Source organism: Ammospiza caudacuta, chromosome 9 (assembly GCF_027887145.1).
Source record: "Ammospiza caudacuta isolate bAmmCau1 chromosome 9, bAmmCau1.pri, whole genome shotgun sequence".
In the NCBI taxonomy this organism is placed as follows: Eukaryota; Metazoa; Chordata; class Aves; order Passeriformes; family Passerellidae; genus Ammospiza; species Ammospiza caudacuta.
Genome location: NC_080601.1, coordinates 14,640,737 through 14,784,915, shown reverse-complemented (window position 1 = coordinate 14,784,915; position 144,179 = coordinate 14,640,737). Strand labels below are relative to the sequence as shown.

The window sequence follows — 144,179 nt, the reverse complement described above, 5'->3', positions numbered from 1 at the left end:
AATGGCACAATTTACATGGCACCTTTTGGCTGATGAGAAATGGCAGTCTCAAAATGACTACAGAGATTAGGAGTTTTAGCCTTGTTTCCAAAAGTAATGTACTCATGGAATTGTTGACAATTTTTTCTGGTTTAATTATTTCACCAAAACATTTGTTGCATTTATGTCAGAACCCAAAATAATAATGCAAATAGAAGCCTTATCAATCAGCCAGTTAAATTTTCATGCTCTTTTGGCATAGCATTTTTGGTCTTTGGAGTAAATTTGACAGCTTCATGTGATGCTGCTTAACACAGCTTGAAGATGTGCTACATGATTCTATGCTGTCTGGTGTAACTGGCAAAAGTAAAGGTGAAAAACCAGAAGGATCATTTCAAAAGTATCAGTGGTACTTTGAGATTGAAATACTACTGATATTTCACTCAGACTTTAGGTTCTCAATGCCCATGTTGTCTGAGTAAGTGGTACTTGAACTCGTAGGACACTTGAATGCTCAGAGTTATTTCCTTCTGCTCTGATTTCAGCTCAGGCATTTTAGATTAAAGCATCAAAGACGTGATCCTGTGCACAGTTAGTGTGGTTCAGAGTGCTTGAAATGTAAACTGTTTGGAAAAATGGATGCTTTCCTTCAGATACTGTTGGAGAGGTTTCTGAAGTATCAACAGAGAAATTGTTGATGAAAAGAAATGAGGGCACTTTGGAATTGTTGATGGCCTAGTATTAGGACACTCACATGGCAATGGAGTGTCAGTTCAGTCTGATGCTCTTGCTCAAGGCAAGCAGACCAGCACAACTTTGCTGCTGTTGTGGGGGAAGATAGTAATCACAAAACATTTGATTGGGTGTGTCTGTCTAACAGATTGGTTTTGCTCTGTTTTGTTTTTCTTGTTTGTGAATGGGAGGACAAAAAACAAGTCCTTGGCCTTTTATGGTAGTGAGGTAGGGTGTTTTTTTTGTCTGTTTATTTATTAATCCATAAATACCAGCTTTTTCCCTCCTATTCTCCTCCTAGTATGAAGGAATACACTGGGGCTCCCAGTAAAAGGCCTTTACTTTAAGGGTGAAAAGACAAAAGATTAAGCCATGTCCACCTACCCCCTACAGAGGAAAGCCAAACTCTTTTGTTTCCAAGGTTTAGATTTCATAAAAACACCTATAATGTCTTTATGCAACATCACTTTTTCATTGAGTTTGCATTGCTGTGACTCCACTAATGCTGTTGAACAATTTTGTGTGTGTCCTCAGGTGATATATCCTTCAGAAAGGCAGTGGCAAAGATCAGTTATGATATCCTCTGTGACCTTTTGGTTTGTCATTTCAAATGACCTGCAGCAGACTGTGCCTAAGGCGTGCAGTTGCTTTGTGGCACAGTGGTTCCAGATGTCAGTATCTCTTTTCATTCTGCACCTATTTTGCATGTAGTTGCTTGCTAGCTTAGGTGAAGATGGGGAAGACTGATGGGTACCTCAGGGGGATTGGATTTTAGGTGAGGCTAGCTAATGAAATAAATTGTATGGTGTTAATTGCTATGTAACACTGTATATAATCGCTTCTATGGTGACTATAGGCTATGTCAAGGCTACTATAGCAAAAATCATCCAGATTAATGAGAAATGAATGGGACAACCCAGCAGTGATGGGACCAGAACTGGCTTCATGATGCAGCAACCCAAAACCACACCAATTTTTTTGCCCTGAACAACAATTATAACAGGTGGAGCCCAAAGTCAAGGAATGAATTCACTCAATGGCCCCTCACAGGAATGGTGCATATCCTCAGGGAACGATACCTCTATGTGTACGTGTGTGTGTATTTCAAAGGACCAAGAAGCACGATCGTAGCTAACTGGAGTGTGCTGCAAAATGTGGGACCTAGGCATGGCATAAGTGGCATGAAACAAGGGGTGGATACAGTCCTGGTGTTGGCAGAGGTAGGAATAATTTTCATCCTTGTAGCTGGTACAGTGCTGTGTTTTGAATGAACTATGAGAATAATAATGACAATACGTTGTTTTAGTAGTGACTTAGCAGTGTGTATGTCAGGGACTTGTTTCCTCTGCTATGCCAGTGAGGAGGTGCACAGGAAGGTGGGAGGGAGGAAAGCCAGAACAGCTGTCCTGAGAAGTTCAAAGGGATTTTCCACACCACAGAGTGTCATGGCCAGTATGCAAACTGGGGGAGTTGCCTGAAAGTGCCAGTCAGTACTTGAGGAAGGACTGGGCATCAGTCAGCTGGTATGTACAACACCAGTTGTATTGTACATAACTTGTCTTTGCTGGGGTTTATTTCACTCTGTTTCTCCTCTTAATTACTATTATTGTTATAGCATTTTACTTGATTTCAATTTTTCAACAATTCTTAGCTCAAGAGTTTTACCTTTTCCCGATTCTACTCCCCATTCCCCTGGCTGAGAAATGGGGAGTGAGTGAGTGGCTATGTGGTGTTTATTTGCCAACTGGGGTTAAACCACCAGTTTAAAATATGCAATTATTTATACTGCGTATTTTGGGTCTGCTGAATTGGTAATTTTCTAAAATCCTTTCATAATCACAAATGAGACTAGTGTGCTTTTGCTTTTTTTTTGGTAGGGAAAATACTGTAAAGTTTAAAAGGCTTTGGGGTTTTAATTTCTTTGCAGAAAAACCCTCAGAGTAGGTGAAAAGACCGTGTAATGCTCAGGGAAGGTCATTAAAGTTTTCAATTTAAATTGATTACAAGGAAATGATATGCCAGAGGAAAAAACAATAGATGAAAAGAAGTGTCCTGGATGGCAAGAGAAGATGAATGCTCTGTGTTTTCCCCACCTCAGATTGTCCATGACAAAGTATGATTGTCTAATATCTCAAGATGAGGAGGCTAATACAAGGCCATAAATCATAGTGAACAGCTTTTCAAATAATAAAGCAGTCTGCCTTTTTGCTAATAGGTCCCAAGGTAGGACCCTGAAATGCTGAAAAGAAGGCTAGCATTCACCTCCCTGTGGGTGACAATGACTTTTGCATGGCCTGTATTCACACATTGTCAGGGGAGACAGCTGAGAACTCAACATATTGCAAGTACAGCAGATTTGTAGCCTGCTTGTTAGTTACTTAGATGTAAAGATTAATAGGAAAATTATGGAAGGTGTGATGTTTTTGCAGGGTTTAAATCACATCCATTATTTAGACTCATATAACCTGCATAAATGTAGAACTGGGATTATTGGTTAGGATTCCATGCTTGCACAGAGAATTTTAAAGCTGGAGCTCATGCATGAGACCTTCTTATTGTGCCTCTCTCTTTCTCTTCTGACTCTTCCTTTGCCCAGACTTACTGACTGAGAAAATGTGCTTTCATGTGAGAGCCTTGTATGACATGAGAACACATATAAGCTGAAACAAAATGTTCATTTAAGTCTTTCTTCCCGTAAATAAAAGTTGAAAATCTAGACTGAGAACAGCACATGGAAAAGTGTGAGGTAAATATATTCATAACCTATGGGCATTTTGAACTGCATAACTAGGAAGGAGATTAGGCTGTCTTATTCTCTCTAAAAGAATTGCCTCAATGGTGGGAGAAAATTAATAGCCTTGTTTTAAGGAAAATCAAATCTTTCATGTGATGACAATGTGCAAGTGTTTTTGCAGAGCCAGCACACTAATTGTTTCATTGATGGAAGGACAGAAGAGGGCCAAATATGAGATATTTGTTTCCTAATTAATTTTTCTTGTTGCTGATTTCCATATAAACATTTTGTTACTTGGAAGCATCTTTGCTTTCTTTCAATTAGAGGAGAAAATTGAGTAACAAAACATTTCCTTCTGATACAGGTTTATTTGTATGCCTTTTTTTTCATTGGATTTAGGAGCTTGTGAAAAACTTGCAAAATATGGGATCAATTTTTTTTCAAACAGATTAAAAATACCGAAATATAGCAAACTTCATTTGATTAGGATTTTTTAGTAATTGTATTTCTGAAGTTAAGAATTTGGTTCAATAAAAAAATGTTATCATTCTCCAAAAATCAATAAAAATGTTCACAGCTAAATAATGTTAAGCAAAGGAGACAATTTACAGAAATCTGAAATTTTAGTACATCCTCACTGCAAGATTGAAAAGATGAAACATTACTACAAACAAAACTAAAATGGAACTGAAACAAAGTGTCTTGTGAATGTTGAACTTTACAGTAGTGTTGTCAGTTAAGATACAAAACCTCTGAAATCTGTCACTCGAACTGAAAAGTGTTTGATTCATACCAGTTGTTATCTTAGCAACTCACAACACTTGATTAATGTTAATTGGAATAATTTGGTGGACTACTCAGTGGGATAATGGAATCACTTGATTGTCTTTTGAGCCCAGCTCCTGAATGCTTGGCTTTTAGTACTTTTGTTGCATCTAAAATAGATGGAATCTTCCCATCAGATCTGAGTTGAAATTACAAAGCACAGTACCGAGAATTATTATTACTGAAAGATGCTAAGATATTACAAGAATAGATGAGCCTTTGTGCACCTCTTCAAGCCTCCTTACACCATCTTTCTTCCTCTTGAAGACTTCATTTTTCTACATTTATCTCTTAGATAAAACAACCCCCCTCCCCCCACTTATTATAATTATGATAATTTAAATAAAAAAGAACACTGGGTTTTGGCAGAGAAGGGAATTTAAAGGATCGGAGCTCTGAAGTCATGTTTCCTTTGCACAGATTCCAAGACATGAGAAAAAGGAAATGTATACATAACTTTTTAGCTTTCTCTGGCTTATCTTTTTAATAGAAGAATTAGAACATAAGTTTTGTCATTATATAGCTTTTGTGGTGCTTCAAGAACAGTTTTTCATTCACTTTTCAACCTTAGAAACAGCATCAGCCTTTGGTCCCTCTTTCATGTTGAGAACATGAAAACCAACTGTACAATCCCAAAACAGTCTCACATGATGTGAAACTACATTCAAAATAAGAGCTTTATGCTCAAACTAGTTCAAATAATTGACTCAATTGAGCTAAAATGTGTATTTCCCAGAGAAAGCAGCCTTAAACTTTATAGCTGTCTTCTAAAGCAGAAAATCCCTATTGATTGTCCTGATTGATGGTCCTGAATTAAGACGGAGTTCCACGTGTAGCTCACACGACATCAAAGGGAAAACTCTCTTTGTATGGCATTTAAGTATCTGTGTCTTATCCTTGTCCTACAAGACAGAATCCTTTTCTTGTAAGAGGTACACAAAGGGATTAAGACAAAATGTCATTGATTCACAGCAGGTTAATCCTTCTACAAAGGAAGATTTGTTTGGGTACAGTTACTTCATAAATGTTATTCTTTCAGTTGGTTCGCCTTAAGTTCTAAAATGTTTCTCTGGTAGAGAAGCCCCTGTCTATTTTAAATGCAGGTTGTTCTGTAGACTTAGTCCTCTTACAACTAACACACTTACCGGGGTGCAGACATCTTTCTGGAACAAATCCTGTGCTCTACATGGACCAGAATACTCTCAATATTGACAGGATAATGTATGCTAAAATAAGACAGGCCTCAAACCCACACCTTGGAACCACATTTAGTTTACTACATGGAGTGAATCCCATTTCAAACTACCAAATTCACTTCCAAATTTTAAATATTTTACTGAATCGTAGGATTTGAGTTTATAAAAATTGGAAGAAGTTTCAAACTACAGAGGGGTAGTTTAGAATGCAGTTTTCTGTAAGTCATCAGCAAAGATAATCTGTGTGCCAATTATGTGTAAAAAATAAGTGTTTTCAGATGTTTCCAAGTAAAAAATGCATTTAAAATCATTTTTTCGTCAGTGGCTAGCAGATAAAATTACTATTTTAGACTCTGTGAGAATGAAATACGAAATTTATTTAGGATAGAAGAATAGGAGGACTAACTAGTTTTCACAGAAGTAGCTTTACTAAGTGCATGTGTAAAACAAGTATTGCTAGGACAAAACATTACTTTGTATTCTAATCATGTTCATATTTCCTGTTGTCAGTTGTACAAAAGCAGTGCATCAAACATCCAAATGAGTTGAGATGTGTTTTGCTGATTACTGGAGCAGATGGTACATCTCAATTAGGGAAAAATATTTTCTGTTGGCTTATTATACTTTTAAATTAAATTCAGTTGGAGTAGAAGATCAAACATAACAAAACAAAGAATTTTTTCTGATTCTTTTATCATGAGGCTGGGTATTGCACGAAATAGCAATGTATTACTATTAAGCAGTAACACGAATGGCAAACAAAGCTGCTTATTCTATTTAATTCTTTCTCGCTGAAATATCAATATGATGATGTAACAAAATATGTTAAGGACTGGAACTTGGCAAGTGAAATGAATTTAGTTTGATTTGCACAGAAGTTACCCAGGATGTGAAGGGATGATGGGAAGAACATGAACTGTGCAGGAGGAGCAGCAGGTTGCAGGTGACAGTATCAACCACTGCCTTGCAGCAGTTGGTTGTGGAATAGATTATCTGAGTGTGAGCATTACAGGATGCCTCTAGTTTTTAAAAAAGAACTAGTTATTTTAGTAAAACTTTTTAAGGTCATTTACCAGATGTGCCAGGCACACTGTCATGAAGAGAACAGTAATAAAATATGAAAATATTAACTTCTCTTATTTTGCAAAAGAAATAGTACAAGGACCACAAAACTGCATAGAGGAGGTACACTTCCTTCTATTTCATTTGATCCAAAGCTGCTGTCATGTAGAACATAGTTTTCCCTAAATTACATTAAACTTTAGATATAGTAATGCAAAGTGAAGTAGCATTTTAATTTAAACTACAGTCTGGCAGAGAAAACAGAACACTAGGAATTCACTTGGCTAAGTCCTGTCAGGAAAGTAATTAGAGGATATAATGTTAACTGCTACAATTAGCACTGATTATATGTCAATGACTTGGATAGCCTTAGAATTATAAGGAAAGGGATTAAATTGATTTCACAGATCCAATTGAAGAAGTAGAAACACAAAAATATTTGTGTTATTAATGCTGCGATGTTTACTCAGAGAAATGTGTACTTTTGTGACAATCCTTTCCTTTGAAATAGATCCCTAATTAGTAAAATTGTAACAGTACTGCTTACATTTTTCTGTTTGGAAAGCTATTTTGTTGTATTCTGAACAAAAAAGCAAAGGTGTTGAAGGGATTCTGAAGGAAATGGGTCACATTTATTCCTGATGCAATCAGCCTCTTTGTCAATGGATAATGAATCATATAAAGAATGAGTTTTGCCTTACATTGAAAGAGAAGCTGAACTTCTTTTAAAAAACCACAAATGGGCAAAAGTGATTTTCTTAGTCATTTTCTACCTGAATGCTAAGTGTTTATTATGATAATTCATTTATCATTCTAAATATTTAATTGTAAGACAGTCCTTGAGGGTTTATACTTCCTATTGCTATCAGGTCAAACCATTTCTGCCAGGTTCATTTGAAACAGGCAGCTTGACTTTTGTCTAAATATTTTTCATTGTCTTCTGTTTTGCATGGATTTTTTCTATCAGAGTATCTTCCACTATCTTGCATGGAATAATTATAAACAATTATTGGTCCCAACCAAGTTTGAAACTGTAAACATGGCTTTCTACAAAGTCTTCAGTTTGACCATGAAAATTACAGATTATTCTCTGCCCGTTGTCCCTGACTGTGAAAAATAGTAGTCTAAAGTCTTCATATTTGCAGCTTTAATTATATTTTATTTGTTCAAAATAGTTAAATACTTGAATATTGTTGAAACTGAGACCGTTGGAATCTTTGTTTAGTTCATTCAGCTGAAATTCCTTTGAGGTGCTTTTCAGAACAGCAAACTTACCCACTCTACTTGATCTAGTAAAAATAATTTGTATCTGCAAGAGCTTTGCAGTTGTGAGAACTGACTTTGGGGACACTGGCTGTAGTCATGGAAAAAGAACTGTATTATTCAGAGGGTTTACTGCTAAATGTGGGTATTTTGATGATGGTTAAAGGCTTTACTCAGCATAGAGGTGTTTGCTCACCTCTGTATTAGCTGGTAGGCAAGAAGCACAAGGTTCAGGCTGTGTAACCAGCCAGCCTAGCACTCATTTCTGGGAAACCTTGGCACTTCAGGTGGAAAAGTCAATGCTTGAATGAGCTGGTGAAACTAAATCACTTCTGCACTAGAGCTAAACTTTGTGGGTCAAGTTCAAAGAATGTTACTATATCTAAATGACTTGCTTGTTTCATGGAAAAAAACCCCACAATTTGTCATAGTTGCCTAACTTTTACTATTTATTATCAGACAGTTCTGGTCACTCAGCTGTTTCCTTTGTTTAGCATTACAGGCAATGAATGTTGACTACAATGAATGTAAATGAATTTTTGTCTTAGGGTACAAAGTAATTAGAAGGTAAAATGTAGTGTGATTTTGTTTTTATAGAAATGGTTGTATTGACAAACAAAAGTTTTAGAAAAAGAGGTTATGAAAGTCAGTACTGGTTAGGACAGCAGCTGGAGCTTTTTCTCTCAATCATTTTCTTTTGACAATTTATGACAGTATCAATAGATTTCTTTAATTTTCTTCCTAGCTTTTTTTGGGAGATGAGGGCTGCTGGTTTGTCATGTCGTACTTAAAGGAAACATAAAGGAATACAAAAATCTAAAATGTAAGATTGAGAAGGCAATATTAATTTGCTCAAACGATATATTTCTATGTATACGTAACAGTTATCTGCTATGGAAGAAAGATCAGAAAAATTCAGTAGAGACTGATGTTAGCTGTAATAAATTCATGTTTAGTTTGAATTTTAATTTTATCAGGTGCAATTCTGCTTTTGCTTATTTTACTTAAAACTTCCCTTGTATTTAAAGTACCCTCTTTCATTTTACTCAACTGGTCCCAGTTTAAATGATGTCAGCTAAGCCAGAGAACCTGAATGTCTGTCCTTTATGATGTCCTGTATTTTGGCCTTGATTAGTGGTGTTGCTTACACTGTCAATTATTAGTAGATACTGCTGGTGCTCTGCTCTTTGATCCTTTCAGCCTTTCATTCTGCCATGTCTGGCGAATAATGATGATGGGGAGAGCAAGGTCTGCTTTGTTCAAGAATTGCAGGCCACTTGACATGCATTACTTCTTCAGCAGTGCTTTCTGATATTTACAGAGGTAAAGCCTGATTCCAAACTAGCATAATGTCCACTGAATACAAATCCAAAAATACAATGGTGCTTGGAGCAGGCCTTTGTATTGTGTTCTCCAAAGCAAAAATAAGTGTGTAACTTCCAACTGTGTACAATGATACTTTCAGTGCTGCAAGACTGGAAGAAAAGAGTGGTCCTCCAGCTTTACTCATCAGCCTACCGAGTTCTTTCAGTGAGCCATGAAGATGACTATTGGTCAATAGACTGTGTCAAAAAAAGGCAAGAAACCCCAGAGTTAGGTCTTAATTACTGTTGGATTTAGAGTTAAGTGTTAGAATTATTTTTCTGGCCCCTGCTTTGCTCTTCAGACATTTGTCTGAGATAATTCGTGTGAGTGTGTTCCTGTTTAAAATGGGGGCTGGTAGTCACTGGTACATTAATAGCCAACAACAGCAATGAGCTTACTTATCCCGAGAGGGAGAAATTTGGCCTGTGTCTGCCCTGCAAGTCTGTGGGCTCTTGCTGGCTGGCAGCTTGCCTTGCTTCTGAGGGCGCAGCTATAGGATGGCCAGCATCAGCCTTGGGCTGAGCTCTCCCAGAGACAGGGCAAGAAATGGGGCTCTACACATCTGTTGAACAAATATGGTAAACATGGCCTTGGCGTTCCACTGCTGGTTTTCATTATTTCATCATGCACAAGCAATCCTGTCCATTAAATATAACAATAATAGCATATTTTTTCCCATATTCAGTTAAAGATTGAACTGAAAATTTTAAATACATTTATATTATTGTATTAATTTCTCCACCACATATGAGGACATCACTAGATAATATGTATTCAGACTGAGGCATTTTCACCTATCATTAAAACTAGTCTATTCTAAATTTGCCTAAGCCTGATCCAAATTGGCTCTAGCTACTGCTGTAATAATTTTTCCTTTGAATTGATGTCATGGCTTTAAACCAGAGCTTATTAATTGTAAAAAGTTGATATATGTGTGTGCAGAGAGTGCAGGAAGTGCTGAAGGTAAGTTGATATTTAAGTGTTCATGAAGTACAGAAGGTAAAAGAATTGGAAACTGATCAGATCCTTGCATATGCTTACTGTATCCTCTCTAGAAGCATAAATGCTTCTAACTAGCAAGAAAGTTAATGTTAGCTAAATGTAAATTAGTGGGACACAAACACATTCTAAAGTACTGAAAGTAGAGATTTCACTACTCTGAGATGGAAGAGTGAAGAAAAAGGAAAGTATATACTGAGGCAATGGTGGTGTCAGAAAGAGACCTTAAATAATCTTCCCTTTAATCATCCTCATTTTAAGTCCATATACAGATTTCATTTGTAAAGGTGACCAAACTAAATATTTGCCATTGTTTCAGGTTTCAAGTACAAATTCTGTATTGTTTTGACTTAATGCAAGCAATGTGCTTTTTTTTTCTTCCTCATTGTGAGAACTGGCTAGAACTGCAGAGCCTTTTGACCCTGAAAGTATTTTAGGTAGAGTCAAGTTAGTTTTCATTGCAGGTGAAGGAATCCATTATGTTTCTCATTGTTGTTCCCATTCATAACCCTTTTGTAGGTAATCACAGTGATGCTTTTGCTTTCATTACTTCCATGCTCCTATATTCAATATAGGAAATTGCTATGTAATACTGGAAGTCTACTGGGAAATAAGGGAAAGATTTGGAAAATAGTCATAGAAAGAGTCATACTGAAAAATACTGACGGTCAAGTATCCTGTTTGCAGCATTAAAACAAAAAAACCAAAACCTGACAGCCAGCCTGTAATGGACCTGGCCTGTAAAGCAAAGATCCTCTCCCTTTCCAGCTGGGTTAAACTTATTCCAAATTTTTGTCTATTGGTCCTTTGTGTGGCTATTACTGAGCAATAATAAATGCATTCAGTTTTTGCTGTGTTTTTCCCCCTCATACTTTGTCTTGACTCTCAGCAGATAGATGAGGAGAAAAATGTAAAAAAGCAAGGTATCTCTTGGTCTCTTTAAAAGATATTAATGAAACTGGTGAAGAAAAATTGCTTCTCAAATTAAACACTTTTTTGTTTGCTGGTCAAAATGATCTATCTCAACCTGGGTCCAAATTATATCAGGAATTAGGCACTTAAATATTGTGATAGAATGTGAGTTGAATGAATATTGGGGAAGAACATACCAAAATAGAGAAATCTAGTCCCATGAGGACTTCACTTGCAGTGGTGGATCAGTTCTGAAGGATTTTCCATTATGCCTGTGTTTGTGTGCTGGATTTTTAGCCCCTGCCAAGACTTGCATATACACTTTATACAGTAATAATAGTTGTTTTGAGTGCTTATAAAGTGTACACACATGCAGCATGCTGCAGGTATTTGTATTCCAGTTATGTCAGCAACACCTGGAAAGCTCAGAAGGACTCAAGACTGAAATGCCAGCAGGCAATTGCTATTTATGTCATCCACTGGAAGGCCCATAGTAATTTAATTATTGCAATAAAATAAGAGGAAGTTGAGTATTTCTTCGATTTAAAGCAAAATTGAGAAACCAGAATCCTGATAGAGCAGCTGTGGATTTTTTTTCTTTTTTACTAGCCAAAGACCAATTTTTGCTTGAGGAACAAATAATAGTATTTGGGGTAAAAATAGTCTGCAAGCCACCTGCTTACCTTCCCCCTTGTATGGGACTCTCAGCATTAAATAATGCAATGTAATTTCAGGGACAGCAGAGAAAAATATCTAGCATTATGTCAGATTTATGGGATCTGTATATTTAAAGCTTGGCTGACTGACAGAGAGTTAAGAACATATTGGTCAATAACTTTTTGTGAAGGATAAACATTAAAAATTAAGAATAATTTATCTTCTTGCAGAAGAAGGGCTTATAACATGGAATAATGTATTGCTGTTGAGAAAAGAGGAATTTAGGCTGAACATCATGAAAAATTTCCTGACAGGAAGTTTTATTAGAGAGTGGAACTGGATCTCAAGGGAAAATATAAGAACCCACTAGGTTCAGACATTTAAAACAGTGAGAAAAATGTCAGAGAAATGGTGAATCTATACAGGTATTGCACAGTTCATTATTAACCTGATATGCCTCTTTCATTTTCACCTTTCATAATTCCATGCTTCATTAGCCAGCAACCTCTTTCCTCTGCCCTCTGGTACAACCAGGACAACTTCCCGGCAATTTGTAAAAACACATTTCTTAAAAAACATGTATAGCTGTTGTTCTGTGGCAGAATACTCCCCAGCAACCCTTTTTATGAGGTCACTTGTCTACCCAGACTTCTGCTGTTTCTGCTTTTTTTATTTTAAAAGGCTCTGGCAATGATGTAGTTACTTTCAGTCTGTGAACACTGTTTGGAAATATTTTTTTATTTAACAAAACAGGAAAATTCAACCCTAATTAAAATAATCCTAAAATTACTTGTAGCTTTTAGAAGAAAAATATGTGTGTTCATTCTGCTTTCAGGCATTTTAAGAGCTAAGCTGTTTAGCAGATGACTTGTTTCATGAGAATGGGAAACAAAAGACCTGTAACCTCTGCTGAAAAATTCAGAAAAAGGACACAAAGTCTTAGAAAAGCTGTTTTAAAATGTTCTTGAGACCCTTACTCAAAGATGAGTTGCCAGCCAGCAGAACTCATAAGCTCAAAGCCTATTCAACTTTGAGATTCTTGTTCATTCGTTTTATAAGGACTGTTAATTTTCAGCCTTGTCTGAGGCGTCAGGGCTGTCAGCTGTGAGGAGGAGGAGGATTAGCAAGCAAGTCAGAAAAATCCTTCTCCCCAGAGTATCTCGTGTGTTGTCAGTGGCCTTTCAGCAGAGCTCCCTTCTGTACAGCTGCTGGCTGTGACATCATGGTGTGCTACAAATCCCTGCACGCCACTGCTGGGTCATCTGCTGGGAAAGTTTTCAGTCCAGCCTCGTTTCAGCACTGCGCTCTTAACTAGTTTGTTGCTTTAAAGACTAGAAAATGTTTAGAAATATGAAATATTGATTTAGTAGATGGAGAAACCTCTGATTGTAACATTTTTCCAAGCTGCTTTACCAGTGTGATACTCCCCAAGTTACTCCAGCAGTATTTTATGTGAACCTGAGTTACTGGTTAGTAGCAAACCACTGCTGCAGTGGGAAGCTGAAGGAAAGGTGGAACTGCAAGAACACAGTTCTTCATTAGATGTGGCTTTTTTTGTTTTCTGCTATTCTGGAACATATATGTTTGATAATACAAGGCTTGCTACCTACAAAGAGAGCAGCATAAGGATTGTTCACCTCTTCTTTCAGTCAGCTATTTAATAATGCTTACAGGTTACCCTGACAATTGTCTGAGGACTGAGGGTAACTTTGCAGCTGTTTCCCTGTGCCTGTGGAGGTTGCTTGGTTCATTATATCTAAGTATTCCTTTGTTGATCAGTATCTGTGACAGCCAACAAATGGGAAGTCATAATGTCCATGTTGTAGAAAATCAATTAAAAAACAACAAGTTCAACAAATTCCTTCATCCCCTAATCAATATTGAGATTAAAGTGTCTGATAAAATCCTTTTGGTAGTTTGTTGCACCTGAAAAAGAAAAACACATAAGAATATTTTTTACTTTAAGGGTTTTCTCACAACTTTTTACTGCTAAACAATTAGGAGAAACAAGTCACTTAGCAGAAATTAAACATTATTGCTGTCAAAGTAAATTACCTTCTATATAAAATGTACATGGTAGTGCTTTGCCTAACAGAGCATCTCAGGAATTTGAATGCTCTGAGGACTCAGCATGTAACGGTTTCTACTTTTTTAGTGGAAAAAATTTAGTATAAGCTGTAATTCTTTTTTTTTTGTTTAAGGCAAATTGATAATTCTGATTGTGTGCTATATCTAATCTTCTTCCCTAGTAGAATGGTAAATAGTTACTTTGTAATATGGACATTGAAATGGGAAAACTATTATGTTGCTCGAATGAAAGGACAATTTTTTTTCTCCCTGCACTTACTGTTAATTTGCACCACTGAAATAAGAGTCAATCTGACTGAGGTTTTGGAATCTGGAAGAGAGTTTTAAAGTCTCTTTTAGGTTTTGATTGTAATGTGGAAGCTGCAAACTGCTGTTATGACGTGATGCAAACACCCTGCCTTTGTGCTTTAACGCCAAGGGGGAGGTGCGAAAGTTGTCCCTGCAGGTAGTGAGCGTGCAGAGGGGGACACATTTCTTGGGAAATACAAGAACAAAAAGGAGCAGCTCACAAAACCTGATGACAGATGACTATTGACAAAAAGATGCAGGTACTGACTATATAGTTATTCAAAATGCTTCATGGGGCTCCAGAAAGTTCTGCTACTGGGGAACTATCTTGATATAACAAGGAGCATCTTCCTGCTCCCTGTTATGCCAAGAAACTCAGCACAGATTTTAAAAGATTGTCAATTCCTAATTCCCACAGATGTCTCTCCAAATAGTTTAGATTGCTCCTTGATTCGTTGGTAAATTTGAGAGTGCAAAGCTTTCAAATTCCTGTGCCAGAGTGTATAAGTTAATTTAGTGATTGGTGAAAGGTAAATCTTTACATTTATTTATATTTAAACCAAAATACAGTCACTTTTCCTATAGTAGAAATGAATTCATCTTTGACCAAAAATACAGCTCTCATCTTGGCTGTGAGATGTATTTTAACTATGTCATCCATCTGGGAACACAGGAGTCTGGCTCTTCCCTGATGTCCTCCTCCCACATTTTTCATTATTGCTGTTTTATGATAAAGATAAGACAATCCAGACCTTTGGCCCCATGCTTTACAATACACCTGAGACATTCATTAATGGTCCAGAAATTATTTGTGTGACAAGTCTTATTGGTTAAATATCACTTAGTTATTTATGGCTTCATTCTACTTCCCAGTGCTTTAGACATTTACACTAACCAGCAAGGGAAAGCTCAGTTTAAGATTATTTGGACAAATCAGCTTTAAAGCAAGGTTATCCAGAGCTTTTTCTAGTGGCAGCTTTCTACTCTTTACAACTCTTTTTCTTCTTTGGTGCTGTATCTTCAGCCAAGTGCATTAATTCTTTAGAATTTATTGTAAATTAGTGTTTTCTCTCATTGATAAGTGTTGAAGGACCTGCCAGTGTTGTCAATATGTTTGTTTTTCTCCTCCCTCTATGGAAGAACATTGCTGGTTTGTAAGCTGAGACTGGACCATGATGGTTTAATAAGAACCAGTTTAGCAGTGGCTCTGTACTGCTCAGGCTGAGCTGTCCTTGGGAGATGAACATTAAGCACCATTTGCCCTCAGCAGCTCACTGATAAGGGACCAGAGACAGATATTTAAAACTGACTTTACACCCCGCTGCAGGTGCTTGTCAGCATTGTTCATAGCCATTAGTAGTACAGCACTAATTTTAGTGGAGCACATAAGGAAGAATGCTCCTGTTTTGGAGTGGACATGATAGATTCATGTGTATCTGCTCCATTTGGAAAAACAGAGAGTCTGATCAGACTAAGCTGCACACTATGGCATTGTTAGGACAGAGATATGCCATAATTTTTTGAGAATTTTAAAAATAATTTTTAAAGAATTTATTGAGAAATCTGTTTCTTCTACTGCTTTTATTAAACATTATACTCGTGCAGTCAACACTTTTTGGGACAATGCAGTTGTAAGTTATGCAGAGGTGTTTGCCCACACTGAATAGTTCATACTTTGAAATCTGGTGGAAGGGTGTTTTTTACTTTGTTTTCAATGAAAATATTTCAGAACTTTCAGTATAGCTCTACCAAGGAGATGAATTAGCTCCAAAGTGCTGTCTCTTCTTTTGCCCATCTCTTTCATTTGAGAAAGCAAAATAACTTCTAAAATCTGTGAATAGGAAAACTCTTTTCCTTCCTTCAGAGTATAAAAGCCTGCAGTGTTGCTGTTTCACTTTTTCAAGAAATGTTTATTTCAGCTTTTTGTTCCTAATCATGTTTGTTTATTCAAGTATCTTCCTCTTTGATGTATCTTTATAATTCTGAACTGTTTCTGCAACACTTGTTTTGATTTAACTTACTCCTTGCTAATGATTTGGCCAATTGGTTTAAAGTTTTAATTGTATAACACTGAATTTTAATTTAATTACATTTTACAAACTAATACTAATGTGACTTCAAATTATTTTGTGGCTCTAGTTTTGAGAAAGGATTCCCTGTTCCAATATATTTTAATATTACCTTGTTTAGTCACAGTTGATTAAGAAAACCCCCAATGTATTTGGTTATGTATATGAGCACTATAGTTGAGTGAGATTTTAGATTGGTTCAGTCACTGTTACTGATTTTGCTGCTCCAGTAGGAAGAACAGCTGATTGTCTACTGTCTTCACAGCATTTTTGTACCCAATAGATGATTTGTTTTGAAATTTGTTATTGACATCAACATATGTGTAAAGCATTAGCCAGAGGGGTGGTTAGAATTTCCACTTAAATTGAAGCAGGAGTTTATGCCTCTGCCTTGTTTTCCTTGGACAGTGCTCAGCCTCATGGTGAGTGGCTAAATAATAAATCTATTAAGCTTTCTCCTAAAGTAATTTCACTGTGTAGTTATTTTATTTTGGACTGGTTTTCAATTTGCTTGCTAGTCATTGTGGCTGGCTCTGGTTTCCATTCCATCTTACCAGATATATTTACAAGGTCTCTTCTCAGAATTTTAGGAAGGTATTAGGTCCTCTGTTAAAACCTCAGTGGTCTGAAGTCTTTGAGTCATCATGAACTTTGAGTCTGTACATGGTACATATTTGTTCACATTTTTTTCTCTCTGTGGTCTTTTTGTGTCCGATCACTATTTTAGTGAAAACAATGCATGTTCTCTTTTTACTGGTGCAAGGAAGAAATATCAGTCATTTACACTGCAAGCACGCAGCATTTGAAAAGATAAAATTGAAAAACCTACAAAACCTACCCTGTGTTTGGGGCACTGTGAAACAACCTCTCTGGAAAAGCACAAATCTTCTAAAGACTCAGAAGCAGGAGCCGTGTCCCTGTCATTTAAGTTACTTCTCAGATTTCTGAGCTCAGCCTGCTCCTGCCCAGCTTGCTGAGTTTTCATCAGCTTCTGGCCACTAGTCCTTCACCTGTTCTGCAGTTTAGAGCAAGTCTTTAAATCCTCCCAATTGCTTTTCAACCAACATATTCACCTTGAAGATGGAAAACAGCGAATGCCCTCACTAGAAATTGAATATTTTCCTTCAGTGTTACCTGGAGGGCGCATAGAAACTGTAGAGCAATGGAAAACCAAACCTAGAGAGGATTAAACCAATCTCCTCTTGCTGCCCATTGCTGTGGATTTGATTTTGTAGTGATTTTCCCTTTATAATGTCAATGAGACAAAAAGTTATCATGAGCTGTAAATGGAAAATCTGTTACCTAATATCTGCAGAAAAGGGCGCGCAGGAGAAAGTTTTGTACTGTTTAAAACAAAGCTGCTGCTTGCTTTCATTTTCTTGGGAGGATCAGTTTTGGTATATAGAGGTTTTGCCCTCCTGAATCAAATTATCAGAATGTTTGTTGGCAGTGTTTGGGAATGTGTGCTTTGAAAGGGTCAGGAGAATTAATCTGTAATCAATCTCTCAAAGATATTGCAGAGCTTAGAATACATTCCATAAAATTATCATTTTTGTTAAAAAATAACCTTTCTAAACAGTTGGTCTTGTAGGTGTATGTGTGGGGATGTTACATAGCTGGATAAAAAGCCTTTTGTTATTATTGAAGGAGACGTTCAGGTGTTTGCCCAAATCTTGTGTTTTCACGCCCATATTCTGACTGTGACAGTGCAAACTCCTTAACACACAAATGCAATTTGAACACTTTTGATCTAATAACTCCACACACAGCTTGGTTTAGCAGTTGTTTAGAATTAGAGAAAGAAGGGGGAAATGTTGCTTTTCAGATTGGCATTAATTTCATGCCTTGGCAGTTTTGTAGGGATTTTGCAGGTAAAAAACAGGTGCCATTTTGAAGTGCCAGTTTAGTGTCAGTGGTGGAATATCAGCTACCATGTGCTGAACCTCACTGTTTTCCTCTTTTTCTTCTGGTGCCTTTTTCTAGGAGATGGGGAGAGGAGGTGAAAGCAGGCTGAGAACTGTCATTCAGCACACTTGTACTAAAAAGCCTATTAAACAGTGCCTAACAGCTGTATTGATTCCTGCTACAGTTTCACAGAGTGCCAAAAGGCTCCTGCTGCCTGGTGATTTGGAGTTTGGCTTTCAGGGGAGCCCAGTACAGAGTGAGGTACAGAGTGACAAAGTGGTGCACGTGCTCCAAGTGTCAGAGTGACAAACTGGTGGGAGTGACACGAGCCAGGGCACTGCATGCTCCACAGAGGTGAGTGATGCTGTAGTTCTGCCTCGCTGGCTCTAATGTAAGTTTTTCCAGAAATTTGAATCCTGTTATTAATGTTTTTCATTGCTAACAGATAAGAAGGAAAAAAAAATCTGAACTTTTCAAATTATGCATTTTATCTGTCAGTGTGGCACTGAATTATACTCTGCTTGAAGTCACAAATACTCAAGCTCCCATATATGTGTATAAAAAGCCTTTCAACAGAAACTTTAGCATACTGACATTCTCACCACATCTGAGACTATCCAAACAGAAATTCAGAAATGAAAGCCCTTGGCCAAAACTACATTAATACTGAATGACTACCATACAGGCAGTTGGCAGCTCAGATGAGTAAAAATGAGCTGAGTACCACAACATTTCATTCAGTCATGTTCCCAAAACAACCAAAGATTACTGTAATCATCTCTTCTATAAAGCCTGAGAGTAGTGAAATGCTTTAAAGTTTTATATTGGTCCTTCTGTTTCCATCCTCTTCTGTTTACACTAAACACACTGGCTGGGTGACTCTTCCTCTGCTTAGAGTTTCCCCAGTTTATAGCAGGGCTGGTTTTGTGATTGGATTCCCAGATTCTTGCTAACTCAAACAGGCATCTCTTAAAATGGTCATGTTTTTTAACATGGAAATTAGATATTACATTCTGCATCAGTCATCCTCATTTCAATATGCTTCAGTTTTGCAAGTTATTTTCTTTAAATGTCTATGGAATTTATGAGATTAATTCTCCTCTTGTTGGAGGTCCATAATAATTTCTATCCCAGTAAAAATTTCCTAATGGAATATCCTATTGCTGCATTTTTCAGTTGTTTCATTTGTTAAGAATAGAATCTTCTCAAATGTGATATTCTGTCTTTTCTCTGAATAAAAATAACAAGAGTTCTTTATTCTTTTGAATCAACATTGCAAAAAATTTGATGTAGTTGGAAGCATTTCAGAAAAGCTTAATTTTTGAGTTCATTAACAAGTGAAGTCTGGTGTGTTTAAATGTGTTCCTAAGGAGACAGCTATAAATTTGTTTGTGAAATTCCCTCCACCTCTCCTCTGATCTTGTTGCATAAAATGTCCTTTTTTGTCTTCAAGTTTGCGTTCTCTAGAATTTTAGAGAATATTATCAGAAATTAAGGAATAAATAAATATAGATTTTATTTTCTTTTAAAACTTATATAAATTATTTAAATTAATATTTGTACTTGGTGGATTTTCAGTAGTACTGGCAAATTTTAATGCTTTCTTTATTGATTTATATTCTGAGATAATATTTTAAGATAAATTTGAGTTCATTTTTTGCCACACACCATTTTCTGTAATTTTTGTTTTGCAGAAATCTTAACTAATTCCCATGTCCATATTGTCCAATGACAGCTTCAAGTTGAGCTCATTAAATCTCAGAAGTCTTCATAAAAAGTCAGTTGATGACAGGGTGTTGATTAAATTTGTTAAAAGTAGAAGTAAATTGACTCAGTTTTGGATGATGCAACGTGCAACTGAGCTTAGAGAGCTCACTTTCATTCCATTTCACTTTTTAGGAAAAGATTTCCTCTCTGTTTCCTGCTTCACAGTAGATGTGGTTACCACATGTTCAGGATGGTGTCTCAAGTAGTCAAAAGGTGAATGTCTCTATTTATACATATAAATGTGTAAGAATATATTTTTTCTTGTGCACAGCTGCACTTTTTTTTAATGCAGCTTTTTTTTGGTCTATGTTTTCCCTGCTTGTAAGTGAAAGAGGGAAAAGAAACACTATATGCCATGGGAAATGGATATCACCTGCTTGTATTAGCAAATATAAGGAAATTTTTATCACTGCCTTCTAAATCGCTCTTTTATTGCTTCTCAGATTTCTGTTCTGTCTACTGTACCTTCTTATATACTGTCAGAGTCCTTGATAATACCAACTATTTCAGTACTGAGAGTGCTCAGACCAATAAATTTTTTGTTACATGGAAAATCCAAATAACCTGCAGAATTGGTTTATGTTGTGAAATGATAGGTGGCATGTAACTGTCACAGGAAAATTGTACAATCCTATAATTTGTGTAGATAAGAGGGCTAATGCTGTAATTCCAACCAAAAAAAGCACAAGTAAGAATGAGTTTAATACTTCGGTGTGCTTGTATTTTTCTTTATCACATTTAAAATGTAGTAAAGGCCTCTCTTTTTATTCCTGTGAATGAAATTGTTCATGAATTGTACCAGAGGAAAGATTACCACCTACCAAGTGACTGAAATCACCTTGCTTTTAAGATATAAAGTTTTCAGTGTTCACATTAAAAGCCAAGGCTTGAGCTTTACATATCTGGTGAAACTTAAGCAATGAAGAAGCCTGACAAATCGAGTAACTGAAGAAGCCATCGCCAATTCCAGTGTGGCAGTTCCTTTGAAACTCCACATCTCTTCTTAAAAATGCACAGCTCTTTCCAAAGTTTGAGGCATAGAATAGAACTCTGGGGGAATTGTCTTCCATTCTGAACTCTGCTGTGATCATAAAATATTGGAGTTTTTCTTGATTTCTCTCAGTGACTCTGGGACGATGCTCAGTAATGCTTATTTCAGTTGCAGTGTCCAAGAGAGCCAGTGGGTCACCAGGCATCTGTGGTCCCTAATCTGTTTATGTCAATCTGTTTATATTTAGGGTGCACCCAAAAGAAGGAAGCTTCTATTAAATCCTTAGAATTTTGGAAAGAAAAAAAAGGAAAACCTGACAGTAGATAGGTATTAAATTTTTATATTAACAGCATTTTTCTTGTTAGGAGCACAGTGCAAGCAGTACAGTGCAAATTACGCTCTCAACTCTCTCTGTGTATCTGCAGAAAATATGTCTCTTGGTGCTCTTGTGTGCAGAACCTTTCAATCCAAAACTGCATAGCATGAAAAAACATATACTAGCAACCAGGACAAGGCTGCCAAAACTTGTGTTTTTCCAGGGCCCAGCCCTCCAAAAAGGATATATGTTTTTAATTAGCTGTGTGATGACAAGATTAAGAAGGCGGGCACTTCTTTTTACTTACCATAGTCCCATAGCTCTTTTGGGCAAAAGTATAATAAAGCTGGGGTTTTTTTTGAGGAAAAAAAGGAATGTAATACTTAGAATTGAATTCCTTTAGTTACAGCTAAATGGTATATGATAATACTCAAGGCACATTATTTGTGGGAATAAATTGATATAGATCCATTAAGTAAATTGAAGTTAAGGTAATTGAAACTTGCTGAGAATGTAACTCCTATGGTGAAAAACACGAGGGAAGGCAAACAGAATTTTGTGTGATTCATTTCTCTGGGGAAGGAACAATACCTTCGGGTCTTTGATACGCAGTGGGGCAAATATGTGGCTATTTCCATGACTATAAAGTGCTCTAAATTCCATGTAGGAATGGACTAATATTATGGAATAGTCCTTTTACAGTCCTTTTACTTTCTTTGGAGAAATCATCTTAGTTTGCAACAGTTATACACAATATGTAAAGAACTTGAGGATCACTGAATGAAAAGTGATATGTAAAGGCAGATGGCTTCACTTTCATATCAACATTGATACCACATCAATTGCTGTTCTTACGTGTCACACTTTAGGAACTGAATATCCTCTGTCTTTAAACTATGTAACAGGTCCAGCTCTATTTCCCCCAGATAACTTGGGGTGGGTCTTTGAAACACCCATTCAAATAGCTCATTATTTGCTGACTGCTCTGAAGTTCAGTTTCTACATCCTAGTGCTCTCCTCCTTTTTACTTTCTCTGTGCTGGGAAGCTGTTGTAAATTATTTTCTTTGGCTGGGTCAGGAAGTATTTTTCCATTTGGCTATTCTTTATTCCTGCTTTTCATTTGCAGAGTAATTTCATAGTTAGACACTAGGCAGCTGGTCTTCTAATGTGTGGACTGGCTTAGCAAATAATTTTATTATGTCTACAGCGCACCAGGTTGCATTATAAAGTTTCAGACAAGGCTATCTCCTTCCTTTCTCATTCATAGCTTTTAGCTACGCCTATGCAATTAAATGAGGTAGCTGACTCTCTGCACATCTTGATAGATACCAAGAGGAATAGCCTCTTTGGGTTCTGAGGGTGTTGTTTCAAGATTAGTTTAAGCCAATCTAATTGCAGGCAGATCCTGTTGACTCGCATTGTCCCTGCTTCTCTTCCTCCCCAGCAACATTTTCAGCTGAATCAGGTTCTTGGCATGGTTGTGTGTGTGTGCCAGTAGCAGCAAATGGGAAAAGCAGGAGGGAGGGAGGAGGAAATGAGTGGCATGGTCAGGACCCAGTCACACCAAGCCAGAGCCACAACGGTGCTCTCAGCAGTGCAGACTCACCGGGGTGATCAGTGGAATTTTGCTGTCATTTGTACAGGTCACCTTCAGCAGTGCTTTCATCTCCCATCCTCCAGTAGTGCACTGTAAATTAATGGCAGTGTCTGGTCTACTTGTTCAGATTTGGAATCTTGTAAGATTCTGTAAGATTTGAAAAGTGTGCTAAGGCAAAGGATATGAGTAGAGGTTTTATGATTTCCATGTTTATGCTGAAGACAGATTAAAGTGTTCAGTTTGAGATATAGCAGGTAATTTTTATCAAGTAATATAGCAAGAACATTTGTGATACTATTTTTATTTTTGCAAATAGTATAGATTTTGGACACCAGGATACAAAGACAAGACCAAGTAGTTATTATTAATGTCATGGCAAACTTTGCCTTGAGTTTAGAAAGGCCAGCTTCAGCTTTTCTCAGTGGCAGTGCTATTTCAACAAGATAGTCATTTAGATTAAACAAATAAGCTTTAATTCTGTTAAACAGACCTCAATCTCCAAGGCATGCAGATACACCCATCAGATGTAAAGAAGCCAAATCCAATCTTCTCAGCATCAAAAGAAAACATTTTAGGCACATGTTCAGAGAAATCCTGCTCCTAGACTTAGAGCCAATAGGAAACACTTGTCAATGACTTTTTGATTTATTTTCTGCTTTATTAGTGCCTCCTGATGACCCACTTGAAAGGATCCTTGCTAAGAATTTTTTGGGCAATGCTGGAGACTAAAATGAAATTTGGCTTTTCTCTCTTTGTCTTTAGTATGGCTCCCAAAACTGCACATATTTCTGAGCTGTCTGTTAGTATAGGATTTGGGCACTATCTATAGAATTTTACAAGAATGACCATTTCTGGCATATGTAATCTCAGCAAATTAAAATTTCCACTAATAAGAGCCAGAAAACAATTATAATAACAGTCTGTTTACAAAGCTGAGACTCTCCATATCAAAGAGACAAATTGTGACTTTGTGAAGCTGATAATAGCGGAAAAAGTTTGGCTATAGCGTAAAACAGGAGATTATGAGGAGCTGTTGCCATTTAGAAAAATATTTCCTTTCTGTTCTTTACATGAGGAGCTGTAAGTAATCAGTATCTATAAAAATGGGCCTTCCTGTAGTTCTTTGCCAAGGTGGTTCACTTGCATTGCTGTTGTACCTGCTCACTGTAGGTCTGTGGATACCCTTTCTGTAGCACCATTAGCAAAACACGCTTAACCCAATTAATTTAATCTATTTCCATCTGGAAAGTAAGTAGATAATGTGTGGAGGGAATGAACTTCTATCAAGGCATAATTGAGAAGTGCCTCACCATTTCCTCTGTCTATAATTCTATCACAAATTTGAAAAGACTGGTTTTGCCTTTTGTGCTAATAGAGGCACAAGTAGTTGTCCCTGTGGGTTTGAGAAGTGCTTTAGGATATACAGTTGATGCATGCATGTTGGAGCATGTTCTGTTTGCCAGGACCTGTTTCAGAGAGCTGCTTGTCTGGCTGCACCTTGGGGAAGGCCAGGTGCCCAGGCTGAGCTTACACAGCCAGCTCCATCTGGGGTAGCCCCACACTCCATGCACAGTCTCTGTCACTGCCAGCTGCTCACCCTGCTCCTCCTGTGCTCTGGGTAAGTGTCTGGGTCATCATGTCCTGAACGTAGAACAAGGGACCTCATCCAGCCTAAGAACTAATCCATCTTACCTGGCCAGTTTGTGGTTCAATCAGGCTCCTGATCCAGCCATGTAATGGTGGTGTGGTCATCAGTGTCAGCCCAAGGTAGGAGCAAACTGGAAACAGGTGCTAAGGCCACATTCTGCATGGCAGCTTATAATGGTGTTTGATTAAGATAACTTTTTAATCCTAATCATTACTTTTACACTTTCCTTAAATACTAACCACGTTGAGTACTCTGTCATTTTGCTTGGATCTCACAAAAGCCTTTTATTATCTTTGTGTTAATGTGCATTTAATTAAAAATAATGATGCAGGTGATTGCTATGGAAGTCCCCAATGAGAGTGGATATGATCTGTTTCACTGGAGTCATATGTTTCCTTCATGCTCTTTTCTTGCACTAGTGAGATTTGATTTCCTCTGATGCTTAAATCCACATATTCAGATGGGTCTATTGCTTCCCCCCTGCTGTTTATTGTTTTTTGGTATTTTTTTAATTCCACTGAGGCTGTTTATGTGTTTGTTCAGTGGTTATATCTGAAGTTACTGAATTTTTCCTTTATGAGTTCCAGTGCTCTGTTGTGAATCCCAGAAAGGAAGCAGGGATGGGCTGCCTCTATTCGGAACAAACTGATTGTTTTTTAATATATTTTTCCCTGAGTGCCTTCCCTGTGATTCCATACAGAACTCTCCAGCATTCAGCAGAAAAACAATTTCATATTTCCTTGCATTTCTCTGCCAGCACTGCCCTGGACTCTGACTAATGCTAACCAGTGTAATTATCTGTGACTTTCCTCCTCAGCTTTCCATTTCCACTCAGGCCACAGAACGATGTTCTCCAATCCACAGCAATTATGAGCGTGATATATGAGACAGCTGAAAGAGGGTATTGAGGATAAAAAATGAGAGAGTAAACAACAACCACTGCTAAGCCAAATGCATAGCAAGTCTCAACTTACACTCTCTTCAAAACTGCTACCAAAATCATTGAAGATTCTGCCTGCATGTCCAATGCTTTGATATTTATTTTTTAGTTATTAATTCTGTGTTTGGACTTGGCCCACTCTGCTAAGATATTTGAAACACATAGTTCTGAGTTGTCTTTGCTCTTTTGCTCGTGACAACCAGGGCCAGCCTGGGTTTTTCCCCAACAGATGGAAATGAGGTCCATGTTTATATAAAGATATGTGGAGAACCATGGGAAGGTTTTGTGTGAGTATGTCCTGAAATAACATCCGCATTTGATAACTGGGGATATAAGATAGAAGGGGTGGTGGATTTCTGCCGAGGCCCCAGGAAAACATGGTTTTGCACTTCTTAAAAAAGGGGGTCAGGAGTCTGGGTAGTTGATGTCTCTTGATACCGCGTTTGCTGGATGCCAAAGTCATTTGAAAGCATCTCCTGCAGGTCCCCTTCAGCTCAAACTGTTTCTAGCAAGGGATGCACAGATCCCGGAGGATTAATTACCAATCTCAGATAGTCTGTACTCCTTTTTGCTTCCGTTTGTGCTGAATTTTACAGTTTTGTTTATCCATTTAATAGAAATATGTAAGAAAGTTTTCTCAGTTTCTTTTGTGGGTCTCTGACCTTTGCTCTTGCTGTTACCTTTTCATGAGGAGTCCACAGGTGGAAGGCAACACAGCTGAGGTAAACAGGCATATTTTATGAAGAGATTGTGCATATACTATATGTGCCAAATAGGTGGGGTATAGAATTTGCTGATCTCATAGAAATACTGGAATTATAAGGTATACATATTGAAAGATTATTAGCAAATTATGGCAAAACAAGTAATGCAAAGGCCACTGTTTATTGAAATAAACATGATTTGCATTATTATTTGGATATTTGTCTTGTTGTGGGAAATACAAAAAAAGAAATGTGAGAAAAGCTGGATATTGAACAGTAAAGTGTGAGGTTCTCTTTTTTTTCTTAATTTCTCATGCAAAGCTTTACATTTTGATCTAATTTTTGGTTTCTTTTACCTTTTTTATTGTATTGACATAGAGAGGGTTGCAGTCATTTAATTGTACTAATCCCTTAATTAAGACACCTCATACTCAATTTAGCTGCATATCTTCTTGATCCAGGAGTACAAATATGCCCCTGAAAAATAAGTTCTCTGTATTTTTGGCTGTTGAAATAAGAGCATGATTTTCAGAATTGTTAGGTATACTCTGCTATTATCATAAAAAATCCTTAGAAGGAGAAAATACAATAAAAAGAGTAAACCTACAAACTCCTCCTTGTTAAGAAATACAACTTTTAAAAAACCTAAATCTTAAATTTTTTACAGTAATTTGTGGAAAGACTTCAACCTGGTTGAAATATTCTGAATAATTAAGAGTGGTGGCCCAAAATTATTTTAAAATGCCATCTGTTTTGCAGTACATTTTGGAGTTTGATTTTGCCATTTGAATTCCAGAAATAAATGGTATCTAGTATCAATGGCATTATTTGATATAATGTTCCAAAACATGAATATATATGTGAGAGAAATTATCTACTTGTATTTCTAGTCTTGATTCCATTTGAAAAAAGTTTAAAAAAATTTAGACTTCTTAGTTTTTTATGCAAAATACAGGTTCTGTTTCTTCAATGTTTTTAATTTAAATCTTATTATTCACCCTAAGTCTGCAAGTAATATTTGCTGCAACAGTGCCTGCCAGTTTGGATTGCCTTCTGAGCTGTGCTGCAACAGAATCAAGTGTTTGGGCAACATTTAGGGAAATAATGAGTGGTTTCCATGGGCTTAAACTGTGACTCACTGTGATCATCAACTCAAAGAGCTCCATTTTAGTGTCTTAGTGACATTGGTCACCTTTGTGATTCGAAGGAGATTTGAGGATGTTTGTAGTGAGGTCAAGAGATACAGTATACAAAAAATATTGATACTTTAAGCTCTTAAGCCCCCTGTGTACACACAAGTGAGTATTTCACCTCTAACTCTGTGAATGTGCCCCCAGTCTCAGTGGAGAAAGATGTGACTGGAGAGCTGGCGATGGAGTGAGCACAAATGAACTGCTGAATGAGCCTCTCGAGTTGGAGGGTACCTTATCCCAGTTTTCCAGGAGGCTACTGATTTTGTTTGCCTGCAGAAACAGGAAGATTGCACAGTATTTAATGATGCTCTGAAAGTTGTTTTGCAAATGTTAAACCCAGGACCAAAATTCTGCTGCCTCATTTGTCGTGTAAGGAATTAAGTGTTCGTGAGCTGCAAAAACATCTACTGCTCAGAGACAGTATGGGAGTGTAACAGCAATAAAATTGAATTCTGTGTTTAATAGTTTTGGAGAGACAAAGGACATAGTGTGTTACAGTCCTACTTTAGACCTATGTTTAAGTTCCACTTTTTAGCACCCTTTGAGTTAGAATAATGTTGTCAGTTCCACTGAAGCTGAAAGTAGCTTTTGTGGGTTTCACATGGAATTAATAGGGCACACAGAAAGTCAGCATATGCAAGATTCTGCTCTTCATTTTTTTTCCATGAACAAATAAGAGTTTCTGCAAAGAAATAAGAAAATAAACTGCACTTTATTCAGTTACCTCAGGTTTTCTTGTGTGAAGAAACAAAAAGCATACTTGTATGCCCCTTATCAATTAGCTAACTCTTACTTTTTCTTGAATCATGTCCATTAATGTCTGGTTTAGACTTCTGATTTTATTTATTTATTTATTTATTTCCAGGCTGAGAAGGTTATCCTGTTGCATTGTAAACAACCACTGAACCTTCAGAAGAGATTTCTCATCTGGGCTGTTTTGCTGGTGAGTTGCTTGAAGCCTGATGCTATAAAGATAATAGAATTAGGAGACCTAGCAGGCCTCATTATTTTTAATTACTATTGCTGCTGCTCACACACTACATGTAATTCAGTAAAGCTGGAGTGGAGTGAGGGGGGGACACAACAGCTCTGCATTTCAAAATGGGCCATCAGAAGCAGCAGTTGTCAAATATTTCTGTGAATTATATGTTTTTCAGATGTATTATTCTAATAATATATTGAACAAATCTCAGAAATTCAGTAAAGAAGAGAAGACAAGGGAATGTGGGCCTTAAATAGGTCAAAATCTAAGTACCTTCAGCTCGCTTTTTGGTTCATTTATCAAACCAAATCAATTGTTATTATTAGCCTATTATCATCATCCGTCCAGTGAGCTGGTTTCATTTCAATCAATATTTCTAATTAAATTACATCAAATGTGGGTTTAAATTGTAGCAACTTAGCTTCATGTAGGCTAAATTTATATGCATATCTTTATCCATTATTTTCATTCTCTCTTTATTAATTTAAGGTATTTCTTTACAAATAAACAGTGAGCTGCTGTATTGAAGCAGCTATACATCAGAGTTGAGAGTGGACCACCTGCTATGCTGAAATGCCATTTGTCTTTTATTTGTATGGACTATATGCTTTAAATAACTCTGAAACTGTCATTGAATTTTCCAGTCACAACCCAGAGACACTGAGGACCAGTGCTCTGGGCCATGGTTTTCACAGGCTCCTTTTGGCTTGTAAACTCACCATTTATGGATACAAATGACACAAATATCACTCCTTGGTAGTTTCTTTTCACCCTGCAAGTATCTGCTCTGCTCCTTCAGCTACCCAGCAGTGTGTGCCTCAGTGCTCTGATTCCCCTTGGTTTGGTACTGCTGCTTTGTGAATGCAGTGCTAAAATCAAAAGTGGAGTTAGTCTTGCTTTCGTATCTTGCAGCGTCCAGAGCAGGAATTTTACAGCTTTTGAGAGAACAACAAAAATGCACTTATTTAATTTGTTGGGGTATTTTTTATTATGGCTGCCCATTAGAAGGCTCCGTGGATTGTCCTCTTCTTCCTTCCCATTAATACAAATACAGTAACTGTTGAGAATAATTGTTTTGCTTCCCTGCAGGGATTTAGACACTAGTAAATCATGCAATAGCAGTTTCCATAAGATGTACTTTCCAGAATGATAATGTGGTTTTAGTTGAAGCATTCATGCCTTGGAAGTATTCAATATCTGTGTGTCTGTGCTAGTTTAAGGCAGCAAGGCAAGTCTTACCTTTATTATGTTTTTCATAAACATGTGTGTGTGGATGGGTGTTTGCACGCTTGTTTATGCATGTGAGTGTTTGTATATAAAAATCAGAAGTCTTTCTCTGGTGGCCAATGAAGAGATTACTGGGTGAAGCCTAATCCTGTTGCCAGTGTATGGAAGTCAGTCTGAACAGTGAGGTCCACAAGTTTCAAGGCACGTTCAATTCCTTCTTCACAAAGTTTCTCCTTTCTCTTTCTTCTTAGGTTAATGTACAATCTAACACACCCACAGCCTAAATTAGGCAGGTCTCAAGAAGGAAAATATTTGGAAATATATTTAAAGCACCTGTTCCTGTGCCTCACACCACCTCCTTTTGTGGGATGTTTTAAAGGATTTATAAAGTTCTTAAGAATGCTTTCCTCCATGGTATAAAACATTCCTTGCAATAAGAACTTCACCAGTGCCTACAGTTACTCTGCTATCACAGATGTTACAGGTGTTTGTTAAGGATTGATTCCTGTCATAAGACTTTTAGTGTTGTATGTATTTTAGAGTACTTTCTTCATCCATAGACATGAAATAACAGCACTTTCTCATCTGATTGTGCTCTGTAATTTAGAAAATTATAGTTACTTGTGTGTGAATTAATCTTAATACTCTAAAACCAGAATAATCGAGTGCTTAGTGAAACATTTTCCCTGTAAAATTTGATTAATGATTTTGTCTAAGCTGTTTAAACATTTATTTTGCATATTCCAAACATATTCCTTATACTATCTGGTATATTTAACTGAGCTGTTGCTGACATATTGTATACACACCAAAACTGATCAAAATCCTTCCAAAATATTGTGGGGTGTGGGGAGAGAGGAGGGCTCTATGAGGATGGATGGAGTATACTGAATACTTAAAGAATATAACATGAATGCTCCAACTGTAGCCTTTCACTCCAATTTCAGTTGTTGCATCCATATGGACTCCTTCCCTCATTTCTCCCTTTAATCTGCTGATGGGATATGTGAGGTGACTTCTGTGACAGAGGAAACCTGTGAGGCTTCTGATACGTGTAAAACCAAGGTCTTCTCTGTAGTGATAGCCTAGGAGAGTAGCACTTCACTTGCAGGTCAAAAGAAGTATTTTGCTACTGAAGTTGTTGATGTTTTCTGCAATAGCTGATCCCTCTAACTCTTGTCTCTCCATCAGGGGGTTCCTTAGAATATATTGTCCAGGTGACTGAATCAAATGGAGTCAACACAAAAACCAGTTATTTGCTCACTGAGCAAATTTTTTTTTTTTTGTGAGTACTGAAGCTGTGCAAGAAAAATACTTGATTTTTAAAAAAAATAATTTTTGGTACACAGATCTTAAAGCACATTCAGAAGAAGAGTTAATAGAACTTTTCCTGACTGATGTACTTACAAAGAGGTCATGGCACCGGGCAGATGTGGCAATGAAGACAGCAATATAAGGACCTTTGAAGTATAGGTTTGGCATAGGACAAAAGACATATGGTGAATCAATCTTTGTCCAGTTAACCATGTGGTGAAACTGGTGGCCTGTTGATGTACTTGTCACAGTATTCAAGACTAGATAGGTCATTTGCTGTCTTGCACTTCACAACGCACAGACATGCTCCTCTGAGCACAACTGAAATCCTGCATTTGTAAGGAAGGCTGGTGATATGGAATATGGACTGGAGTTCAGTTATGTGGTAAAGGGACATGTAGAGAGAGTCATGACAATTTTAGTATTTCATGTGATGCATCTTTCTGGGAAAATAGCCACACAGTGACTTGTGCAGCATTCCCATTCATATCACAGCTGAATAAAATCATGGCAAAGTAAAGTTTTATAAAATTTCATTCTGTGTTGTGAACAGAATAAAATACTAGAAAATAGTAGAGACAAAAATGAATATTAATCAGAGAACGGATGTTCAGTATATGATGATTTTCCCATTCGTTTGCTTCTGCATTTTTTCCTTCCAGGCTTTCAGATGCTGGGGTGATTTTAGGTGCATCTTTATTTCAGAAGCTATTTAAATACAGATTTGCATGTTTATTTGTGGCTCGGGTTAATTAAAGGTCAGTTTTGGGAGGGATTAAGGGGTACCTGCAGTTTCCATGGGATGAACCTCAAAAAGATACCAGTGATTTATCTATCCATATGTGTGTGTGTGTGTGCATATAAGGTATGGTACTTAAACATCTATTACAGAAAACAGCACCCTGGGGATGTGGGTAATAGATCATTTTAATGTATGAATAGGTTACATCCCTAACTACTAGTTGGGAAGGGTTACTTCTTATGGGAAGGGGGCTAAAGTAATTGGCCAAGAAAATTTATAGTGTTGCAATTCAACAAAAATATTGATTAGAAGATGAGGAACTCCATTTTTATAAACTTAATCAACACTGATTGTTTGATTTCAGCTAGTAGTCTGTCAGGGAGAAATAAGAGCTTTGAGCTTGGAGTGGTGCAGCGGGGGAAAGGAGCTGGCAATATTCTAGGGAAAAAAAGTACCAAAAAACCTAAATCCAAAAGCACTAATGTAACTTTCCAGAAGATTCAAAGACTAAATATTTAAAAGGGAATAGAAACGGGTTTTGTTTGCACTGCCATATATTTCCCTGACTGGAAATTATATTTCAACAAGCAACTGCTGTGTTTATTGGCTTATATTTTATTTTGCTAATATTCTGCTAGTGTCCTGTATTTCCATAGTAATAATGTAATAATCTGTTCCACAAAGTAGTAGGTTGCCAAGATCCATTTGGAGCCGTGAGTGCTGTGGCCAAAGGTCAGTGCTGGGGGAGCTCTGCTGCTCAGTGTGCAGGTGCCACTTCCATCACAGCCATTAAGCAGGAAACTAAAATCAATTTCACTGCATCTTTGCAAGCTGGCAAACGCAGGAGTCACTTCAGCAGAAAAAATACCCGACCTAACTGGCACACATGCCTGGTGGGCCTTTATAAAGAGCTGGAGAGGACCTGAAAGAAGTTTTGGAGAGCCTGTAACTCTGGCTGTCTCTAAAACCAGCTGTTGTATTGTCTCTGCTGCCACCACTCAGGTCTTCTCTGCTGCATTTTTATACTGTGTTTGAAGTGACTTGCCAGCAACAGTTTGATTAATGCAGTGAGGTTTACAGTGGGACCAAAATTGTCTCAGAGTGTGGGCTTCTGATCCTGGATTTAAAATTACAACATGTGGCTCCTCCTCAGTATGTGATCCACTATGACTGTATGCTTTCATTGCCATGCTAGAGATTCTGTACTACCTCCTTGTTGAAAAATTGACTTTCCTTCCTTCACTGGTATCAGAGAGAAGACAAACATTTAAGAAGCTTTTCCTCCTGTACTTGAGATGATTTATGAGGAAGATGACAATGCCTTTCAGGTAATTTAGTGAAAGGGCACCCAATTAATCAATATCAATTTTGAAAAATCAGTTGAATACCAATCATTTGCCATAAAATCTTTGTTACTTTAAAGTCAAAGTCTAATTCTTGGTGAATTTAGCAATAGGGAATTAAAATCCTCAACCTGTTTGGCCCATGGGTACAGTTCAAGTTACTGTTTAAGATTGTGTTTGGTTCTTTATATGAATTAGTTTGGGGTTTTTTTCAGAAAATGGTATCCTTATTGCTTCCATTCATCAGTGATAAACGAGCACAGTGGTATATAAGGTTCTGAAGTACCTGTGAATGGCTCAGCCTTCCAAGATTCTGTCATACATGCCATAAGTACTCATCTTTTACCCGAGAGCCTCACGTGCTTTGAGGGCCCCAGGCTGAAGGAGGTTCCTGCCTTGGCACAGCAATCTGGAGCAAGAAGGAAGCTGGAATTTTGCCTGGAGGTCCTCTCCCTTTAAAACAGTCCTTGGCCTGGGGAGTGATCCATGGCTCCAAAGAGGAGTGAGCAGCTGCTGCTGAGGAGCACCCTGTGGGACAGGGGCACTCTAGGATGTGTCTCACCCACCCTGGCTGCCAGGAAAGCTTCTCCCTGCTCTCATGGGCTTTCTTGGTTGTGGGGTCACTGCTAGATCACTTCAGTTTCTGTTTCCTTCAAGCTTCTCTTGGGCAGGATGACCACTACCGAGTGCTTTTACTTTGACATTTTCTTTAGAAGCTATCAACATCCCTGGAAATAACATCTGTCAGGGAGGTGGCAAGCTGGGAATTGGGTGCCTGCCCAGCCATAACATAACAAGGCCACAGGGCACAATTGACTGCAGTGAACAAGGAAATTTCTGAGCCATTGATCCACAAGCCCATATAATGTGTGAAATTGGAAATGTAGCCTGTCAGAAGCAGCTGGCCATATATTTTTAGATTATCTTAAAGAACCAGTAACCTTAACTGTTGCTGGGTAGAAAAGAGTCTGTTTCTTTTTTCTGAAGACTGTTTTAAGAGGAGTTTTGGTTGGTTGTTGTTGTTTGGGGGTTGTTTGTTTTGTTGGAGTTTTTTTTGTTGGTTGTTTTGGTTTTTAAAAATTATTTTCTACTGGTAATGATTGTAGGATTTTCTTTCAAAATCATTTTAATGGACCAGCTTCTCTTTCATATCACATAGCTTTGTGTGAGCACTTATACAGATATAGTTGTTAACGTGAGTGGTTTTCATGAGAGGCCATAACATGAGAGGCCAGCACTAAGAAGCATTTTGCAATATATTTCTGGATGGTAGAACTAAAGACCTGGAAGTACAAGAAGGAGTGCTGAGACCAAACTTGCAATGCCACCAAAATGAATGTGTAACTGCATCCTTAGGAGAAGTCTAATCTCTTTCTACTTACTTTCTTACCTATGCTTGCAAGTATCTCTTGGCTTCAGTGAAATTATTTCTGATCAGCATGTATGTGAAACCACCCTAGAGGCTATCATATCTTCCTCTTTTGTCAGTTTCCCCTCTTTTTGAAGGGTTATTGCTGTTCTGTAATTCCTAAAAGAGTTTTCCTACTAGCTGTGAAAAGTTTGTTGGAATCTGCAGCATGCCTGCTTGAAGTAGTTTCTCATTCTGTGGATGGATTTTTCTGTCTCATTTGCCAAAAGAATATAGGAAATAAGGTGGCTAGGCTGGGACAGCGCCTTTCAGCACAGCCACCCCCTTGATTAGTCCATTCACTCCTACTGAGCAGTACAACTACTTCTTTCTTGAAGCTTTTTGTCTTACTAGGTAGGACAAGAACATTAGCTATTCAGAAAATTGAATATTGCCATCTCTACCTGTGAAGGAAGAGACGTGAATGCTGTTTGGGCATTGACTGCATTTTCATGGTTGCAAACCTCTTCAAGTTTAGGAGATTATCTTCTGTGCTCTGTGCCAGTCTTCTGCCAAAGCCCTGCAGTGTACAAAATTTTATTCTTTCTCAGCTTAAAATCAAGGTGATGAACCCTACCTATAATTTTCTTTTTAAAGCTATACACAATTTGAGAAGTATTTCTTTATGATGGGTATAAAATAAATTTGAAGCAATGTTTCACAAATTACTATTTAGTAGCATCTCTCTCTTAAGGAAAAAACCCCATCACCTTTACTACGTGTTTAGTGTCAGTAATGGCAATTGCACAGAAGTTTTAAAATGGAAGATTTTCCATGACCCTCACTAAAGAGCAAGCAGATCATTCCTGTAGGGCCCATTAACTTTTACACAGATTTGAGAACAAAGTGCAGTTAAAGACCTTCCATTTGTCTCTGAGATGAGAAAAAAATTAGAGTTCTGAGTCACCTAGTAGCTTAAAGAGTTGGCCAATGTAAAATGAAACTAATGAACTGTGCTGCTGTTTTTGTAAGAATTAAAAACTGAATCAGATCATAAGTGTATATAGATTTTTCTACCATATCTTATAAGTTTCCCTACTTTTGGTCACTGAGGGCAAATGTTTTTTAACTGGTAGTCCTGTAAATATTCTGTATTCTTGGTAGCAAACTAATTAACAAGAAAAATATACAAAGTTATGACCTAATGTCCCACTTTATTGCTTATCCAAAGCACATTAAAACCAGTTTCACAAGAATTAGACAAATCCAACGTGTCTAAAGTTTGCTCTGAAGAGAAATATTACTGTTTAATTAAAGTTAGTAAATTTATTAAAAAAGAGAAGAAAAATGTCAATGAGATAGCCTCTAAATGCAATTATTCATTCAAATGGGAATCTTCTAATATATATTAAATCTAGGATAAATAATAGGAGAAAGAACCTTTGGCAAGAAAATTTTGACATTTCCTTCATTGTGTACCAGCAGTACTCATACTCCTTAGCACATGGAGGGAAAAAAGCTGTACTTCTAAACATAAAAATATTTACTGCAATTATAATCTAGATAGAAAATCAACAAGACACCCATGGAGTTCCTTGTAATTTTATTTAAATTTTATCTTCTAACTTTTGTAATATATGCAGCCAAGCTGAAGCTTATTTGTGCACATCTCTACCCCATAGCCTTTAGTACATCTATAAATATTAATTTTAATACTATCTCAGTGTTTCCACTATTGCTGGTTCTTGTAGCAAATTATGTTCTTCATAAATTACATCATTTTTGTTATTAGCCTCATATAAATAAGTAGATTTGCCTGGATTTTAAGATGTTCAGTTTTGCTTGAGAAATTAAGTGGTAATACTCATTTTTATTATTTATCCCTTTTCCAATAACATATCAGACATTTTGCAGATGCAGAGCAAAACTACTCCTGTCCTCAAATACTTTATAACTTAGACTCCATTATTTTCAATTTTAAGCTTCTCAGAAAATATTGAAGTAATTTTTCCAAAATAAAACATTTCAAACTTGATTCACAAATTCAGCTAAAGACTTTCTCAGAGCTAGCTGAGTTCTGATAGTAAGATTATTTCTAGCATGAGTTCAAACACAAATAGTGATGCACAGGGCCATATGCAGTTTTTGCTGGGTTTTCATATTATCCTATCCATTGGCATTGCACTTTTATTCAGGTGGTCAACAGGGCCTGTTGAGCCTTTTTTGATGCTTTTATATATATATGTTTATTCTTTCATCCTTATAATCCATATCTTTGTTCTTTGAAGGACAGTGTCAAATTCCAACAGCCTTACAGGAAGAACATCTAATATATGTCAGATAGAAGAGAGAGGTATGTGGACCCTGGCTAAGATATTAATTTATTGTTGTTACAATGATTCATCATTCTGTCTGATCTTGCCCTCTTAGAGTCCATGTCATTAATGAACATCGGCATGACACAAAATCAAAACTAATTTCATTTTGTAAGGGACACCCACAGCTGTGACTCTTGCTGTAAATATGATCATGTTGTTTTTCTGTCACAATGATGAGTAGATGTGTGTAATGTTAATAAGATAGCCTTTCTAGCAGTGATAGGGGAGAAGGAGTTCAAACTGAATTGTGTAAAGCTTGGAGTTTATATGAACGGGCCAAGAGAGAGATTTCTAGCTATTCATCATTCTAAGATAGTTCACAAATCAGGTGGAGAGTTCTTTGCTTAGTTTGAAACTGTTGGATTAGATATCTAAAAACCTAAAATCAATATTTTGAATCATGAAGGAAGCCTACTATAAGGCTTTTCTACACCAGAGTAGGAGAACAGCTCTGGAATTGTGCACAGTTTGGGGCTGAAATGAACAGTTGGAAGCAATTGCTTCTGTTCATTATCTAATTACAGCATTTCCATTCTTTCTCTCTGTTGTACCTCAACCAAAGGTTGGATTTTGAAACCTTTGTGACTATTATCAAAAATGAAAAGGCATCATTTTGACAGGCCAGAATTAACTATTTCAGTACCAACCACTTCTTGTTCTCAGGTTATTGCTGCAAACAAAAACTAGCATTAGTCTCAACCCTTCATAGAAAAGAAAAGAAAAAAATTCTAGGAAGGAAAATTTTCATTGTTTTTTTCTGGAACTCATAGAGTTTAGAGTTCTCTCATAGACATTACCATCGACACATTTTATCTAGGCCATGAAAAAGATGCTCTTGTTAAGCAGTTTCATTTTCTCTTCAATGTACTATGGTTTTGTCAAACAAGCTGTTGATTACCACAATTAAGACAAACAGAATAACTCTTTAGCTTCTAATATAAACAGTAATTACCTAATATGTCTGAGATTTGAAAACTGATACTAAAGAAAAAGTTCTGGATCTGTGGTTTGTAGTTCTGGAGTGGTAGTCATAGTCTTCATTAAAAGTCATTCTTGATCTTTAAGTGTTTAAGGATTGGTTTTCTAAGTTTAAGCTTTCAAATATGCTTAATAACTGAGTAGGAAGAGAGGATGGTGATCCAAATGGCATAATGGTCTACAGAGCCCTGAAACTTTCAATATAGTCTTTAAGAGTATGATAGAAGAGGAAATGTGAAGGTAGAGTACCATCATGTAACTTGTTCAGTTCTGTACTGGCCTTGTTCCATTAGACTGGCTTCTGGAAACCCTTTAATTTTCAGCCTGATCCTGATCATAGGTGTTCACCTCAGGACAGATGCATTACCTCTCTTTGCAGGCTTCTGAACACTGTGGCTGCAGGCTGGGAAACTGGGAAGCACTCTGTAGTCCCTGTGCCCAGCACCTCAGTGGGGAAAGAAGCACCCAGGTATCTCTTCCCCTGCTGCCTAAGCTGTGCCCATGCCCATCAGCACCAGCAAACTGTGCTCTCAGTTAAACAGGGGGAGTTTTCTCTGCCTTTGGTAGTTACTGTTTGGGCAGATGCTCATGAGAATGTTTAATATATTAACCACTATTAATCCTTATTTCTAAGGCCAGCTTTGAGTGAGAAGGGGAGATTAATCCCAATCTTCTAGTGGTCTTAGCTTGTACTTCACAGGAATCGTTCCCATTTTTGGAGCATAGTACATAGGCATTTTTCAGATTCCCTTGTCTTCCTCTCCCATCTGATTCATGTTTTCAAGATTACCTTTGCTATTCATGAAAGCCTCATACAATTTTGAGAGAGAATTTTTAAAAAACAACAAAACAACATAAACTCAAATCCAGCAATATGGAAAGATTTTTACTGTGTTTGGTATGCTTTTGGGTGAGACTGTAAGCCACTGCAAGGGATTCCTATTTGATTCTTCAGCCTTGCCAGGACAGGGAATGACACTCTTGCTTGTTTCCTTTGATGAGGCAAGTCCATCACTCTGCACTGTCTCTTTTTAACCTGAGAGCCTGAAGATGAAAATAAAGACCAAGAGCTGCATAGCACCCTCCTGTTCTCCCATGTCACTGTGTCAGACACAGAGAATCAAGGGCAAAAATCTGGCAGTTTGCAGCAGGCAGCTCCCCAGGCACTAAATCCACTTGCATGGGCCCATGGCTGAGGTGGTCAGCCTGCTCTGGGAGCTCCACCTTACACACAGCTAGAAATTGTTCCTAAAGCAATTTCTAAGTCACTTGTGTTTTCATTTGGGACATATTGGCTATTTGAAAATATTTTTATTTCATTTTTTCCCTTTCTCCTTGATCCCTTTGAAAGGTCTAAAGGTGAATTAAGACTGTAAAGCTCTAGACAGCCAAAAGCAAGTTGTTTTCTGTTTGAGGCACTGCTTGTCATGAGAAAAATCCAGATTGCTTGTTAGTACTGAAGCTTGAACTTCAGAGGAAACAATTACCCTTGTTAAAAGAACTCTGTTTAATGTACAGTGTATAATGAGAGGACAACAGGGAGGATCATTTCACTACTTAATGAACTACAATTAAACTTTAAGCAAACTTTTGTCCTCATTTTCACCAGTGTAACACAGGCCAGGATTCTCCTATTACTGAACAAAATATGAAAGGTATAGTTCTGCAGCTGCTTTGTTTCTGTGGAAAGTTTCCTGACAGTGAAGCACTGTGCAAGAAGCAGCTGCAGAATCAGGCCCTTTGTACACATGTACTCGTAGTAATCTTTAAAGAAATAGAATGGGACAGCTATATGGCACTTCAGCTCAAAGAAAAATCCAACGTCTTCCATCTGCTCCCTGATCTTGCAGCTGCATTGAATTATGATGTGCTGTCACATTTATAGGGTGATTTCATCAACTGATTTATTTAATTAATTTAGATTTAACATTGTACAAAGGGTATGTGATAAAGTGGTGTAACTCTTTCCTCAGCTACCACAGCAGCCAAGATTTATTTTGAGTATCCTCTGCCTCACTGTGTCCTCCCTTGTGCTTTTCAAGCTGCAGCCAAGGGAGAGTTCAAAATATCTGGTTGGACCTAAAGCTGCTTAACTAACAGTGCTGCCATGGGGCAGAAATGGCAACTTGAATCTTGTGCTGTGATGTTAGAGTAAAACATCCATATAGTCTCTCCACCAAAAAATATCACCCTGTTGTATCCCCAGTGACTCCTGAAGGTGCACAATGTTTCATGTAGAAGAACAGAGGCACCTGGGGCCAGGTGGATCCTTGAGGTCTTAAAAATTTCAAGATATGCTTCTTTAATACCCTTCTTGGATATAATCTTGAAATGGCTTAGCCTGCACTCTTTTACTTTGTTTCTGTAGAATAGTGAAATCTGTAGGTGCTAATAGATAAAATCAGTAGCATTATAAATCCACAGTTGTGATTTGGTGGCATGCTGGTTGCAAAATAAGGGACTCTTTCCTGTGATGGTTTCAATAATTCTAGTGCATTTATAGAATGCTACTACATAATGCAGATATGGGGAAATCAGGGCACAGGTTTTGGCAACAGCTGTATGCAGACTCTGGAAATCATGATCTCTGTGCTGAAAAACTTTGTATCAAAAAGGTGAGATAATAGAACAGAGGTATTCCTTATTAAATATACTCTGGTATACATTTATATCTGTGTGTGTGTGTGCAGGAGAGTGAGAAACAGGTGTTTAATTACTCTTCTTGGCTGGGTGGACAAGTCTGAGAAACCAGAGGAAGTCACTGTTTCAAAATTTTTTGTCTTACTGTTTCTCCAGTGCTCACTTTGAATGAGGGCAAGGGCTATGCTGAGTAAAAACCCAGAAAAATACCAAGAATTGTTTAACTGAGTCAATGCAAAATATCTACATTTCTAGCACTTATTTTGTAGTATTGATCATGCTGCAGTTATGAGCCATAAAAATTCAATTATTCTCATATATAAGAAAAAAATCAATTATTTTTGGTGGAAGAGAGAGTGAAAACAATCAAAAAGGGACTGGATATTTATTACAATGTATACAGAGTAGTAGTCTGGGCATCTTTTTTGTACGCCTGCTTTATGAAGCCAGAGACTATGGAATTATCTTCTGTGTTTCATTTTCATTTGTCTTGCTTTGTTTTTCATAGTCCTGAAAAATATTCAACCTTTTGCACTGTATTTTGCTGATTGATTTTCCTATAAATGAATATTTGCTAGGAACATAGAGTATTTCCATGGAATGGGACCGCAGAAATAAATTTTTTTTTTGTTAGTAGCAAAACTGTAAAACAAAAGCTCAGTTAAAATGCATGTGCTTCATCTGAAAAGCTTCGAAGTTCTGTTGGCTGTTCTGATTTCACAATATTGGATAAAATCAGTACAAAGGGAAAAGGATTATTACAGAAACTAGGCTTGTTTCCACAATGCTAGAATTAGGATTGTGACCCAAGAACTTTAAGCAGCATTCAGCAAATAAAATTGAGGAACACCCCAATAGTTTCTGGTATTAGATAATCATAAAAAGGAGTCATCATGTGGTAGTTTGAAAAAAAATGAGTCAAAACAGTGTAGGAACTATATCTTAATTTCAGAAATGATCAGAGTAATTAGAATTGAGAATGTCATTGTGATAACGGCTCAGAGTTTTTGGGAGTTTATTAATCAAAAGCTGGAGATGAGAGGGAGAAAACAGCACAGCATGTTCAGTAGTACAGAATCATGAGCTACAAATAAATTACACAGAAGATCTATTTTTGTAATAATACCCATTTCTAATTATTTTTTACCTTGTGTCTACAGCTAAAAGTGGGTGTTTGTGTCACAATCAAATCACCTTTGCTTTCTCTGTCAGTATAGTTAATCTGAGTAAATAAAATTCTACTTCCCCCTTCCCCCACCTAGAGTTTGTGTAATTCTTATGTTGCAACAGACCCACATGTAATATCAGAGTTGGTTCTCTGTCACTACTGCACAGATTAACTGCTGTTCTTATTGAGCAATTCACCTTTTGGTTCTCCAATCAATACAAACGGCTTGGCAGGGATGCTGCTGCCTCCCTCCACTGCTCTCTTTCTTTTCTGTGATTTCTACAGTGGATATTGCTTGTCATGGACCCATGTCCTCGTTCCTCTCACTGAGGGGATTATTTAGGCTGTCCTAGCTGAATACATGTGAAATTAAGGATTCTTCCTTGTAGAAGACATCTCCACTAAGTGCTTTTAAATCTGAAGCAGGATCATGTGAGTTGGTAGTTATGGGGAAATATACTAGAAAATACGATGTTTAGCCAGAAATTTTATCTATTATTTTTGAATGAGGTGTTGATTTTTATGGGTGTATCATGTTTGGCAGATTCCGCCAGGGCTGTACTAAAATTTTTGTCAGTTTTACTTTTTCCTTTTCTTCTTCCTGTTAATGTTCAGCTTGAAAACTATCACCACTTGCACCACTTCCAGACTGAGCTGTGGTTTGTCTAGGAAGTGAAAATGAAATGCTTCTCAATCAGAAGTCTGATCTCCATATGGTTTCTCTCAACATTAATAAGAAGCTAACAAAAAATCATCCCCTTTTGTCAAATGCAGAATGTTTGACTTTCATATCCACTTTTTAATTAGAGAAACATGTCTGAACCTGGGAGATCAAGCAGTTCACAGACAGCAAGTTAATCCATCACAAATCTAACAAATCCACATTTAAAAATAGTCTCAATGCTATCCCTTGGTCAGTAACAAGCATTATGTTATTACTTTATTATTAATGTTCTTTTCCCAGTAGTAGTCGTGTGAGATGTCTTCATCAAACTGGACATGATCTGGTGAATGATGGGAAATATAATATTGGCCCTAGCCAGCAGAAGAGAGAAGTAGCAAAGAAACATTTTATTTATCTTTACTTACATGAGGCAAAATAATGTTGAGACATTTTGTGAACAAATCAAAATGTTCTCTGTTAGACACATTTACAGATTCAATTTTTTTACCCTAAACCACTAGAGAAGCTTATAGAGAAAAAACTTGTTGAAAGTTTTCTTTATTGAGTCCATTAATTGCTGTTGGATTGGAAAGAAGTAATAAATTGCTCCCACTTCAAAAAAGAATATGTCTGCTTATCCCAGCAGAAGACTAGATCATAGCTAAGAAAAATTTCTAGAATCAATGCAGTGAATATTAGTGAGAAGCAGAAAATATTTGAAATCACTGCTCATTGATGAGGGTTAGCATCTCATTAGGTAGCAGATTAAGACCTTGGTCACAGTAATATCTTCCAAGATGAAGTAAATGATACAATGTGTGCTTACTGTGCAACTTCTTACCAGACTCCTCTGAAGAGAAGTTAAGATCCCTGTTTGAGCTCTCTAGTGTACATTTTCTAGCAGCACTTTTCTCTTTCCAGACACCATTTTTAAGCATCCTCGCCACCCAGGTAGACTCCTTTTTCCACTCCTAGCCTTTTCCTGTCTCTCATGCTCTTTATGGCTATCTTCTGACTCCTCCTGCATTTTATGCCCTATATCCTTTCTATTCAGTGTTAGCCTCTGCACTATGTGATCACAGTTTTGGTCTGCCTTCAAAAATCTCATCTCCCATTGTCAGGCTTTTTAATTCCCTAGCTGGTTATATATCAGTGGTGAAGGGGCCATCATCTTTCCTGAGAAAAGTACACCTTTCGTGGCCTGTAGCCATGTGAAATGGTAAAATCCTTTTGTGTGCCTGCCTAGGCTGTAAGCATGCTGCACCTAAGCAAAAGGACTCCAGGCATCACATCAAAAACAAGAAGAATGCAGTGAGTGTTTTGGTCATTTGAAACAGATGAACAGATCATGAGCAAAAACACCCTCTAACCAAAATCAAGAGTAAATGCTGTGAAAATTGTGAACTACATAATGTTGGAAACGCTTAAATATTACAGTTTTGTGGATCTTTCTACTTGTTTGTCAAAAACACCATCACTATGTCTCCAGAGATTTATGTGATCTCTTGTCTCTTTTTACCCTTACTGGCTTTTCTTTGACTTTCATATTTGAGCCTTTGGAAGAGTACATAATAAAATTCATCCCAAATTGCTAAGATTTGCTTGGTTTCACATGAAATTATATGAAACCTCTGCGTTCAGCATAATTTCAACCTGTAATCGTAAATCTGCTCACAGTCACTCAGCCTAGGATCACAGAGAAAATTTTAGAGGGTCCAAATGGAGGTTTCATAATTAACCTGTCGGCAGGTTTGGGTTTCATTAAAAACAATTTGAACAGTTCTTTTACAGAAGCATGCATGAGTAACTGGCTAAAAGACCAATCAGAACTGAGTTGTGCTATCACCAGAAGGAAGATATTAATTTTGTCTACTGATAATGGAACAAAATGCTAGTAATATTCACCACTGGTCTTCTTTTTGGGCAGAACAAGTCATTTAGTGGTACTCAAGATCAGGATTTTGGCAACTAGACTAAAAACTTGGAGAAAGTTAGCCAACACAGCACAGATCCTATACTGTATAAAGGCCCATGAGAAGGCAAAAAATGCACCATAAGCTATCAAACCATGAGCATCTGTCTGTGAAGCCAAAGAAGACAGCAGGTTAATGTCGTGTGTTGAGAACTGCCTCCTACAGAATTAGCAGAAGCCATCAAGGCTGGAGCTCCTCTGTCGAAGCATTCATGGCTTTTTGATCAGTATTGAGAGGAGCATTAAAGAAAGAATAATTCTAAAGACTTCTCTCTGTTAAGAGCTATGCTGCCATTTTTTAAAATTAACTTTTTAAGAAAATGACAGGACTGTGAAGGCCAAAATAGCTGATATCGTTTAAAAATGGGGAAATTATTAAAGCCATGAATAGAATTTGAGAAATTGTCATGAAACTGCAGCATTCTTGCAGACATATTGTCCATGCTCAAGATATATGACAGGACTCTGGGCACCTATGTGTAATATATCTTAAATGACTTCCTAGAAAGGTCTTGCTAAAAATACTGCTGTCTGTCTTCATAATTGAATGGCTCTAATATGTGCCTTTTAAAATGCTTATGCCCAGAAATTTTACTAAGGCTACTATAGTTCTAGAAGTTCCTAACATGTGAAAAAAAAAATCAAGTATTTTAATGTGTTATTGATTATAACATGATGTATTAATTCAGAGTGTCCTTCTGAATTTTTATTTCTTTAGTGAATAAAGGGAATTTCTTTTAAGATATTTCTTTTATACTTTTCATGAAGCACATGGAAATATATGTCTCTTGATTGAGAATTAACTATTCTTAAGACTTGATGAGTTTCTTTGAAATATCTATGTGCTATTTTCCAGTCCTTTACACTAGGTATTTAAGTAAAATATTGGAAGAAGGCATGATGGTTTTAAAGGAGGAGGAAAAATCAATAGGCAGCTACTTAGAGTATTGCAGTATGCAGATAAGCAGCTTTGCTAAGTCTGATCTTTGCACAGCAACATCAATACAACTTGTAGAACAATGAACTTCAATACAAATGCTGTGGAGGGAGAGTGGGGAAATGCCTCTTATAAACAGAGCTGTAAATGGTGTTAATGCATGTTGACAAGAGCCTGCTTGAGTAATTTACTGTGTTCAAATACTTTGCAAACCAATTCTTAGCAATAACTGCTTCAGAAAAAAGGCCTGGAACTGATGTGGCCTATTTGTGTGAAATGGAGCCTTCCACCACTACATAACTGACATGTGTAGAAAGGCTTCATTTCCACAAGGTGTATTAAGAGAATTGGGATTTTTTTTAATTGTATAGAATTTAAATGTCTGTATACAAAAGAAAAAAAAATTCACATGTTGTAAATATTTCAGTATAAAAGATTTGAAGTATTTTGTGAATCATAGCTTCTTAAGTGTGTGCCACAAGGATTATATTGGCATGTGTCCTGGATGACTGCATTACACTTATGAGTGGTGAAGGCATGACTAAGTTATTGGTTACACTAAGGAAAGGATGTGGTGAGTGAAGAGTTTTAAGTACCTACTCCTTATGCCTCAAAAAGTAATTCATTGCATATCTGTAGGGGTATAGGATATAAGAAAATAAAGATAGTGTGGACAGTAATCTCACCCCTAAGGAGTTGCAGCTGGGCCAATTAGCAAAGATTAGGAGCAGGCCTGACTTTAAGAGGCCACAGCTGTAAGCAATGAGAAGATGCTATAAAAGAGTGGGGTGGCTGGATGAGAGGGGAGCTGGAGTCAGTGCCTGCTTTGTGAAGAAGAGTCAGTGCTCTGAGGAGATGCCCACGAGAAACACCAAGAAGGTATGGAACTTTTGTGATAAGGAGACAACAGTATAGAACCCTGCAATAAGATGGCAACACATACCTGGCTATTCATTCAGCTTTCTAAAATGCAGTGGTGACAATGATCTAGCCTTCAGACTTTCCAAGCACTAAGTGAGCTGAAGTAGTAATTACAGATGTAAAAGAAAAATACTTCTGTCAAATTTCTAGGTTTTTTGGGAAGGCTGGCTTCTAGGAAGTTCTTGGGCAACCCTTTGGAGAACTTCAAGTGATCGTTTGTCCTCACACCTGTGTCTGGAAGGTATAATTAATGCTTTGTAGACTCCTGGTTTCTTATTTCTGAGGAGCATCTCATAGTTTTCTTACTGAGTTTTCCCTGTCTTTTAGTATGTACATAGAGGATTAATACAATCCTGGTGATGGCTGGTTTGAGTTGGTCAAACAAATTGTTAAAATAATCACTGGTCTCTGAACTAGTAGCTAGAAATTGACTTCAGAAAGCTCTGAGAGTCCTCATAGCTGCTGCCTCCTTCTCTGTAACTTGGAGCGCATGTCTGTTGTTGGGTGGCAATTGGGTGTGCAATTCTTTTTCCCTGCCCTTGTTTTGTTACTCCACAAGTCCACTGGCAAAATCAGATGACAAATCAACCTCTGGTTAATAATATGAAGAATTAATTTTCAATTAAGGAAATCCTGGACATTCTGGTAATGTCAATATTTAGTTTTAAAATGCATAGCTAGAAAATCTATGGGAAAATAATATAATTAGGGTTAAAAACCAAACAGTATAAGTATGGGAAACAGTGATCTGAAGAGTATGCACCTTGTTTTGATTCCTAGAGAAGTGCGTCCCAGCAGAACCTTCTGACTGTTAAGTAGATGAATTAAAAGTGGAAAGAGTAAATATGTTCACTTTTATGAAAAGGAACTGGTAAATGTTTTTGCTATTTACCTATTTCTACACTTTATGATCATGAATATCACAGTAGTGGGAAAAAGTGGAAGTGAATGTCATTTTAATTAAAAACTTAACGAGAATTGACACTTCATTGCAACATAAGCGATTTCAGCTACTCTCATTTAAATGTTCAGATCTGTTTTAATATCTCATTTTTAGATAATTGTAACTTTCTCAAGATTGCATGATTTCATACATTGATCTTCACCCAGAAAAAAACCCCAAACTTTTAGCAAGGAGCCTTCAGTGTACAAAGGAAAAAATAAAAGGCTATGGTGATGTAAGATGCCTGAGATCAGATCCAGGAACACAACTTGGTATCTCTTTCAGTCCTTGCAGGTCATTTATTGCATCATCACCTTAGAGGCACTAAAGATTACAGTTTTTCTGGCCTGATGTCTCCCAAATGTCACTCAAAAATTCTTCTGTGTCCAGAAGGTAAGGTAAGCCCCAATTCAAAATGCTGGAGGTTTTAGGTTAGTTTTTGTTTATTTGTTGGGGTGGTTTGTTGTTTCTGTTTAGTTTTGTTTTTTTTTTTTAATTTGTTGTTCAGAAGAATTTATCATAAGACTTTAAACTAACGTGATGGTATTACAAAATGGCCAGCTACAATTTCAGCTCTGTCTTTCCAATCCTGTGATACCTCAGAGTCAAACACATTAATCGTACATGACAGGAAGAATCAAACTATTCTTGTTGCCCTTCTGTCTTTCCTGGATACTTAAAAGTCTATCCAAACTTTAATGCACTGAAATCTTTACTGTTATATTTCTTTTATTGTAAGTGTTTTTAAAATAATGGACTTACCAAGAGCTGAAAGAGCTGGTATGGTTGAGAAATGCACTAAAACAGGCAAGATGCTTTCTGCAATGTTTGGTACCCTTTATATCACTTTCTTTTGGGGACCTGAATTACATAATTTAAGAGAATTTAAAAATATTTTAGTATTTCTGCTTCTAGTAAAGTTGTATGAATATTTTTGCTCACGGTGTCTCTGTTAGCATGAAAAATATCTAACTTTTCTTGCCTCAACGTAGTTTTTTCAGCTAGCTGCCTATGAGTTTTGGTTTTGCCTCACTGACCTTTGTTACTGGCACAAGTTGAAGCTCACTGTATAATTTTTCCCTAAGGGTGAAGCATTCAGCTCCAAGGAAAATTTCTTAGCCAGTGGGAAAGCCACACAACTCTACTTGCCCAACTGCAGCAATGGTGCGGTACATCTGCTCAAAAATCCACTCCCATGCATTTTGCAGGTCTTTTCAATGACAATGAACCAAGATATTGCTACTGTGCACTTTGATTGTTTCCTGCACTTTTCTCTTCTGTAGTGGGAGGTGTAAATCTAAATGTGACTTTCAACATTCTCCACTCTGTCTGATGGGGATTTTTTATTTGTCACATCTCTGCCCTCTGTGACTACAGTGATTTGTTTCTTCTCTGTCCTTCTGAGAGTAATGCTATGTGATGTTGATTTGAAGAACTGGCAGAGAGGCCAGTCGTCCATTTATCTCGGGGAGGACATTGGAACTAAATCATTACTCAGCTGCTGAAGTAAAGGAATTGTGCAGGAGCTGCTCAGCAGGGAGGACTGCAAGCTTGTTCCCAAAACAGTCTGTCTTACTGAAAAGTCACTGCTGTGTGAATGAGGCCCTGTTCATCATCCAAATAAGTGAAAAGACTTTTTTTCTGATGCATCTTAAGTGCTTACTAACATGAATCTCTCAGAAAATAGCGTGTATATTTCCAAGGGAAATGAGGGATCATTTCTGATCATCATTTTTGCTTAATTCACAATCTCTGGACACGTTTGGAAAAGCTCTACTTCATGGATGTCAATTTGAGGTTTATGAAGCTGTGATGCCAAATGTAGTGTTTCTGCAGTAGGTCATAATTCAACATTCTGAGTACACAGCAGTGTGCTGTTGATGCTCAGCCCCAAGAGAGGGGGTGGGCAAAATATCTGAATCTGATTTCCAGGACTGACTTCAGCAAAGGAAAATGTAAATAAACTGTGAGCTTTTAAATCTTTTGCAACAAGGGTTGCTTTCCTCTTTATTCCTCTTCTCCTGTATGGGAAATAGGGCTTTTTCTGCATGTTGCTGCATGCCATCCTTTAATGTTTCCACTTCTAAAGACTTTTTCTTCCAGATTTTTCATCTATTAGGTTTGCATATGCAGTATTATTTAATCCCAAGAAAAAGTGGTTGATTTTCATAGTTTTAAGATCTGAATGTTGTCGTATTGGGGTGTCTACTTACCTTTTGATTAGGGAATGAAGTTTCCAAAGTTTACATGTTCAGTTCCTCTTTCCAAACCTACTGGGTACATCTATCTCAGATGCAGTTATATTTTGAAAAACTACTACTTCATATGGAGGAGAATAAACAGCAAATAGCCAATGATTTATTTTGCCTCTTGAGCTTCAGTGTTTGAAGATATTTGTTATCTGGGAACAATGACTCAGGTAATGTAACTGGAATTATTAATGAATTATGGATGATTTTAAGCTCTTTTTATTCTGTATTAGTAAGAAAAAAAAAAAAGACCAATGAGACCTTTAATAAAGCATAAGTTTAATTGCCTGAACTTCATGAGGAGCATTCACAATTAACATATGACAAAAGCATTGAAATTGGGGGTTCCAATGTCAGAAGATTACAAATAATGCTTCATAATATAATATCTCCTCAGCAGTTTGGAAAATGGACATGTAAATATGCTAAACATATTTAAAAGATGTGATGCCAAAGAGTTATGATGAAATGCAAACCCAATGCACAGGCTTGGTTCACCAGCATTGGCTTTTTTATGTATCAGCAAGCTGAGTCAGATTTTGGAGACATTTAACTTTATGCTTATTGTTTTGAGGGTTGGTTTTGGGAAAAGAGTAACAATATTCTTTTTAAATGTGGTCTCAGTACTTAAATTTTGTAGGACATAGGACAAGTAATTTTAATTTTACCATCTACATTGTTCTCAGTAGTGTTTTCCATACTGCGTTTGCTAAGCAAATTCTACCTGTGATAAATGTAAGCAGAGAGGGATGGAAAAATATTCAGAATTTGAAACTTGTTCTGCAATGATTTCTCACCTCATCATCATTGTTTTTTGAGAACTGTCTCTGAAATGGAACTCCCTATAGAGGCAGTCACTTATATGCGTTACTAACTCATGTTACTTGATTTTTCCCAAGATAAGAAATTGGGGGAGGAACATTGCTGCTTAAATTTTATTCAAACTAATCAATCAGAACAGAAAATGAAGACATTACTAACATTCAAACTGCATTTTCACATCCCACAGACATGTTTTTTATTATTATGACTGTGTTAGCAGTCAGACTAGACATAGACTCATTGCCAATTAATATAAAAATTCCTTTCTTTGATTTACTAGGAGAGACTGAAGGGACAGAATTGTTTTATTTTAGTTAATGCATTTCCTTTCCCCAGGCTTCACCTGATTGAGGTATTTGCTCTCTGTAGGTCAGTGCATTTTAAAGTTATTAATTACTTCACTTCAATCTATGATACTTAATTAAAGCTTTAAACAAAAATAAATTGGTTATGTTTGGTGAAAACGTTGTCAGTCAGATGGGATTTTAGCACCACAATAGAGCCGATACATTTGTTTTGTTCATAGCGATACTGAATGACCTTGAAGTGTTCATCTGGCCAATGTGGACTCTTTAAGATAAGAACCCAATTTCTTTTCTTCTCTTTACCTGGGTTAGGATTAACAGTCTGCATTATCAAAAGGATATTAGTACATGACAAGCCTACAGATGTTTCTTCCTTTACTTTGCTTGCTGTCACTTAGAGCCAGCATGAAGGCACTGTCAGCAGAACTCACGTATTTGACTGCAGCTCTGGCTGAACAGAGAAGATGGTAGCTTTAATACTTACCCTCCAAGATCTGTTATTGCATTTCTTAAAGTTTCATTGTGTGACTGACCGAACGATGCTGTTGTTCTGTTGCTCTGAGAGGCAGAATTCTGAAAAGAAAAAGTTATTAGATTGAAACAGGCATTTCCCTGCATCCTTAGAACAGAGAGCAACCAGATTAAGAGTTAGGTATTAAGCTCTTCCAACCCTCTCTCCTTTGCTGGAATGATTAAAGTCCAGAGGACTTTGTAGCTGGTATCATTTAAAACCAGCTGGGCAAGTAAAGCATTTTCAACATGCCACAAAATATTCTGCCCTTTTCTAGACATCAGGGATAGCTACTCTGCTATTTCTATACTTTTCAGTTGCCAGCCAGGACTAGGAACACATGTACTTTCTGTAATAAAAATAGAAACATTTCAGTAAATAACTCTATTATAAATTACATTTTTATCCCAAATTCCGCATTTAGGCAAGATACCATGATGTCCTAGTTCCCATCCAGTTGTTTCTCTAAGGTTAATTCTCTGTGAACAGAACTTACTTTTGATATCCTAGAGAGACTTTTATACATTTTGAATAACCTAGATGCTGTTTTCTTTGGAATAACTACTATGGTCTTGTGAGGTGCTTCCTCCCATCTTCCTCCCTTCTGTAGTACAAATGCACTCCTTTAAAGGCAGCATATGAACCAAAGTTGTCTCCTGCTTATATAAAACCAAATGTTAAAAATGAATTTTAAAAAGGTCAATGTTTGGGCTATGAGTGCCAATCTGATATAGATGTTACTCAAAACTGAACACAGGCAAATGCCCTTTTGGCCAAGATCGAATTTAGCTCTGGTTTAATATCTGATTTATCTTACATTTAGCATTTTCTAGGTTAAACTTAAAAAAAAATGGTATGTAATTTTCAGTAACTTTTTTTGTTCTGTGTACTTTTGAAGTTTTGGGAACCAGCTTTTGAGATGTATTTGAGTATGTATTCACTGTAAGTTGAAAACTCTTACAACTCCAACATTCACTAGTCTGTAAACAACTGCATGGTATCACAGCTTGCTATCCTGCTGATCCTGAAAGACAAACCTTCTCCTTATACCCTGATATTTTCTGTGTGTATGATCTTCACACTGGGAACACTCTGGAGGTTCACATTGTCAATATGTACCTTGCTGTTGGAAAATGCTGTCTCTGGGCTCCCGGGACTGCTAATGCTCAGGAAGCAGGCTGAGCTGAAGCACTCACAGGCACAGAGGAAATACAAGGCAAGGAGCTGAAAGAGGAAATGGAGAGACAGAAAATGCATGAAAATATTACCCTCAAAGTCATATATTTGTGTCATGTGGAGCCTTTTCTGCACAGATTTGGCAGGGCCTTTAGTGGAACCTATAGCTCTCTGGCAGGAGGAGAGGCATAATGTCAATTTGTCTGAGTCAAAGAACCAGTTTAGTGGAGCATGAATCTGCAGTGTACCTGAAAGGCTAGCCATGGATATACAAGCAGAATTTCTTGTTTATATTCCCTTTGCATAAGAGAGATTTTCATAGAGATTTTATTGCATTCAGTAGAAATTCCTAACACAGCAAAGTCTTGCACAAGGTATGCAAGTCCATGGCTTCATTGTGTACCTGGCTGAGTTACTGAATATTAAATATTGTGTGTCCATGGAAGCACTAAGAAAAGAGGCACAGAGACACATAAACCTAGGTATGTAATTTTTGCATCTGCAGATTTTTCTTTGGTGTTGAGAATATAGTCTGCTTTATTTTTTCAGAAAATATAGGAAGTTGGAAAATAATATAAGCACCATACAGTAAGGAAAAGCAGACAGTATGCAGCCAGTCCAGAAAAATTAAACTCCTGACTGTGAGAACTTTTAAAAATTGTAAGATATTTGTAGTGGTTCAGCCTGTGCAAAACAGATAATAAATTGAAAAGATGTTGCTCAACAAAATCTTGATCAGTTCAGGTTTGCAATTATATTTGACTCAGTAATTACATGACTCTGGATCCTTTCTACCTGTCACATCCTCTGACAATTACTTTACATCCCTTAGTGTCACAAGGTCATATCTTAAATTAGTTGATAATGACTTTGCTAGGGTCATATCTTGCATTTTGTAACCTGTTTCCTATTTTGCTTCTCTAGGGTGGACCTCATGATACTGTGTAATGTTAATGAATTCCCTTCAAATTTAGAATCTCGACCTGTTTGGTTCATAACAGTGGCATTTGGGTGTTTATGAACACCATAACCCAAGTGACATGTAACAGGGAAATATAGTGAGGCTGTAAAGAATTTGGTTTCATTAAATATCTTAGATATCACTGAGACTTTACTTTTTATTATTTGATTCAAGACCTTCAGATTGCCTAATTTAAAATTTACATAGGTAAATTTTATTAGTCATATTCATTTTCCCCATGCAGTCAGTGCTTTACCTTTCCATGACTCTCAAACCAGGGAAGCAGTAATCAGTTTGTGAAGAATAATACCCTCAGCATATCTGAGAGAGTCACATGCAGAGGGCCTCAGTTATTTTAAGCCCATGCTTTTTCCCTAGAAGAAGTAGACCTGCTGTGAGGAAGTTGATTGTTATGGGAAGTGGATGCCAGTGGACAGCAATGTGGGTAAAGGTGTTAGGAGAGCAGCATGGCCAGGTATTTCTCCATTCCCAGGGTGCAGGAGCAGCACTGCTGCTGGCCAAAGGCTCAGGTGAACACTCTGGTGTTGCCCATGTTCTGGCTGCTGGCTTTACAAATTCCCACTGTGTTGACAGAGGGGTCAGTCCTCTGAAGGTGCTGACATATGATAGGGGCTGCTGACATTACCAGGGCTCCCCGAACAGAAGGCAATATGTGGGTGTGAAGTGGGCTTAGGGAACATAAGCTCTGTACAAACACTGTGCTCTTTCTGCAGGTTAATCAGGTCTTTAATAAAAGACCATGAAAATGTCAGCAGTCTGAACAAATAAACCAGAATTGTAACTGAGCGTTCATTCAAACAAAGAAATAGAAACCCTTTTTTTATTAATGTTGTTCGCACAGAGAGAAAATGGGTTAGAATTCTACTTAGAAAATGTGTATTTCAGAAATATTAGCTATAAATTTCATAACAAAACTCAATATACATTACACATTAATCTTAAAGAGATGATCACCCTTTAGGCCTGCAGTGCTTATTTTGTAATGAAAAAATTTTCTTGGTAAACAGATTAAATAAATAGAAGAATTAACTAATTAAGCAACCCTCAGTATAGGATTGAGAGATGATAATGACAGGAGAGAAAAGATGATAATTTTTTGCATAAAGAAAACGGCCAATCATTTATACTTCTGGTCAGAAATATAAAATGCACTTTAGCCAACCTTTTCTTGCAGGTAGTGGTGAAACACAGTTATCCATGGAATTAATTTTTTCTGAATACTGGATGATAAGACTGAATGGTGAGTGGTCTTAAAAGATGCCACTATTGTATCCTGAATTCTATATTAGAGATAACTAATTATCTTTCCAGTTAGTCTAATACCCATGACACTAAGGGGCTGGGGGAGGTTTATGTGTGTTGGTTTTTTGTGAAGGTTATTTTTTTAATCATATGAAAACTACCTGACAAGCTAGTTTGTTTGCTTGCTCTTCTTATAACACTTCTCTCACTATTTTTTAAGTATCGTACTAAATTTTCTTTGGGCTTGCTTACCTGCAAAATAAGGTTACTATACTGACATATGTCGTAATCACTGGAAAGTAGGTTGAAAGACAGGAAAGCTATGGACTTTGTACACTGCAGATAGGTGGAAATAGAGTTGGTAAAGCAAGATGGATTAAATTGCAGTGAGGGACATTTACATTTAGGGTAAGGAAAAACATCCACTCTTTAATATGGAGGAGGTGAAGCATTGGAAGAGAAAGCCTAGCCAAACCTTGTAATTTTTATTTTTTTCCAGAACTGGTAAGACAAATATTAGGAATGACAGTCATATCTGATCTTTCTCTGGAACTGGGGATCAACTGTGTAACCTTTGTAGAAGAATGAGTGTGGAAGGAATCATGCATCACCTATCTAAAAAGACTGATGAGGAAGTCAGTATGCGCTTCATCATTTTTTACTGTATGAAATGGTTTCTGCCTTGTTTTTTTTCTTTCTTTTCATTGTTTCCAGATGAAATGGAACAGGGTTTCCTAGACTCTATCATTCTATGGATGTCAAAGTTGATCATACCTGCATAACCATGACCACATCTTCTAGATCCTCCCTGTGCTCTCAGATTTGCCTCTATTTGTATTTTTCAGCTGGAGGTAAGGTTAAAAAGAAGATTTATACTTAGTAATGCAAGGTTAAGTCTATCTGACATCTTGTTTTGGCAAGGCTTCTCCTCTTACATATGCTCAGCTCTAAGCTCTGGGTTTTTTTGTGTTTTTTGACACAGGTGTGGTGTAGTGCCATCGTGTGGATTCAGGATGGGTGGAGGCAGAAAACTGGCTTGAAGGACAAAAGCAGGTGAGGGGTGAGTATGCAGGTACTTTGAACCACCACAGCCAAAGAAGTGGCAGTGTTATTCTAAACTATCAGGTTCTGAATAGCCAGTCTTCCAATATTTCTTGAACAATGAGCATAATTCCATCTAGTAAACTGTAGAAGTAATAAAAATATATAATTGTAATCCAGAATTTGTCACAAGCAAAACTAGATGAAGAATTCTTTGTAAATGCTCTTCTCCTTTCCTAAATGCCTTATTTTGTTGCATATATATCATGCCTATTGCATGATCAGTGTAGGCTGGTATACTTGCAAAAAAGTTTTGTTCTTTGCATGATAGGCTCCTAACTAAGCTCAGCAGCATAAATAGTGTTGATTATGCCAGGACAGTGGAGTCCAGAATGGGACAGAAAAAAGAGATAAACAGTTGTAATGGAGACTATCAGCTGCTTTTTACATGGAAGCAACTAAGTCTGGAATGGGGCTTTGCAAGTAGTCTCCTAAACTGGACGATATTTTGCAGAATATATTAAAGAAAAAGACATAGAAGACATCACCAAGTGGTATGTGAATTAACATATAATGTGATACATTGTGTTGTAATTGCCCATGGAAGACAAATGCTTTATTTTTTGCCATGTAGAAAATAGCAATGCATACTTTGAAACTTTGTAATGAGTTAAAATAACAGTCTGTAATTCATGCACCAACAGCTTAAAACCCTTTAATGCCTACATGGTTAGATGGGTAAGCTGCTGTTGGGTAGCTGATTCAGCTTGCTGAGTTTGGACAAAAGCATAAGCAAGTTTTCATCATCATTAGTCTTTGCAGAAAGGTGTTTGAGTGTCTAACAGAGTTCCTGTTGGGTACTGTCACTGTCATGAACATATTATCCAGACATTAATGTTGATAGCTTTGCCAGTGTGTTTATGAGAAAGGCCAAAATCTGAAGAGGCACAGACTAAACTAAGTCCTTCCTTCCTTCCTTGTTATGTCCTCGATACTGTACGTGAATAGCAAGCCTGTTATTACCTCGGCAGTGCCTGTCTTATGGATTAATAGCAGAATTTAGCCTCCCTGCATGTTAACATGCACTGCTCTCTCAGCAGCAATAAATTCACACAAAGGTACCAGCAGTTCACCAAAAACATTGAGTCCTGTGCTCTTTTGTTTCACCTCAGGTGCACTATGCCTGAGATTTCATATGAGTGAGTCTGCTTGATGACTGGTACAAGAGAGAAGCCACATTGCTGCTTTAATTACTTATAATGAAGGATCACGGGATGGTGATGTCATCATCTTAAGGCTGGCTATGTCTAAGTGCACTGCCAGGAAGAGGAAAGTTGAATGATGATTTATGTACCTTGGACAAAATTCAGGTAAAAACCACTTCAAAAATGTTAATTATTTGAGGTCATTTTCTATTATACAGGATCTGTTCTTTAGAATTTCTTCCAGGTTAATAGTGTTCAGCCTGAGCTGGTTTCACAAGAAAAAGCATCAACTGTGTGGGGGGAGGGAAGAGAAAGAGACAAAGGGTGTGATTTATCGATGTGCACTTTGCTATTTGTGACTAACAAAGAGATGGTTCACAAATGTCTCAGACTCAAAGCTGTGATCTGTCAGAACTGCTGAGCTGGGGAAATACTACCACTAAGTAAAAATAGATTGGTCAGCAGTTGCTGACTTATCTGTAAGCAGGTCATCCCATACTATCTGCATGTGCAGCAGGCAGACCATGGGTTTTTGCTGGGTTAGGAGTAAGCTAACTTTGTTGCTGTGTTGTGCTTATCAATTAATGGTTTTAATTAGTCACATCATTGACTAATAAAAACCCTCCCTGATTAATTGATTTTTTTTTTCCTGATCTGGCTTACACTTGCTTTATTACGAAGTGATTTTTCATTTGAAATAAATATTATCAAAGCGCAGAAGGTTTTTGTCACTTCTGAGGGAGTGGAGGAGTAAAAGTGTGCAGAGGCAAAGGAATACTGACATCTGTCTGGAAAAAAGATATTAAAGGTACTACTGATAAATCCTAGTCTGATAAAAAATATTTGAAGGCTCTGTGAAATAGTTGTGAGGGTCTCCACATTTTTTTGAAGTCTACTGCCACTTGCAGAAAAGCAACCTTTTTAAATGATGAAAGGGATTTGGTTTAATACTATAAATATTGTAACACTTCTCATATGCTTTGTGATAATGTTGATTGCATAATTTGTAAACACTCGTATATTTACTAAACAATAAATCTAATGCTTATTTAGTTTTCTTAACGCCTCAACTCCAATACAGTTTTATATATATATATATGTGTGTGTGTGTATATATATATATATACACATCATAGAATCAGAGACTGTTCTTAATTGGAAGGAACCCAATCTTGGCCCTACACAGCACCATCGCTAAGAGTCACACCATGTGCCTGAGAGCATCAACCAAATGCTACTTGAACTCTTGAAAAAGCAAACTATTATCACGGGTAGTTATGTGCATATAAATTTGTTCATCATAAGCCTGAGGCAAGCTTTGCTGTGGTTAGCAGATCCCATCACAGTAAACAAGTGGTGGCATTGACTTGGCTCATGAGATCCTAATCCATACATGCATATGTCATTATAGCTATAGTTACAATATCTCTGGAGTGGTAAATACACTGTATGTGTCACAGGAATGAGCTTGTAGAATGTCTGGAAACACTGGAAGAGCATCCTGACTAAGCTGATCAAGACTTGGAGGGAAAATGGACTGAGCTGTATAGTACATGTTGGGTTGTAGGACTTTGGAATGCTAGGCTGGAAAGTGTGAGCCTTGCATAAGAGTCTAAGCAAAGGAATTTCTCCTGGCACATGGACCAGGATCTAGTTTTATTTTTCTTCATCTCAGTGGCTTTATATTGTTCTAGCATTTAATAAGTTTATGTTTCAGTGTCTGTCATTGACCATGTTGGCGGTTTCCCTTGATTGAGAAAATGTTCCTGCTTGCTTGTCTTGAGAAAAAAAAATTATTAGACTAGTGACCCAGAGCACCAACAGAGTAATGTGACTGCAGTTCTCCAATGACTATTGTGGGTTCATCTGCAGGCCCAGAAATCTGACTAATACCTGCAGGATCAGAGTGAATTACACATTTATGATTTTCAGAGAATAGAGATTTAATGAGAAAACATGAAACTGACTGAAGATGTAGCAGCCTGTTAACTGATTGTGAACCAGGTCATGCAGTGGGTGTTTAGTGGTGACTGTGCGCTGCAGGGAATGAGCAATGTACACAGCTAAGCTTACCTGGGGCTCCCTGCCACCTTCCAGCAGACAGGTAAAACTTTCCTTTGAGTCCTCCTGCCTGTCAAATACTGTGGCCTTGGTGTGTATGTACTGACTCTGAACCCTGTTCCCAGCTAGTGACTCTGGACAGCTCACTTTGTATCACAGACCACCTCTGGGGTCTCTAATTGCAAATGTGTTTTTCAATGACTCCCTTTTGAGATGAATAATAATAATGATAATGGAGAGCATGTGGTTAATGTTCATGCAACACTAAGAGAAACAGACATGAGTTATTTCCATGAACAACTCTGTATTTCTATTACAGAAATATAAATTACAAGCTTATTTTGCACTGGAGCAACAAAAGCAAACTATGTTCTTCTAATACTTGCAGTGAACTTTTTTTCTGGCATCGAGATAGAAAGTAGTTGAAGCACTTTTGCTGCAGCAGCTATGCAAATAAGAAATACTCCATGCCTGCTAAGATATCATAGCTCTGCTTTTTGGTACCTGATGGTTTAAATGTCTATTGTTAGCCAAAGGTTCTTGAGCCAGTAGCTAATGAATTGCTTTCTGCAAAGGAGTAATTCTAATACGTGTGCAATATTTCCAGCTCTGAGTCTTTGCTAAGCTTTAGATCACCCTTATGCAAAAACAGTGAAGCAGGTGATGTGCAGAAGGGAGAACTGTCTCTGCCAGACCCTGTGCTTCACAGCATGTCCACACACACACTGGAGACACTGAGCAGCTGCCTCAGCCGGCTCTGAGCTCAACTGGCTGGTGACAAAATCACTGGAGCTCAGTACAGCTCATGAAACCCTCTCCTACTAGCTGTGGAGTCAGCATACACTATGCAGGGGGAAAAACGTTGAACAGGAGACACTTTCTATTTGGGGAAAACATTTACTCTGTTGTCTTTACCTCTAAACTCGGTCAAGAGTCCTGTCCCAAATGTTGCAAGCTCTGACACCTGGGACTGGCTTTAGATGCTGACTAAGGAGATTGCAGGCTGAGCCATATGTGAGCTGCTTGCTGATTTGTATTGGGTCATGGATGGGAGTGAAGCAACTTTCCCAGGTTCATTGCCCAGCTTGGAGCAATAAGGCCACTACTGTGGGCTCTATCAACAGCAGCTCTGGGCCACTCTGTCTGCCACTCTACTCTGTCACTTGTAGCCAGTCTGTAGCAACCAGTGCCAAAGGCTAGAAATAATGTGGGCTGGGGACCCTAATTTCCTCAGGAAGCAGATCCTGGTGAGCCCTATGCAAGTAAGACATCTAAAGTCAATCCTGACATTTCACTCAGCATTTGTGCTGGAAAGGTGGCTGTTGGACAGGACACTGACAAGGACTGAGCTTGCCCTGCCCCGAGTGTGTCCTGAGGAGCAATCACTGCTCCCATGCAGTGAAGCATGTCCTTAGTCCAGGTCCCTTCTCTGTGCCCCATGCAAGCCCTTGTGCTTTTATGTCTGTATTACACAGTCTTCAGGGAAGCACTTGAACACTTGGTTGCAAAAGATTCACACGCAGACAGAGAAATTACACAGAGAGGTACAAGATGTAGACAAGAAGAATGTGAACCTCAAAGTTCAGGGAGGAAGTTGAAAGTACAAACAGAAAAAAGTTCAGAGGACAAATCTTTAGTGTGATCTCATAGTGGAGATGTTTAGAATTCCAACTCATGTAGGATTGTGTAGTGACATTAAGTCACCCTGCTTAAGTTCTGAGTCATCTTTATGAAGTCACTGCAGGTTTCTTATGGCAATAATCAATAAAAACTTCTTTACAGTCTTATTTCAAGCATTTTCTGGAGGGAAAACTATTTTCAGGAGTTCTCTCTCATGGGTAATGACAGGAAGTTTGAAGAGGATAGGTGTATTGCTTACACAGGTACAATGGTATTTCAGGATGTATTTAAAAAGACTGGATTAGATTCACAATGAGTGCACAGAGCAAATTAACTTTGTCAGAAAACATCCAGCAAAAATAGTTTGACTAATAGTGTAGAGCAAGACTCCTATGCTAACAGCCACAAATTTGGGATCTGTGGGACACTTAGGTAAGGTTACATCTTTGACATCCAAAATGGAATATGTTGAAGGCAGTAGGTGCTTTAAGGTTACTTCTGGGTTGTGATTTGAGGTTCTTTGTTTAATAGCTTAGAAGAAGCTATTACTCTTAACTTCACGCTCTGATAATGTGGTTCAAGTTGGTTTGTGCTAGCGCCTCCTGTCATTCTGTGTCTGTTTAAACTTCAAGTTCCCAGTGACTTGGAAATCAGTTCTGACAGAGCAGGCATTCTTGTTTCCAGTCTTCTACAAAACAAGATGTCAGCAGGTGACAACCAGTGTTTCCTTAATATAGTTAACAAGGTTCAAAGGACCTAATCCATGGCCCTTTCTTGTGAATGTCTTAGTATTCTGACACTGTTTCCCACTAGCACCTTAGGCAGTGGGTATTGAGGACTGTCAGCTTAATGTCTGACATTGTACTTCAATGTAGATTGCTTAATTTCATGTCCTCTAATCTGTGGAATCTTGTTAAGAATTATTGTGTTAGGCATGCAAAATAAAGCAGATTCACCGAAGGCAGTACCCGCTTAGCTTCTTGGAAGACTCTATTGAGCCAGTCTCAAGTACTTTTGACCTGTGCTGTTCTCTTGTTTCCTGGCCAGTGGCATAGAAAGCTATGCATGCTTTATTTCAAACAGGCAAGTTTTTGTTTCATTTGATTTGACATTAAGCATCTTTTCCATGTAGATATACAGCAGCCTCTGAAAAAAGTGCACACAACACCACCTCTACAACAGATCCCAACAGAGCTGGGATTGTGGTCAGTAAAGATAAATTCCCTACACAATAATGTGTAAATAGTTACTATTACATAGGGGGAACAAACTGTATTATACATTATCCTTTATCACTTTAAGCTGCTTCTGTGATACTCCCACAAATTGTGGGGGCACCTTCAGAAGACCCAACCTGCCAGTGTGGCTGAGGACTGCACTGGCTGCACACGCCAACACTTTGTATGTCCATACCCCTACAATTCTGCTCTAGGACCTTAATTCTTAAAGTCTCCATGATTGTTGGTTAGAGGCATTGCTGCTTTTTAATATACCAGACATCCCTTTCATTCAGAGATGCCTTATGCAAAGCATTTGCTGCGGAATCAGTATAAAAAACTTAAGACAAAACCACCTTCCCCACGGGAGCACTTCCTCAGTACATGTTGATGAAATATGTCAAGACTCTCTAAATTGACTTCCTAGGTTCACTGAATGGTTTCTCTTTCAATCACAATCTTTTGTCCTGTCTGTGCCTTAGTTGTATATATTTTGTTACTCCTTCAATGGTTGATTTATTGGTGGAGAGACCAGCTGTGCCTAGTTTACATGAACTGTGATATAGGAGGCCTGAAAAGGTCTGGTTTAACTTAGAAATATTGGAGCTGTAAAATTGATGATTGCAGGTTGACACAGCACTGATTTACCTGAGTTCTGTTCACCTGGATCAGTTCAAACTAGTTTCCCCCAGGTGTTAACTGACCAGTGTAGAAAGTGTAATGGAAAAAAAAGCCATTTGAAGTTGCATCTCGTGAATTTTGTTTGTCAAAATCTAAGGGACAAAGGCAAATATTTCCAAGTTTTCTCTTCCAATTATTGAGTGGTGACCCTGCTCCACAACTATTGCCCTGCATCAAACACCACTTTGTGTGGCCTTGCTTGTACTCACTGAGCTCTTAGTTTTGGTTAAATGCTGCTGTATGTGCTAACAAAACTGAAACAGCTGTGTTGAATTGCTCTGAGTTGCAGTGGTTAGAAACAATAACTGTTTCCATCATATATGCAGCTCCAGAGAAACTCCAAGAAAGACAGATATCTCTGAGCTAAAATACAGGGTGCACCACAGCCCAAACAAATAGAAACAGACTCTGAGTAGCTGAACTGCCCAAGATAACTTAGAAAAGAAACTGCCTAACTGTTGATAATAGGAGACACACATGACTGTCAGCTCATCTCGTAATACACATAAATTAAAAATATGATGGTAACCTACTTTTGCTTAGCTGCTTTAGGTACTTAAAGTTTCTCTTGTCTCTCTCCCCTGGGCTCTGGTTCCTGCTCTTTAAGTTCATGCAAGTCAAGGCGCAAAGGAATAGTACAATGAGCTTCTAAGGGTTTATATTATTTCTATGTATGTGTGTAAAGGTAGGCATAATTTCACTAAAACAGAAATAGATCATTCCTTCTATCTGAAAATGAGAAAAATAACTATGAAATTGTCTTTGGTGATTTGATTGCAACACTAAAACAAAAAAAAAAAATCCAAAAAACTCTGTTACTTTTTTAACCTTTTAAACATATATTTTACACTGGTAAGAGTTCTGTTTACTGTTATCTCGTACTGTTGCTGTTTTTACTAGGGAAAGTGCAAGTCAGAGCCTTGTGCTATGTAATGGGTAACTGGGCAGAGACCCTGTCTCCTCTCCTTAAATAAACCCTTTGTAAGATTTTGCACTTACATATAGGTAAGTGTATCTTGTAGAAAAGAAATGGTGTCAGTGTATACTATGGAAAGCTGCCATGACCTGGCATTTTGAGCAGGGACCTCAGGGAAGAGAGGTTTGTTGCCATTTCCTTGAAAAATCAATCCACATCTGCCTGTGCATTAAGCCTCTAACTAAAAGAACTTGCACCCTCAGCACTTTCTGAAGACTTTGTGCTAAATCTCCAGAGTGGTCCGTTTGACCAAGGTGTTCTCCACTGTACAGAGCCTCAGGGCCATGCAGGATGCTGGAGGGTCAGGGACCTCGTGCTACAGGGTGAATCCCTACTGGGCTGGCCAAGACTTAGCCCCCCTCATTTTGCTTTTTAATTGCCATGATGATTTGGAGAAATTTCTAGTCCTTTTAAAGTTCAAATTATGATCAAATTCTAAAGTTAAAGAAAAGATATAAGTTATGGCATTGTTTTTGCTGTGTGTTATTCTTGTTTTGGGACTTGTCTTCTGTTTGTTGCTTTTTTAGGAAAACAAGGTTGCACTAATATGCTTGGCATCTTGGTCATAGTTACCAATTGTAATGAGTACAAAAGATTCTTTTCCTTTTAAATAGTTGTTTTCAGCCATTTAAAATCTTGTTGTAACTTATGCAGCACTCAGTGTGGCTCCATGTGGTATAATCCTAAAATTTTAATTTTAAAAACCTTTAGGAAATTACATACTGGAAAAGCCTACGTTAAAGAACAGTATCATAGTATTAGGCACTCAAAACATAAATTTTACCTTTTCAATCTGTATTAACCCCCTTTGTTCAGAGTGTTTGTACATGTAATTGTATGTTCTTGCATTTACTGGACTCTGGGCTTACTCAATGCACAGGAAAAATAAGAATTCTTCATTAGTCTCAGGCATGTTATTTTGAGGTTATATTTTTGGGTTGAATCCTAGGAATTTACAAGTTCCAGCACTAGTTCTGACATATTTGTGGCTGTTCCTGAATGAGACTTGTAAGGCATATCAGTGAGCAAATAAAAAATGCATGGGGCAATCTCAGTCTGAACATTTCCTCACAGGCAAGCTCTTGATTTCATTTTTAATGTAATGTTCTTTAAATGTAGAGACCATGTGCATGTGTAATAGAAAAACACATCCTGTTAGATCAATGGAACACGGGGGCAAACGTGCCTCTATAAACCATGGTGCAAATGAAGGTGTGTGACCTATCTGAGTGCTCTCTTTATGGCCATGATACCATATATTTAAAGTTACAGTACAGTGGGAATCCAGATCTCTGGAATTACCCTAGGATCATATTTCCTGGTTTCTAGTGATTACGATTTAGTAACATATGGTGCTGAAAGTAAATCAGATTATGTAGATCATTTTACCCAATACAGGTTAACTTCGAGGTGAAGTCCCTTGTAAGTCCTGATTCTGATATTTTTATACTAATTCCTATAATGACAAAATTAATTGTTATTCCATTGATTGTGATCTTCTCTTCATTAACTTTGGTGTGCCTTCGTGCTTGAAACAGAATAATGGTCATGATTTTGTCAGTTCTTCCCCGACAGCATTTGACCTGATGATTTTGGAGACTGAAAACTCTCAGGTCACCATTTCCCCTGATGGCATTGGGGCTAACCCACCAGTAACATGAGTTATGGTGCCTCTATTCTGAACCTATGAAAGTTTGAAAGAAATGAGGCCCTCTCATTGTCACCATGGCATGTACTGAACCTTACTGTGGGTGGCAGGAAGGGCAGCACTGCTGGGGAGTCTCTTGGCTCCCTCATGCAAAGCTGGCTGTGCCTTTTCTAAGTAGTACTGAGACAAAGTTAGACCTGACAACATTTTGGAGCTTAGTTGTTGAAGAAGCATAGGAGATTTGATACTGCTCAAGAAAGACCTACTTTTTTCAGTTGAATTTAACTGCTTTTCATACGGAAACCAAAATATTTACATATTTTGAGTTAGTTTCTCTACCTAATTAGTTATTTCTAAAATTATGATATTTGAAATGTCTTTTCTACATTTGCAGACTACATTTGCTTTTCAGGTTTGAAACTTCTAGGGTTATAGTGTGGTTATGTTTTCAAGTTCTCTGCAGCCAAGAGTAATAAGGAATGAAAAACTAAAGCGAAAGCTCAGCTTCACAAATATTTACTGGTCATTTAGGATGTCTCACAGCTTTATCTGGCTGTTACTATTTTTAATTAAGTTGGTAATGGAGTGTTTTTTAAGGTCACCTGCAAACTTCAGAAATAGTTGTAGTGGGTAAATCTGACTGTGCCTTGGACAGAAGCACTCTCCAGCACATTCACCTCCCCCAGGTCACTGTAGGGGTACTGCAGCTGGCAGGGAGCAGGAAGCTTGCCTTGGTCATAACCCAGGCTGGAACTTCATGAACTTTATGAACAAGTAGGGAATTGAGGTTACACATCTCTCATGTGGGCTGTTATATTTGACACCAAATTCTAAGAAACTAGGATGAAAATATTTTATTGTTACAATCACAGTAGTGTATTATCTGCTGGAAATGGACCTGGAGAAGAGTCAACAAAGGATGTTTTCTATTTTGTTAGCTGGTTTTAATTTATCAGCTGCCAGTTTCAATGTATTTCTCAAACTTTTGTTGGAAAAGTATCTACCCCCTACCATTCAGATTCTGATGGGGGCTGTGTGAACATCCTGATGTGTGATCATAACATTTCCAGGCAGATCCCAAATATTTGTTTAAAAGCTAGAAAAATCCAGCCTTCAAAGTTCAGAACTTTACTGCTCATACTGATGTGAAGAGATTCATTGTGCCAATATCTGTTCATATCTCAGGGAAATTAATGCCTCTTGAGTAATGGGATAAATGTTGAGCCTCAATGCCAAGGTGCCTGTGGGTTACAACTGTTGGGTGTATGTTATAGCATGGTTCCAGGCAAAAAGGATTGTCTCTGCAGATGAGATAAGCATGAGTCATCAGGCCTGCTGCTGTCCCTGCTGCTAGCTGGGGATATTCCTGCGGCGGTGGAGCGGCAGCTGCCGGCACAGCTCTGCTGGATGCCCTGCTAAGGCACACCAGGGCTGCAGGCTCTCTCACACCAGGCAGTGCTCGTCATCACAGCCAGAGGTTCACATCCTCATGCACTCACACTCCTGCAATCCTGCTGCTCCACAACAGTACAGAAATCAGAACTTGGGATTTCACTCAGTTTGGAACTTACACACTGTTGTACTTTCAGTAATGTATCACAGTGACTTACACTCCAGATGCCTTTCTGACATAACAGCTGCATCCATGGCACCTCCAGGACAATCCTTAGAACAATGACATGAAAACCGAGCTTTTATTTCCTGTCAGTTTTAGAAGGCTTCTGTAACAAGATAGATGCAAGATGACATGAGATTCTGAATAGAATTAAAACAAAAAAGCACCTGTTGTTTGCAAATATTGGGAGAATTTATTTCCTCTCTGCATGGAAATGCTCCAGCATAGTTCTCCTGTGCTTCATGGAAACCTGCAGCAGCAAAGGCAAGCATTTGAAAATTTCAGATAAATGGTTAGAGACCTATTTTGGTACTGACTTCTGATGGCACCAGACATTGTGATTTATGATTTCATGATCATTTTGATAGTTGAGTTGAGGCTTTCAGTCAAACAATCTGATGGCCAGGAATCAGGCATTTTTTGTGGATTAATGTATTTTCAAAAAGGCTTTGTGTTACATTTACAGTGACACAAACTACTGTTGTTGGAGGAACTTAGAATTTTATTACCTAGCAGCAGCAAGGTCAGATGAGGGCTTTCCTGGTGCAGCTAGCTCCCAGGAGGGATGGTTTTGTCAGGTCTCCAAAGGACATTGATTCCTCCTGGTCCTGGCCCAGGCTCATAGTCTCTTCTGCTTTCCCTCATACAGCATCTTCACTTATGCCAGTCCCTTATCACTGTTTTCACAAGAATCCTGGTTTTGCCTTGAAATCTATTTATTGGACAATCCAAAGCTCTTGCTTAAACTTCTTGTTATCAGGACAGTCTGTGGCACTTTCTCCACAAGAATAATGTCTTTCTCCTGACTTGAAAGAAATAGCTTCTTGGTTCCCTTCTCTAGGTGACAAGCTGGAGACATCTCCTAGCACAGGTTTGCTGCTTCTTCATGGTAGTCAGTGTTTCTGGCCAATTCATACCACTTTTGGACAAGTATTTTGGGAAAACACACTGCTTTTAGCTCTTTCAATGCTCTTAAGAGAACAAAAAATTAAATAGATAATGTGGATCCTGTGCAGTTTATATGTTACCAATATCTAACAAATAGAAAATGAAGAAATTGACAGAAGGATAGGAAAATAAAGCCCAGAGATTGTGGAAAAACGTGTATATAATAACTTGAATTAAGTATGACATGCAGATAAATTCTTTGTCACTGTCAGGATCAAAGTTTAATCTGTCCTTTTACTATTAGATCTGCCTCAGGAAGAATATCTGTTCAGTGCCGCCGTAGTTTTAACTGTTTGAAAGACCTGACAGTTTGATCAGAAAATAGCATTGAGTGTTAATAACCTGTTTTTGTAGTTTTAAAATACTATTTTTTTCCACATGATCAATAGCAGCACCTCAGACCGAGTTTTTACAGTAGCCAACCTCCTAGCATGGGGGAAAAAAGTATTTAAGTCCTGAACTGATCAAGAATTGGATTTTAAATACAATATTCTAGGATGAGTTTTACCTGAAAATATTTCAGTGTTCATGCCTGAGTGTTTGGAAAACATGGAAAGGTAGAACAGTCCTCAAGTGTCCTGCCCTGATGCTAAATGAACATGATCTAAGACTGGTGATGAAACCAAGAAACAGTTATCAATCAGCATCAGTTTCAGGAAGCATTATTGTATCGAGACATCTCAGGGTGCCTTTATAAAAGAAAAACCTACAATAATTTAATAGCTCAGCCTGCTGTGCCAAATAAATGAGTCAAAGTGGGGGGGGAGTGGGGAAGAGAAGGAGTATGAGCCACAGTTTCACAATTGCACTAGCCTGCAGGAAAGTGTTGATTTACATCCAAAGTATTTCTGCTGGGAGAGTGATGGGAGATGTCACTGCAAACCTTGAGCTTTTCTGGGAAATTAGGGACACCTCAATTTTTTTATTCCCCATTTACAAGCAGTGATTTTCATTCAGTTTTCAAAAGGCCTTCAGACAAAGAAACCAAGTGAATGACGTGAAAGTGTATTTTATGCACAGTGGAGCAGAAGTTAGCTGTTGGAAGGAGATGGTTGCTATAGGCTTGTATGGCTCATGTAAACTCAAGGGCAGATGGTTCACAGCCTGTGTTGGGACTCTTCAAGGATATGGAAACCAGGCTGGGCAGGAAGGGTTTAAGTTTTTTTCTCCTGAAGTTTGAATTTCAAGTGGAAAATTTAAAATGCCTCCGTTTTGATAGGCTTTTGCAGGGTATGAGAGATGCTGCAGTTATGTTATTTTTGTCTTCTCTGTGGTAGGCTATGTTTCCTGGATATACCACTATGTTTCCTCAATATACCACTGCTGAGCATAAAGGCCAACAGCTTCAGGAAGAACGGTGGCTAGATTAACATGAGAGACATGACCACAGTAGCTGGAACACAGAAGACACCTGTGTTTGGTCCTGTTTTCATCTGAGTTGTCCAGTTTTTTCCAGGTGTGTTGTGTGTCAGCTACAGTCCTCTGAAAACACATAAAACTGCTTAGCTAAAAAGCCTGGAAATCAAATGAAAAAATTATTCTGGTGACCTTACTTCTGTTCCTTGCATGACGAACATGATGGCATCTAAAACCAGTTTTAGTGTGCTGGAGCAGAGCCTGAAGCTGGCAGAAGAGTACAGCTTTGGCTTCAGTTGCTGAGATGCCAGAAGAGATTGTAAGTCCTTGAAATTCTTCCAAGAAGTCACTTTGTCCTGGATGAAAACTGGCATTTATCAGTGCAGATGATAGTGGTGTATTTTAGATGGCATCAATATTGATTTGTATACTGCATGAGCTTTTAAATATGATTTAAGATAAAGCTTAGCTTAACGTAAGACATTTCTCCACAAAGCATTGATTTAATGTTAATGTTTTATGGGTTGCTTTCTTTGCTATAGACTTTCCTTTGGTTCACAGAGACTTCCCAAGTAACCTTCTCAGTTCTCTATTTCAGGAACTTGGAAAAGCCCCACACACACTTGACACGTAAGTACTCGAAAGTTTAATTTATACTATCTGACAGGCAGCTTCAAAAGCAATTAATTAATGGTGGTCATTATTGTTCATCTCAAATGCATTATTACCCTTCTAGTTGCTTCAACTTGGCTTATTGTTTTCCCAAGCCTTATGAAGACCATAGAAGATGATCTAACTTGATTAAGATCTAACAGAAAAGTTACAATAGGTTAGTTCTTTTACCATTCCTCTAGGGTAATTTCTGATACTTTGCCTCCTAAAGTACTAGGTATTGTAAGCACAGTCCTTACTAATCTAGAGAGAGAATTTCTTATTTGACTTCTATTTAAGTAACCTACAGCAATTCTTGCTAGGTGCAACGGCACTGAGTATCAGTCTACTCTGTGTGTCTACTTGACCTTGCTTGGGCGCTTCAGAGTGTGAAGGCTGGGGAAGCCGAACGCTGTAGCTGTTGATCTGCGTCTGAATCCTGACGACCAGATCTGTGGAGCAGCGCGGCTGTGTGGAAGCAGCATCAGCTTTCGGGAGAGGAGTAGAGAACATCTCCTCGGCAGGTTGGAGATGCCCTGACAGGAGAGGGGCTGGGAGAAGGGCAGGGTTTGTATCAGCTGGCAGTCGCTGTGGCCCCTCCAGAGCCTGCGCGGGCGGGGTGCCCGCGGGTGCCGGGGCTGTGCCCGCGCCATCCCGGGGCTGCCCGAAGCTCCGGCGCGGCTGCGGCAGCCGGGGCAGGGCGCGGGCGGGCCGGGCGCTGCGGCGGGGCCGCCGGGCGGAGGCAGCCCCGGCAGCGGCGCAGCGGGGGCTCTGGGCGGTGTTTGTGAGCGGCGGCTTTTTCGGAGCGCTTTTCTCGGCGAGCCCGACCTGTTAAAGCGTATTTCAGCTTTGGCTCGGTTAGATTTCCCACCCCCCTCCCGCTTGCGGTTTAAAAGTGGCGTTTCGCCGCTCAGCGGGACGCGTGCGTTCCGGGTTACTTTGGTTGCCTGCCAGGTAGCGCACATCTTCTACAGCATCCTCGTACCATCAAGCAAAAATTGTCTGCTCTCCTAAGGATTAATTATTCAACACGTTTAATGTGTTTCGGCTGACAGGGAAGACGGCCACTCGGGTACATCCTGGTGCCGCAGCGCCTGTCCCCGCTTTGTCTCGCACCTGGTGTGTTTGCGCGGCTCGCCTGCCTTCCTCCCCCCGAGCCGCCGCCTCCCGCTCCTCCCGCCCGCGCCCCGCTGCTGCCCGCGGGGCCGGGGGACGCGGCCGGTGCTCCGGGACCCCGCGGGGCCTCCGCCCGGCCCCGCACCTTGCCCGGGGGATGCGCGGGGCGGGGCCGGCGCTGCGCCCCTCGGCGGAGGCTCCGCGGGCGGGGCGGGGCGGCCCGGGCAGGAGGGGCCGGGGGCTGGCCGGAGCCGGGCGGTGCCGCCGCCCGGGGAGCGCGGGGGGCTCGGCGGCGGAACGGGGGCTTCGCTCGTGACTTCGCTTCTCCCCGCAGAGCCCGAGAGGAGCGGCGCCGCTGAGGGAACGAGCCGCTTTCTTCCCGGCCGGTGGCGGCGGGGCGGCGCCGGACCCAGGAGCACCGAGGGAAGGACCGGCGGAGGAGCATCCCGGCGCGGGCCGTCCCGTCCCTGCCCGGCTCTGCCCGGCTCCGTGCGTCCCATCGCGGCCCGCTGCCGCCGGCCCGAGCCATGGGCCGGCCCGACTGAGAGCCCGCGGAGCGTCCGGCAGCCCGGCCGGTGCTGCCCGGAGCGCCGAGGCGGGGCCGCAGCGGCGGCGCGGGGAAGATGCGCTCGGCGGCGCGGCCAGCCGGGTTCCTCCTGCTCTGCGGGGGTAAGTACCGCCGAGCCCGGCCCCCCGGGAACTTTGCGGGGCTTAGGTGCCACCGGCGGCTCGGGCCGGCTCCCAAAATCTTGCCACAAATACAGACAAGATATAAATGATCCTGATACGTTTTCTTCGTTTTTTTAAAGCTAAGTTAGAACAGATGTGAGTTTGCTTTTCTTTGAATTTATGATGTGAAAGGGAGAATATTAAACTATATTCCCATTTTAAGTTTTTAAAACACGATTTCTTCTGTGCTCTCTCCCAGAGCTGTTTGTATCGTAAGACAAAATGCGTTTTGGATTGGTAAATGAAAATGACCACAATATGAATAGTGATTGGATTGTAACTTAGATGATGCTATCCACAGATGTCAAGTTTCTAAAGCAAACAGAAAATCCATTATATCTCTTTTTCTTCCATATGGCTTTGTTTGCTGATGGATTTCTGACGTTTACATGAATAAATCAAAGTTGTATGCTAGAGAATGCAGTACAACCTTGCACATTAAAAATGCACTGTACTTTTTTAATGAAAAAAAGTAAAGCCCAAACTAGTTCACTGGTTGGTCTAACAGTGAGTAGAGTGCAATATTAATTCTGCCCTTGTGATTCCTCACAAGCGTGTAATGTTTTCCTTCTTATTATTAATTCAGATTAACTGCATTAATTTGCACCATTTTAAACTACTTGCTGTACTTGCAGAGATTATACAGCTCCTATTTAATTTTTTAATTTTTTTTTTTTGCTATGCTAAAATACTTTCAGTTGTTCATATTTTTTCTTTTCTTAATACGTTGTTGTTAGGGCCTGATCTTTGTAAAATTGCACTAGTAGTGAAGTTTAGGATATAAGGAGATAAAATGTGTAGGATATACTGCATCTAAACACACATCTAGTAAAAAAAAATAAAGTGGGTTGTATCCCAAGACATTTCACTGTCAGGAAGAATTAGCCATACTTGTATTGCTAATGGATGATCTATCATGCCTACTTTGCTTTTATCTTCGGCAAATCCATTTTCTTTAATGTTTTTGGCAGAATTAGGCGAAATGTAATTTACGTAAGTTCTTCAGCTTGAGGGGTATGTTTTCATTAGCCAAAATGATTCACATGCATTTGCTTGAAGATGACTTCCCGTGATTTCTGTTTAAGCTGGACAGATGAGCTTTCTTTGATTCACGCTGTGATACCCCAGGTTATTGCACATCCTGAACTGTGTTAGGAACTCCGGAGCTGCTCTCTCAAATGGCTCTTTTTCCCCCCTGCACTATTTCCCTTTCAGTTGGACCACCATTTGATTTTACTTTTAGTTGTACAACTTTACATGAATTTCATTCTGAAACTCTCAGATGGGAAAGGGGTTCTCTCTACTGAAGACAGATATCTAAACCTAAGTATCAGACCTCAGCAGTTGGAAATAGTTTCAAAGACTTTTTTTTTATTAAATGTAGCCCTAAATTGTTAACTTTGAGATCTGCCAAAAATATATTTGGAGGAATATTACAGGAGCTAATTTATTTGGGTAGAGTAGGCTGCCAAGTAGGTTTTTTTTTGTATACTGCTTGCTTATACTTAAAGTTGCAAATATTTTGCTTATGCCCTCAGCTTTGACTACTGAGGCTTAATATTTGGTTCCTGTTAGTTTCTGCTAAAACTGTGGGGAAGAAAAGTTGTGTACATTTATGCCCACACTTTAGGGTAATTGTTTTCATAGTTATTTCAAGAAGTCCAGTGTATTAGCAATGTTCTATGGGTGTTTGTTGTTAGAGAAACACTGCTTCACATTGTTGAGGTGTGTGACACTAATTAGCTTTTATGCAATAAGAGCTGATTTTACAGCAGGGGTAGGATGAAGTGTTATGTCTTGGAGGTACTAGCAAAGCCCCTGCCTGCACAGAGTTGCAGTTTAGGAACACAGCTCTCTTAGGAGTGATGGTGCATTCCCCTGGTGGGGAGCACAGTGAAACTTCAGTGGGCTCCATCCCGGGTGAGAGCCAGGGATTCTGCAGTGGTAGCTGGCATGCTCCTGCCAGGTGTTGTGCAGGAATCTCTTTCAGCTGGGCCAGGCCTCATCATAGAGGGCTGCCACCCGAAGTTAACCTGCAGGGATACCCTTGTACTCAATTGCTGTGTGTCTTTGGTTTATCTAAAGGTTTTGGAAAGCTTAGAACTGCCGTAGTTCATAAAACATGTGCTCACTACAACCCCAAAGGCATTTACTAAATGAGCTGGCGTAGTCAGTCTGGTGAGCGTGCTGTTAGTGGAAAGGATTAGATTTGGTTATTTTGTACTGGTGGGCTGCAGGAAGCACACTGGACCAATTGCTCTGAAGCAGAAAGGCGCAGCCTTGGCGCTTTTGCACCACAGGCAATGTGTGGGTCTCCTGCAGGCACTGTCCTCAACGTGCACTAGCCTAGAAATAGCAAAAATAAAAGGAATGTTTCTTCCCAAATTAAGACTTCTGTCTCTTTTACCAATCAAAAGAAATGCAGGGTTTATTATGGAGTGTGCACATGTCTTTTTCCAAAGTTTTACACCTTGTCAGTTGTAGGACTTCAGGATGTTTACTTGCCTGTCATGCTGCCTGGCTGTTTGGTGCTGGAGTTTTGATTCTGAAAGCTCACTGATATCACAGGAGGACGTTGTGCAGTTAAATGTAGAAAAGAGTGCCTGTGGCAAAGACTTGGTAGGATTGTCTTGTCTAGAAAGTAATTTTTGTTATTAAAGGGAGTACTTTTGATGAGATAATTTCTTTTCTGTGAATAAAAAACAGTTTGTAAGCATTACATTATGCAATTTTTTTTTTTTAATTGGAAGGGAAACCTGCTCATGGAAGTAATAGGGATCCTACTTCAATTATGTGCTCTTGAATGCAGATTATTCAAACTTTTTTTTCTAGTTTATTGACTGTGATATAAAACTTCTGATGAATGTACTAGTTTTGATATTCATTTATGGACTGTTTGGGATCGATTCTTAGAGTGCATTTCCCTGCTGCTAGGATTGCTGCTCATGTTTTGACTGGTTACAATTTAGTGCAAGTCCAGGCTCAAGTCATGCATCCAGATCCAGGGCAGACCAACTTCAGAAACCAACTGCGGATACTGACATTCTTCTCCCCCAAGTGTGGATTATTTCACATAATATTTGTATTTCATGATAGAAAATGGGTGCTTTCTCTAGGAAAAGAATATCTATGTGATTCTGTCAAAGTAAAGATTTCCTGTGTGCTCATGCTTTTAGATCAAACCAGTGCTGATGAGGTCAAATGGTGGAGCACAGACCATTCATTGACTTGTGTCAGGAACTGGCTAGGACAGACATAATTTTTGTGCCTGTTTTTTTTTAAACAGTTATCTGTCAGATAATATATGATCAGGATTTTACATTGTAAAGTAAAAATTATTCTGTTTTATTATTACCTTGACTATGGGTAAAGGGAATCTGTGAAGGACCATGAGAGGCACTTCATTAGATCTTATATGTCTTAATCAGGAAAGATCAGAGTTACGTGGTAATTTCACACCTTGCTGCTCTTTTTGATAGGAAAAGAGGTATTAATCAAAATCACAAAGTTCCTTCCTATTTTGTTGTTTTTCTCTGCCCAGAGGTTCATCATCTCACCTTCTGGCTCTTCTCCAGGTGGCACTTGTCCTGTCTCTGGTCACCTGCAGCTGCCTGCATTGGACTGTGAAAGTGCTGCTTCACTCGCACAGCACTCACCAGGATTCATCCCAGTGCTCCTACCCGTGAAGGAGCCTGGGCTCTCTGTGGCCCTCTAGGCTTGATGTCTCCCCTCATTTTTCTCCCATTGTCAGGTCCTTCACCTTCTAGTTTCTTCACAAAGGAAATTTTGCAGTGAAGTTCACCTCCTGCAGCGTTTTCCCTTTCACGGAAAGTAATTTACTGTATTGGGTTTTTTTTTTTAAATTCATGCTAATTGGATCCATATTTGTGTTATATTTAGTTCCCTTCTTATTGTTATGTGCTGCCTTCTCAAGGTGTCAGGGCAATATGTGCTATTGGCTTGATTATTTCTGCCAGTCAGTTGCAGCCTTGGTCCTTGGCTTCATTCAAGGATTTTGCTACTATCACAGAAACAGTATAAAGGAAATGAATTCGAAGATAACAAAAAGCCAGCATTTTAATGCTTAAAGCTCATTTGTTAGTCTTTGATTAGCAGACAAGATTTCTCATAGCATTAACATCAGCAGTCAGTCTGAACAGCAGTGTGGGTTCAGCACCTGAATGCAAGATACATATTCAGTAGCATGCCCACCATCGGTTTTCTATCTCTATGTCATGTCACAGTCTGTTACATTTTTGTTTTTTTAACTGAAATGACAGACTGGCTGGTGCAAACCCATGTATTTTGTTAATTTTAATTTTTTCCCTTTTCCCCAGTTTGGCCCCTGGCAGGAGGGAGAGGATTTGTTCACTTGTTGCTGTACTTTCCTGCTTGGCTTGGCACTGCTGGTCCCGCTCCTCCAGGCTGCTTTCTCTCCCATAAAGCAACCTAGAAAACACAGATAGGCCATGGGTTGGAAGGAATCCATACTGAAGAAGCTTGGTGTTTTCTGGAGAGCCTTGTTGTGTAAAGGTCATTTAGAGCCTGTCTGCAGTGAGGAGAGCGTTTGCTTTGTTCAGACATTGGCATCCTTCAACTTTCCGGCAGAGCTGGAAGTGGTGCCAGCTGGTGATGGACTGCAATTATCTCTTGGTTTTGAAATGTAAAAATTGCCTGACAGTGCTTATTGAGCATGGGTATTTGTTTCAGGAGCAGTGCAAAACTTACTTGAACACGGGTGGTGGTTCCTGTGGGAGCAGGGTGGATGTGAAGGGCATCTTCTTCCAGGATTGAGGCACGTTCATGCTGTGGTCTGTTCTTAGCTCTTGCTTTCTACTTTTGTTTGGTTTGGCAGAAGCAAAGCTTAAAAATTCACCAAAATGTTCTAAAGAAACTTTGGAATTGTTTATTTTCCAGATGATTTTTCTTTTTGTAACTGTCTTGTATTTTGGAAAGCAATCAACTGAAGCATTGCAAGGATAAATACAGCAATTACTGCAAGAGAAGGACAGATTTGAGGTTTGCATATTAGTTTGGTTAGATCAGGGTTCAAATTCAATTGACAGCTGTGCTACACATTTGCTCGTTGCCTCACACTCTCTCTCTTAGTTTTCTGTAAAGTACCACCACCAGTTACTTTATCCTTAGAATATCATGTGCCTTGTTGATTGACTAATCCAGTTCCAAACTGGGTGATACTGGAGCTGATGCAACACAGGGAAAACACAATGGGAAACCTTACAGAATCTCTAGAGTGATAATGCATCAATGAAAAATAGCGTTGGAGAAGCTGTAGAATGAAATCTATTCAAAGGCTTTATTTTCACAATGTGGTTTTTCTTTTATCCGTGACATATACTGAGATAATCCGCAATGTTTTGGCAAAGTCATTATGAGCCCTTTAACAAGTTTTCATGTAGATATGTTGCTAATTAATAAAGTTATTAAGAAAATTTTTTTAACAAAATAGGAAATCAGCTGAGGTGTGAAAAACCAGATGGATTTTGATCCTTTGGGAGCTTAGGATTTTTTTGAAATTTGTCTATAGCCATCTCTTTTTTTCCCCACATAAGAAGAACACAAAGCTGTTTTTTTTAAAGATTACTTCATAAAGATGACTAAATAGTTTCAGATTTCTGGATCTTGAAATGAGACCATAAACATGCTAGGAACATTTTAACCTAAGAGATGCTCTGTAAATCTGCTGAAACGAAGATGATCATCAGTGCTTTAGAGCCTAAGGGAAAATTACAGTGATTGCAGTCAAAAAAGAGAATTGGAAACTTTGCTGGGGTAATTGTGCCAGAAATGTTGTTTGACTGAATTAGTTTAGAAATTTGGCTGATTGTAAATCAGGTGATTGTAAAAAGAAAATGGATGTATTACTCCTAATGGCTGTCTAATGGCTTTTCAGTGTATGCATTTAGAAAACTAATTAAACAATATATTTAACTGATATAACAAAGTTGCTTGTGTTGCTGTAATGGGTGGTTGGGTTTTGGTTGTGGTTTTTTTTTTTTATTTAATGTCCATTATGGCTTTTTTCTAAGTGAGACAAATTTCAATCTCAGATAATAAAATTAAATCTAGCTTTTTCTCCTAATTCAGAGGCACCAAGTTTTCTGATACGGACAATTCCATTATCTGTTGTTTTCACTTGTGAAATGGAAAGACTCATTTTGACATGAGTAGACCAGAATTTCATCTATCTCCAAAGCCCCTTAAAGGCTAGTTTTGCCACTGAATTAGAGCAGGCATCCTGTGGTCCTGTCAGTGCCATTCTCAGGGTGTCTTGGAGATGAGACTTAAATCTCCCAGTGGCTTAAAGTCACAAGCAATGCTTTCTCTGGATTTGGGAGGAGTAGAAGTTTGGGTCATTCTCTACCGTTCCTGCATAAAGAGCTGACTGATACTTACAGTTTGGCCCCTAACAAGGATGATGTAGAGCAGCTTCCTTTGACTCCCTTAAGAGGTGTCAAAGGAAGTGTCACCTTAAGAGGTGATACTTCTGCACTGGTTGGCTTCTGGAGATGTTTTGTCTTTGTTGATGAGGTCCCCTTCCATATCCTGTCATCTTAAAGTAGACATCGAAAAGGATGTAAAAAATATCAATGGTTCACAAGATGTTGAGAATGGATTTGATTCTCTAGGTTCTCTTTCCACCCCTGCCACTGTGCTGCTTAAAACTTGCCTCGTGTTAAAAGTAGCTCTGCTTGTTGCTGCTGTGCATTTGGAAGGAAGGTACTGATCACCAGGTTCTGGCTGTTTGATCAGGAAGGGGAGAAATAATTTGCATTAATGCACAGAAAATGTAACGTAAAGTCAAAGAAAAGCTATTGTGTACTGAAATTTAGCCCATAACAATTTATGACTTTAAAACGTTGATTAAAAAAAGTTAGATTAATTAGGTCTATTTAGATGGGAATAGCCAGTATAGCATGATTAATACATACATTTATGGCAGTCAGTCATCTCAGAAGACCAGAGGGTTTGGAATGTATATGTACTCTAGGGCAGCAATCAGGCTTTCTTTTACACAGCATAAAAGTAGACACTAGAAAATTATATGAATGCATTTATATTGCCAGATTGTGGTGTGCAAGACTGTAAGTGAAAAGTGTGCTTGCTGTTCATGAAATCTGAATAACAGCGAGGGGAAAGGAAAGAATCCAAAGAATTCTCATCAAGAAAAGGCCTCAAGTTTTTATTTTAATGGGAAAAGAAGTTTGTTTTTCAGAGGGGAAAAAACCCGCAAAAATTAAAATCGGGAGTAGTGGAAGAGAGTGGATTTGGGTAGAGGGCATTGGCTGCTGAGTGAGATTTGCACTGTGATGACTGGGGAGTTCAGCTAGGACCTTTGGAGGAAGTATCCAGCACTGATTTTTAACAAAACAGAGTGCTGCTTCTGCCCCTGCAGTGAGGAGTTGTATTTTGTAAAACACTTGAGTGGATCCTTCTCACATCTCTGAAGTACTCAGGCATATTCTTAGTTTATCCTGCATCAGCAAAGTGTTTTTAGAGTGGGACTGCTGCATCAAAGCCCCATAAAGAATTGCACAGTTCCAAAAGTTAAAACACTCTGGCAGTACATTCAGGGGCCAGATTTCTCTTTGCTCCCATTGGATGTCAAGTTCCCCTTTTGTGGTGTGTGCTATCTAACCATTGAGATGGCTCTGAGGTGCATCAGCCAAATTCTGTGTGTGCTTTAATGAGTAGCCTTAATAGTCTAACTTTCCTCAGCTGGACCAGGGGAGATGCCCTGAAGCCTTTCTGTAGGACTCGTTTCCCTGGGCTGTAGATTTTTGGCAATGCTTTCTGGATGCTACCTTGGCTTGGTTCTGCTACCTTTGAACTGTGAGTTATGCATTGGGTGCCCCATTTGTATTTTGATAGTCACAGTGTGTGTTTGGAGAGAAATACAGGAACAAATATGAAAAAAACCCAATTGTCTGTTACTGCTTTTCAGCAATTCTGGGTAGAGCTTTCTCTAGCTGAGCTCTTGGATGCCAGTGAAGTAAAAAGGACTGAGGATGATGATTGTGTAAAATGGCTCATCCCAATTGCTATTATGAGACAAAAAAAGCAATGGGAGTGTTTAGATTTTGGGTTTGAACGTACACATACATAAATGTTTTAAAGTAATGAAGGGGAAACAATATGGCTGTAATATAAATTTTATTGCACATTTCAATTCAGCATTGCTGACACACACTAGATGAGAAGGCATTTTAAACCGTTTTATTGCTTTGGTAAACTTTTGCCTTTGTGAAGATTAGAAAAGTTGTCTTAAATTGCTTTGCTGGGAACTTTCTGGCTAGTGAGAGAGTTTATAACATGTATTTTGCAGATTTTTATTATTAAAAAAAGGAGACAAAACCCAAACCTTCAAAACCTAGTTTCTGTAGATTTCAAAACAAATAGGATCATCCTTAGAGGCTGTGATAGATCACCCTTATAAGCTCTGTGAAAACCAGAAACATTTATAAAATAATTTTTTCCTACCGAGGCATTGAAGTGAGCCTGTTGTTGGAAAAAGGGTTTTTTTAAACTATTTATTTTCTTAGATTCTAGTCTAATAAAATTTGAAATTAAAGTTGGACCAAAGGTTTTAGGGCAGTAAATATCTAAAGAAAATAAGCAATAATAGCCCAAGGTTTTACTTATCTTTTTTATGCTGCCCCTCCACCTTTCTTTTTTTTTTTTCAATCTAGCTGTTGTAGACTATTTTTAGTTGTGTTTTTGTATTTTTTTCCAATAATTTTTTAATCCTTTTTTTCCTGGCATCATGCAGTTGGGTGTGATTTTTTTTTAGTTTATTTGAAAAATTTTGTTCTCTATCTTTGCACAGGCAATTTTGGCATCATGGCAGAGCCATCCTTAGTACCTGGCAATTAAAAAGCAAAGGGGATGAATCTGTGCAAGTCTCTGCTTCGGCCTTTCAGAATATGTTTGTCCTAAATACAACTTCCAGGAGACAATAAAGGAAATGTACATTAATTAAATATTTAGATTGCTCATCAAAACCTCAGTTTAGATTGATTATAGTAGTAACATTTGTCAGTGCAATAAGACTGGTAGCAAAGACTTTTACTTATTTTATAAAATGTTCTGTTGCTAGAGAGTCCTTATGACAAAAGATTTTTTTCTCCTTTCCCTGGTAAACCTTGGTAATGGTATGTAAGATAATGTAAGAATTACTAAATAGAGTCATACCTGACACAATAGTTTATTTCCTGGTGATGCCTGGCAATACCCAGTTTTAAATGATGCATTTTGGTTTTCATACTTCTTGAAATGAAAAGGGTAGCAACAAGAAACGTAGGAAATGCTGGTTTTGAAGAAAAATATAAATGAGTGACAATATTTATTTACGAAGACAACTGAGCACAGAGTTCAGATTTTTCAGTTTAAGCAGAAGTAGTACAAAGGTGGATGTACTGGTGGATATTGAGTAATAGTGGAAATTAGAACTTGGGACATAGCAAGGGGTATTAGGGAAACATTTTGGTAGCAGGGAGCTACAAGGATTTTTGTCTGCAGTCATTGTGGGGTTTCTTTTAATTGGGAATATCTTAAGAACAGGTGGGACAGCAGTGTGTTCATGTTGGTTATTCATCATCAGTCCTACCTTGGATGAGTTAAATGATGTCTCTTGGAAACTTTTGACTTCATCGTCTTACGGTTTTGTGCTCAGGGTGTTAAAAACAGGACAAATGCAGCCTTTGTATGTCTGCTGAAGCTAATGTCTGGTGTTTGGTCAATCACGGCTCCTTATGAGATCATGATAACTTAGTCTGCAGTTAATGTAACTTGAGAGTTAATATCAAAATACTTATATTGTTAATCATTAACAGCTGAATAGACAGGAGTTAGATGCCTTTGATGTCAAGATGAGCCTCTGGAGTTCCTGATTTTCAGAATATCCCCAGGGATGTATTTGATATATGGTGGTCTTTGTCTTCTCAAAAATCAATTTCTAATTCCATGCTCAGCATTCTCAAATCCCAGGCAGTGAGCTGGGGACCTCACACTGCCACTGAGCATTTCCAATTAAGGCCTTGAAAAAGTCTGTATACATATGGCCTAACCTTGTCACCAAGAAGAGTAAAGAGTGCTGCTCTCTTCAGATAAAAAATTAAATGCGTTGGAGCGATGGTGTTTGCTGAAATAGACACAGGGTTTGAGGATCCATTTTCTCAAGAGTTAAACTGGATTTATGATTTGGTAGGCAGTTCTTGTTAAATAAGAACTTAATGATTGCAGAGAGACCGTGAAAAAAATTAGCACTGGGATTATAACTCTACTTTCAGTATTTTCCACCCTGAATCCTAAATTGCGATTGCCAGTACCATTTATCTGTCTTTGACATCAGCTGCTGAGAACTCTCCCTTTTATCAATGCAAGGCTTTGTTAGATTTTGAACTTTGAAGAACTGCAGCTTGTGTTTTTCTACTGTTGTTTCTGTTTCATAGCATCTTCCATTGCATTCATTATAGTTTCACATTTTCAATTTAAATGTTTGTTTAAATATACATAATTTAAAATGGGGTTTGGGACATGAGATACTTAGCTACTATTGGTTAGCAGCCCTGGTCTCTTCCACTGGAAAGAGCTGGTGATAAGGTGTTTTACAAAATTCCAGGGGCATATAGTGCAATCCTATGATGTTACCCTATTTCCCATTCTTAGAAGATTTTTGTTTACTCTGTATATTGCCAGCATTACATTATCCCGCTCTGAATGCGAGAAAGACAGAGGAAATCACTATGAAGAAGAAAAAGACTATTGTTCCTTCTTTCCAAGAACTAAACTCAATCCTAGCTAGTCTTGATTTGAAGCAGAATTGTTGCCTTTTCACCTTTTCTGGCATTTGGACAGCAAGTTACAAATGTGTGGAACTGCCATTGCAGATGAAATTGCACTGGGTGCGTGATTACCTTTCCAAATGTCCTGATAGACAGAGCAGACACTATCACAGCATCTGTGATTGTTTAGGCATGTGATTTTGTCTGGGAGGAATGTTTTATTTGGATTTTTGTCCACATGTAACTTTTGAATAGCTTGTGGGTCCAATCTGTCTCCCTATAGAATGAAAATATTAAGCCTTTGCTCTTTCTGCTTTCATTAAGAAGATAGGAAGGAGCATTATCATGGAAGAGGTGATTCAGAGAAATGCAGAACCTCATTTTTGCCTTTTCACACTAGACAACTCTTTCTAACAGCTTTAATTATGAGTGCCCTTAGATACTGCCAGATAATGGGTGTAGATGCACCCCTGGATCAGGGAGTATATTGCCAATATGGTAACAACACTGAAGCCTTTTGTGCAATGGCCTGCCTGTACCTTTTTTTGTTAAACATCCACATGGATTTAGGATTGACCCAAGTTCCAAAATATAACCCTATTTAGAAAGAATGAGCTTTAAAAAATTTTCAATGAGATAAGAAATTAAAATAATGAAAAACCACAATGAAATTAATTCAGCTGCTACATTCCAGCTTCTGTACCTGTTTTGTTTACCTGGGGAAATTTCAGCAAAGTGAGTGTTAAAATGCTTGTTTCATTTCTGTTCCTTATACCACTTTTATTGGATGAATGAAAACAGACTGAAGCTTAGGAAAAACAGGAAACTGTTAATGTAAAAGTACTGTCAAAAGCAGAATGGGCAAGATTTTCAGATAATGGTTTGCTTCTATGTTTAATGGGTTCATAGTTTTTTCTAGCATTACTTAATGAAGATGGATTTCTCACCTAGATTTCAGGTAACCCGGGGACTGTAAAATAGTTAAAACAAGAATGCAATTGTCACTATTATTAATAGTAGAGTTTTTGCTGTTTTTTTTTTCATTTGAAGATACTGTATTTGCTTCTGGAGAGCACAATGGGATTTAGTTTCTATTCCTTTTACCATGGTGACTTTTCCCAACATCAAGTCATGAAAAGCACATTTAGTGACAATTGCAGAGTTTCCAAATCACTTCGGAAGAAAAACTGTAGGAGTGAGGGATTGTTCCCTTTATCTCAATGAGACATTAACACTGAAATCTTAAAGTTGTTTAAGTGTAGTCATTGGCAGCTTTCTCACTGCTGATGTTTTTGTAGAGTTGTCTGGGTAAACGATTTTGGATTGTTGTGGGAACAAATGGCCTATGATGGGCCATAGTGATCTCTGCCCAGAGTTAGGACAATATTTAACAAGGTCTTCAAGCCCTAGTCAAAAATCACCTAGCAGTCCTACCAACGGAGTGTCACGCAGAAATTTTGCATTTTACTGTTTTAAGTATCCAGGGATCTTTTTTTATAACAAGATGTTGATATGGTGATATATGAAGTGTGAAGTTGCAGAGTGACATAAAATGAGTACCCTGGAAATTAAATAAGCCACATGGACTGTTTTGCTGATTTTTATCTCCCTAAATGATGTTCCTGTTATTTTGCAAATGCTGGTGGAGAATCAGGTACATTTAAGGCACTTTGCATTTTCAGAAGTCTGTGTTTCTCATTATGAAATTAAGAGGCTACTTACCATCAAGTACACAGATAAATATACACAAGTTTATTTGGGTTTACTCTTTCTGGAGTGCTTCTTCTCAAACTGTGGTTTCCTTCAGTACATGGTTGACATATGGTGGTGGTCTTTGTCTCAGTGTCAGTCTTTCTCTATTGTGCCTCTGGCAGCTGAATATCCATGGGAAAATGTGCTCTGATTTTGATCACTGGTTTTTGAACTGTAGGTTTCTGATGGACTGTCACCCATGGTAAAGATCTAAGATGCCTTATTAAACAACTGTTTCAGTAGTGCTTGCAATTAAAGCCTTGATGGTAAACATGTATTTGGTCATAAGAAGGTGATGAGGATTGAGAGATATACAGTGATACAAAATGCTGGGAACTCCTCTTGTGACAATCTTCCATAAAAAAAAATTGTTAAACAAATTTGAATACACAACTGCTACTTCCTTTCTTTGTTTTTTGAGAGGGTTTTTATTTTTTGTGGAAAAACTCAATTATACGTATATATTTATATGTATATGAGCATGTGTGAAAATAAAAAGTTGAAGAAAAAAGTAAAAGCAAAAAAGCTTCTGACTGTCAAGTAGCTGGAGGACATTTGCTGCTATTTAAGCACAGAAAAGGACTTGTAACTTTCTGAAACAATGGACATTTTCATTATAGGAGGCTTAAAAAATAAGCTTAGAATCAAGCCTTTGTCAGAATATATCCTGTCTGCAGCTGTTAGGTTACTTGGTTTGTTTAAATATGGAAGTTGTGAAGTCAGGATTATTCTGCTGGATCTGTAAGGTAAGGATTTCCTCTTCATACACTCAGGCCTGTCAGATCTGGTCTGGGCACTGATGTCATACTTAATATATTGTTTTTTAGCAGTGGTTGAAGAGCACCAATTCCTGTCAGCAGAGCTGGATGCATTTGTCAGGGGAGAAGGTGAGAAACTGCCGTTTTGCATCACACTGTCACATCTCCCAGCGCTTGTGGTATTATGCCCTGCTTCCCTCATGCTCAGTATGCAGAATGAATGAGGCTGTTTTACTATGACTTCTGTTTTTATAGTTAGCTGAACTTTGAAATTGTCTCCTAAATCATCCTTGCCAGTAGCATTAACTACCCCTTTGCTGGTAGTCAGAGATTATTCTGCAGTAAGTTAAAGGGTAACTCATCTTCTTTTGTGATGACAGGAAACATGGAGGGATGTAAAAGATAATGGCTAATTCAAAGCAGAGCACTCCACTCTGCTTCTGAAAATCCATCAACTCCATTCAAAGACAGATCTGAAATCTTGCAACAAACTTGGAAATCTCTTTGCTTTTCGCTGCTTCAGTAAATTGTTATCTGGGGGAGGATGATGCAGATGCCCATGAGTTATGATGCCTTTCATTACAGGGGGGTGAATTGCACATTAGCCTAGCATTCAGAAGCCTGGAGGTTTCTGCCACTGTGCTGTTGGTGTTTCAAAAGAGGTAAAAGCGTGATGTAAAGTAGATAAATGAAGTGGTATTAAAGAAAGGTCTTTATCCTTCCTTCTCCTTTTGCAGCACCAGAGCCCTGAAAATAGCTCATGTGGAAAGGTTCTCGTGCAGAGATGAGTCATGGCAGCTGTATGGCTGGGCCAGGTACTGAGTGACAGGGCCAGGTGGAGCAGAGGAACAGCAGGTGAATTGATCCTTGGGTAAACACCTGTGTTTGCTTTTTTAAAATTTTCTTGTTGAAGACAGCTGCAGCAAGGGAACAAGAAAAGTCTAATGTAATAACAAGCCATGGAAGGATATTTCAGAGAGTTACTTTTTTTCTGAAACAAACTGTATCTATCTGGCTCTCTTCACATGGCAGTTCCCTCCATGCTTCCTGTTCATTACCTGGGGTTGCTTCTGCTAAGTAAAATCGTGCTGTTGTGGTTGACAGACAGATTGTTGTTCCCGTTATTAGCTGCTTCAAAGAAATGACATTATATTCTGCAGATGGAGGAGTGGGATCAAGCAAACATTCCTGCTAAGTCAAGAGCATTACCTTTTCATTTGCTGTGTTCTTCTGGAGCAAAGCATCTTGTAAGACCTTGAGCAAAACACATGAAAATTCTGGATTAGACTGTTTGCATGGGGAAATGTGGACAGTAAAAAGACTGGGTGGAAACAGGAGCAACCCACTTTTTAAATGTTCTAAAAAACCTTAGCAAACACTGTGTCCAAGACAGATTTCAAGACATCCCTGTGCTCTGGGGAGCTTTGGAGATGGAGGAAAAAGACCAGATTCTTCTGTTAACAGCCACTCTTAATCCTTGAGTATAGAAATAATTTACTTAGGCAGCATTTAGGTATGGCAGTCAAAAGCACTATAAAAAATTATGAAGTAGATTGGTTTTGTTAGACTGTGATTATACTTATTCACAGCTCTTGATAGGTGTCATGTACTGTGAAGCATTTTTAATTTCCTGAGAACAATGTAACTTAAGATACCTTTCTTCACTAGGCCATTTGATTTATTAGAAAACTGCAAGATCCATGTAGTGCAGGCTCTATTAGTGATTGGTGTGTACCATTCCCACTGTGAAAAAATGGAAGCATGGTAGCTTGCATGTGTTAAATTGATGCACATTTTAGCATGCTACATACAGTATACCTTATATATGCTACATACATTATATATTTCTATATAAGTTCTGTCAGACATAAAGAAGACAAATATTCAATGTTATCCCTCCACAGTCATTGTAAAGGAGAGTAGGAGTTGTCTTACTGAAGTGCTTTTTTCTTCCTGTGCTGCCACATGCAAAAGAGATTTATGGAAAAGAGAGAAAACAACACTGATGAGAGAAACAGATTTACAGTGAAATCCACTATCACAATATAGCTGCACTGTTTAGCAAACACCTTATGGAAGACAATACAATGTGCCAGCAAGCTGCTTTTATTTTACAGTATTTCTTTACAAGCTAATAGACAGTGTGCTCGATAAAATAATCTTGTTATGATAGATGTATTGCCATTGCAAGTAAGTTTTACTAAATGAATTAATTAGTTTCATTTACCCCTTGCAAAGTCAATATGTTACTGGAGAATTAAGCAATTCTTTACTGTCAGTGTATTAAATTATTAAGAGGGGGGAAGTAAATAAATAAATGACCTAGTAGGAGATAAGATAGGCATCCACCAAAAAGAGTTTAAATTTTGTCCAAACATTGACAAGCACTGCTGCCTTCAGAGGGCTTGGATCAATCCTTATGACTCACACCCTTAAGAAAAAAATAATAAAATTAAAAATTTCTGAATGTTTCTAGTCACAAGCTTATTATCCATGATAAATCAGGGAAGGATATTTTGCACAAAATCACTTATTGTCAGAAAAGTTTATAACTGTTTAATAAAACAAGCAATTGGTATTATTTTGTTGCGAGGATGCACTTTTTTTTTACAGATAGTAGGCTTGCATGGTTCTGTCTTGTATGGTTCAGGTGCTTTTATTGGCAGCTTTCATGATTTATGGCTTGCTGAGTGACATTTTATTTCCTATTCAAGACAGCTTAGAGTCTTCAATTAATCACTTTTATAAGTAAAACTGCACTGGGTATTTCTAGAGCAATATTCAGGGCAGGTTCCTTGAGAGATCCAAATTGCCAAGAAAACCATGTGGGTGATCACAGCCTAGTGCATGCAGATATGTATGAGCCAGAGAGGATTAAAGAAGGAGGCTGTGGCTGTAATGTCTAGACTAGCATTTGTGGCTGCTAATACACTGCTAATATGGGTCTGGTTTTTCAAACAGAGGTGTTCAGAGGGAGCTTAAGGTCCATTATGAGTTTTCCTCCTGTGACAGAAGTGAAATAACTTTGGGCAGGATCAAGCTTTGTGGACTTCAGCTGCAAAACTCTCATTAAGTTTCATTTCACCTTTTGTGTTGGTTTTGAGACCCTGTCAGAATTGTATTTGGCACAGAGAGAGCAGTGAATTCATTGAAGAAATACAGAGTTTTTAAAAGCATGATTGCTTTTACAGTCTCGTGGTGTGTAGCCTGGCAGGACAAGTGTCTGTGCCCAGAGACTCTGTAGTTCATGTCCCTGTATTGATGATTAGATTTAATTTCTGAACAAAAACATTAACTGTGGTTTCGAGAAAACATTGCAGTGAGATGATTAGTGGTGGAAGGAAAAAACATTCTCTTACTGGAATTCAAGTGCCTTCCTCTGATTTTAAGGCACACAGTGATGAATGTGCTGCTGCTAATGTGTGTTTCTCACTCCTAGCCTTATAAGTAGAGGAACACTGAAGAGGGGTGAATATAAAAGCCTGAGGAACTAAACTGGTGTGGATACCTGAAGGGAGGTTTGTTCATACTTGGGACAAAAAATGGCAATGAATGAACAGGTTATTGTCAGAGCTTCTGCATATGAGGATTCTTTTGTGGAAAAGAATAGCCTCCACGATCTCATGGGATTTTGGCTTCTGAGAGGGCAACACACTGGCTTGTCAAGAAGGGCTTGATGGGCTGCAGGGGACAAAATGTCAGATGAGGAGTTAGGAAAAATGGTTTCCTTTTCCTTTCAGTTCTTGGCAGAATTTCTTCCACTTTACCCATTATTTCCTCCTCCGATTTATGGCGATGGAGATGCAATATTGTAAAAGCTCTTTGTGGTCTGTGAATGGAAAAGTACTCTTAGTTCTAGTAACTAAATATTAGTCTTCTTGTTTGCAATTCTCAAGTATTGCTGTAATTTTTTAACTATCTCAGTATAAAGGTTAGTGAAGAATCCTATCTTTGTTTCTTTGAAGAGGTATTTCTGATCGATTTCATCATGTGAGACGCTGCAGCATTGAAGGAATGGTGGAAAAGGATAACTGCTGTTAATCCAGTCTTTTGTTGGTTTAAGTAGGATTCTCTCATGTGTATTGCCTTCATTTGGAAGAATCAGGCAGTCCTTTTCCTGTTCTAATATGGTGTTTGTTTAAAGGCAGGATTCCAAGTATGTTTGTTGGCTTTTTTCCTGAATCATGACTGTAACAGGGACATGGATACCTTAGAGAGCTAAATATCCTGCAGTCTGGTTTGCTACTGATGTGCATACATAATTTCTACTGACAGTAATGGGAGTTACATGTGTATAGAAAACAAAACAGACCCCTTAAAAATGCTGGTCAAGTAATAAAAGAAAGGGTAGAAGTATAGAGTGGGAGGGAGATTTTTTCTCTGTTTTCAACTTGCTTTGTCTTTTAACTTATCCTCACCCTGCTTATGTTAGCTTAATATTATATTTATGGATTCCATCCTGATCTAATATGACATGAGGGGTAAGACAACATACATGTGAACTATGTAAGCAGAAGAACATTTTAAAGTATATTTGCTCCCTTTCCCAGCTCTCAGAGGAGTGAGAAGTTTCCCTGTGTAGGGGTGGTACTGCAGATGAGCCTGCCCTACCCATGTGCTGCTGAAACTTTTTATTATGCAGGAAATTGTAGCGTTGCCCCTGCAGCAAGGGCAGGGCTGCAGAGCCCCCTGCCACTGAGAAAGCACATCCCAGCAGCATCCAGCATCCAAAGGGTGAAAGTGGCTGCCCCAGTGGGTTTATTGGGAGCTCTGCTGTCCTTTGCATGCTCTGTGTTATTCGGAATTCTGAAAATGAGAAATGTAACTTCTTTGGAGGCTGTCAGGACTTGGAGTGTTTTCCTGGAGCTTCATTGAGAAGGGAGAAGCAAATTCCTGGATAGTTAGACCCAGTGCTCTGCAGTCTATCCCTTAATTAAATTCTCTGTAACCTGTGTGTTTTTCATTGTTAATCAATGGACATTTGTCCTCAGAAGTAACTAACTCTGGGGAGTGTAAGAAAGAATAAAACTCTTCAAAACCCCAAATGTTACACAAAGGGCATAAAAATAAAATTGTCCTTTTCCAAAATAGCTGAGCGTTATGGCATCTTGATAAAGGGAGTGCTAGAATATGTTCTCCTAATAAACCTCAGTAAAACCTCTAAAAATAACTACACAGATATATTCTAAGTTGATTACCAGTAATTGAACTGACTTAATGTAGTTGGATGATGTCATGTAAAATATTCCTCTAAAGTAATTTCAGTAGACATGCCATTTGAAGTCCTCTTGCAGGCAGCATAAACATCTTCATGTTGCTAAACTGAGCACTGGACTAAAGCACTCAGCGGGGCAGCTCTGACATCTCTGTGTTTTATCTCCTTCCTTTGAGCCACTCTGGCTTGCCTGTTCCAGGCAGCTTTGCAATGACAAATGTCTCGTCCTTGTTTTAGTGAAAACCTGGAAACTCTGTAATTCAGACCTGTTAGTTGTAGAATAAGAGAGGCTAAAGGTGGAAAGGGCTTTGGAAGTGTCTGGCTTCCAAGTTTCCCTGCAGTATGCATTTCCAGTGTTCTGTCCAACTTCAGCCTGCCTGAGCAATGGGGACTGTTCCATGGCCCAATTCATCTCATGAGAAGCAAGCTTGGAAAATGATTTTCCAAGGTTTCAGTCTTGTTTTTGCGTTTGCTTATCCATTTCCTTGTATATTGGCTCTTGTATTTTTATAGCCTTATAAAGCTTTGTAGCTGGTTAATGCCGATAATATCATCTTCCAAAATTTGTTTAGCTTGGATTGTTACTTTTATGGAAATGGTATAGCAGCATGGGGGGTTTTTTGTGTGTTTATGGTTTTTTTGTTTTATTATCTTTTTTATTGTCTGTTTCTTTGTTTGTTTCTCTTTCTTGTTTGTATTTGGGTTTTTGGTGTAATTTTTTTGGTTGGCTGTTTGGGTTTTCTGTGTTTTGAGTTGTCCTCTGAGGGCCAATATATCCATGACTGATTCAAGTGTTCAGGGTGCAAATGTGGATTCTACAGAAATAAAGTGCTGTGTCCCTGCTCTGAGATTTTTCTATTTACTGATCTAGCTTGGTTCAGTATAGAAGCACCTCAGAGTTTTTCTTCATCAGCTCTCAGTATTACTGGGAATTTCCTTCTTCAAGCCCTGAGGTACTGGCATATCAGTAATTCTTGGGCAGTTTTGTTTACTGGGGCACCAGTGCGTTACTTACTGAGTAATCATTCTGCTGATACAATGGAGAAATTCAGTCCAGGATTTGCAGATGCTGCTCTTCCCTTTACTACATCTGGAACAATACCCTGTGAAAAAATGTCATAATTTTGCTGGTTTTTTCCCCTAAGGCCACAAGGTTGGGGTTTTTTCCTTTTTTTTTTTTTTTTTTATCCAGAAAGGTTGGTCGGTGAGTGATTCAGTGAAGCACTGATGTGCAAATCCTGTCAGAAATTTGCACTAACCTCCTGAACCTGTCAAAGTGCCAAAGGCACTGTTAGTTACGGTGCTGCCCTTAATCAAGAGGCCTGGCAAGGCCAGAGCTGTGGCTTCTGTTCTGCTATTATTAAATATCAACAGCTAATAGCATGCTTAGTTAGTACTAGTTGATTCTTTGAATGATAGCTTATGGGGGAAGAGCACATCCTGTGTGTGAGGGGAAGAGTCATTAACTTCCCCTTGAATAATGACATTTAGGAGCAGGCTTCAGCATGCCCATGGTTTGCCCCTTCCCCTGTTAGCCTTTGAAGAGGCGATTTCCTCCTTCTCTCCTGCATTGTTTTGCCAACTGTCCTGGCTTGCCTGCCTGGAGCATTGAGTTCTTTTTCCCCAGAGGCCTTGTGACATGTTTTCCTGCTGGAGCATGAACCTAGCTGGCTGAATGAGTATCCTTTTTAAAGCCTCTGTTCTCTGTGCACTTAAGGGACATGTCTGATGTAACCTTCTGCAGAATCAGATGCTTGCCTTGCAGGTTTGAGAGTTGCTGGTGAAAGCTATTGTCTTCCTAGGCCTGGAATGCCAGCAGGACATGGACTGACAGATTTTGGAGTCTTTCTGTCCCTTAAAGACAAGTCTTAGTCGTTCAGATCAGGACTGAACCTATAGTGTTTTGAGAGCGGCTGACAATGCCATTTTTATGTGCAACAGTGCACTCTCTATTCATCAAGGAAATGACCGCAGAAATGTGTACCCAGCTGTCTCTGTATCAGTAGCATCTCTGCATAGCAGCTGCTGATGTTTGTGATCATTTCCTATCAGGCCCTTCTTATTTTTTTGGATGAGCCTCAAAATAATTAGTTAAAATCTTGGAACTGAAGGACACCTACGAGCCAAAATCAAAGCCATTTCTGTAACACTACTGTTGCATTGCCTTAATCCTGTACATTTAAGCTAACGATGAATGATGTCTCTCAGGGAGTTGTGGCAGTATTCCCTGCAGTCCTTGTCCTTTAGTATCCCCTGCTGCAGCCCTGGTCCCATGGCACTCAGCCCAGAGGAGCCTCTGGGGTCCCACAGCACGCTCAGGCCCGGGTGAGCTCCATGTGCTGCGTGGGTGTTGGGTGCTCACATCTCCAGCTGCTCAGGACGTGCCCGCGGGCTGGGTGTAGGGCATGCCTTGGCCATCAGCAGATGCCATCTGAGCAAAGTCCTGCTCTAACACTTAGATGTTTTGTTGACATTTTTAAGTCTTTGTTGCTGCCTTCATAAAGAGACCTTCTGGCTCATTTAAAGCTGTTTATGAAGGTCTTTTTTGAAGGTCCTTTTTCTACAATTTTACAGGAATCAGATTATATCGTGGGCCGGGCTTTAATCTATTATTTATTAGACTTCAATTAAATGAGGTGCATGTGACAAAGAGGGTGCATGGTTTTGGTTAAGTCCCCTGGGTCCCTTGGTATGCAGTGTATCAGAACTGTCAGTGCAAAGCACTCTTAGAGAGGAACTTTCTATTTGGACATAACCCCCTTACTACTTCCAGCTTCTCTTTGCAAAGGAAATTGTGTCTTTAAAAGCAGATTGTAGGTGGATTAGGTCTGTACTGAAGAGACATCTGTGTTAGACATTTTACCTGATGGACATAGTTTTGCCATTTAAATATATCCTTAACCTTTCTGCCCCAGTTCCCCAAGTGTAAAACGGGGATAAGATTCTTGACGACTCAAAGAAATGGAAATACATTAAACATTGTGAGACCACTTAGTACTACAGTGATGGGGAAGAATTCTCTAATGAGGAGATACAATTTCACATTTATGTTTTTAAGTGCTTGGCAGTACTTATCCACACAGAAACTGCACCGCAAATTTTTGTCCATTATTCTGTGAAAACCTGCTGCAAAGGGGGAATCTTTTGCAACTTAGAATAGCTAAGAGCTGTTGTAGACCTGCGCAGTCAGACTGTCTTGTGCTTTTCTGTTTGGGCCCGTAAATATTTCTCACCTTAGTGTTGGAACTTCTTTATCTTGTCATAAGTCAGGAACTATGAAAAGAGCATAACGTCTGTGGAAAGGATGAAAGAAATATGCTGGTGATTCAAAAATTTTGTTTCTACCAGCAAACAGCCAGGAGTGTGTAAACAAACATTACTTCTCTTTGTTTTCCTCCCTGTTTGTGTGATTTTAACCCAAGTAAATACTTACCCAGTCAGTACAAAAAGTATTCCATGGTTTTGTGCTGTTGGGGTTTGGGCAGGAGATGATGTGGACTGGGAGACTTTGGACATTGAGATTCTTTGTGGATATTTTGCTCCTCAAAGCAGCAGTCTCCATCAGACACTTCTCAACAGCCTTAGTTTTTCAGTAACCTTAATCATCTTTCAATGGATGTTACTTTGAGAGCAGAACTAACACACTGAGTACTTACAGGGGAAGGAATGACATTTAAGATCAGGTTTGCCTTTTTTCCAACCCCTTGACAGTGTACACAGAACTGATGTAGCTGACAGTGGTGTGATCCAGGAGGCCACTCTTAAGTGCTGCTTTTTCAACCACTTGCTAGGCTCCCAGTCTGGGCTTTTCTTCCTGAGCCATTGAAGCCTTCTCTGTCAGATCAGTGACTTGGAACAGTGATCAGTGCAGCAGGTTTCTCATTTTGCATGGTTTCCTGACAGGAGGTGGACTTGTTTTATTTCTAAGAGTTGATAAAATCAGAACTCAATTGCAAGGCTCCCAGTCTACATCCGTGTCAGCTGTGTATTAGCAGGATAGCGTTGTTTTCTAAGGTGTTTAGATGGGTCCCAGACATCCCCAGTGCACCTCACATATTGTACTGACAACAATTCTAATGAAATACTCATTTACTTTGGCCCTCTTTTTTTTTTTTTTTTTTTTTTTTTCTCGTGAGTAATACCAAGCCAATACCAACAAATTGTCTGAATACTTCAGCTCCATGGTTGGTTGGTTGCTCTTGTTTTGGAGTTTTTCCCTCTAGTTATTTAAATAGTTGCAGTAGTTGTCTTTATATGGAAAACAGGCAAATTTGTAGTTATTACAAATAGTCAGAGAGCAAACTCTTAATAAAAGGGAGGTGCTCAGCACTATGCTTCCCATGTTTTCAGAATATATAGAAAAATGCAGACAGAAGATTCAGGGAGAAGTTATACAGGTAGTGTATGCTGCTTAAACAGAGGCACTTTACTATGCAGGCATATTCACTGATGATTTCTGCATGTGGCCACCCAACTATAAATCAGTATCTTTTGGATGACATACTGTACTCTTTGCAATTACCCACAAACTTTAGGAAAAAAAAACCCAGTTAAGTAGAATAGTGTACAGAATATAGCATTTTCCTGCTCAGACTGGTGTTTTACTATCAATGAAGATTGATTTAATGGTATTTTCCTCATAAGAAGAGTTCAAAACACCAATTTCCCATTTTTTCCTAGTATGTTGTCCAGGAAAACAGAATTGGAGTGAATTCTGTTAAAGTTACTGGAAAAGTCATGGAGGCTCTCCTCCTGGAAAGAATAATGGCAAATTTCATTGGGACATCTGTTTGGTTATTTGAAAAAAAAATTTGGCATGATGTTAGCTTGACTTTTTAAAGAGTGGTTATTTCAAATATTATTTGGTTGAAAATAAATATTTTGGGTTTTAGTTAAAGGTATATCCAGTGCTTTTCTGGGTGCACATGTTTATATACATGCAGAGAAGTAAAAATCCTTGTCTTACTTAGCTGCTCCTTTCTGACACAGTTTTATTCCATTCATGGAGGAATAAGTAGAGAAAATGTAGTAATGAACTTTATTGTGGTTAATGTCTTAAAGATTGGAAATCATCTGGAATCTGTGATCAGATTACTAACTATTATTATTTTAAGTACCCATTTTCTGTTTCCATCTAAATAATGATGGTCAGTGGGGAGCTGCTACATTACTTAGCATGTTCATGAGCAATTTTTCCTTTTGATAGGGCTTACATTAAAAAAAAAAAAAGGGGGTGGGGGAGAGGTAGGAGCTGATTTGGATTACGTTAATAATGGTATTTCCATTTGGAATGTTCAGAGGAGCAAAGTAAAAACCCAAATTAAACTGTATGTGAATTCAGCAGTTTTCAAGGCTGAAACAAAACAGAAGTTAAGGGTTTTTTTGCATGTCTCTGTTGAATTGTGATAATTTCATGAAATTACTCTGCAGCTGATCTGGGCAGGAAACCAAACTTCTCAGTCCAAAGTCTGATCCAGATCTGTAACTCAGAGCAAATTTATGAAGATGGAACTCGGTATCACCTCTTTGCTCATTCAAAAAAAATTTAATTAAGGCATCTTTTTTGGCTCACTTGTAATTTCAGAAGCTTATTCCCACTAGTTTGCTCATCTGCCTCTGTATCTTGCTTTTACCAGATTTATGTAGCCAATTATGCTCAATATAATGAGACAATAAATAATTTAAATTATTATAGAATTCATATGGTCTGACCAGCCAGAATATTTTTTAGATACTTAAGACATGTTTTCAAAAAGTACTTCATAAAAATAATCTAACAATCTCCAAACTCATGCTACCTTTGAGAAGGAAATCTCTGTATTTCCTGGAGTCAGTGTTACTAAAATGTAATGTAGACAAAAGAGATGAAACTTGTAAGAGTGCAGTCAACTCCTGAAATGCTCTGGGAATTCATCCTTAGATATTTGCTGGAAACTGCTATGTTAAGGTGAGAAAGGTGTGAGGTAGCTGTGTAGACTGACATTTGAACAGCCTGTAGGTGCACTTTGCCTTATTCAGTCTCTGCCTTTCAAGGTCTGATGTCCTCTCTGGTGGAGTTCATTTTTGATGAGCAACTACTTTAGTTGTTGAAACATGATGGAGAAGTCTTTATCCATTATATCCAGATGATGGTTTCTATTGTTTGTGCTAAAAATGTCTTCTACTAGTTGTGGCCACCCAGTTGTTGAATGTGCTTAACCTTGGTTTACTAGCTTCCAGTATTTTGTTTTGGATGGTTTTCTTTATGTGTTTGACATAAAAGCACATTCATAGATTTTTTTCAGTGCAGCTGTTTGGTTAAATGTGTTTCCTCCATGTGTGATTTTGTAGGTATCCAAATGCACTGTAAAGGATTTGGGTGTTTTGTCTATTGTTTGAATTATAAGAGCTGTAGTTTGTTCATTAGGAGCATGAGGTTCAGAGTTGCAGATTAACCAGCTGCACTGCCTGCATTCATGTGGTCACAACCTTCCAAATTTACCCCATCATGAAAGGAAGAATTAATTATACTCCTAATTGACTGTTTCCTTGGATATAAGCAGGAAGGAACTGCTAGGAGGCAAAGTGAATAATCAGTTAAGCTAGTTACATCAATCAAATGTGTGAGAAAGTTCATCATCCCAAAGGCAGAGTAAAGTAATGCCAAAATACAAAAGCCATCAGCTCTTTCATTGGGGTTTTGCTGTGTTTCTTTTGTCAGTTTTCCGAGGAATTGCAAAAAAAAAAGAATAAATAAAAACACATGGTGATTGACCCAGTCTGCTTGACAATCTGTCTGGATTATGGTGGAAGAGGTAATGCAGCAATCTGTTCTCTTATCAGACATTGCATGTAGTCCTCATTAAAAGACCTTAGCATACGTTTTTTGTGCAGATGGACAAGTCACACGTGTCTCCCAAACAAATAACTCGGTGCCACTATCTCACAAATCCTGTCAGTTGTTGTGCCAGTGAGATGGAGTCTCTTGGTTGCAGCCTTGGTGAGGCACTACCCACAGAGCTTGATCTAGTGAAAGCCTAAAGCTTTAACTCACAGTTGACAGTGCTTCAGAGTGTTCTCCCGGTGTCCCCTGGCTGCCAGCCTTTCCTCCCCTGGGGAACATGTGGCACCTTGAGGGCAAGTGAAAAAATTCTGGGAAATCCCTTAGAAGCATTATCATCCTCAAGTGGGGATATTTTGAGTAATTGTAATTGACTGGATTGTAAACAGCAGCTTTTAAAGAACATTTAAGCCTTCCTTGCTTTGGCTGACAGCCTCTGTCGGAGGGGAAGGGACAAGAAATGGGAGCCACTCATCTCCTTTGCTCTGGAGAGCTTTTGGGCAGGCGAGGCCCCATGGACTGACTTGTCTGTACATCCTTCCTTCTGAGCACAGTTGGTTTAAGCCCAGCTTGCTCCTTTAGTCACACACAGTTCCACAGTGGGAGGGAGACACATCTGAGATAATGGGGTTGGAGAGAAGGAGGCCAAATGTGGGTGAGAACAGCTTCTGCTGGCCTTGCCAATAAATCAAAGGTTGTGGCATGGAGGTCCCAGAGCCTCAAGGCACGAGCTCAGTGCAGACCTTTGCTTCAGGAGCCACTTGTGTGCTTATACAGCACATGAACTGTATTTCCAGGACTGGAAACTTCATTGGCATGCATTATTTTAGGAGACAATCCAGTTTCACTCACTCTTCTCTGTCTGTGCCTAGAAGCTGATAAATAGAAGGCTTTCGTTTTGCCTGAGCTCTGGAGGGCTGTGGGTACCAATTGTATGATGATTGAAGGAAACCTTGGGAAACAGCTGTGCAGGAGGTTAGGAGGGGTATGAAACTCGGAGAACAAACAGACTTCTGTAAGTTAACACTGGAAAAACTCAGTACAATTCTGTAAGGTCTACTGGAAGTAGCAATGTATTCAGATACAAAATTTGTACACAATATCCTATCTAGAGGAAGAGCATATGAGCATTTATATTGTACAATTCTTGATTGTCCAAAAGATTAGGGTTCAAGTTCGTGTGTGTGTCTGTATTACTACTGTCATTAGTTTTTCACAGATCTGTATTTAGCTTATAAATGAGCATATACTAGTACATAGTGTAGTTTGTGCATAGCCAATTTGAAACTCAAGTGTTGATATGTAAATTATTTAAATCAGAAGAGAAATATGAGCATTATTAATCTTGTTCTTGCATTGTGTCTGTATTTGAAACATTGGACTTTGTAATGAACATATGCTGAATGTTAGCTAACAGCTTCATTTATGAATGAGCTTTCTAGGGTAAATTAATTGTTTTAGAAAACAGGGTGTTCTCCATACTTAAGAAGAGACAGATTTAATCCAAATTGCACCAGAAAAAAGCATGATTGCTGGTTAAAGAAACTATTTGAATTTTTCTTTTGCCATTATAATTAAGGTCTAGGCAGTGCAGTTTTTATTAGCATATATATTTATTGTGCGGATTCTATGCATATTGATTTTGTTTGCTTTTATAAATATCGAATCCATAGCAACTTTTTAATGCAGCGGCTTTTAATCTTTTATCATTGTGCTAAATTCTTGGCAGATGGCTCTTATTTTGTAAAAGGAAACATTTCTAGGAAAGTCAACTTCCACTTGTGCACTGCTTGATTTTCTTGAATCAAAGGTGACGTGTATGAAGTGCTATTGTGACTGCACATGTCTCAGTGTGATCAAAATGCCTTTTGGCTGGCATACTTTTGGGCTTGGCATAAAAAAGGGTTATAGGATAAGTGGGTTTAGGTGGTGTTGCTTGAGTAGGAGAGTTGGACCACATGGTCACCACAGGTCCCTGCCAACCTCAAGCGTTCTGTGATATCTTGTTTTTAAGAAATCTATAGCACAAGACAACTGTTTCTAATCAAATACCATTTTTTGGGTCTTTTCAATTTTCCTTTAGAAGTGGAAGAGGTACTGGTAACTGTATAGGCTTGAGAGATGGCCAGGGTGTCTCAAAAATGAACTAGCCTCCCATGATTAGGGTGGTGCTGGGGAAATGGAAATGCTGTCTGCAGGTGAGCAGGTGAATCCAATTTACAATGAATGCAGGACACAGAGCCTTGGGGGCTGCCCAGTCTATTCTGGACTTCACCCTCACAAGCCCAGAGGCCTGATGTATAACTCTACTCTCTGTCTCCTGCTCCAGAAGAGAGTTATATTTTGCTCGTACAGCTGTATAAGTGGATTTGCTCTGCCTTTTTTCAGAGAAAAGTGGATTAAACCCATAATGAATAAATCTAATTTTAAAATTACATTGTTGATCTTCACTGCAGCAACATGTGAGATCCTTTCTGAGGTTTGCCAATCAAATGTGCAAAGACAAAACAAAATAATATATCTGCAGCTAGGCATTCCCATTTGCAGAGTAAGAGCAATGTGATCTTTGTAAAAAGTCGTATTTCAGCAAAAATTGGGTCAGCCAGAAAGCTTTGAGTAGGTCCACAAAGTCATTATGGCATCCAATAAAAAATAGTGGGCTTAATAATATATAGACTGACTGACTCCACTGGGCTTTTTGGTAAAGTAGCATTCATTCAAATGGATGGGGATCATTTAAAAATTACCATTGATGTCCTGCATTAATTTTGGCTTGAAAGAGAATATTGCCCAACCTTAAAAACAAAATATTGCTGAATTAAAGCTACAAAAAACCACATTAAACTCTTAGAATAGTGTTAATAGTCCGAATACTATTTTGAACCTAAATTCTAGACAAAGAAGCTTAAAACAGCATTCATCATTACCCAGGGAATTGTAGCTGAGTCTTTTAAATACGTTTTCCTTAGCATAAGTTCTTAAAATGTAGCACTTTCTCATTCTTTTTGACTAAACATTTTTATGCAGTAGTCCCTAAGCATGCATATTTCTCTCCTTAGGTGTAACCCATACTCTCACACATTTATGTCGCTGTGGGTATGATAAAATTTGTCTTCTTATCCTGTCAGCAAGTATTTGCAGAATGTTGCCTTGTAGTCTCAAAGCTGGTGAAGTCTTAGAGGGTTCTTGACCTCAGGAACTTTGGGTGAGGCAGTGATTGTATTAAAAATAGGTATTTTTGTGAGATGTGCCTGCAGCTGTCAGTTGTTCTGAGCCTGTAGCCTGGTGCAGGCTCAGCACTGCTTAGGCAGTAGCATGAGCTGCTGTTGAGGAGCATGAACCAGGTTTTAGCACATGGTTTTTGTGCTCTGGATGTGAGCTCTCTGGGGAGAGCTGGAGCGCTGCACGTCCAGCTGCTCCTTGTGAGTGTGGGCAGGCTTGGCTCAGTGGTGCCAGCTGTGCTATCACAGAACTGGTAGGGCTGGAAGGGGCCTCTGGCCATCATCCAGTGCCACCCTCCTGCCAAGGCAGGGTCACCTGGAGCAGGTGGCACAGGGACATGTCCAGGTGGGTTTGGAATCTCTCCAGAGTGGGAGGCTCCATGATACCCCCGGACTGCCACTTCCAGTGCTCAGTGGAAAGGGACTAGGGAGTAGTCACTGGGAACAGCATTGCCTTCAAAATGATTCATGTAAGCCCAAAGCAAGAATCTTCTCTTTCCTTGAAGCCAGTGTTTATTAAATTGATAATTGCTTTAAATTAGAGAAATATGGAAAGGAATGACATTTATTTTCCTTCGACTGCTTTCATCTCTGCCAGCCGGTGTGTGGGAACTCCCAGGGAGGGCCAGCAGAACTTGTCAATGTTCATTCCAGAGCAGAGCAATTGGAAAGCCACAAAATACTTTTAAGCAAGTCTGTCCTCACTTTTCTAGCACTGAAGTCTGGTTAGCAAAGTGAACAGTTACCCAGTGGATTTTACATTGCTCAGAAAAATATTAGCACATCAGCAAAAGAAATGTGCGCCAAAAATATAAAAACATACACCTGTGGTTGGGTAATGCTCTGGGAGGTGGCTTTAATGCTCATCAGGGGACCTCTGTGACCCGAAGGTTGATTTATACCCTGAACCTTTTATTCTGTAGCCTGAAACTATTCCCAAAATTTCCTAGGTAACTGGCATGGTTGTGGTGTGCATTTTGCATCATATCTGTAGTGGTAGAGTCTAAAAGCAATGTGGATCCATGTTAAAACTGAAACTGAGTTTTTGAATATAAAGATTTACACAGATAACGTTTTGTTATGGACTTTTAATTATATTATAGAGATCATGCTGCATTTCCTTCTTCTCTTTCTCAATTTTTCTAATTGCACCAGCAAGCTTGAACTTCAATCTGAAATTTCCTAAGCCAGCTCTTTTTAATCCCATGCGGCATGAGAAGCCCAGTTTAGTCCAGCAGGTTGTTTTTTGTTTTTTCCATTTCTTGTCTTTTTGTTAGACTGACTTCACAAATTCTAGGAACATTTAGCTTCAACATTGAGTCCTGAACCTGTTGATAGAGGAGATTTATGAAAGGAAGAGTCAGCTTTTCTGTGAGCATTTTCATGGTAGCTGTGGCATTGAAAGAAATCTGGAAGTTGTAAAGATTTGTATATTGTCATCTCCTTTTGGCATGAAACACAAGTGTCATTAATGATAAAATGAGAATAGGTAAGTGCATGCTGTAAACTTAAGCTTTGTTAAGTTTTTATGATAAAAAGCATCAAGCCAGGCAGCTTTTTATTCCTCATGCAGGGAAACTCTTTCATGAGAAGCATTCACAGAAAAGTCAACACATTTGAGTCACATACCATGACTTTAAAACCCAGCTTGGTTTGTTGATGACAATGTTTCTGGTGTGTGTGTGGGGTGTTTAAGGCAGAAGTAAAGAAAGGCACTTCCTAATGGACTCACCCAAGTTTTAAATTTGCATTTCTGTGGTATTCAGTTGAAATCTGAACTTGTGTTTTCGTTATATGTTACAGTCTACTAGCCTGTGAATATTGCTGCCTTGATCAGGAAAGAGGGGAAGCAGAGGAAATGAGGTTTTTTACTGACACTTAAATTTAAAACATGAGCTCTTGATGAAATAGTGCAACAAGCACCTTTGCAGAGGAGTTGTAAAATCAAAAGGCCTTGATAAAGTGTACATGGAGATACTGTGCTGTACCAAGCCCTGATTACTTCTTTGTGACAGGAGAAGCCACTGGAGGTGTTTTCAGCTCATGAGCAGAGCAGAAAGCGTCAGTTTCACCATCTGTGAAAAATGAAAATGTATAAACTTTGTGTTTCAATATTCTTTTTGGGTCGGGCTGCCCAGGAGCTAATAGCTAAGGATGGGAGCCCTTCCTTTGACTCTGGGTCTGTCACTTACAGTTTGTTTGTACATCAAAAATGTGTAATCACAATGACTGCTCTAGTAGTGTGAGTTCAGAATAAATGTCAGCATCAAGGACTATCTGTGTTTATCAGTGCAAGCCTGGACTTGGTGCAGACCTTGATGTAGAAGAAATAGCTAATAATTAAAGACAGTAAGAAGTTACCTGACAGAGAAGCTGCAGCCTAGCAGCATTAGCAAAATCTTCATCAAAAGTGACTGTATGAATCAGAGATACAAAGAATTGGTTCTTTTCTGTTGGCAGTGGAGGGTGTAAACATGGGGCAAAGTTTTAGCTGTTACATTAAAAATGTTTGTAAAGTAAAAAAGGCATTGAAGTAGTTATGAAATATATTTGACAAATTCAGTCTTTAATAATCAGATGAGGATTGTTTTGTGCATGCGCTTGCTTGGCAGCCTGTGGTGGTTTGGCATGCCCTCTAGCAAGAGACTGGGCTGGAACCCAGAAATTCACTTAAAGGAAAATAAAGCTCTTGTAAAGTCCTGTAAAGGCCTCTGCTATTCCAGATTTTCCTGCAGCTTTTACTGTTGTTTCTGTTAGACTTCTCTAGCTCATTCCTGTCCTTGTCAGTGCTGCCATGTAGTTCGTGACTGTCTCAGAGGCAGTAGAGAAGAACTGTCTGGAACAGGCAGCAGTGCCCAGCACATATCATTAGTGGTCTGTCGGCCCCTTTCCAAGCCTTGTCAATACAATTCTGCCCTTCTGCTGACAACATTTATGCTTTAAGACAACGGCATAATGAGTAGCTACTGTGTGGTAATGACTGAAAGTCCCCAAAGGAAAAATTCTCTTTTATTAAACAGGGATGTTCACAGTTGGGCTAGTGGGGGTTCTTATCATCATCTTCTTCTTTTTTTTTTTTTTTTTTAATTCAGTGATGGCAGGTGTAATATAGATTTTTATGAAAATATTTTAGAAGCAGTCTTCCTTGTAAGAGCTCTTGAGAAAATGTATTTGCCAGAGTGGCTGAAGGAATTAGAAATTCAAGTGAAGGTGTGTCTTAACAGTATTTTAGTTCTTATATGTATATGCATTAGAATAAGATAATAAAGTATTAAAAAATAATAACAGCATAAGAGCTTATGTTCTGCATTTGAATTCATATAAAAAATAGTAATCTTAACCTAAAATATAGTGATTAAACCTGAATGTTCTGTTAATTCAAGACAAAACTAAATAAATCAATAAACAAATAAGCTTGCAGTTACAGTGAGATTTCACTTCCTGGACTGAAAATTTGAACTGTAGGCTCATAGCTCCCTTGAGTGTTTGGAAAGAGAATAGCAGCTCTTAATAACAGAGCACTTTGCTGTGAGGAGTGGACGTTCATGTCATTACCATTTTTCTGGCAACTTTTCAACCACCAGCAGCAAAAGTTTTCATTGATTGCCTCCTGCTGTAAGGCAGTAATTATACTGCTCTGTGTCTCTTTCATGAGCTGCAGGAATTGGAGAAAATAAGGGAAGCTAGAGACATTAGCTATGGATAAAATGCAATTCAGGCTGAGCTATTTCCTATTTTACTGCATGGGGTCAAGCAGGCTAATTTTTACACATCTGCACTAAATATAGAAGATAGGTTTCCAGTGCAATGGTGGAGAATCCAAGGTAAAAATTCGACCCAGATGCTGTAAAGTCATCCACACTCTAGAAAATGAGAAGGTATTGCATGCAACTTTTCTCTGAAAATCAGACTCCTCTCGCCACAATACAGGTGCAGGGTCACTGGTGTTGATCAAGAACAATTAAACATTGTGCAATTATCCCAAATTGGTCCTGTTACATTTGGCAGAGGTTCTGTTCATTGTTGCAGTGATGCTGAGGTGAAAGAAGCCATTTGTGAGAAATATTGGTACTTATTTCACCTGAGCATGTTCCCTCTCTGAAGGTGGCTTAGGCAGAGGAAGTGGATGGAGGTGTTTGTGAACTGCACTGAGCTGTCAGAAAGTGATCCCTTATGTTTGACTTCATCTGTTTATAATTGACAGGAAGACTTGTGTTCATTTTGGTGATGCAGAATCAAGTGCAGCTGGAGGAAGAGAAATGGGGAAATTTGAGCTTAAGTAGTAATGGAATGCAGGAGTTTGTGCATATACAAATCTTTGTCATAAATCAACAGGTTTTAAATCAATTGGTTTTCATTCCTTTTCATGACTTGGGATTGTGAAAATGTAGTACTTTATTAAGGAATCAGCATAGTGATCTTGATCTGTATCTTAATGTAGGAAATGTTTTTTGAGGCTGATATCCTTTTAGCTAAGATAATTAATTTAAACTTGTCTTTGCCTTTAAGGATCTTTTCATCTTATCAAGTATGCTGAACAGTTTCTGCAGATAAGTGTCCTGTGATTTATGTTTTTATGAAACAAATCTATTTGGTTGTCAGTACTTTGTTCTCCAAATTGCTGCTGTAATGTTTATCTTCTGTGTGACTCAGCACTGTTAGAGTAAATACACGTGAAAGCTAATTAAAGTATAACAAGGATTTAGAGCACTTGTATGTCACTCCATTATTATTTGAGGATTGTATGGTTTTGATGCAAGCAGTGTGTCAGTTTTAGCACAGAACAGTGAGACACATGTCTCTGCTCTTCTTTCTCTAGCTTCTCATTATAGCAGTGTTTACATACACATAATACATAAATACATTCTAGAAGGCACATGAGATCATACACAGAGTAAATTAATTCTATTAAGTATTCATTAATACAATTTGTCCTGCAGTACAATTATTTCCTTGTCTTACAATTCAGCTCAGTACTCCTACAGAGCAAAATTACATCCAGGTACTCTCCAACAATTAGGCCATATTTTAAAGAAATATTCAATCACACAAATAAGGAAAAGTGGCAGAATCAGGATCTGAAGAGTTTTCAGAAACTCCTGTAATGTCTCACAAGAAACTTTCCGTGCATATTAATTTCTACAATGAATAGTTTAAATTCTGCTAACACTGGTATTTAGAACAATGAAGCATCAAAAATTTGTCCTTTGCTAAAGTAATAAAAAACCCCAAAACAAACAACAAGTTGTAAGAATGCAAGAGGAAGGAAGCTTCTAGACTTTGTGGCACTTAAAGAGGAATTTTCTCAAACTTACTTAGAGGTACAGCCTCTGGAAGGAAAGTGTAGGCACAGGTTTGACCTCAGTCTGAACTCACAAGTGAAGCTTCAGTAGAGCTACTGTCCTGTTCTCTGGTAGATCCTGAGCTGCACGGATTTTCCAGTGTTGAATTGAGACACAAATGAAAATCTTGGCAATTGTCACAAATCAGAATTAATTTCTTTTTGAAAACTTTAGGCTCTGTCTTTGATCTTGACATTTTTTATATTTTTGTTCAATATGCCTGACGTAGGAAACAAACTTTGTTTTTGTCAGATCCATCTTTTTGCTTCACAATGTCTGTCTTATTTTCCTATACCAGAAAATCTTTCTTGTTTTGCTGACTACCAGAATATTTAATACTTTATCTAAATATATATTTGTATCTTATATGTGTTCTATAATACTATATTTAATATAATATCTGATATAATATTTTTAATTTCTGTATTTTCAGTCTAAAATTCAGGGTAATTTTCAGTATGAGTGTGGGAATCTGGTGAGGAAAATCGCAGGAGAGGCAATTAAGTTAAAGCAGAGCAGTTGAACAGGTCTGGAGTATATTCCAGTTAAGGACTGTTTCTGCTTACCATCACTTCATATGGACCTGTTTTCCCTGGAGGTACTGTGTTCTGTAAAGCACGTGTATTTCACTGAGGCTGCTGGTATTGAAATTTATTCTGTTGTTCTCCAACAATTGTGCTACATGTAAATGTACACAACAGGTGACATTGAGCAATTATGCAGCTCCATAAGTTTGACTACGACCACTGTAAGAAAATTCTGGTATGAATCCCTACAGTGATCTTTCCCCAATCCACTCTAACCTGGGCTCCAGAGGGGAAACTTTGTGAAAAAAAGGAAAAAAATTCATTTTCACTTGAATACAGTTTCTTATGGTCTTGGGTTCATACCACATCTGTTACAATTTCTGTAGTGATCAGCTTAAAAATGACACATCTAAAAGTAAATAACATCATGCTGCTGAGCTGTGTAAGTGGCTTGCTAGTCAATTAGGAGGATGCCACTTGTTCTCTGGCACTGTTGCAGTGACTCTGAAGCCCATCAGGAGTTACAGACCGGCAGGAGCACTGCAGCCTCAACAGCTGAAGTTTTTTGTATAAAACCAGGAGAAGTTTTGTGCTTGTGCAGGAGGCAGTGTGCCCTGCGTGGTGCCTGGGAGCCTGGCTCTCCCTGTGCCTGGCTGGGCGGGCACTGAAGGCAGCTCAGGGTTCTGGTGCCACCACTGCTGTGTCCCCAGCTGGCACAGGTGACCATTGAATCCAAAGTAGTGTTTCCATACTGCTTTTCTGTCAGGTGACAGTGTTTTTCCTAAATCACGGACTTTTTGGTTCATGAGGGCAAGTTTATCTCCTAATTGTGTAGAGACTAGAAGGGAATTAAGTGGGCAAGTCCTTTAATTTAAAATAGTAAAGTGTATTACTGACCTTGTTCTCTGATGAGTCGAACATTAGGTATATTAACATTAGTAATGGAACATAATGGCTGCTTGTCAGAAGTAAAGATAATTATTTCAGGAACACAAAACTAAGCTTGACAGATAATTGCCTGTTGAAAGCTGATGCTGTGCAACAAATGGAAGATTATTAACAACAGACTCCCGTGTTCATCTGTTATATCATTAAATCCTGTATGTTACATTGGCAGGGTTATCATTGCATTGAAAGCATCTCCCTCTTCTTGGAGATGCATGTCAATTCTGGATTAAAGATTTTGGTTGCCTGGGGCTGTGCTGTTCTAAATAAATTGTTTTGTTTTCCTCCAAAAAGTTGAGAAGCTCTGCATAACTTTTGTCAGGTGTAGGTTATATAGGTGTATACTACTTGCTGAAGGAAAAACAACCACCATTTCCATTTTGCTGATTATTTTTTTCTTTTTAAGAAGCCACACTGGTTGTATTGTTTATAAATGCATATTCATCCAGCAGGCACCTTGAGATCTGTGAAGATTTTCATTTACTGGACAAAAGTGTACCAACAGGAAGTAGTGAAAAGAAGTTTGAAGGTTACAGACACTCAGGCTCGAGAGTGAGTTTTCATTACATTGGTAATGAAACCTAAAATAGCTTCAGTGGGTAATGTTATATTTCAACCATTTGATTTTTTTAAAATCAAGAGTATACTTTTTGTTCAAATGCCTAGTGTAACCTAAACCAAGCAATGGTCCTTCAAACTTTGAAGTTTGACTGTGAACTTCATAAGACATCTGCTAGTTCAAAACTGTTTGAAGTCTGTAGTTGTACCTTGAAAGATGGTTACAGGCATTGTTTGGGAGAATGCCTTACAGTCAAGTCCTCTTCTATATCTAATAAAAATTTCCTGCTCCTTCATTTTGTGACTCAAATGTTAAACTGTGTTTGCTGTCATCAAGGTTGATATTAAGAATGTAATGTTGCTGTAGTCACTCTAATAGTTTTCATCAAGTGCTGCTCCCCATGTCTTGTCATGCTACTCAAGACAATAGTGGCAAGCATAAAAAACATTAAAAACAACTTAAGTTTTGTAGAGCAAATTGTGTTCAGAAAAAAATCAATTTGTATCAAAAAAGGCATTATTTACCTAATCATTCATGACTGGAAAAAGCCTCATGAAAAATTGCCTTATTTCAAAAGGCAATCATGAAGGCTTCAAAGTACATATAATCTCATTTCTCTACTCTCATTTTACCTGCTTTCTCTCCCTGCACTGGAAAACTGCTGTCATAACTGTATCTATTTCCTGTAGGAGCTATTAGTTAGTAGCATTACATCCGCTTAAACGTGATCACTTTTCTCTTCTGTGTGTTACTGATACGCTGTTATTATCCCATAATATTGCTCATCCATCAGAGCTTGCCATGTTTCCTGTGCTGATTGTAGTATGGAGAGCTGAAGTGTCCTCTAAAAAAATGTTCAGAGATGCCAGAATATTTTAATGATTCTGTGATGCTACATAGCTACAACCTTCTTGTGATGCATTTCAAGATTGCAACGCAAAATTTTTCTCTGCTTTTAATTCCTAAGCAAAAGCACTTTAACCATCAGTTTTGAATGTAACCATCTCAATTCCTCTTTATTTAAATGGCAGATTCATTAAAAACTCCATCTGGCTTCCATAGGAAGCTTACACGAGTCCTTGGAAATGGATTATTTTTTTTTTTCAGGACACAAGGAACTGTGGCCAGGATTAGAACCTCTTCCTCCTGCACCATATTGCCAGATGGCAAGTTTATTGAATCTGGTTTTAACTCACTAGGGCTTAAAGGAATGAACACACCTCTGAGAAGTGGGTGCTACATTTGTACTTCAAAGGTCTCCTTTGAAATTAGCCTCCAAAGATTTATATGCAGAGAGTGGTTGTGACCTGGGCAGTCTGTTGCGTATCTCTTATCTCTTTCATTGCTGAGTCTGAGTGACACAAACCACTTTACAAAATCCCAGTAATTTCACAACACTGAGTGAATCTTGCTGCATGGCTTAATTTTTTTTATAGAAATAAATATATTTATGTGTATAATTATTTGTTCTGCAGTATTTTAAAGACTCTTCAATTCAAGTACTTGTTTTCTAAGTAAAATATGAAAATTTGACATATTCACTGGCGTCACATAAAACTACCCTTGGATATTGTCCTCAGTTTGGAAGTCTGCTTTGTACTAAAAACTAACACTTCCAATTGGCAGAATTTAGTCTGATCAGTTTTAGGGTTGAATTGAGTAGAAAAAGAGTGTGTGTCTATTTAAATCTCTTACAGCAGCTTTTTCAAATTTCTTGAAGTGGCTTTGAAACTTGTGAAATACATTTCCAACTAATTAATGTGTAAATGCTAAATTATTTTATGGAGGGATCTTCCTCTCTTCAAAATACAAAGCATTATTTTGCATTTCTGTTATTTACAGAGAAATCAGATTTTTTATATTACAGGATTTTTGCCCTTTCTTTCTGACAATGGAGAAGACTCCTCCTGTGAACTGATGCCAAAGAACTTCAGAGTCTGCAGCATGAATATTAGCCTTTTCTTTCAGATGCAGAGCAGTGAGGATGATGACTCTGCTGAGATGTAGTTGTGTGCCAGGTTTCAGGCATTCAAGTGGCCATGTCTGTCATAATTATTTATGTGCTTGGTTGAACATGACTGTACCTGCGTGCAGTGTGAGCCCTCATTTGTAGAGCAAAGCATATAAATATTATCACACTTGTTTAAGATAAGGAAGCAATTAATTGCAAGTCAAAATACTCCATTTTTCTCCCTTTCCACTTCCCATGATACACATTGATATTGTTTATGTATACTCTGTATAAGCTCCTTCTGCTGGAGGTGATTTCGTGTCTTTGCAGTGGTGCTGGTTCTTGTACTGCACACGGGACTGTTCACCCCAGTCTTGGAAATAACAGCCACTGTTCTGTAAGACTCATTTGTATGCATTTGTGAGTTGAAAGTAACTTTTTAGTCTTGAGTCATGGATTTTCAGTGTTGAATTTTTTGTGAAGAAATTCCGTTGTTTTAAAATCAAGTTTTTACAAAAATACCTCAAGGGGGTTTATTTACTAGCACTGGGACTGGGCTTTGTATTTGTATATCACCTTGTTTCTCTTGTTACTGAACCCATTTGTTAGGAGTTCTAGCAGCAAATATTCCCCAGGTTTTCATGCACTTCAAAAAAGACAAAGGGACTGAAAAAAATATTTGTAATTTAATACAAATATTCAGGAATCTTACTTACAAAGAAGAGAGGGTGATAGGGCCAGAATCAAAAGTAATAATTTTTTTTTCTGGACAGAAAATGACAAGAGTTAATGCTTTCCTAACACTCTCAAAAATACTCTGGTGGGGTTCTCTTTGAATTAATTCCTCTGGAACGAATTCACCTACCATAGAACTTTAACACTTTATTCATATATTGCAAAATATGTAGAAAAAAAATAATGGGCCTCTGAAAACTCAATGGATGTAATTGCATCCAGGAATACAGATGATGTCTGAATCATTGCAAAGTACAATGGTTTCTGTGGTATTTCTAAATGAAATTAGAGGTCTCTTGTTTACAGTTTGTTTGTGGTGCACTCCATTCAGTAGAACAGTGTATGGATCCAATACTAATGTAGAATAAATATGTGCTACAGCCTGAAGCTATTTTGAAGATGATTTTATATTCCTAGTTTTACTTCTGCGTTGCCATCATTTTCAGTTGTATCTGGCTTCATTTAAGCTGAGAGAGCTTTGTATTAGTAACATATGGAGGTTGTTATTGTTTACATTTGTTCAGCAGATGTGTGAGCTTTTTATATGCCTGACTCCTTATCAGTTGGATGAAGTGATGCATAATTCTGCAGTAGTCAAGTATTCAGGCTGGATGAGAGCAAGCACTGACTGTCAGTGCATGTAAAATCCAGGAGTGACAATTCCAGTGTTTCAGTCTGTGAGCATCACTTTGTCCCCTCCTTGCAAATCGGGCATTCCCCTGTGACCACATCTGCAAGAAGGGAAATTGGAAGGGAAGCACTGCAAACAGGTAGAGAGGCCATTGCACAGTGACCTGGTGAGGTGAGATCAGCTGAAGAAACCAGCACCAAGGGGCAGTTGTTCCCCACTAAATGTCAATGCCTTCAGTGCCAGGGTGGGAAATGATCAGGTCAGTCACGGTCATTGTACTAAAAAAGAAACGTGCATTTCCCTTCTCCCTCACTTCTCAGCTTTCCCATCTGTCATATTTAAAATACTTAAAACACTTACAGTATTTTTTAAACTATTTTCAGTATTATTTAAAACCATTTTATGTACCAAAGCTGTCATGCTGGCCTGTTTAGAAAGGGGGGAGCCAAAAAGGGGTTTTGTGTAACTTCAGGAAAAGTGTGCAAGCCATTGATAAATTTTTGTGTTTTCTGTCAACAGAGAACATGTTTAAAGGCTTTTAAAGTGTGTGATTTCATCTAAGGTTTTTTTTTTCCCTTCTTTGAATATCATCTGTGAGCTGATGCCATTACAACTAAGAGCACCAGATTGGAACTTAAATAAAATTTGGCAAGCAGAGCTTCCTTAAGTCTTCATCTTAAACTGAGCCTCGTCTACAGCAAACGAGTTTTGCTTTCAAAAAGCAGTTAATTTTGTAATTGAACATAAACAATAGGCCATATTTTTGGTGGCTGTGTCCTTGGCCTCAGTGAAGTAAAACTGTACTTATTTACACCAGATGAGGATCTGCCTTTTTCCACATTTTTTTTAATGCTCCTTTACTTCTTAGAGAATGAAACCTTTGTTTCTTTGGAAACACATCTATTAAGAAAACAGCAGTGCCAAAATCATTTAACTGTGCCTGCCTCTTCTCTGGTGTGCCTTCCTTTGCAGTGGCCTTGGGTCTCTACTTCCCCAGGAAGGAGTACTTGGAGAATGTCTACCTTGACCAGGCGGCGGGAACGCCGCTGCTGCGCATCCATGCCCTGAGGGATTCGCGTGAGGAAGTGGCCCACTTTCATCTGTGCCACAATCTCATAGCTCCTCGAACAAGACCACAAGAAAATAATTGGTTCCAAATCAGGGAAGAAACGGGACTTCTCTACCTCAGCAAAAGCCTGGATAGAGAGGACTTTAACATGTTGTGTAAGTATGGGAAAACCAGCTTTTCTTCTTGAGGTGCATGTTCTTAAAGAAAAATACATTCAGACAATGAGATCTCTCCATTGAAAGATGAGCATCAAATTTGAAAAAAAACACATCTGACCTTTTAAAATGAGGAACCAGACCCAGTGAAATCCACAGTAGTATGCCATAGCAGATGCTGACCTGGGACAGATCCTGTTGCTCACACTGGGAACTCCAGTAGGATGGGACACTTGCATTACTGGAAGTATTTTTTCTGCATTTCACAGCTGTATAGGTCACAGCTTTACACTGAAATTTTCAATTTGTTAATCTGCTGATGAAAGTTAAACCAGTTCCATTGTGTTAGGGATTCCAAGACACACGCTGTGAGAGTGGTTCGGATTCTTACATTAAATGATCCTTGAATTCTGGTGACTTGGATTCACAAATTACGATTGCATGTAACACCAAAGAGCTTTTAGAAGAAATGGTTAATTGTACCTCTCCCCTCTCTTGATATTTGGTTTTGTTAGAGAAGCTTACTGTTGAACTAAAAAAATTCATTATCTCAGATGTTTTTTCTTTTCTTTTATGCTCTAGCACTAAATTGGTTTTGGTGATTGTGATCTATGAGGAAATTAGTTATCATTAGATGGTGGAGGAGGAAATGGATGAGGAGTTAATGGCATACCACTGTGATCAATTGCAGAAATTTTACTGTTGAAGAGAGTCTGTAGTAACTGTCTTCAGTTTGTAACATCCATATATCAACACTACCTTCAGACTTAGGTGCCTTGATGTTGAAATTTTCAACTTCAGACACTTAATGCTTTATTTTTGAAGTGCTGAGTGTTTGATATTTCATCCATTTTTGGTACTTGGCATTCATGTATATCAAATATTTGTGCTGAACAAAGGAGGAACAGCTACTTAACACCCGAGAGCCTTGTTTTGTTCATACAGATCAAAGTGACCTAGAACTTCTTTTCAAGTGAGTTAGAGCTATTACAGAGATATTACTGTGCTGTCTGTAGTCAAGGGAATCAAAACAAGGCTTGAGGATGTATTAGGAGATGCCACAGGTTTGTTTTAACTTTGATTTTGTCTTTTTTCCACCTCTTCATATTTGAAAACGATGAAGCAATCTGTTCTCTGAACCTAGACAATTTGGTCCGTACTTTTGGAATGCTGTGACTGAAGTGTTAGTCCTGATAAGGATTTGTCCTGAGTATCTGTTGCCATCTCATGCATTATTTTTCCTGTTTCCACCCTGCTCTGCTCTAGTCGCTTCAAAAAGCAGTCCTATCAAAGAGTTGATTACTGCCAGTGATGTGTTTTTATGTCAGTGTCTTACAGACAGAATGCTGATACTGGTTTTGAGATTCTATAATGCAAAATTGGTGCCAAGCCCTGTAGTTTTAGGCTTATTTGGATTATTAAGGTATAAGGTCTTCCCACCAGCATCTAGCATATTGAAGAGTTGCTTTGCCACATAATAGGATTTATGCAATAATGGACTAGGGTAGAATATAGGGAAAAGAAATGTTGGCTTGTCTTCTGTAAAATAATTCTTAAGGTGATTTCTTCCTCCTGAAGCTGTAGGAAATGGGATGCAATTGGCCAAGGTGATGCTGTATGTCTTCCTTTCATCCCACCCTTTCCAAGAGAAGGAATGTGACTCTGCTGCACGCACCACAGTTTTCCTCACTTTGATCAATGCTACTGCACCAGCTTGCAGTTCCCTGACAGCAAGGCAGCTTTGCTTCACAGAAATGGATCTCTCCTTTCACATCGAGGAGAATAAACCACCTGGTACATTTCATCAGCTCCGGTTACCCTCAGTTCATCATCGGTGTCAGAATCTCAGCATTTCCTACAAATTGCTTGCAGGTAAAACTGGATCTCTCACGTACTAGCAATAAATTCAAACAGCTGCACTGTTAAAAGATCTCTTTTGTAGTAGACCATCTAGATTTGATTCTATAAAGGAAGTTCCTGTACAAACCTAAACTGAGCCTGAAGATTTTGCCTTTGAGATACATAGAGGAAATGGGAAGGAGGACTGTCCCCTTCCCTAAAGAAAAGATCAGTTTTATAATTTTTTATCTGCTAAAAGTAGACTGAGAATAATCCTGAGCTTTAAATTGTGCTGCTTCTAAACTGTAGAATCTTCCCATACATTCTGTGCCTTCTCCCTACTCTAATATAACCACACAGCTTCCTTCTGTTTCACTTCTGAATCTTTTATTGTGCGGTCGTGCTGTCCAAATGACTTTAGTGAACTGCAGCAAAGTATTAAAGCCATCAGAGCCGTGTGCAGTAAGTGATTGTGGCTGTGTGTGCTTTGCAGGGGAAGGAGTTCCCTTTCGGTACAACGAGAACACCACCAGCGTGCGGGTGACGCAGCGCCTGGACCGGGAGGAGAGGGAGCGATACGAGCTCATTGCCAAGTGCACCGTCAGAGAGGGGCTCAGGGAAATGCAGGTGGAGGTGCCGTTCCTGGTGAACGTGTTAGATGAAGATGACTCTCCTCCCTTCCTTCCCAACGGCACTGACACTGCAGATGCTGTTGTGGAGTTCAACAGGAAAGAGGTAATGTTGGTCATGTTCTCCTTTACCTAGTCCCTGAAGTATGGGCACAACAGTGGGAGGCAGGACTCCTGGGAAGCGTAATGTTCTGCCTGGATACTGGATCTTGGCAACAAGCCCATCACCATACCATGCTCTGCAGATCCGTGATTGTAAAATGCTGTTGGTAGGATTCCTTTGCCCCAAGTTATGTCTTACTCAGGTCCCAAAGAAAGAGGAGTTTGGGTTAGTGATGAAAGAGTGTGAAGAAATTTGAGCAGTTTCCAAGATTGGGATGGACATTTGCTGAGTCTGTGGTCAGGATCACTGTGGGTATCTCCATACAGCTCTGCTCTATTTGTTATATTTGTTACGGGGTTGCTTCTCTCAGGGGATTAAAATTGTGTTGTTAGAGTAAGTGTTATGTGCGTGCCTGTCCCATACATGCAAATCTGTGTAATGTATCAGGACTATGTTCAGAACATTTATTAGGATGCTGTAGAAGTAGTGGCTGACTTCTACAGACAAACCACTGCACCTGTGAAGTTTCCAGGCTGTTAATGGCGAGCTCCAGGATCTTGTTTTAATGGTGTCCTCCCATTTTTCCCTTTCTATGCCAAGCTGATCTTTCAAGAGGTCTGAATCCCTTGGTGTCTTTGATGCCCCTGTGCACACACAGCCCTTGCTTCAGTAGAGAAGTACACATGTGAGCTCTTCAGAGGAGCAATGACCCTTTTTAAGTTAATGGTATAGAGAAGACTTTTTTGGGGGGGGACATAAACGATGTGTGTTTCATGAGAGAGCTTCTGTTTCCTGACAACAAGATGTCTTGGTAGTCAATTTTCCCTTCAAAGTACATTTTGATCATATTTGTGTCTGGAAGGGATAAAGACTGATTTTAGGAGTTTGCTGCCATCTCCTGACTAGAACAAGTCTTGACAAGACACATATGAATACATTTGCCTGGGTTTCTGTGAAAATTGTGAGGTGTTATTTGACCAGTATTTCAATCTCCAAACCAGTTATCAGAAGAAGAAAGCTTCAGGTCCTTCAGCAGTGCCATTTATTGTTTCCTACCAGGGCACTGTTCTTTCCACGCTGACTGTGTACGATGCAGACACCACACCTATTTATCCCCTTGAAAGCAGCAGAAAGAAATACACAGGAACCATCATTACTGAGGACCCCTGGATAAGTGAAACATTTCATGTAGAGCACATCTTTGATGAAATCCACTTCAGCCCAAATGGCAGCCAAGTGAGGGGAACTCGGCACGAGTACAGTAAGGACTCTTTCTTCAAATAAAGGACAAGTTGCTTTTTAGTAGATGACAAATAATTCTTGAATTTTTATGAGCATTTTGTAAGTATTGAGCCTAAGAAAGCTGAGAAATTTCATGTAAATAAAACATTGAGTTTTAAATATGTACTGAAAAAATGGAGCTTGTGCATCTCTGCAGTAGGGAGTGTATGTGATGATGATGTATAAACTGATAAGCAAGAGGTTTTGATTGTAGGATTCTTGACTTGGTAGGTAGAAGGGAAGAAGGCCTCCCAAACATCTTGAATGACAGAGAGCTTAAGAACATATTTCATATTTAAGTTGCCTTCTGTTTCCTATTAGGAAACTTGGATGTGTATAATTAAATTTGGTGCATCTATTTTTGTTGGGCTTGCAATATTAAAAGATGCATTTGCAGATAATGTGGGTTGCTAATAGATGAATCTTTTCCTTCACAGAACTGGTACTGAATAAAAGCATTCCAGTCACAGAGCATCGTTCCTTCCAGCTGGATGTTTTGGTGAATGACACAGAATTCCACGGCCCAGAAAGATCGGTGATGCTCCATTTCAATGTCTCCATCCTCCCTGTCAGCATTCAGTTTTCAAACATAACTTACCAGTTCACAGTGAACAGAAATGCTGAACGTTTTGCACAAGTAAGAACCATGTTAATTATTCATCCCCTTTCTGATGGAGCTTAGGAGCTGGATCACTGGGGCCAGATATGTTACAGCCCTCGTTGGTTTTACCTGTTTTAAGCAGAATCACTGAAAAATGTGTTATCATTGTGATTGTTGCTGGATGTAGAAAGTAACAGGTAGGCTGGGCACTACCTCTCCTACCATGTAATAACAGAGGATGTAATAACTTCCACACATGGAGAGAAATGTAAGATGATGTGGACAGGAGGACTTGCGACCATGAGTGGCTTAGGCATGAATAACTGCAACAATGTCAAGGGCAAAAAAAAGAAATTAGTCTAGCTATTGGAGTCTCAGTATATTAATGGCTTTTCTTTAGGTAATGGCTAGTTAGTAATTCATGTGTTTCCTGATTTAACCCTTGTTTTAGCTTAATCACCCCCATTGCCATTAATAATGCTTTCCAGAGACACTTTCTAGCAGGTTGACGTTAGTCAGGTGAAAATTACAATGTGATTCCTATGAAACATTGTTCAATGCAGTTAATATTATGAAAGTGAATATTAAAAACATCAGTGAAGAACCCTTTTGTGTCTGCAAGGGTTGTAAAGCATGCCTTGTAAGTATTGTAACAGAGAGGAGGACTGAGATTAAACTATGGTCATCCCAATTGCAGAGAAAACCAACTCATTAGAAGAATTTTAAGCAAGAATTAAGTTTTATTAATCTTCAGGCCTCTGGCTAATTTTAAAAAGAAAGTAAAAGAGAAGTTAGATATATTGCATGTTATTATATCTAATATGATGAAATGTGTTGCAGCTTGATAACTCTTCCGAGTACAGAACAGACTTTTCTCTGACAAGGGACATTTTTTCCATAGTCTGCACTGAATATCCTAAATAAGCAAAAGGTACCAAGTGTGCTCCACTACAAAAGCTAGTCCATTATGACATTTCATGATGCCTTGTGGCTGCAGTTTTTCAATTTGCAGTCAGTTTAGAAACTTCAGAGGATAGTCTGTTCTTTTTGTGCAGATCAAATTATTTCTGATGTTAGGTTTGAGACTTTTGTAGCACCAGGCTGTGAAAGCTTTACCCTTGCTTGTTGCCTGGGGATGGGGTGAAACCTGGGTTTCCCCCTAAAAGGAATAATAGCACAGGTATGTAAGATACTCATGCAAGTCTAACTCTTGCATCTAGAGCTCTTCTGTTTGTGTCACAACATGACTGCAATTGAAACGGATGTGGACACTTACCTGTTAGGTGTGTATGAATTTAGATTAATGCATTGGTTGGGCTGTTTTCTGTATGCATGTTTTTATATATAGGTGTATGCATACAATATTATTGTGAATGAATGAATTCCAGATTAATTTGGACAACCATGGTTATCTGTGCATACCCTAGATTGCTTGAACACTTCCGTTTTAAAATCTGAGCGTATGTGGATGTTTTTAGTTTTAGGGTGCAAAGCCAAAAAAAGCCAGTTGAATTTTAAAGCTACTGGTGTGGAATATTGTCATGAGAGTCAAACATGTGAAAAGGAATTTTAGGATCTTTGAAAACAGTGGCATTTCACACTGATTGTGCAGTTTCACTGGGTGGCAGTAGTAGCAGGGGAAACTGTTGCTGGCAAGAGCTCCAAGTTTCTGGGAGCAGATCTTTTTCATTGTGCTGCCTAAACACAAATTCACAAAGAGATTTTGTTCTGATTCTTGAGCAGCGAAGTGCAAAACTCATCCTGGCTCTGGAGGTGGTGTTCTCAGTTAGTTAAAGTGTCATCCACTTACTTGTGAAACTGGATTTGAATTTACAGTGTGCTCAGCTTGGAGCACAAGTCAGTGTAAGCAGCTTAGTCTCCAGCACTTCACATTATTAAGGTTGGCTGCATAATTAGCCTTGATGTGCCAGAGTAGTCAGGGAAAGTACTGGGCCAAATCAATATGAAGGCTGAACTGTCTCCTGCCCTAAGGAAAATGCAGGAGCGTGAAGAAATTATTAACTGCTGGGCTGATGCCATTTGTCTATTTGAGCAGCTAAATGAATTGAATAACAGAAGCATGGCCTGACAGTGCAGGCTTGCCCAGTGGCATTTAACTTATCAAAGGACTTAAAGCTCTATTGACATTTACTGAGACAAATGATGAATAACATTGGCTGAGATTTTAGAGCAGTTATATATGTCCAAATGTTCCTGGAATCCACTGAAGAGGAACAGTATCATTATCCAGACTTTATTAAACATTGGAACTTGAAAGATGGATTTTTCTGTTCTTATTTCTAATAATGGTATTTTTATGTTAACTGTTGAGAGTCCTGCAAATTTGTAGGTTCCTCCCCTGTAAGCTGATGTTAAACCTGACTACCCTTGACACTGATTATTTGTTTTTTCACCTTTGTGAGAAGGGGGAAGTAGCTGTTTTTACTTTTTTCCTCTGGAGTTGTGCTCTGCTGCACCTGAGAGGTGAGCTGGCTCCAGAACTTGTGGAGCAGAGCGAAGTTACGAGGTTGGGCTTTCCTCAGCGGAATTAGGCAAAAAGAGAGAGTCTGTTTTTCTCATAGAAATTTCTTGAGGGAGGCCTTTATAGCTTCTTCTCTAATTATATGGAGAAAGCAAAACTGGCCAATGTGCTATTCTAAGGAATAAACTGGCTGATCTGCTCTTCAGATTTTATTAGGTCATCTGAATTTACAGGGTCTTCTCCAACCCCGCTGAAGTAAATTACTGTGATGAAAAAAGTGCCTGGAAAGAGCAGTTGTGACAGAGTAGGCAGAAAGGGCAGTTCAGTGTGGTCTGTGCAAAGGTTGATGCCTGGATCATCAGTGTGTTCTCCTCCTGCAAGCAGCACCACCTGAGCAGTAGCAGAGCACTGCCAGTTGCAGTGTGGCACCAAAGCTGCGCTGACGTGCTTCTGGAAGGGACGTGTCTAGACCTTGTGTCTAGACAGAGTTTATGAACAGTGGAAATCTTGTCGTCTTCTTCCTGCCAGTCCCAGCATGTTGGGCAGAGGAGACAGCCAGAAAGAAATGTCATTGCTTTTGATGGCTTTAATAGTCTTTCTGTGTTATCCTGCCACCTAAAATCCTGACAGGAATGGTGCCAAATGACCCATCAGTGATGTGAATGGCAAAAAGTTAGATGAAGTGGGGTTATCCTATTAACAAAGTATGCTTCTAGAATTGCAAAGGCTTCTTCTCTGACCTTAAATAGTCCAGGTTCATGGGAAGAGGTCATAGTACACAAAAACATCTTTGTTTTATAACATTCTTTAGTAAGAATGCTGGAACCAAGATGTACAGATACGCTTTTACCAGCAGTGGTGTTTCTTGAAAACATTTCTTAACTGCAGCATTTGAAAATAATCCATCACCAAGTTCCTTTCAATAACACCCCGCCCTTCACATTGTGGTTTTTCCCTGCAAAGAAAGCCAATGCCTCTGGGCCTGATCGAAATCCCACTCTTGTAAATGGAAAAACCAAAGTGAGCTTTGGATCAGTTCCTGTAGGAGCTGGACAGGAGATGGGGCTTTGCATTCCTGTGCTTCTTAGATGATATGTTTTAGACCGAGGAGTGTTCTACCCTAGATACTCTGGCACACGGAAGTTTAAATATGGCAAACCAACATATTTTCATTTTTAGATTAAAATATTTTAGAATTGAAAATGGGAAACAATGAGGTTCTTATTCCTTTTAAGGCCTTCAGAGAGCTCTTCTGGCCAGAAACTTTTTGACTCTAATACTATAAAAATTATGTAATAGCAATTTCTGTGTTACTTGAAGAGAGTCTCAGCTTTGCTCATGCTGAGCCCTTTGATTTCTCAAGGATGACAAAGTTTATTCAGTGGTCAGCCTGAGACAGAACAGAGATTAAACTCAGAATTTCCCAAATCTCGGGGTCTTGTTCCCACTGAACACTGCTGCCCATCAGCAGTAGGCACCAAATACCACTGAGTCTGTGTCAAGGCTTTTTGCATTTTCACTGCTAGTCTGAAGACAACAGTTAATGCTTTATGTCTCGTTTTTACTGAGGATAAATCACATTTAAAGCATTTACATACTGCAATTGTAGGAAAATAACAAATCTGTAAACCCCAAATAAACACTGAATTTGGCAAGGTGTAGTATGCTCCATTTTATTTCAGATATTTTTGAGAATAAATATTTTTTGTGAAGAGTTTTGTTCCTGTCTGTGATTTCTTTGTTGGTGTTTGAGCCTAGGTGGGAAAGATCTGTGTTGAAAACTGCATGAAGTTCCGTGGTGTAAACATCACCTACAAGTTGCTGTCCCCCAACTCGAGCTGCCATCCTGTCAGCATTCTGCAAGGCCGAGAGGACAAATTTGGGAGCCTGTATGTGAACGATTCCTCAGTGCTGCGCAGACCTGAGTGCAAGGAAATCCAGTACACTGTGCAGGCCACTGACAAGCAGAGCAGGAAACACACCAAAACCCTCCTCACTGTTGTCCTGGAGGGGACTCGTAAGTACCCCTGTCAGAACTGTTGATTTATTAGCAAGTGTTACTGGTGTGAGGTGGTGCATTAGCAGGGTGACCTGTAAAATGATGGCATTAACAATGAAAATGAGTCTGAGCTACAAGATAATGGATCACAGAGTTTGGATTTTGAATTTTGATTTGTGCCTTCCTGTAGTAACTATTTGTTTGAAGAACTAATGTACAGAAAGGTGAGATATTGTATGCAATTCATAATGTTCATAATGACCTTTGATTAAGAAGAATCTTTAGTGTGTATGTGTATGTCTATGTGTAACCTTTATTTTGTATTTCACATATTCCTGTGGAAGAAGAAAAAAGGTCTATAGGTATATGTGTGTGTATCTATCTATTTGAAGAAAGAACTATATGGCCTAAGTATGTTTGTTCTCTGATTTTTCTCCTCCCTTCTCTACAATTTTTAAATAGTTTTCTTAGTATTCATATAGCAGTCACACTGAATTCAAGTTCTTAAGGGCAGTGTGATGACTGACCCTTACGGGGAAGGAAGTTAAAAATATCCTGTAACACCCACAGAGGAGGATTTCATTTGAAACAAACTCATTTCTCTGCAAACTATATTGCATTTTATGCAAAACCATACAATTGTACCCGATCAACACCTCTGTTACATTTTATCAGTTCAGAACTCCTATGCCAAGAGCAAATGGTTTGAAGAAAAAGAAACAAAAAGCTTGCAGTGGATTTTTCTTTTTGTACAAGCCTTATATTGTCTGAAAACACATATTTCTAGCTGGTGCTCTTTGGGTTACTACTGTGTTAGCCCAAGAACTAAGTATTTCCCCCTAATTCAATATTCTGTATGAAGCTGTAGGTATTTGTGCTCCCCATTCTTCTGTTATCAGTATGTTTGCACAAATCTATAGTTCTAGGCAGTGACAGTGTGCTGTCAAGCAGACATAACCATGCCTTCATGAGCTTGCTGTTCATCTTGTATTTCAAAGAGAAGGAGCACCTGGGCTTTTCTTTAATTGTTCACTAAGTTTACTGATAATTGGGTCAGTCAGTTTTCAGTCTTTCACTGCTTTGTTCATCTGTCTTTCCTTCCTATCTATCCCTAAAAACAGATTTCCTCTTCTGAGCTGACCTGCTTGTGTGCTCATTTCCCTTGTCCTGAATTTTTCCCAACAGTTTTAAAAAAAGAAGAGGACTGTCCTGACTCTTGTGCTATAAGTAAGCACCGTGCTGAATGTGAAGAGTGTGGTGGCCTGGGAGTGCTAACAGGAAGATGCCAGTGGAGACAGGGGAGTGGGAAAGGTACATTTATGTTGTGTGAAGTCAAACTTCTGCTTGGTTGTCATTGTGCCTTTGAGTTCCATAGATGCAAACTGATTTATTCTGGCTGGAAAACGTGGTATGGTGAACTACATAGAAGCTGGGGCTAAAAAAAATAATCATAATACCCATATGAAGTATGCACTAAAAAGGAAAATGAGGTGAAGTTGGAAGGGCCATTCTTTATCTTGTCCCTGGTGATGCTGAACATGGTAAATAAACCAGCAGGAAGTGAACTGAGCCTGCAGCAGTGTGACTGGAGCAGGTGCTGAGCAGGTGCACCCAGCAGTCAGTGAGCACAAAGCAGTGTCTCTTTCTGTGCTCTGGAGCACGGATCTGACTGGTGACAGCTCTCGACTCTTGCAGAACAGTGACTGTGTGTCGGTGCTTGATCCCTTCAAACTGCATAAGTGTCATACATTCTCTACAACCACTTGTAACCCTCTTATTCAAGTGGGTGAAACTGAGTAGAGAAATCCTCAGATGTGAAAGCTGCTCTTCACTCTCAGAGTGGTCAGCCAGCTCTTTTTCAAGCATGTTCATAGTAACTGCAAGTGACATGACCAGAGGACTGTCAAAAGCAGAAAAGATAGCAAAAAATGGTTTCTTCCATTTGCCTTTATTTGTTGTCTTGCCTGTTACTTAGCATGTGTTTGTAGTCATAGATGTTCATTTTAAAAGGCACCATAACCTGTGGTTTGGAGTGTTAGTGTGCCCTGAGAAGATACAATGAACTTTCCTTCTTTGTGGTCTTAGTGCAGCTGTTTCTCTGTTAACAGGGATCACCACAAACTACTCCACCTGCACCCCGAGCATCAAGACTTGTCCAGATGGCATCTGTGATGTGGTGGAGGGCAGAGACCCGGCTGTGTGTCCCCAAGACTGCACAAGTAGGGAATGTTTTAGGATGGGCTTTTCTGTAACCTCTGATTACTTCTCAAATGTCACTTTCCCAAGTGTAGATACTTTTACAATCTCTGCATTGTCACACTTGAATTTGAAACATACAATTGAGTTAAGGTTATGGGGATGAATCTTGACCTTTTTTGAGCCAGGCAGGTGACACCCACTGGCTGACTGATGGAGGGGTAAGGTGTTCTCAGCAATGCCCATTCTCCTGCCTGTTCATTCACAGGTGGTGATTTTCCATGGAGTTACTTGCTGAAGAGGTTCAGGTTCTAGGCACATTAGTGCCCCACTTCCTAGCTCAGGTACAGTAAGACAGGAACCAGCCTGTTTGAGCTCCTGGGTAAATAAGTGAGAAGAAACGAATTTCTATTTACAATAAATGTGTTTACAAAAGATCATCTGGGGAAATGTAGCTGCCCTTTTTAGACAGGGGGCCATCAGAATGAATCAATGCCTTGCCTATTTGAAGATCCAGACAGATACCCATATGAGCAGAATTTATGAAGGAGGAATTTAAATGCATTTGTGTTGGATCTTTTTACTTGATCATAAATTTGTACACTCCACTCGTGAATGCCTGCAAGTTCACAATTCATTCTGAAGATATACAGGGTAGAATTCTCTTGAGCCATTTCTGTCTTCTGAGAGATGATAATTTTTAAGTGGATCTTTTTATCTGACAGTCTAATTCAGGAATAAAGACACATGTTTCTTGAATGCTGCGTCTGACTCTGACATCATATACTTCAAGTTGAAATTTTAAAATGGAGTCTTAGAGGAACTAGCATTTTCTTAAAGCCTGGAACTTAATGTTCTTCTATAAAATTAATTACTAAAGAGGCTTCTTAGTATTTCTTACATGCAAGAATGGATTGTAAATTAGTGTTATCAGATAGATAATTATTTTACCAGAGTGTATAAAAACAATCCATTAAGTGGGAGAAATGCTTGAAGGAAATGCAAGTAACTTCTCTAATCATCTGAAAAGAATTCCCAATTGGTAATAGTTGCAATAATTTGTCATTTTGAAAGTGGAAATATTTGTGCCAGGGGCTGCAGTACTAAAATAAGTACAACATATGCATCAAATGTTTTGCTCAAAAGAAATACTGTCTTTCTGGATAATAAGCAGGCGAGTAAAACCAGTTTTCAGGATGTTATGCAAGCCCTTTTAACGCCTAAGCTGAATAATTGTGTACATGACTTGACACAATTGAGAACCTGGGCTGATGCCCAAAAGCAGTATACTTGCAGACAAAAAATGAGTTTGTTCTGGGAGCTCAGAGCTGCAGGAGTACCATTTTATCAGCTTTTACTGGCAGGGGACATTCCTTTGGAAATGGCAAACAATAAATAGGCCAAGACGTGTTAAGATCAAGGATATTCTTTAGGTTGTGAAAATACTTATTTCTGTTATTCATTTGTCATTATGATGGCTATGTCCTTGAGTCCCAAAATTGCTTTCTCACATATTACATTCAAGGGCACTCAACTGAAGCAGCTGGTGCTGTGGCTGTGCCTATCACTTAGAGGCAACCTAATTGCATTCTTAGCAAGAGACTTTCATGTAGTATGCAACTGCTCAAGAACAGGTTAGGGAGGACTGGCTCATTCCCTGCTTCCATCTGCTTCCAGGTTTGCAAACATAGGCAGGTATAGATAAATGCGTACAATTTTCTGTGGCAAATGGAAACTTTATTTCATCACTTCTTCATGATGGAGGAAGTTGGCTGGGGAGAGGCAGGGAGGATAATGAGGAATTTTTGGGAACACCAGTGCTTTTAAGTGTCAGTTCAGAGGGCGGTGACTCAGCAGAGTCTCTTCCAAAATTAACCACCTGAGCTGCCTGTAAAATGCTCTTTGCGGTAAAGACAGTTTAGAGATAAAAATGTCCCTGCTAATAGTAATTTTTATGACATATACAGAAAAAAATTATTTACTTGGAAATGCAGTTGCTGTTACTCTGCATGAAGAGCTACTTGAAATCAAGAGTACGAGTTTCTGCAATTCTTTTACTAATATTAAATAATGCATTTTTAGATAGTGCAGGTCTTTTTTTTTATCACTTGCACTAGGCATATATTTTAGTGCTTTGACTAGACTGTCCTGTGGCATTTTGCAGAGGTGGTTAAGTGTTTGTTATCTCCATGTGACAGTGGAACCAATGATACCTAGAACTGACTTTTCCAAGGTGTGGGAAAATCAGCATCAGAGGCAGGATAACTCTAGAACAGCTAATGAGGACTAATGTTTAAACAGTGCAAGGTCTTCCCATTTCAGGATCTCAGAAATTTCATAATTTAGTTTTCCATCTCCCTTAGGAGTTCCTGTCATTATTCCTGCACTGTGCTCCCTGGTTCAATTTCAGATTCATACTGGGGTAAACCCATGGAAAACTGAGGCTTTTCTTTTCCCTTTACCGACATGTAAGAATCTTAGCCTGTTGTCTGTATTATTAGGTGGAAACATTATTGGTGGTCATGGGAAAGGCATTGGAAATCTTGGAATTAAGGCAGGACATGGGATTTGTTACTGCTTCCCAAGACAGAACTGTTATTGTGAGAAAGATGATATCAAAGGTAAGTCTAGCTGCTGTTCTGGTAGTAATCTTTTTCTCTGTATAAATCATGTGTACATATAAAACTCTCTACAGCTGTGGCCATGTTAATAAGCCATGTCTTTGGTCAGAGACTGCTAATAGAAAACTAGTGAGGAACTGGCACCTTGGCATCCACTATGGAGCCTGAAAATTTCCAGAATGTGTTATTTATAGCCATGGCTAAGGATTCATTTTTATTCATTGCTACTTGACAAACAAGTTGGTCATCCTTTGATTTCCAGCAGCATTTGCATTTCAGTGAGGCTTACCTGATATTTGCAGAGGCAGCTAGGAGAATTGGAATAATGTTTTCTGTTACTTTCAAGTAATTCCAGCTTCCTGATAATTTCTGAAAAATCTCAGCTTCAAAATGTCAGCGATAACCCTCACCCATGGTGTCAGGAGGAGGAGTGCATTATTTTTTCCTTGACCTTTCTGTGCAGTTGTTTGAAACAGATGATGGATATTTTAAATCATTTTTATTTTGCCTAATAATAAACATAGCATGAAATAGTTTGCATCTTTAAAACTGAATTGTTATGCAGAAGTAAGAGGTCACAAAGAAAGTTCTAAGAAGCTCTTTTTGGTCTGCAGAGCAACTGTGTGACGACGCGTGCAAGACCATGATCACAACAGGGGCAGTGGTGCTGTGCTTTGTCCTCTCGGTGCTGGTTTCCTTCTACTGCATCCACCGGCACCACAAGAACTCCCCGAAGGCGCCCATCGCCTCGGCCGAGATGACGTTCCGGCGCCCTGCGCAGTCCTACCCCATCAGCTACTCCTCCAGCAACGTGCGCCGCCCCTCCCTGGACTCCATGGAGAACCAGGTGGCTGTGGACGCCTTCAAAATACCTGTAAGCCTGACAGTGCCATTTGGCATGCTCTGTTTTGGTGTCAGCCTTGTTTGTGCATGCAGATGATGTTACAGGCATGCCGTCCATTCATGGAATCACCCGTTACCTTCAAATAGCAGCGCTGGAAATCATGCGCATGAAGATACTTCATGAGGGATTGGATAAACATTTCAGTTTGCTGTATAAGACCAGTACATTCTTCCTTTTTTATTATGCTTGAATACAGTGTAACATTTTAAGTTAATTTAAGCCAATGATTTTCACTGATGTAACTGAATCTGACAGTACTGTGGTTTTACTTTTAGCACTGTCCACCTAAGCACTAACCATCTAACACTCTATGATGTGCCAAAGTACTACAACAAGGCTAAGTTTTAACATTACAGAAAAATCCCTCCTGAGATGACTTCCTGATTTCTGATGTACACATTGTAGATATCAGTTGGTGTGGGAGTTTTGCCCACATTTAAGGACTTTTGCCCAGTCACACTGTCATACCTTTACTTTTTCCTGCTTTGAATCACACACTATCCAGGATTTCTGTGTGATGGGTGTTTTCATGAGCCAGCATGGTAGAGATACACTGCTGCTTTATATGGCAGCATCAGATCTATTTTAGTGTTAGGTAGTGAGGTTTTCACAGACCTTGTGCTCTGTTTGCTTTAGTTTCTTGTCTGGTTTGTACATCTGTCCTAATTTTGCAACCTCAGAGCTTATTAGCACTAATTTTGTAAGAAGATGATTGTTGTCTCTGATCAATTCTTAAGGGAAAGCCTTATTCTGTGAGTAAAACTTCTCCATGAAAGTCACATGTTCAAAGTTACTCTGAAGGCAAGGATTTATCCTGTATCACTTCATTTTTCATTTGTACCCAATTTCCCAGACCTGTAAATATAATCCATTCTCCGTAGACTACCTGTACAGCCTGTTTTGAAGGTTTTCAGGTAAGGGAAAATAGATTTGCAAAATACCTTGATACCCAGAAGCTTTTATAAGAGCTCACTGATAAAAAGAGAAACCAAAGACTGTGTGCTCAAGTGCACCTATTCCTGGGAATATCTTCTCCTTTCCTTGCTTCATCTCACAGGGTTTCTTTTCTCTCCTGCAGGAAGATCCAAAGTGGGAGTTCCCTCGGAAGAACCTAGTTCTGGGCAAGACTCTTGGAGAAGGAGAATTTGGAAAGGTCGTCAAGGCGACAGCGTTCCGACTTAAGGGAAGGGCTGGCTATACCACTGTGGCAGTGAAAATGCTGAAAGGTACCTGCCATTGGGGCTTTTGAAATAATTTGCAAACTATTTCTGGTAACCTCTGCATAGATTTGAAGAGGGGCTTGTGTGAAAGCAAAAGGCCAGCTAAAAACCCAGCAGTGCCACAGCCTCTCTTTCTTCCAGCATTCTGATGCATTCTGACAGTCACAATCTGCAGATCTGTGACTTCAGCAGTTAGCATCACATTGATCCAAGTAAGAAATTCTAAATCATGATCTGCAAGGAGCCTCTGTCTTAACATAGCAAATGTATTCAATTCTGTTTGGCATTGATGGGAATATTGTGAGGGTTTGTTAAAGCTTTCTGAGTCTTTTCCTCTATCCAGTTTCCGTGGACAAAGCTTTTTTTAAATAAATCATGTGATAATCCTATGAAGAGACAGAACAGACCTGTTAACTTCCTCTCCTGATTTAGAGTTCTGTCTAGTTTTATCTGCTTTTCAATCACTAGGAGCTCTGTCAAAATGGCTTGAATAACCCAGTGCTGTCTCCTGCTGTTTTCAGTTTACCCTAAGACTTTAAACCTGGGGGAACAAAGTATGCCTAGATAATGTTAAGATGTTAATGTGAGACCTTGCACTGAACCATTCAGTGCTGCTTGCGAGTAAAATCACGTCATTACAGGAAAATGTTATTCTTCTCATTTCCATTTCTGTTACATTCAAAGCACATTTGCTCCTCCTTGAGAGGAAAGATGTGCATATCCCACCCCTTTACCTAAGAAGTAAATGCATTATGCAGTGAATGCCTTCATTGCAAGAGGCGTAGGTCGCATGGAGGAAGTTTAGGAACTAGGATTTTTCAGAAGTGAAGATTTTTGAACTCTTACTTGTAATACTGAAGTAATGACCTGCATTGTATTACGTTCTCTGTACAATAGTCACTATTTCATCTCATGTTTATTTGTGCACTTAGTGACACTGCTTTTTCTAGCATATTTTCATCAACATGTGACTCAGTTCAGATTCTAAGACATAGTGGTAAGAATGTTGCTTTTACTTGCAGATGGTTTGACATTCAGTTTTCCCTATCTGTTATGAAGGACAGAATTGACTCAATTGACAATATGAAGGAGTAGACCTTTATTTTAAGCACCTTATTTTAATAAATTGATCTGACATTTACAGTAATACTTCAGGCTCTAATGAATCCCTCTGTAATGTAAATTAAATTGCAGATAGTCACCTGAAATTTTATTTTCCGGCTTGACTGTGAAGAGCATTTGTCATTCTGCAAATATTTATGTGCTATTATTGGCTTAACGTTACTATTCACACATGACAATTGAAGCATAAGGACCAGTGCATTAGCTTCAGTGGCCTTTGCAGTGCTGCCAGGAAGGACAAAGGGCAGTTATTTTGGATCTGGCCAGGACGACCCATTCTTCCCCTGTACCAGATGCAGAACAGGTCATTTGTCCAAGTGTTTGGGGCTGTTATACACTGAGTGATCTTTAAAGGGCAGTGCTAGGTACACCAGATTGTTATTGCCTCTTATTGCAGGAAAGAGCTCTCCTGCCTGAGCTGGGTAGATGGGCACAGTCTGGGTAAGAACAGACCAGGGCAGGACTCTCCCTACTGTGACGACTTGGTGTTAGGTACTGTGGAGGGAACATGGAGCAATGGGCTGAGCCAAAATAGTCTTGGAGCTGTGGATGGAGGTTTAAAGGAACAGATAGGTAATTTTTTTCAGCCCATTATTATCACTTTTCTCATATTAATTAAATTTGGCCTCCTACCTGATATGAATACCCTCATTACAATAAAATTAAAGGGGAAAACACCAAACAATACATAAATACCAATTATTCACAGTTTTGTTAAAATGAATGGCCTAAAGCTTTAGAGCTAAGTGTCTCCATTTGAAGTTTTTTTTTTTTTTTTGGTAGACAAACAGGCATGGTACATTATTACATTTGCTCTGTTCTGTTTGTTCACATCACACAGCTCCAGAACTACAAAAATAGGACTTTTCTTACAGGCATTAAGTTGACATTCTTGATTTTTGTTTTACATAAATACGTGCTTTTTGTAGTCTTGATCAGTAGTGAGAGATCAGCTGATACTGTTCTCCCTGCAGTAGAAGATTCTCTACTCTGAGTGCAGATTCTGACTACAAGATAATATAAAGCAGATAGAAACATGTAGTTCTGATACAAACCTAACAGTAGAGCAGAATAACTGTTTTTATAAGGAGGTCAAACTGGTGACACATGAATAGGCAAATAAATCCTTTGGTGCTCCCAGCCTTTATGAAAAAAGCACACAGTACAGTACCAAAGGGCAGAAGCCAAAGGTTTTTTTTATTATCCTTAAGTCAGGATGAACACATCCTTGTCAATGCCCAATGATGACACTTGAGGAACTGTCCAGGCTGGCTGTGTGTGTCAGAGAGATTAAGGATGAGGAAGAGGAAGGTTTATCTCTGACCTATGGTGTCTTTATGACTAGGGATCTTCAAGCCCCAGTGCACTCAAAGAGGAAGCTTGTCAGTCTGAAGAATTCTGCAAACAGGCAAAGCACTTGAAAGGCTAAGAAAGCCTGTTTTGCCATATGTTGCCACATGATTCTCACTGACATCAGTGAAGTCTGCATACATGTCCCTTGGTAAAATCAGTTTGTACTGTACATTTTTCTTCTGAACTCTAAATCTGGGTGTATGCTACAAGAGTAAACCAGTAGATTAGTGGATTTTTACTCTGTTGGAAAATGTATTTAGGAGAAGGAGTGAGTCAGTCTGTTTTTGTTTGATCAGTGTGAGAGCTTGGCTTTCATATGTTTCTGAAGCTTTTCTTGCACTGATTCACCCTAAGAAGTTGCTTTAGAACACCAGAAAAGGTCTGTAATAATTTCATGGCATCTTTAAGACATTACAGACTCTGCTCCTGATTCCTGCCTGAACTCCTTGTTCTGCAGTCACTAGTACCAGGGCAGAGCAATGCCTAGAGCAGGCTGCTACCAAGCCAGAGCAGCAGCAGTCACATTCACTTGGTTCTGATGTGAATGGCTGCAGGACACCAGAGATGGGGAAATTTCTCTCCTGTGGGGAAGTGTGGAATTTTCCAACCTCTTGGTAACCCTGGGAGAGAAGGCAGATCTCATATTTCAGACTTAAAATAGAGAACTCTCGAGTAATGCTTTCCTAACCAAAACTGTGTGTTTGGTCACTTTCTGCAGAAAATGCTTCACAGAGTGAGCTGAGAGATCTCCTGTCAGAGTTCAACCTTCTGAAACAAGTCAACCATCCTCATGTCATCAAACTTTATGGAGCCTGTAGTCAAGATGGTAAATACTAAAAGCTTGTTACTAAAATGAAACCATCCAGAAAAGAAATGAAATGCAGTTTGTTGCTGTATTTCAACCACTGCTTAATAATTGCTGAGCATCCTTTAAATTTGCTGTTGTATGAAAACAATATTTAAAACATTTAAAAACATTATTTAAAATATAGTAAATTAATACAATACTAAAAATATTAAAAAAACAGTACTTGAAAGAAGAGGGAAATACCAATTCAGTGTAACTAAGCATTCTTCCTCGGGTTTTCCTCAGTGCGCATTTCGATTCTGAAGCTGATTTAAATTTAAATTAACAGGTCTCCTACAAATTCTCTTCCAAACAATATATATTTTTATGTCACTGTTAATAATCACTGTTTTCAAATATGAGTTATATTTCATGTTTAATTGAGTTTTCATTATTCTTGTTATTATTTATACTAAAGCAGTGTAAATAGACAACTACAAAGATAGCTGGATAGTTAGGTTGATCTTCAGTTTTGTTCCACTGTATCAAAACTGTTCACTCTGGTTATGAAATGGTTTCTAAAAGTGATAGTCATCAACAAGGAGTAAAATCTGCAGACACATGTATTATAAATTGCCAATGAAGCAAATTTCGTTGTGCATAGGAATTGCTCATTTTAAGTGAAGAGGCATGGCAGCATTCTCTTCCTTTTGCATCTGCAGTTGTGCAGCCTAAAATCACAGCATGGATTCTGGAACCTTGGGCAAGGGCCTGCCTTCTTTGCCCACCCAGTTCTGTTGCAAATGTCACTTTTTTGTTGTAGACAGAGAATCAAATTCAGGAGTGAGTCATCTCTGAGTCTTAGTAAGGTAATGAGCCAGTGGGGCTGGTTAGTTTTTTTTCTTTTCAGTACAATGTATTTTTCATCCCAGAGGAAGTGAAATGTTACTGAGTCACAGGCTTTTAATAAATATCAAGTTAATTCATTAGTGTATGAGGTAGGAGGGCTTTGATACAGCACAGAAATGTATTTATCATTAGATAGGTATTATTGAGTAGGTATTATTCATGTGGGTAATGGGGAGGAGAAATTAATGGATTGTAATGGTGGAATGTTTCGAAGCGCTATCAAAAGGCACCTTAAACACAGTGCTGGAATTAGCAGATTATTTGAGCTCAGTATCACAAACTCAAGAGGATGATTTTAATTTTAAAGTTTTCTAAGTTAGGCTGTTTCAACGATCTAATTTGTCTGAAGGTTGTCTGGTTTTTTGGTCTCAGGTTATCTAGATGAGGGATTATAGGCAAGAGCCAGCATTCTGCTTTGATTTAGCCTGAAACTCATTCTCTTTGCATTGAGGATCTAAGGAAAAACATTCTTATTTCATGGCTGACTCAGTGTTTTTTACATAAAGGGCAGAGGTGTCTGGACCCTCTGACAGTTCAAAACAATGTGCTGATTAGAAGAGACTTGTTTGAAAAAGACCCCTAAAATGGTTATCTGTGAATTGTTTAGTGACCTGTGTGTGTGTGTTTATTTCAGGCCCGCTGTATTTAATTGTGGAATACGCCAAATACGGCTCCTTGCGCAGTTTCCTCAGGGAAAGTAGAAAAGTTGGCCCGAGCTACGTGAGCAGTGATGGCAACAGGAATTCCAGTTATTTGGATAATCCTGATGAGAGAGCCTTGACCATGGGAGACCTGATCTCGTTTGCATGGCAGATATCCCGAGGCATGCAGTACCTCGCAGAAATGAAGGTAGGGCAGCCAGGGCTCATCTCAGCGTGTGATAGACATGGAGCAAGCAGCTGGTTCCTCCACAACAAGCATAAACTCTCCTGTTGTTTCTTTCTAAAAGCTTGTGCATCGGGATTTAGCAGCCAGGAACGTCTTGGTGGCAGAAGGGCGCAAAATGAAGATTTCTGATTTTGGCCTCTCACGTGATGTGTATGAAGAAGATTCCTATGTAAAGAGGAGCAAGGTACAGTGTGTGTTAAAAGCAGTAGTGGAAATTATTGCCTGATCAAGGAAGTTAATTTATACTCTGTGGGACTTGAGCATGGATGAAAAGGAGAATGGCTGTTTTTATAAATGTAAGATAATTATTTTAAGAAATAAAAATGACAATGAAGCAAAAACATGAGCTCAACCAGTGGGATAGAAATACATATGTATATATATATATATGTAAATATGTAAAATATGTATCATCTTTAAGTAACTGTTACCTCTTCACTCCTCATTTATGCAGTCTTCTCATTCCACTCCTTATTTATCCAGTTCCTCATCAAACTACATGAGAACACAAACAAAAAACACCATTTTTTTTCTTTCTCTCTTCCTATTTATAATTTAAAATATAAACTAAAAATACCAAAGAGCTGAAAAATATATAGACAATTTATATCAAGTTCCACACAACTTCCACAAGTCAGTCCTGGGCTAGACTGTGATGTTCGTGAGCACAGCTTCCCACTGACTGTGTCAAATAAGCAGTGGTGGTTCAGTTCCCTCTATGGCTTAATATGAAGGAGCTGCCAGCAGGATTTTTTTGCATGTGAAAATGTTAAAATTTTATGAGAAGATTTCCATAAATACCATGAATTTTTAGTTTAGCTTTCTCTGTTTTTAAGGGCCAGTTTGTGTGAATGTTGCGTAAGTCAGAATGATTTGTGAAGAAAAAAAAAACTTCTAGAACTCTTGATTTTATGTAAAAGGGCATTGCATGTTCATTTAGCTATCTTCTGATGGATGTGTTTTTACAATGATTTGTAAAAACACTTACCAGTTGCTCTGTATTTTAAGAGTAAAACCTATACATAAAGGCAATTTGGCAGTTTAGTTTTGTTTGGTGGGGCATGAGGTACTGAGTGGATATTTGCTCTTTACTTCTGAGACACTCATCACTGTAGTATTATTCAGATCCTAACAAGCGTCTGTCTGCTTGGATGGGGAGACAGGGAAAAGAAGAATTTGATAAGGAAGAGGAAGTTTCAAATCCTCCTGAAATACTATATATATGGATTTCATGAGAATGAGAAGTAAGGCATATGAATGCTAATCATTCTGGGAAGGTTATGAAACAGCTTGGAAATTTTGGATACCTAGATTTTCATGAATATTTGGGGTGGATTACTCAGATTTTTCTCAGTGAATTTCTGCCAGTGAAAAATAGCAACTTGTAGATTCCACTTAGAAACTAGTAACCAAATATGACTGTCCAGGTTCAGTACTGAAACCAGAGGTATCTGTAACGTCCAGGTGCTTCTATTTATGCATCGTCCCTGGTGTAAATGAGATAGTTCTTCGTCTTTAACCATCATTCCTCATCATTTTTGCATCTGCACATTTTCAGAGCTCTTTGTTAAGAGAAGAGTTGAGTTTATCTGACTTAAACTGGTGACCACCTGCAAAAGGCCACACCAGCTTATTGCATGTAATTAGATTGCTGAAGTATGTAAAAAGATATGAACTAGTTTTTTAAAAGACACTTAAAATTATTATTCTCGCTGTTTTTCTTACAAATTGCCAAATATTAGGTGCACTGGCAAGTGCTGTAGTATGGACAGACTTGTTTTACTATTTTGAGGATAAATACCTTGTTTTTTCACTTGGAAACTTATTTTTCTGACCATTACTGCTTTTTTACCTCCTAGGGTCGAATCCCTGTGAAATGGATGGCCATAGAGTCACTGTTTGACCATATCTACACAACACAAAGTGATGTGTAAGTGTAAACTCTTGAATGCTTTCTGATTTGTGTGCTTGTTGATGGAGCTGGGGGAGGGAGCACTGCAAGGTGTGTAGGAGCCAAAGCCATTACTCTTGCAAAGAAACATGAAAAAGTCTGGATGGCATCATCAACTGGCAGTGATGCCCAAGATTTTTGCTGTTGAATTAAATCTGAGTAAAATATTACCAGAGGTATTTATGTACATAATTCTTGTTGAAATGAGCAAGGGTTGATCTGTTCATGTGACATGTTTGACTTTGAATATAGACACGAATAAGTAGAGTTTGCTACAGGTAATGGTCATACCTGAACTTCTCTGTTTTGTTCATCATTTGTAACACCGAGTGGCAGGTGAGGGATGGAGTGGAAGAAAGGAAGCAGAATTTAATGTCTGAGCTCTGTTCCTGTTGAAATGAATGACAGAACTCCAGTCAACTCTGTCCAGTTTCAGTGCCAAGATACAAGCTTATTTTCATGATTAGGGAAACAGAGACCCTGAAGATGGATATGCTGGAATCTCCACCTCTGATGAAGAGGAGGCAAAGCAACCACAGCTAAATTATCCCCATGTCTGATAAGCATGGGCCAGGCAGAAGAGTGTTTGTAGACATTTTCAATTTAGGATCAGATACTTTTCATTTCTTTCTCTCTGGGGTGACCAATGCTTGTGACTAGTCACCAGGCAGACTCTAAAGCTAAAGATTATTTATTTAGGAGAAAAACCTCTGAAGGACTGTAAAAGCAGAAGTACATAGGCCTGATTTTCTGCTAGGTAGCATCTTGATACCTCCTAAGTTTGCCGTTACACTCAAATGGAGTAAAACGCCAGTTTGGGTCGTGTTGTACTTTGAGGGGAAAAACACTTTGATAATAGCAGGATGTCAGAACATGTACCTTTGGATTTGTACTTCTAAAATTATTACCATTCACTTTTACTCTTCTGTCTGCAAGTCAGAGCAGTTTTCATGAAATAAAATATTTTGCATGCCTTGGCAATTCCTTACAAAATGAATTTCCAAAGTATTTTCCTTTACTTTTTATCCATTGGAGTAAGAAAAAGAAAAAATAGGGATAATTCTTGGGAGAATGTCACTTTTACTTAGGTCAGCATACAGGTTTTTCTGGGTCTCTTATCCTCCTCAGAGCACCCGTTGTGCTGACTTGCTTCTCTAAAATTACTTTTCCCAAAGAATCATTAAAGTTCTTTTTAAAACTTCTAAGCATATTTTTAATTTCTTCAGTTTTGTCACTATGGTTTGGGGCAGAACAGATTGTGTTGTCGTGTAACTGCCTCTTTTTTGATTGCTGATTGATCATCTGGATCCAATAGCATTCCTCCCATTCCTTTTTCCTGGTGGGTGCTATTAAGGAAGCCCAGAAGCGTGTTTGCTGTCAGTGGGATCCAGCACCATGCAGAGATTGCCCAGCTGGCATCAAACAGGCCAGCTCAGAGCCCTGGGCAGCACAATGTGCTGGTGCTGTGTCACTTCCCTGCCTCCCAGGGCTGCCTGAGGCTCTCCATGCAGAGCTTCCCTGGGGGTGCCTCAGGAGCACAGCATTGTGCCATGCACCTCTGCTCACCTCTGCTGTGTCATTGTACATGGAATAATCCAGGAATGCTGTACAGCAGCTCCTAACTTAGCCAGGTTCCTGCAGAGCAGAACTGACACACACAGAGCTGCAGAGCAAATCCTCTCCAGCACCAGGTTCCACGGTGGCATTTCAGAGCAGCAGACTGATCAATGAATTACTCCTTTTGCTTTGTTGTTACTTCAGATAATTTCACTCACTGAAAGTATTATCTTATGGATATTCTCTGTTGTTTGTGGTGGGGAAGTTATATTTTAGGTGAACATATTACCCCTCAACCATTCCAATATTCCCTTTTTTTCTGATATTCTGTTTCTGTGTTCCACCCTTTTTCTTCTCAAGCTGTTCTGTATAGTTAGTGGTTAGCAGAGTTTAATAACAGGACTACTTGCCAGCCTTTACGAAAACCCTATTTTTGCTTCAGAGGTCTATGAGATCAATGGAAAGCTAACCTGTCATCTTCCTCTTTGCGTACTTTTCTTTCCTGGATTTTTGTGATAATGCTTTTATTCTGCAATAAACATAATACAGTGGGAAATTCTTCATCCCTCATTTGTCCTCCTGTAGTACTTAATGTGTGTAACAGTCTGAAAATACTGCAGCATTCTACAGCATTTACTCTAATTTGTTCACTTACTGAACAACTTCAGTTAAGAAATTGTTCATATGATCCCTCCTTCCATAGTCTGTAAAATTCCTCCGAAGCAGAAGTGGATTTTAGAAATAAAACCTGCCATGCTCCAAGGTTTATTTGAATTAATCATGGACAGAATTGTAACCTGATGGCAGAGCATAATTGGCTTCAAAAATGGTATGAGGAGAAATATTAATAAAGTATATGAAAATGCTATAAATATTCATAAGCTTTCAAGAATGTGCAGAGTGATTAAAAATTTATTCAGCGAATGGCATTAGGCAGAAGAATGGCAGCATATCAGTTGAGACCATGTGAGAGTCACTTTGACTTCTCTGACAATTTGGGAAGTTTTATTGCTGTACCTTTGGGGTTACTTTTGTTCTTTAAAATGTGAGAAGTGCAGGTAGAAGGGAGTCAGACAGTAGGTGAGGTATTTGGCTAACATTTTGAGATGGAATTTTCATAGGGAATTAGACATGGCTGTTTGGTTTGGCACTAGGTGTCTAACACTTCCTGAAATTTTCTTAAAAATGGAATTTACAGAGAAATTGCCCAAAGCCAGCATTTTAATAAATTGTATGCAATTTTGCTTCCAGATGCATCCCTTTGAGCAGCCCCAGTGTTGGCTGGTTTCCTTCCTTTCAAACATCCAGATTTTGTCAGTTGAGCAGATTTCAGGGTGATTTGTAGCTTCTTTGTGTCTCAAAAAGCCTTTCAGTTAGAAAAGAAAAACATTTTTGCCTCTTTTCTCCTGGCTTGCTCTCCAGAAATGGACTAATTTATCTAAATATTTCTCACCCATTATGCAAGGTCTTTTTGTTTGAGCTCAGCAGTAAAAGTAGGTTTAAAAATTCACTATTTCTTCTGTTCATTTCAGAAAATTGTTTCTTCTGTGTCAAAGTTCATTTTAGGCATTTGGTATTTCCAGAGGAAATTCTTTCCTCTTCTTTCATCAACTCTAAGAAGAAAATTAAGTCCCGAGTCACTGAAATGGCCCAAGAGACCAGCTGAAATCAAAGGTGTTACTTGTGATTTAAATAAACACATTGTGTTGCCTCATAGTCAAGACAGCAAGCCAGTCCTGTGGTAACTCTGTAAATTTAATTTAGAGTTATTTCTGAATACAAGAGCTAATTAGGGAGGTTAGATTGCTGCAGGAGCCCTGTGCAGCAGAGGAGCAAGTCTTTGGTCTGGGCCACCAGAGGAAGGACTTCCTCTTTCTGCTGTCTAGAGAAGACGGATCTTCCCAGGGTATAATTAGCTTTTGTCAATGGATAAAAGAGGGGTATCTGTTTTCTCTCCTCTCTTGGTTGCTAACCTTTTCAATGCCCATGGGAACAAGATGCACTGCTTGCATCTGAACAACTGCTCTGGCATGAGGTGTCTGGAATTTTGTTGGGTTCTGAAAATACTAAAAGGAGATTTGTTGTGTAAATGCACACTAAGCTCCTGAAACATACCACTCTATTTAAAAGCTCATTTTGTCTTTTTCAGATGGTCATTTGGAGTTCTGCTATGGGAGATTGTTACTTTAGGAGGCAATCCTTACCCAGGTATTGCTCCTGAAAGACTCTTTAACCTCCTAAAAACTGGCTATAGAATGGAGAGACCAGAAAACTGCAGTGAAGAAATGTAAGTAACTCTTGATCTGATTAGATTCAGAAAACATTAATAAATGTACTTGATGGAAAAGGTTTAAATAAATACCTCATAAATACTATTCTGTATTTTGTAGAGATATAGTCAAAATATGTTGTGCTTTAAAGAATGTCATGAAATTAATGGACAGTAAAGTGAGGGGAAAAAATTGTCCACAGAATGCCTACAGCTATATCCAAACCATTTGTAGGCTATTGAATAACATGCTTGCCAAACAATTGAAAGAGTTTGTATATTTAAAACTTCTGAGGGTGGGGGAAGGAGGAAACTTCCATAAAACACAGTGGTAGCTGAAATATTCAAGAAAATGTCATAGTACTTTCTGCAACTGAAACGGATATTCCTGTGTATTTGAAATGGATATGTCCAATGCACAGTCATTGTCTATAAGTTTTCAGAGGAAAAATGGTACCTTGGCCCAGAAATCTACACCCTTGAAGATAAAAATTTATTTTCTGTCATTTGATAAGCCCAAGGCTTGGGAAGTACTTCATAATTTGTTAGCTGATTTATTAAAACACAGTCAGTGTGAAGTATCTTTTGTCTGTGATCTTCCATGGCATTTGGAGATGAGGAGTGATTTTATGTTCAGCCTGCAAATTTGATCATGGCTGTGGTATTTTGCAAGTTCCCAAGCTTTAAACATTGTGACCACTCCTTTGACTGATTTTCAGTTGGAATGATGCTTTGACCACATCTGGGCTGAGTAAAAAAGGTTTAAATAAATAATAGGTTTTTTGACATACAGAGAAAAACGTTAAGTATTTCCAAATTTAGGGGAGGGTAGCAGTTTACAAGAACGATTGGCAAATATCATCTAAGAAATGTATAATACTAATCTTCGTTTCATCTCAGTGAGGAGTACTCATTCCACAAACATTTTATGTCATTGATAATTATTAGTTTAGGCAAGCTGACCACATCTGAGTTTCTGGGATTTTTTTAATTGAAACGAAATCATGGTTTTCTGAGTTTTCAGATTTTATTCCGTTTTACTCAGAATTTTTTCTGACAGCTTGTGAAAGCCCAATTTAAGGACCACTTTTCTCAAATTGAATTCTCTCCCATACGCAGTCAAGTACCAGAGGGATCATGGATGAAGGTATAAAATGCAGTGCTTTTCAATAGCTTCCTGTAGTTCTCATAACCCACTGTTTCCACCATTAGAGCACTTATGGGGACAGATCCCTCAATCCTGAGAACAGCTGAGCTAGAAAAACGACATGAATGGCACAGGTTGGAGAGTCACACTCCAGAACTTGCCCATGTCTGTGTGATAGTCACTCAACTATAACACTTGAGTTCTGTTCCCTTTCCTTTCCACGATCTATGCTATAGAAGGCAATTAAAGAGAGAATAAATATAGGTTTAATCAAAAGAACAATAATAGAAGTCATCAAAAGAACATTAGTTTCTGCAAATAGGCTAGGCAAACATTAGTTTCTCCAAAAAGTTACAGAAACTTAAGAATTCGAGCAAATGAAAACCAAAATTCTGCTTTTTGGTATAACAGCAGAGTTTTTCAGTTTGATTCACGAATTTCTTCAGTGTCATATACAAAGTGAAGTAGCAATCTGGCGTGCTGCCCTACATTTGAGGTGGTCCCTTGAGAAAGTGAAACCTGAGACTACAGTCCTTCAAGGGCAGCCAAGTGCATCATCATTTAAACTCTTGGAGACTCTTGAAAATAAAAGCCCATTGTTGTGAGTGTCAGTTGTTAATTCCAGGGAACATTTAGCAGTCCTCACAGCAGAGATTGATGTACTTGGGGATGGCCTTCATGCCACAGTTAAGGTCAGTGCTGTAAATCATTAGAGCAGAAGCATGAGCCATTTCTAACAGTTTGGGTTTTTTCCACCCTGTGACGGGTCCCAGGTACAGCCTCATGCTGCGCTGCTGGAAGCAAGAAGCTGATAAAAGACCAACATTTACTGAGATCAGCAAGGAACTAGAGAAGATGATGGTGAAGAGTAGGGTGAGTGTGGAAAGCATGGATTTTGAAAGTTTTTGTGGTCTTCTGAGCTTGAATGTACAGAAATAATTACTTTTTAATTTTATTTTAAAGTAACTTATTTTCATCAAGTCTTGAAGCATTTACATATATAGTTCCTTCCACATGCATGCAGCTTTTTGAAAGCAGTACTACCTCTTCTAACAGCTTTGGTGACTTCAGCCCAAAATGTGGATGGATTATCCTTAACCTATTTTCTTTAAACAATAGTAATAATTTAAAAACTATTGTGAGAAGTTACTCCTAAATGAATAATGTTAGAGAGCCAGAACTAGAAGAATGTAGTATTTCATGCATTTTAAATTAGTTGAAAATGCTTGGCATTCTTTTTTTTTTTTGCTTCAAAGCAATTCAACTACACAATAACCAATGAATTCTTATCAGTGACCTAAATATTTAGTTTTAGAACAGCAACCAAAGCTTTATTTGGCGATATTGACATAGTTATTTTATGCATTGTTATGTAATAGCTTTTCTAAAATGATTATGAGATATGAGTACCTTGTCCTTTAAGCATGCATATATATATATATATATATGCATGCAAATATATATATATATTTTGGGCATACATATGGATCAGGCACACCAGCAGCTGAAGGTCAAACAAAGCAGTTAGGACAGATTTTCAGTTTGCTGGGTGTTTTGTTGATGTGCAGAATTAAGTAGGGGAAGTATTCATATGTCTGTAGCAGGGGTGCTCAGGTGCCAGAGGCTCTAGAGCAAGGTGAATGCAGTGGGTCTGTAGTTCCTTGCTGTAGAGAAAGCAGGTGCACATTTATGCTTGTTACCCAAACAGCAACACTGCCACGTGCATTAATGCAGCTTCTTGTGTCCATTTCTCAGGACTACTTGGACCTTGCAGCTTCCACGCCCTCCGACTCCCTGCTGTACGATGACGGGCTCTCCGAAGAGGAGACACCTCTCGTGGACTGTAATAATGCTCCCCTCCCTCGAACCCTCCCTTCCACATGGATTGAAAACAAACTCTATGGTAGAATTTCACATGCATTTACTAGATTCTAGCAACACACAAAAAAAAGTTGATTTTTCTTCTGCACTGTTCTCAGACTCTGTAACCCCATTACAGTGTTTCTTGTCTGAATGAAGCCAATCAAAAATTGCTTGGAAGCTTTTTTTGGGTTGTTTTTTTGTTTGTTTGTTTGTTTTTTCTTTTGGTAAATGTCAAAGTTTGCATCAGGATCATCCTTTAGTCATTTTGCAGCTGTGTCTAAAATAAACATTTTAAAAGGATGTGAAAATAAGTAAAATTACTAGATATCATACCGTAAAAGCAAAAAAAAAGATCAGGGAAGTATTCTCAGGGGAAATATAAAATGCTAATGAGTATCTAATTCAACTATCCTGTTGGGGGAGGCTACAACATTTAAAATATGTTAGATTCTGCACCTCTAATTTAAGCAATAGACTTTTTTTAATACTGTTTTTTGCCATAACTCAGTGATAAGACTCATCTGCAACATTTTTCATTTATTCAGAAGGATGTCTAAATTTCAGCTGCTATTAGTACATTTTGGATCTATAAGCTGAAATGTATGTAATGTATCATAGGATGAAAACAGATTATTATATACAGAAGGTAGAAATACTGTATATAAATATTATATACAGACTAAACTGACATGTAGAATCCTTTGAAAACTTAATTAACCATGGGCATTTTGAAAATATCAGCTGTTTTCACGTCCTTTGATTTGTTATGAACATGTTAGTACTAAACCTCAACTCAATGATGTAGCAAGTGTTTTTAAAAAGAACATATGCTTTCATATTGTGATGGTGAGATGGACAGTAAAAATGGTTCTTGCCAAAACTCCTACATTTTGTCTTCTGATTAAATATTCTACATGGTTTTAGATACTTACTAACATCAGATACTTTTTTCATTCTTCAAGCAGTATGACTTTTGAGAAGTTGGATCTTTTAGTTTAAACGTTGCCATTAATACATGGCTTTGGGTCTATTTTTGATCTATACCTTATCTATTATTTTCTTCATTAGGTTTTCTCAACTCATGTTGATTTTGGGGCACTTAGTGAAGTAGCAGAAAAAAGTTGCCACAAGGTTGGTGGCAGATGCTGAATGCTTAATACGCAACAGAATCAGATTTCTGTTTTTGAAAATCTCAACCCTGCGATGGTTCTGTGCTTGCACAGCTGAATCAACATGGTGCTAAGCGCTCTGCATCCATTTTGGTTATCACTTGTGCCTGAACACAGAAACAGTTACTGCACTCAATGCAAATAATTACAGACCTGAAATACAACTTGAAATGCTGAATCAAGACAGGAGTGCTCAGCACTTTGTTGGACTTTACTCAGTTGCACTCCTGGGATTTCCTGAAATTAAGCAGAGTATCCCTGGCGAGGGTGTGAAAATGTCCCCAGAACCTTACTGAAGCCAAAGGAAAAGCACCCATTTAAGTAAATGGAAATATTCTATCATTGAAATGGACTTTGGATCCTGTCCCAAATAGGTTTATTAATTCTTGGAGCATTTCCTGTACAGCAAGAACTTTCTCTTGCAAAGCAATATATTGCTACATGATTGTTAAATTATAAAATTATGGAAAGTTGGAGGCTTATGAGAAGAACAGTTCTTAACTTTTTATTATGCACATGTGCATGCATGCACACGATTTTTTATTGAGTAAGCACTTTAATTTATCCAGGTTTTTTGCCTGCATTTGAATTTCTGCTTCAGGGATTTCAAAACACCATTTATATGAATTGATTTGGGACAAAATCCAGTGGACTGGCTTAAAGTATTGAAGGGAGTTTTGCCAAGGGCCTTACTGTCTGCACGTGAAGTTATGGTTCTTCAGTGCAGAAAAAATTATCTGTTTTCATTTTTAGGCATGTCATACCCGAACTGGCCTGAGGAGAGCCCCGTTCCACTCACAAGATTCGATGGCACTAACTCTGTGTTTTCAAGATATGCAAATGATAGTGTATATGCTAACTGGATGGTTTCACACTCAGCGGCAAAATTTATGGACAAGTTTGATAGCTAAAATTTTCTTTGTGAAAGGTAATGGACTCCTGAGGAAAGCAAGGAGGCAAAGAGTGGGAAGTCCATTGACTTGTTCTTTGTACAATCAACAACGAACTTTAAAATTGGCAAATCCCTTTATTGATAGTTTTTCAAGTGTGTTATTTATGCTGAAGACTATAATTGGCACTCTCCCCTTTCAGAAAACATATCAGGCTGGATAAGAGTTGTAGTTCTGGTACTTCTTTCTAAGTTGCCAGTTTGCGTATGGTTCCATTTGGCAACTTCTTAGAGCAAATGGCCTTGCTTCATCCTCAGTGGTTTTTAGACTAACCATCCTGTGTTACAGCATTCTGGGATGGCAAAACGTACTTGAACTGCTACTTCTATAGTGGCTGTTAGCATACAACCACTTGATCTAAGCAGGAAGCACAAACAATATATAGAAGGGAGGAGGGAAAGAAGCTCCTAGATTACTGAACTTGCTGTCAAATGTTAGAATGTTAGAATGATGTTGGCACTTACAAAGCCAATATCTTGGTTTGGAAGCAAACATTTAGTAACTCAATAGAGGACTTGAGATTCAACATTTGAAGTCTTGTAAAATGTATTGTCTTGTCTTAATGAGAAGAGAATTTGTTTTATTAGTCTTAACTTCTCTTACCTTTAGCACAATGGAGATAAATTTGATACAAGATAAGCTGTATAGACTGATGGCAATCAAGAACGTTCGTCTGACACATTTGCTTTCCATCACTTTTCATATTAGTAATGTTAAAACATACAGTCTTGTACAATCATAGTTTCTTTTATGAGTTATAAATAGGCTACACAGGATTTTTAGACTGAATTAATAGAATAGAATAGTGACATCATAGAATGGTTTGTGTTGGAAGGGAACTTGGAGGTCATCTAGTTCCAACTCCCTGCCCTGCTGCCCCCTTCTGTGTTGTGGAGAGGCACACCTTCCACTCAG

The 144,179-nt window shown here is 38.6% G+C and overlaps 1 protein-coding gene across 1 annotated transcript; it reads left to right on the top strand.

The window, feature by feature from the left end:
- Positions 1 to 70,703: 70,703 nt before the first annotated feature.
- RET (ret proto-oncogene) lies at positions 70,704 to 143,225 on the top strand. The gene is made up of 20 exons (XM_058810132.1): positions 70,704 to 70,879; positions 111,173 to 111,424; positions 113,003 to 113,296; positions 113,757 to 113,998; positions 115,055 to 115,256; positions 115,714 to 115,913; positions 120,118 to 120,376; positions 121,544 to 121,669; positions 122,467 to 122,577; positions 125,056 to 125,175; positions 125,790 to 126,049; positions 127,158 to 127,305; positions 130,493 to 130,600; positions 132,105 to 132,319; positions 132,420 to 132,542; positions 134,218 to 134,288; positions 138,016 to 138,153; positions 140,056 to 140,155; positions 141,038 to 141,185; positions 143,068 to 143,225. The coding sequence occupies exons 1-20, from the start codon at positions 70,834 to 70,836 to the stop codon at positions 143,223 to 143,225; spliced, it is 3,321 nt and encodes a 1,106-aa protein (XP_058666115.1). The 5' UTR covers positions 70,704 to 70,833.
- Positions 143,226 to 144,179: the final 954 nt, after the last annotated feature.

Bases quoted from the DNA above. Each gene is read 5' to 3' on its own strand.
- RET (XM_058810132.1), top strand. From the start codon at position 70,834: ATGCGCTCGGCGGCGCGGCCAGCCGGGTTCCTCCTGCTCTGCGGGG. The intron at 113,297-113,756 runs GTAAAACTGGAT...TGTGCTTTGCAG, and splicing joins TTCCTACAAATTGCTTGCAG to GGGAAGGAGTTCCCTTTCGG. The intron at 126,050-127,157 runs GTAAGCCTGACA...TCTCTCCTGCAG, and splicing joins TGGACGCCTTCAAAATACCT to GAAGATCCAAAGTGGGAGTT.